The sequence below is a fragment of the Marmota flaviventris genome, chromosome 1 (genome assembly GCF_047511675.1).
Source record: "Marmota flaviventris isolate mMarFla1 chromosome 1, mMarFla1.hap1, whole genome shotgun sequence".
Taxonomy (NCBI): domain Eukaryota; kingdom Metazoa; phylum Chordata; class Mammalia; order Rodentia; family Sciuridae; genus Marmota; species Marmota flaviventris.
The window spans coordinates 202,609,646-202,753,824 of NC_092498.1; the positions used below are offsets into that span (position 1 = coordinate 202,609,646).

The window sequence follows — 144,179 nt, forward strand, 5'->3', positions numbered from 1 at the left end:
GCATCCCAACCTTCAGTAGCGATTCAGGGGAACTGAATCCAGCAAAAACCATTCATTTCTCCTCGCTTGTTTCTTTTCAGGGACTTTCATGGATACCCTGAAAGCATGAGGAATTTAAGGAATTTGAAAGTTTAGAGAAGCCAGTGTCATTGCCCTGCTTTGATGCTCCCAGGAAGGTGGCTTGCTCACCTTCAGCCCCCTCTCAGACCTATGCAGAGAAGAGAAGCTGGATCCCAGGCTAGCTGCTCTGGCTTATGTCATCAAGTGAGCCATCAAGGCCATTGCTAAGGTAGAAACATTAGTGGTTGAAGGGTGCGCACATCCAGACCTGTAGGATCTGCTGGGATGGCCACTAGACATACTGGCCGCTTACATGTAAATGTAAATGTAAACCAACTGCAATAAATGCAATTCTTTTTTTAATTTATTTTTTTAGTTGTAGTTGGGCACAATACCTTTATTTTATTCATTCATTTTTATGAGATGCTGAGGATCAAACCCAGCATCTTGCACATGTGAGGCAAACACTCTACAGCTGAGCCACAACCCCAGCCCTAAATGCAATTCTTAAAAGAGCAGCTGTCAATCACTCTAACTGCAGATTAGCTGCTTGTTAACTCCACGTGGCTGCTCGTTGGACAGCACGGATAGAGAACATTTGTGCCATTGTCCAGAGCTCTATTGGGCAGCTCAACTCCCGAATTCTTAGGACTTACATCAGGTTCCTTTCATTTTTCCACTAATTTATCTGAGACATCTTTAATCAGCTTCTAGAATGCGTTGCTGGGCTACAACCATAGCCCAGGTCCACTTGGTATCTGTCCTATGGGTTAGTGGGAAAAGAAGAGAACTAAAGAGAAAGTAGAAAGAACTAAAGCAAAATTAATTTCTTCCATGCCAGACTGTTAGACACTCAATATATGAGAACAAACAAGAGGAAGCCTAGACTTGGCCCCCTCCTGGTCTCTGCAGCCAGGGCAACATGGGGCCGTTCTCCCTCAGAGACATCACAGGTTGTGGGCTGCAGCCTCTCTTCCACAGCCATCCCCTGGATGACCCTCATAAATGGCAGGCACAACAGCTGGCCTGGGACCCAGAGGGAACCCACACACATTACTCTGTCCTCAGGATCCCTCCTTGGTCAGGTTGAGAAGGAAAAGAGAGACAGGCGCTGTATAAAAGGGTAGAGCAACCGCTTACAGTCAACCCAGCTCTGATTTCCAGATGCCAAGGAAGAAACTCGGCAAAGGCAAGAGAATAACCAGGCTTTCCCTGCAAGGAATGAACCCCAAATGGATGCCGACCAAAGGCATCTCATTTGCCCTGGGCTCCTCTGAGCATCCGGAAGTTCTCTTTAGGAAGTTCTTGCCTCTTCCCAGCCTCACGACTCCCCTCCATATCCCAGGAGGGGACACAGGGATGTTGGAACAAGAGTTCTTTCAGAACTTGAGGTCACCTAAGCCTCCTGACCTTGCCGGGCCACAGGAGCCCACCTGAGCATGGACCCCTTCTCCTCTTCCCTGACTGCTTCTTCCTCCCGGTGACCCCTCTCCAGCTGTCAGGAAGGCAAGCAGAGTCTGCTTGGGATGCTCTTACCTGGTGAAGAGGTAGCCTGCATTGGGAAGCACGGCATCTTCCCGGCCCGAGGCAGGTGCGGTGGTGCCTGTCTCATCTTCTGGGGATGCTGCCCAGGCTTGCAGTCAATCAGGAGAGGCAAATTCACTGCTGTCTCTGCCCATGGGCAGTTGAGAAGTCAGATAAGGAAAACTCGTACCTCTGTTACCTACCCCCCCTTTTTTTTCTGTCATTAGGGCTAAGCAGAGCAACCCAATGATTCTTAATCATGCACTAGTTGTGTGTGTATTGTTGTTGTTTTGGTACCGGGGCTTGAACCCAGGGGTACTTAACCACTGAGCCATATCCCCAGTCCTTTCCTATATTTTATTTAGAGACAGGGTCTCACTAAGTTGCTGAGGCTGGCTTAATGCTCTATCCTTCTGCCCCAGCCTCCCGAGTTGCTGGGATTAGAGGTGAGTGCCACTGTAGCTGGCTTATGTACCATTTTCAACACTGTTTATGCTCAGTGAATATGTAGTGAGGTAAGGGAATTTCACGGCTCACTCATACCATCGTCCCCTGAAGGCTGATGAATCAATCATTTCTTTCATTCTTACTGTTGAGGACTCTGCCTTTCGTCTGGGCTATTTGGTGGCCTTTTTCCATTTAGAAATAAACCCAAGGCATGGTTTGCACTCCCTTGTTCTGCACACTGGTGGTGATTAATGGGCTCCGTGTCTGGGAGGACCACTGTGTTGGAGAGCATTGCTGAGTCCATAAGATGATAAATACCCTGAAAAAAGGAAATAGAGCTGTGACCCCTGCCATCCCCAGAACAAATATTAAAAAGAGGTTTTTGTTATAACGATGTTAGGGAATCTCCAATTGTAGCCGGGTCAAAGGCCCCACAAGGGCCATGGATGTGAAGACTTCCCGTGTGAGCCTTAGCAAAAATGTGACATTTGTGTATGCATTCTCTTCCAAAATTTTACCAACACCCATGATTAATAAAGGTATTATCAGTGTTAGTGGCTATGACACATGAAATCTCCCTGCATTTGTCCCCAATTTCAAGGTGCTGTGGCTTCCCAGCATTCTGTGTTCCTAGCCAAACATCACATAAGCACCTTTCTTGATCTCTTTTTCTTTATTCTTTTTTTTTTGATACTGGGGATTGAACCCAGAGTCGCTTTACCACTGAGCTACTTCCCCAGCCCTCTTTATTTTATTTTGAGAAAGGATCTTTCGAAGTTGCCCAGGCTGGCCTTGAACTTTCAATCCTCCTGCCTCAGCCTCCCAAGTTGGTGGGATTTCAGGTATGGGCCGCTGCACCCAGCACCTATCCATTTTTCTAAAGTAGCACCATTCAATAGAGCGCTCAGTGATGAGGGAAATGTCTGCTATCTGCACTGCCCATTGGGGTAGCTACCAAGCACATCGGCTGGTGTCACCCAGAAACTAGTGCACGTTTTAATTAATTTCAACTTTAAAAGTGCACGTGTGGCTAGCAGCTGCTGGGTTGGACAGCACAGTTCTCTGAGCTTCTGATACATCTTTCAGGCTCAAAGGGATACATTTTGATGGATCGTGCTGGGAGGGGTGGCATCTCCTGTGGGCCCTTTCAGGTGACAATACCCAAAGAAATACTATAGACATGCCCTCTGCAAGCCTTCCCAGGCTGGCTTCTCCAGGGTCTCCCCATTTCCCTCTCCCTGCAAGTGGCAGAGCTGTGTCTTAGGGAGACGACTTGCTCTTAGACCACTGGTCTGTGTGTGTGCCTTCAGAGAGGGTTTCTCCTTTCTCAGTGGTTCTCAGCTCTTCATTTCTGGTTGCAAATGATTGACTGGACTGATTGCTAGAAGCTACAGCAGGTGACTCCCTCCCTCCTGGGCTACCCCACCAGTGACAACACAGGCAGGGGTGGCTTGGCTTCCTTTCTGGTGTTTTTTACCCGATAGCTGTCTGCTCAGAACTCACAGAAGGCCTGCCCTACATCCCAGGCAGAGAGCCGCCCAGCCCTTTCCCCAGACACCAGAGCTTCCCCGCAGAGCCTCTGCACTTCCCCTCTCGGTGAGTAGCACCCTTCTCCCTCCTCCCCTGACCCACTGTCACCTGTGTCCTCCGTGGTGCATTGCCACGAAGTCTTGCCCTCGTTTGTTCAGTGATCCTGGGTGCCATGCACTTTGCGAGAAACTTCCAGGGTGGCAAAGGTGAGTCGGTGTTGCCTGGCCCAGGCTGCTTGTAGGGTGAGTAATGAGATCCCTCCTCACCCACACACGTGAAGTGACGGTTCAAGGTGGTTTGTGAGGTGGACCTTGAAGGAGAAGTGGGTGCTGGGGACAGGTGACAAGAGGGTGGCCGGGGACTGGGACAACGAAACACCCATGAAGACCTTGAGTCTGAGACACTGCTCCATGGAAAGGATTCCTGGTAACCCTGAGAAACTGGAAACAAGCCCCTTGTTACCCAGGGTAGAAGGACTGGCACAGCGCTGACAGTCATTCAGTCCGTGACACTCTGTGTTGAATTAGCATAGAGAGTTCATTAAAAAGCAAGATAGAAAATTTGTAAGCCTGTCTGATCTCCTTTCTACTCAGTGTGTGTGTATGAGGTTGTGTACAGAGAAACGTGTCTGGAAGGACGCGTCTCAGAAAGTCAACAGTGGCTAAACTTGGAAAAGGGTTTTTATTTTTTTTTTCATGATATACTTTGCATTTTGGGGATTTTTTTTGGGTGCATTATGGAAATACTCTTTTATGATCAGAAAAAAAGCAGTTATTTTATTATTTTTTTAATGTTTATTTTTTAGTTGTAGTTAGACACAATACCTTTGCTTCATTCATCTATTTTCATGTGGTGCTGAGGATCAAACCCAGGGCCTCGCAAGTGCTAGGCGAGCGCTCCACCACTGAGCCACAACCCCAGCCCCAAAGCAGTTATTTTAAATGACTTTTCAGTGGGTCCTGGCTTGTGGCTTCCAGCGCATGCTCCACGGTAGTTCTTAATTGCCCTGTTGCCTGGACAGCCCGTGCGAGGTGGCTGTCTCCGAGGCTGACCTGGGAGTGCACGGGTCTGAGGGAACCCGTCTCCTCCATCCCTTTGCCAAATGGACCCAAGTTAACTCGCCATCACAGCACCTGGAGATTCAGGGCCCTTTTCTTCCGATGTTTGTTCACCTGTCCTGAAGGCCCCTTACCTGCACCCTGCCCATGGGCTTGCACCACAAGTCCCTGGGTCCAGGGACATACATGCTGAGTGGGTGGTGAGGGCCTGGCCTAAGCTTGGTGAGTGACACCCTGATAGATGGCTTGGAGCCCTACCCCAGTTTAGGAAGGGGGGGGGGAAGCAGAAACACACACACACACACACACACACACACACGGCAAGATGTGAAACTTTTGTGTAGTGAATTGGACAAAAGTCAGAGTTTGAATCTGCATCCTGACTCATAGCGGAGCATCTAATGGCTATTGTGGGTGGGTGAGGCTTTGGCCTGGGGTGCTGTACACAGCAGTTCCATGCGATTTCCATGTTGGTTACTTAAGGACAGTCGAGCATATGAAAATCATGGCTGGATAAGAATGGATTCCAGACTCCCTTTCCTAATAGCCTCTTTTCAGATTTGGAAATTTAACAGTGCTCTCCCATTTGGAAATTTAACAGTGCTCTCCCTTTTCTCTGCCTCCCAGGTCCCTGCCCAGACCCTCACCCCCAACCCCACCAACTTCCCAAATTTCATACCTTTGTTGATACGTCTTCCTGCCTAGCAGTCACATTCCCCCTGCCCCTTATTACATGCCCCCGTGCTCTTCAGCCTTCAAGGGTCAGCAAATATGTCACCTCTTCCACAAAGCCCTCCCAGATGTTCCTCAGTGCTGGAGCCATGGTGTTCCTACAGGACCTCAGAGCATTTACTACTTTGCTGTTTGCAGCCTTGACTTATGTGCTGCACTCGGACACAACTTCTTGAGGACGTGGGTCATATCTCATACCAGGTTTTTAGGCCAGTGAGAGCATCAGGTGCTCAAGGCTCATTGACCAAGGGACAGGGGCATGCAGAATGTCTGTGCGCTCTCCCTACCACACCTGGCTACTGAACAAAGCCCTGGGAGTAAGCCTGGCCCTCACCACCCCCATTGTACAGGTGAGGAAACCAAGGCTCGGCGGGGCATGTCACTTCTTGCCAAGGTCCCAAGGACACAAAAGGGATGGGTCAAGAAGTACAGGGGGTTTTCTGGTCCCTTCACCCAGCTCAGTCCACTCTGCTGTGAAAGACAGGCAGGCTTTCCAGACTGTGCCCACCACCAGGCCTCGGTGAGCAGCCAGGGCAGAGACCGTGCAGCGCTGAGTCTAACTCCGATTTGCTCCCGGTCAACAGTTGACAGGTTCCTCGCCGTCAGTCTGTTTTGTCAAATGTGGGATTTTCCCCCTTTGTTATTTTTCTCCTCCTCAGGCACAAGAAGAAAGTGAAAGCAAACTCTGAGACTTTGCAGTTGGTGGAATAAAATATCTGAAAAGTATTCTGATAAAGAGTTCAGGGTGATCCGTTGAAACCATCAAGGCGGTGCGGGGTGTCTTTAGATGGAAGGTCGAGGAAGAAATACTTTTTTTTTTTTTTGACTCTTTGGCTTACTCCAAAGTTTCCATGATCCAGAAGCACCTCTATCGTGGAAGGAAGGTAGACCTTTATCAAAAGTTAGCAAAGGATTTCAAATTTCCAATTTCCTCAATTTTTAATGACGGGTTTGGCTGTTTGGGGGCTGTTGCTTCCCATGGCAGGGAGCAGCCCACAGTTCCTCTTTGTATGAATTTTGTAAACAGGTGTACTAAACGGAAGAGGACTGCCCGCATTTTTTTTTTGAAAACTGACAAGTTATTTTTATGATAGCTCTTAAAATAAAATTTCATACACTTGATAAAACACTTCAATACGCGTCAAATCTCAAAGCAAAAGACGGTCGTCTCATTTTGCACCTGTCAGTGTGTGGTTCAGGATCCTTCCAGAAAAGCTTCCGTACTGATCCGCAGCCAAGTGTGTGTTCTTCCACAGATGTTTTCTCAAAGATCACCCCATATTGTCTTCTACACTTTGCATTTTAATCTAATGTTTTTGGTGACTTCTTTTCCAACAGTGTGAGGTCTATCTTTCTCTTTTTATTGGTCCCCATGTGGTTTATTGAATGGTTGTTATCTCAATATTATCAATTTCTGGATTTTTAGGTTGTTTCAAGTTTTTTAAGATTTTCTTAGTTGTAGGTGGACATAACTTTATTTATTTATTTTTATGTGGTGTTGAGGATCGAACCCAGGGCCTCACATGTGCTAGGCAAGTGTCCTAGCACTGAGCCACAACCCCGCCCTCGGGTTTTTTTGTTCTGCAAGAAAATGCTGCAGTCTACTATCGGGTACTTGTGTGTTTATGTTCTTTTGTGAGAACAGAAAATTCCCAGCAGAATGATCTGCTGAGTCAGAGGTGTTGGGCTTTGTACATTATGACAGGTACGGCTGACCTCTCCAAACTGTCACGCAAATTTACACTCCTCACGGAAGCAATTTTCAATCTAAAACTAACTATAACCACAGTCTCTTTTCCTTTTGTGGGGTGCCTCTTAGGGAATTTTTCTCAGATGTTGTCCAATCAATATGTGCTCTCCTCATGCAAGGAAAAGGGAGGTGATGTAAGCCGTAGGTTCTAGAAATACATGAAGTGCTTTTTAATTCATGCCTCAAAAACCAATGTTCCTGTTCTCAAATTCCAATGAAGTTAAGTTTGCTGAGTTGGGGGTCTTCCAAACTCATCTGGGCACTTTTTATCTTAGGGTTTAAAAAAAAAAAGTAGTACTTCTCAGCTCCAAAGTGGCTGCCTTTCTTCTTGCTACTTGAATTTCCCATCTTGAAACAGATACTTACAGGACTCTTTCTTCTTCTTTTTAAAAAATTTGTTATTTTTAGATATACTTGACAACAGAGTGTACTTTGACATATTATATATTCATGGAGTGTAACTTATTCTAATTAGGATCCCATTCTGGTGGTATACATGATGTGGAATTTCACTGGTCATATATTCATATGTGAACACAGGAAGATTATGTCCCATTCATTCTACGGTCTTTCCTATTCCCATCCCACCTCCTTTCCCTTCATTACCCTTTATTCTAATCCAATGAACTTCTATTCTTCCCTGCATATCAGAGAGAACATTCAATCTTTGTTTTTTTAGGATTGTCTTATTTCACTTAGCGTGATAGTCTCCAGATCTATCCATTTTCCATTTACCAGCAAAAGTCATTTTTTATGGCTGAGTAATATTCTAATGTGTATATATATACCACATTTTCTTTATCCATTCATCTGTTGAAGGGCACCTCTTGAGTGTTCCTGGAGGAATATTGAGCAGGAATTTATCACCCTAGAGCTGAAGACCCTAGAACAATGCACAAACACTATTTAGGGACAATTCGTGGTTCCAAGAGGAAAGGAGCAGGGGATTTTTTTTTTCTTTCTTCTTCTTCTTTTTTTTTTTTTAAAGAAAATACATTTCCCATTACCTGGAAATATTTCCAAATAATTATAGAAAGAAGTTGGAAACAAGCTGGGTGCCTCACGGAGGGGACTTGCTTACATGAATGAATCGCGGGACAGCACGGTTTCGCCTATGCATTCAGGCGTCTGAAGAATATTTAATGATGGAGAAAATGGTCATTATCTGTAAGGTGAAGAAAAGAGAAAAATTAGAAGTGTGTAGATGAATAGAAACAAGGCTGAGAGGAAAAATGGCAAAAAGTTAAAAGCAGTTATTTGGGGGTGGTAAGATCACAGATGATTTTGATTTTCTTTTTCTCAACTTTTGTGTATTTGTCAACTTTCTTAGAAAAATGTAGGAAAAAATTTTATAATAATAATAAGTTGTAAAACAGAAACATGTCTTAAGAGAAGTGCTAGGAATTTTCCGGCACCCCGAGGGCTACAGTGAAATTTCATTTATACTCAGGCGCCTGGTGTGAGGCTGTGGGTGAGGCTACCCGTGTTGATTTCAGAGGAAGTCCCAGCTGCAGGCTTTCTTGTATCTTGGGACCAATTTCCAAGGCATTTCTTTTTATTTTCTTTAAAAAAAAAATTTTGACTCTTATTTGAATCTACTGCTAAGTTTATTGAAAAGTCACATATTGTGTCAGAAATGTCCCAGGAACCCTTTACCCAAACTGTTGTTTTCATTTTGTCCCATTGACTATTATTCTCTCTCCTAAGGACAAGGACATTCTATGGAACCTCAGTGTGGTTAGCAAAAATCAGGAAATTTAACGCGGACACAGCACTATCATCCAATTCATAGTGTGTATTAAAAAGTCCTCCATGTCCCAAAGATGTCCGTTGGAATTGTGTTTTCCCCACTGTGGGATCAAATCCAGCTTCTTGTGTGTGTGTGTGTTGCTTGACCTTCATATTTTTGGATAGTATCATTCAGTTACTTTCAGAAAGTCTCCCATTTTGAGTTTGTCTAGTGTTTCCTCTATTAGATTCAGGTGGATTTTTTTTTTTTTTTTTGTACTAGGGATTGAACCCAGGGTGCTTAACCACTGAGCCACATCCCCAGTCCTTCTTATTTTTCTATTTTGAGACAGGCTCTTGCTGAGTTGCTTAGGGCCTCCCTAAGTTGCTGAGGCTGGCTTTGAACGTGTGATCCTCCTGCCTCAGCCTCCGGGGCTGCTGGGATGACAGGCGTGCGCCACTGCATCTGGCTAGGTTGACATTTAGTCACTGCACCTTTTAGGATGAGTGTGACGTTGGTTTGCCCCGAGGCTGATGGTGTTGGGTTTGAAGACTGGCTTAGGTCGGTCGGTATCCTCTGGGTTTCTCTGCTGTAGTTACTAATCTTCCATTTATATTTAATGCGTAACTTTAGGGGAGAGTCTTGGAGAGGTCAATATCTTATTGCTCGTCAAATGCTCCCTCATTTATTTTAGCTCCCACTGATGATTTTCTAACTCCCTTTTCCTTCTGTATTTGTTAGTCCTAAGAAGAGCTTTCTCCCTATTTATTTACTCATTCACTTATTTTGACTATTTTTGATTCTCATCTTATTGAATGTGCTGTAATCATTATTTTCCTGATTTAATTTCATGCTCCAGTTGCCTCAGATCTGGCGAGTCAGAGCCCCACCGTGTTGGTGGCTATGTCTTTTGATAAGACCTAGTGGTCCTTTGAGCATGGCCTTGATTTCTGGGGCAAAAAGTTGCTCCAGGCTCACCTGGGGGCTTTCCTGTCCCAACTTTTTTTTTTTTTTTTTTTTTTTCTGTCCCAACTTTTGAACCAGACGTTTCTCCAAGGAGCCTTGATTATTTTTGTTGGATAAAGATATTTAGAAACCAAGATCAGAGTATACTAGGTGCTCATTTTACTGCGTGTCCTTGTTTTTAGGTCCTGTAGGCAGAAAGAGCCAGGAAATACATATGGGAAACAGATTATCTGTCTATTTATCATCTATCCATCCATCCTTCAAGCCTGCCTATCATTACATCTCTCTACCATCTATTCCGTGTATCTACTTATAATCTAGGTATGTTTGTAGCCACCATCTATCATCTATTCTATTTATTAGTCACGCATCATTCTGTGTATCTATTGGCCCATCCATCAGCCCTTTTAATTATCTATTCTACTTATTTATTGTCTATCATTCTATCATTATTTTATTGATCTATCATCTAATCACTCTACCTATCCTACTATCTAATCTAATCTACTTTAAAAAAAAAAAAAGCTCAAATTCCTGGGGCTCCCTCAATTCTGGGATCAAGCGCAGGGTGCTGCTGAGGAGGAAGTCCTGGCTGACTTCCCCAGCTGCTGCTGACAGTCAGAGGCGACTGATTAGTGCGGTGAACCAGAATGAGAATTATTTTCCTTTTCACTTTTAACAGCTTTACGGAGGTGCAATACAGTGAACTGCACATATTTAAAGTGCAGAATGTGTCCCGCTGGGTGGCTGCACCCGGAGACCATGTTCACCGTCCCCCTGGAGGGTCCTTCATGCACCTCAGGACCTGTCTGTCCTCTTGCTGTCCCTCACCCTTCCCTTCTCTAGCCAGGGAATCACTGAGCTGCTTTCTATCACAGTGGATTAGTTTGCATCTCTAGAGTTTTACAGAAGTAGAATCATATAGCATGCATTTTTGCAGGTCTGGCCTCCTTAGAATAATTATTTTGAGATTCATCCACATTTGCTGTGTGTGACTCAATTCCTTTTTCTGGTGATGGATAGCCCACGGTTGACTACTCCACAGACATACGGGCTGTTCCTAGTTCCTGGTTATTACAAATAAAACTGCCATGGTGTTTTGAGGACATACACTTGCATTTTTCTTAGGTAAAGACTTGGGAGTGGGGTGGCTGGATCACATGGTAAGTGCACATTTAACATTTTTAAGAAACAGACTGTTTTCCAAAGTGGTTGTGCCATCCAGTATATATGGAAACCCACTGTACTTTCAGAAAAGCAGAATGCGCTATGGCTTTGCTGTGGAAAAGAAGCCACGGTTCAGGGTTGGGTTTTTATGCAGAAGAAAATTTTCTTCTAGAACCTTGGAGTGTGGCATGGGACACTTTTTTTTTTTTTAAGGAGTGTAAAAGGCAAGACCTGGTGCAGGGGTAGATCCCTTCCTTGATGAAAACGAAGCTGTTGATTCTCTGATGTCTTTAGTGAGTCTCCTAATTGACAGAATAGGGTGTGTGGGGGTGGGGGAGCCATTGAGCAAAACAGGACCTGACAGAGAAGTTGAATTGAGAAAAGGAAGTCATGTAAAAAGAACGGGTTGGAAAATGTGAGCCATCGCTGGTGGTTTCTCATTCATGGATAGCAGATGTGTTCGTTACTGTTTACACTTAAACAGTAAAAGAAAGCAAATGGCAGTATCAGGCGACTGTCAGGATCAAAGGTGTAAACGACAGCTTCAAAAGAGGTTTCTTTCATTTCTCTTTTCAACTGAGGTGGTCCTGAAATCTAGAATATTTTTGACCTCGTATTAGGGTAACATAAACTCTGTTACTTGGAATCTTTGGTCCATGAGCATGAACAGGTGCAGTATCCAATCTCCATGACTGGTGTTTGATGACTATTGCACATTTACAAGCCAGTCCTCTTTTTGATTTTTGTCCTCTCTTTCCAGAAGGAGGCTTGACGTGACCCATCATGACTCCCACGGAATTCACAGTGAGTACAGCCAGGCCAAAAGGAGCCTCGAACTGCACCCTGGTCTTTCTTTTCTGAGGATGTGGGAAGGAGTCTGCAGTGGGTAAAAGGTTTCCTTGTGGGGTTTCCTAGAGCAAATTCTCTGCCCAGCAATGCCCACCATCCTGCAGGTGGTTGTCCAACATGGAGGGTTTTGCACACACAGAGAGTCAGGTTTGGTGGTTAGGTTGTGAAGACAGGGGAAAGGTTGATTTTAGCTTTTAGTAATAGCTAAGGATTTTTCTGATCTTTAAGTAGGATGGGCTTAGTTCCATGTATCTATTCGGAAACTCAGACCAAAGGAGAGCAAGGGAGAATCTGCTGCATTTGTTCTAGAAAGTTCTGTGGTGGGCACATTAGTGGTATTTCTTGCATGAGGAAGATGAGGCTCAGGAAACAGCTAGGTTGAGACAGCAGAGCCAAGACTGCTCCTTGGACTGTCAATCACTTAGTTTTCTCATTTGGAATCTTGGAAAATAGCCAAACTCTGAAAGGTGACCTCACTCAAGAAGAATGTAGTACCCCACTGATGACCATCCAGGGTCAGAGGAGTCCAGCAGCAGATAAAGGGAGGGCAGGGGCACCTCTGTGGCCCTGGCTCCTGCATTGGATCAAAAGTAGCCATGACACACGGTGGCCACCTTTCTGGGCTCCTCCTGTGCCCATCACCACCCAGTGCCCCACAAGCCTTCCACCTCACAGGAAAGGCAGAGCCCTGTTTACAGATGAGGAAACCGAGGCTGGGAGAGTTGAGTGAAGGCTCAAGGTCTTCAGCAAACTGGAGGAGCCTTTGAGGCCGCACTGTGTCGCACCCCATGGGCAGATGTCAGAGGCACGGAAATCCAGGTCTCACTGGATTTATCACTGTCTCAGGTGTGGGAATGGAGTGCTTTGGTGGCAGACATCTGCCAATCTCCACTCCAACCCTTATTTCCTTTTCCCCAATGGCATCTGGGCCAGGAACACACAGAAAGTGTAATGAGAAAGTGTAAAGTGCAAACATGTCCAGACTTGGGCATTTGTATGTATATATTGACATGTGCATAGGTGCATACACATGTGTGTGAGCATGAGGGTAGGTTTGTTTATACACATGGACGTGTGCAGAAACACGTATGTATCATGTGTGTACATGTATGTGCATGTCAGAGCCAGCTCTCTGGGCATGTGACCCATGTGGTCACACAAGGGGCCATGTGCTTAGACGTATTGTTTACTTGATTTAATGCTTGCTGCCTAGAAATTCTTAAATAATTTTTAAATGAGGGGCCCTGAAAATTATATAGCTGGTCATGATGCTTGTGTGTGTGTGCAGTTGAGAGAAAATGACTGTGTATATCTGCATACATGCGGGTGTTGAAGGTGTGTGTGTGTTGGTGCTTCTGGAACTTTGAGGAAACTCAGAGTGCTGTGACCCACATACATTTAAGACCCCCTGCTGACCTCTCTTTTGCGTGTGTGGTGGGGGTGAAGTGGAGTAGGTGGGAGAAGGGACAATTACACTATCACAGTCATTCACACAGTTGGATGATGCCCTGTCAGTGGTCTTGACTCACTCTTTCCTACCCAATCAGGGCATTTGTCATGCACCCTATAAAGCTTTGCTTATCTTTCATGAATAAGGCAAGCTCCATGAGAGTGAGGATCATGCCTGACTTACCTACCACTGTATCTTCAGCACCTGGTACAGTACCCCACTGTGGGTGCTCAATAAACATTTGATGAAGAAATGTCACAACCTGTATTGGTCAGTTTTCTGTTGCTATAACAAAATACTTGGTGCTGGGTAATATATAAAGAAAAGGAGTTTATTTGGTTTACAGTTTTGGAGGCTGTATGTCCAAACTGGGCAGCCCCATTGATTCAGCTCCGGATGAAGGCCTTCTGACTACCTCACATCATGGCAGATGGCCTCATGGTGGGGGCACATGGCAGAGGGAATGAATGGTCACACAGCAAGACAGGAAGCAAGACAGGGACAAGGCTTACTCTTTTCCTAACAACCTGCTACTATTAACCAGCAGGAACTAACTACAATAATCTGTTCTGAAGGCGACAGCCCCATGATCTAATCACCTTTCACTAGACTCCACCTCTTAAAGGTTCCAGCACACCAGCACCACCATATTGGGGTCCCATATTCCCACATATGAACCCTTGGGGGACAAACATCATATCCAAACCATGGTGTTTCTGCTTTCTTATGTTTTTGCCTTATCAGAGATTTTTTTTGGCATTGGAAAGGTCAAGTGGTCCTCACCTCTGCCATCAGACGGGACGTCCAAAAGATCGTGCTTAACCTAATGCCATCTGTGTCCTCCTGCAGATCTTTATTCCTAATATGTCTGACGACTACAGCTACGAGTCCACATCGTCCGTGGACGACTACATGAACTTCAACTTCACTGAACTCTTCTGTAAGAAAAACAACGTCAGGCAGTTTGCGAGCCACTTCCTCCCTCCCCTGTACTGGCTCGTGTTCATCGTGGGCACCTTGGGCAACAGCCTGGTCGTCCTCGTCTACTGGTACTGCACCAGAGTGAAGACCATGACCGACACGTTCCTTTTGAATTTGGCAATTGCTGACCTTCTCTTTCTCATGACTCTTCCCTTCTGGGCCATCGCCGCTGTTGACCAGTGGAAATTCCAGACCGTCATGTGCAAGGTCGTCAACGGCATGTACAAGATGAACTTCTACAGCTGCGTGTTGCTGATCATGTGCATCAGCGTGGACAGATACATCGCCGTTACCCAGGCCACTAAAGCCCAGACCTGGAGGCGGACAAGGCTTCTGTACAGCAAGATGGTTTGCTTGAGCATCTGGGTGGTGGCAGTAGCGCTCTGCATCCCGGAAATCCTGTACAGCCAGGTCCAGAGGGAATCTGACCTCACCATCTGCACCATGGTCTACCCTAGGGACGACAGTATCAGACTGAAGTTAACCGTCCTGACCCTGAAGGTCATCTTGGGGTTCTTCTTGCCCTTTATGGTCATGGTTTGCTGCTACACCATTATCATCCACACCCTGATGCAAGCCAAGAAGTCGTCCAAGCACAAGGCCCTCAGGGTGACCATCACTGTCCTTACCGTCTTTGTCTTATCTCAGTTCCCCTACAACTGCATTCTGTTGGTGCAGACCGTAGATGCCTACACCAGGTTCATTTCCAACTGTGCCATCTCCACCAACATCGACATCTGCTTCCAGGTCACCCAGGTCATGGCCTTCTTCCACAGCTGCCTGAACCCCGTTCTCTATGTTTTCGTGGGGGAGAGATTCCGCCGGGATCTTGTGAAAACCCTGAAGAACTTGGGTTGCATTAGCCAGGCCCAGTGGGTCTCGTTCACGAGGAGAGAGGGCAGCTTGAAACTGTTATCGAATTTGCTGGACACCACCAGCTCCCTGTGAGGGCGCCTCTCTCTGAAGCAGATGGTCCTTTCGGAAGTAAGGAGACACAGTTTACCCACCGAGGGGGCCAGGGAGAAACCAAAGAGTAAAATGGAAACGAGAAAAAAAAATGTCAGAAAGGAATTCAAACTGAATATATTTTCCAAAACAGAGTTTTCAAAACTGACCATTCTAGAAGGCCACCGACTGACCCTCATCTGTGATCATTGCAGTTTTCAGGGGAAGATTAGTGACCAGCAGTGAGGCCCACCCTGGCTTTGCACTTGACTGGACATTCATGTCGTTGGCCTCTGGAGCAGGTGCTGGATTTTCTAGGGCCTGTGAATTGCTGTGACTTCCAAAAGGGGACTCAGGAGCACTGCCCACTACCATAGTCCACAAAGGCAGAAGGTTTCATGAAATCTCCCATCTTTGGGAAGTTTCCTCCCTGGTTTTGGGCCAAACACCCATGTCACATCTTACAGATTTGTGATCTTGACTTTTTCCAAACCATCTCAGACCTAATTCTCCCCTGGTCTCCTTGATCCCTTCTGGGCCGGGGGTGGGGGTGTGTGTAGGGGCCCTTGTTCCTGTTTTGAAATTTGTCTGCAGGATGAGCAGTGAGCCTCCTGGACAACTGGCCACACCACCAGGAGTCTGTTGGCTTCTAAGTCCTTTATGTGACCTGATGGAGGTTCTGTGACTCACCTTGGGGTTGATGTGGGTGAGGATTCAGGTGGTCCACTGATACCCTGACAGGGAGATTGACAGTCTGGATTAGTGTGCACCAGCCCTGGAGTGGTGGCAGCCTCTCTCAGCTGAGTGGCACTTGCGGTTGGTCCACCCTGTCTGCTCCCTAACAGATGGGCTGGCTCTTTGGTCCTTTGGTCCTCTTCCTTGAGGCTACTGGAAGGGATTCTGCCTCTGGGATGCATCTCCTTTTCTCATTCCATAGAGCTAATGTTTAAAAAGCTTTCAACTTTGGAGATTAGGCTGAAAGATGTGTAATATAACTCACTTTTGGGGGGTATGTACAGGGGATTGAACTCAGGGGCACTGGACCACTAAGCCACATCCCCAGCTCTGTTTTGTATTGTATTTAGAGACAGGGTCTCACTGAGTTGTTAGCACCTACCTGTTGAGGAGGGTGGCTTTGAACTCTCAATTCTCCTGCCTCTGCCTCGGGAGCTGCTGGAATACAGGCGTGCACCACAGCACCCGGCTAACTCACTTTTCTTTTGTGTCTTTCTTTTCACTATTTGACAAATTTATCACATTTGAAATCATTGTACATATTGAAAAAGTGTTTTTAAATGTCTTTAAAATATTCATTACTTGCCACTTGCTTTAGCATGTCTAAATGTATTGTGTATAATCGAAGAGCAAATAGACATATAATGGTCGTCAAGAGGAGGGATTGGGTGAGGTAATAAAATCTCCAAGTACCTTAAAACCATCTTGACTGAACAATTTTTCTCTCTCCTCTGGCCAAACTCACTTCCCGAATTTTCCCCAGTGAGTCAGATGTGGTTTCCAAGGAGGACTGTTGGAATAAATAGCACCACAAACCACAGACTTTGCCACTTTCTCCAGGGGAAGTGTCTGACCTCCCCAGTGCACTGTAGACAGCTGTGGTTTCAGTTCTGACACCATTCCTCCCAGAAGGGGACACAAAATCAATGGATTTTGCCATATTATCCTTCTGCTTGCTGTGTCCAAAGCATGTGAAATAAAGAGAGCAGAGTTTGGAAGGACGAGTGGGGTACGATGGCCACACTCACCCATCCACCGGCCGCCTGTGCGTGGGCAGTTAGTGGTAAGGAAGCGTTGGCCTGGGACCAGCATATCCACATGAGCCCCAGGACAACAGGCACCACTTCCAAAGGGAGGATGGCTTTTCCAAGGTCAAATTAAGGTTACAGCCATCCACGCAACCAACCATCTTTCCCAGGAGAAGACCCCAGGTGTGCCCTTTCCAGGAACTTGGAAGAATGAACAAGAAACACAAGCCGTACCTGGTTAACACTGCATGGTAAAGTGGGCAGAATGCAGAGAAGGTTGGCTTGGCCCTTCTGTGCCTCTTCAGAACTGAGGTTCTAACATCCTGTCATGGGGCCCGGGATGCTGAGGGTGGGGGAGAGGTGGAAAGAGGAAAAGGGACCCATGACCATTTTGTTCAATCCATACTTGTGGCCTAGGGTTCCCTACAGGTCACTATGATGAAGACATAGTGGGGGTTTTAAGATAAATAAGAATTTGGTTAATGTCATTAGTTGGGAAAAAATGCCAGGGGAGCCACGATTCCCCCTGGGGTTTGTAAGATCAGAGACATGGCAACAAGTAAGAAGTAGGAGCCTGGTCTTGCCCCTCAGGCACAGAAACCACGCCTAGCTCCAAGAACTTCTTCTAGGACCCGGATGTCGCTATTAGACTGTCCCAGTCCTAACCTGGCTTCAGTGTAGGATTAAAGATATGCTGCGACCGCGACATGTTTTAAAGATTTTAAATATCCTTGTTGAAAAGTGCCCTCCTTTTTAAACGGTTGCATAAATTGGATTGATAAAAATGACAGTATACATTTGGATTTTACATTCTATTTAAACTTGATTTTGTAACAGGTTAATGATGAAATAAAAATATTGGGAGAGTCAACAGGAGGAAATCCACGAGGAAGCTGAATTCAACACTCAACACTTCTTGGAACTATGCTGCATAAATATTTTTTTTTTAAAATGAAGATAAATGAGGCATTTAGTATATAACTATGTTTTATTGTAACTCTATAAATTAGAGAATACTTCCTAGTTTTGACTGAATGAAATATGACATGTTTTCATCTTTTAAGAGAGGTTAGTGAAAAACATAATTTGAATAAAAGTCATTTTAAGTCTATACATATATAAATAGGGAACATTGCTTTGAAGTAGGCAGTTTGGATGATTAGAGATCTGACCTTTTTGGACTATTAGACCTTCAGAATACACATCCATCCATCCATCCATTCATTCAGCAACATTTATATAAAACTCATCAGGGTGATAGGGGACTTATGATTGTCCTTCCCACAAGACATTTACATTCCAGCAATAGGGAAAAGCCCAGTGCCCTACGGACCTGCGTCTTGTGGGATGGTATTGAAAGCTCTGGCAGGCAACACCCCCTGGTAACATCGGTGCTGACGTCAGGTATGACTTATCAGCTGGTTTCTAGACTGTTCCCAGGGTGAGCCTCAACAGGGCTGCCTTGCTAGAACAGCCAGGGAGCCTCTCCATGTCGACTCTTGGACAAGTGGCTTTGTGGGTGGCCCTGCTTTGGTCCCTGTGTTAAACATTGCCCTCCCCACCACCCACAAGGTATTTGTGTGTGGTAGGAACAGTTTGGCCCATTTGAGGTCTTTCAGTTTTATATTATAAAGTCTAAAAAAGGTGGGTCATTGTGACTCTTGAGTGCTCTGAGCTCCTCTCCATTCCAGATACAATTATTTGTACATAGTCAATTTTGGTACCACTGTCCCAGGAAAGCAGGGAGCTAAAACTCCAGACCTCTGTTCTCTGTGTTCCGACAAAAGAAAATTTAAAATCAGACACCAAAAGCCATGGGAGGGAACTTTATTCTAAGTGAAAGGGAGGTGAAAGTAAAGTAAAAGCAGAGTGAGTCTTAAGCAGAGAGCTCTCTCCATCTCCCAGCAGAGGATGACAAAGGACACAATGCTATCCCCAAATTTATGACTGTTTGATGTTTACCGGGAGACCTGGGGACCACCGTTGTACTCTTTGTTCTTCATCTCGGGTGGTGGAGTTTTTGACCTAGTTGGTCCTCTCCAGAACTGTCGTGGTGGTCATCCTATTTAGGGGGCTTCATCTATAAGTCAATCCCATGTTAATGTGGGCTCTGGGTCAGTAGCTGGTCAGAAGTTACCTTAGTGCATACGACTGTGCTACTAAAGGAATCTTTCTTTCCCGGTACACAGAGACACCTATAGCCATAATTCCTAGCTTCACACAAACCTCACTGACCCTGTCAAGAGTTGGTCCCATGCATCCTTTTCTTTTGACATATTCTTTCCCATTATCTTCTTTGCTTCTATTTATTTTCTACAAATTAACTACCACCCTTTGCTTTCTCAGCCACTTTGAAAATAGTTCAAAGAAGACCCTAAAGTAATTTAAAGAACACTTGTGACCTTGCTATGCATTTCACTGCTCATGGCTAGGCTAGGACGTGGACCTGGAGGTGTCTGGCCCTTGGGCCTTGGTTTTGTGCATTCTGCTGCCTCATGTGGTCAGACAAGCCAGCCCTGCCTTGGAGGGTCCACCATTTGCAATGAAGCTAAGTAAAAACCCCTCTGATGAGATGAATATGCTTCAGGAGGGCATATGTAGAGAGCTTTGCCTACACAATTTTCAGCCTCCAGTTCCTGCAGGGCCTGCCTCCCCCATAGAGCTGTCCTGCCTAAAGCCAGCTCCTCCCTGAGCCAGGTGCTTCCCATGCCTGCGAGGCAGGATAGTGAAACCATCTCAGCCGATAGGGCACTGTGACAGGCAAAATCTGCTCCAGGGCTTCCTGCCAGCTGACAGAGGCTTTGTCCTGCTTTGGAGCCTTCATTGCAGTTTGAACTCCTGCTCCGCTCAGCCCCTTGGCATTGATTCCTCCCATCTTATATGCGCCCCCACCCCACTTCACCTTGGCACCTGCTTCTGGAGAAGTCGGCCTGCAACAGGGGCATCCAGTGAAAGAACTCACTTCAGGTCCAGTGGGGAAGAACATTGGGTGTCCAGAGACAAGTAGTGAGGGTGGATACTTGTCCCAGGATTCCTCTGCAGAGGCCAAACATGTCCCCACTTCTCATGAGCCAGTCATGCAGATATTGTCCTTAGCCACCAACTGCACAGTGCATGGCACAGGCATGGTCTCCGTCCCCCGTGGGGAATCACAGTCATCAGCTGCTGCAGCTTCGAGCTATGCCAGGTGGAGAGTGCTGCCCATGAGAGGCGCCCTGCTTCACAGATGGAGCAGCTGAGTCTTGGCAGTGCAAGGAAACTAGCCAGAGGCCACGCAGTTAGTAATGGGCAAGGCTAGGACATGGACCTGGAGGTGTCTGGCCCTTGGGCCTTGGTCTTGTGCATTCTGTTGCCTCCTGTGGTCAGACAAACCAGGCCTGCCTTGGAGGGTCCACCCTTTGCAAGCCACACTTTGTGCTGAGGCTCGGAGGCTGGGAAGGCAGACAGGCATGGGCTTGGCCCGCTCCCCTCACAAACCACTTCATGCAAACTCTGAACTGTGGTGTGGGATGGCCAAGGCCCTGCTGAGTGCACCCTGTGCATCAACCAGCAAAAAACAAGGTCCCCATCCTTGCAGAATCAAGAAGGCTCCTCCTGCCTACTCCCTCTCCCAGGCTCCTCTGCAGATGCATGCAGCTGTGGAGCTTCACTTGCTCTGTGAAGGAGCCACAGGTCCCACCGAGGCTGTGTGTGTGCACGGCAGAGGCCCAAGAACATGGCTCTGGCCCCCGGCAGCCCCCTGGGCTGTGGAATTCCTGATGTTGGCTCTTCTCCTTGCCCTGCCCTGTCCCCTGCCTCTACCTTCCCCAGCTCCCCTCTCACAAATGTGAGAGTGGGCCACCACATAGTCCCACCCAAGATACAGCTTTGGATTAGATCTCCTGGCATGCTGAGGGGTTGGGACACCACCCACTGCTGTGCCCCTGAAGCTGGTCAGATCCCCTGCAGGGCCACACTGTCCCACTGCAGGCTTCTTAGTCAGGTCCTGGCTCGTGATGCAAATCTGAGAAACATCCTCCTGGAGATGGTGGTCAGCCAACACGGGAGGTGCTGAGGTCAGGAGAGAGCGGAGGCTGGCAGTGACCTTGCTAGAACATTCTGGGGCATAATCAAGACAGAGTTGTCTGGTTGAGGTGCAAATAAATGGAAAGAGAGGATGTGGGACGAGAATGTGCAGATAAAACTTGTGTCGGGTTTGCCAGGATGAAGTATTTGGAGAAATCCAACAAAACACAAAGCACCATTTTTTGGTGGGAGGGTTGACATCCTTTTTTTGACTGTCTTTCATTCACAAATGAAAGACATAATTGTAAGAACTTGTTTGTACTCAATTTGCTGTGTCTTAGTTACTGTTTCCAAAAAACTGCTATAAAACAATACCCATTTTATTTTGCTCACCAAAGCAAAAAGTTCTCAGTGAGGCATGTCTAGCCTGGGGTTTGTCATGCTGCTGTGGTCTCTGAGGGCTTGCCTGGGAGGGTCAGGGTGTGGGGCCAGCAGTTGACACTGGTTGCTAAATCGGGCCTGGCCCTTAGCCTCCTCTGCCTGGAGTTCTTTTGGAATTCACAGTTCTTATATGGCAGCCGGCATCCCCAGAGTGAGGGTCTCAAGGGAACCAGGGGGGAAGTTGCATGTCCCAGGAGCCACAAAGTGTCACTTCTGCTCTTCTTTATTGGTCAGACCAGTCCCAAGCCAGTGGTGGTGGTGGTGTGGGGCTGTGAACTCCACCTCTTGTGGGAAGAGGTCAAATGATACTGGGGTAGTTATAACACCACCAAAGCCTGCTCCAAAGATGAGTTCGCCTGCCTTCCACTGATCCTTGCCTCTCAGTTACCCAACTGCCTAGCTGACGAGTTTGGAAAGAGAAGGAAAAGAGACAAGGAGAGCAGAGATTGGACAAGGTGGACATCTTTCTTAACATTAATGGCTTCCCCATGCTGAGGCACAGAGTGGCTAATTCACTTGCTCCAAACCACAGTGAGTAGGTAGTGAAACCAGGAGTTGAATTCATGTTGTTCTGGTACCAGGGCTGGATGTTCTGTTCCACTTTCTCCCCACCTGGAGCCCAAGCACTTACTTCCAATGGTCAATTCAGACCATGGAATCTGGGTATAGTTCTCCTGTCACACAGGCCCTGTGGCGGGAGGACAAGTGGCCCCATGTGGCCTGCCCCTCAGCAGGGGAAGAGGAACCCTGGCCCACTGTGGCTTCCTGCCAGGTCCTCCCTTCACGGTTTCATGCTGTAGAGACTTCTGCTTCTGCTAAGTAGGTAACCCCCTTGGTGAATGTAGGAAGGCCCCCCCAACTGTACCAGATATTAAGTCCTTGTCCATTTTGAGTTGATTTTTGTAGATGGTGAGAAATAAGGCTGTTGTTTCACTCTTCCACAGCGGGATACCCGGTTTTCCCAGCACAATTTATAGGAGACACTTCCTTTCCCCAATATGTATTCTTGGTACCCATGTCCAAAACCAATTGGTTATAAATGCATTAATTTATTTCTTGGTTCTCTATTCTGAACCATTGTGTCTGTTTTATACAAGTATCATGCTGTTTTGGTTACCATTGCTTTTTTGTTTTTGTTTTTGATACTGGGGATTGAACCCAGGGTGTTTTACCCCTGAGTTACATCCCCAGTCCTTTTTATTTTTTTGAGACAGATTGCAGAGCCTGGCCTTAAACTTGTGATCCTCCTGCTTCATCCTCTCAAGTCGCTGGGAACATAGGCATGCTCCACCACACCTGGCTTATTGCTTTGTTTTTGTTTGTTTGGGCTTTTTGTTAGAAAAGGAGGTTTTGCTATGTTGCCCAGACTGGTCCCAAACTCCTAGGCTCAAGTGATCCTCCTGACTCAGCCTCCCAGATAGCTGGGACTACGGACATGAGCTACCATGTTCTGCTTGCAGTCTATTTCAAAGTCAGGTAGTGTGATGCCTCCGGTTTTGTTCTGTTGGCTACAGACTGCTCTGGGTAGCATGCACATTTCAACAATAGCAATTTTTAAAAATCCGTGAACATGTGGTGTCTTTCCAGTTTTTGTGTGCTCTTCAATTTCTTTCATCAATGTTTTATGGTTTTCATTGTGAGATCTTTCATCTCTTTGGGTAAATTTATTCCTAGGCATCTTTTTTTTTTGTAGCTATTGTAAATGGGATTGCTATCTTGATTTCTTTTTCAGATAGTTTATTATTGGTGTACTTTTTCAAGTTGATTTTGTATCCTGCCACTTTAATTCATTTATTAGTTCATTCATTTATTATTCATATATGAATTCATTGATTAGTTCTGATGTCTAACTGGATATATTGAAGTTCATATGTGAAGAGATATTTGCAATATTCACAGTTCCAAGAATCAACCTAAGTGTCTATCAGTGGATGAATGAATAAAGCAAATGAAATGTTATTCAGTTATAAAAAAAAGAAGAGTCCTGTCATTTGTGGCAACATGAATAAGGCACAAATGTGATCTTAAAATCACTGATCTTAAGGAAATAGAGAAGAATTATGGTTTCTAGAGACTAGAAAGATGGGGTGGGGTGGAGAGAAGTTGGTCAACCATCCAAAGTCACAGTTAGATAGGAGGAATAAAAATTCTAGTGTTCCATTGTACAGCAAGCAGGGTGATGAGTGAACAATAACACTATGTATTTCAAAACAGCTGGAAGAGGAAAAAAATGATACATGTTTGAGGTGATGGATATACCCAAAGATGATCATTACACATTATATACATATATCAAAACATACCCCATAAATATACACAATTAGCATTGTAGATTTAAAATAAAAATAAAAAAATTTAAAAATCAACTGTAATAACTTCAAATAATGCAGTATAACTCTCAAAATAGATCATATTAACAGATCATATGAAGTTATCAGTGTTATATTAATAGTTCATATTGACATAACACTGATAATATTTAAACTATAACTATTTTATAATAGTACATTTATAATAGTTTTATAATAAATATTATATATATAATATTTATCACTATTATCAGTATTATTCTGATAATAGATCATACACAGTAGGGGTCTGAAGGTCAATGGCTGCCACAGCAAGCCTTGATTGATGTTCAGAGTTTTGTGTGTATGTTTTTTTAATCACTAGAAAAATCAATATTCAAGTGAAATGAGGATGGTTCAGAGAGACCACCTCTCCGAGCTGTCTCAGCCTGGTGCTTCATCGGTCACAAGTTCTGTGAATGTAGACTTCCTGAAGTCTTGGCCCCCTCATCTGTAAGAGCTGGCTGGCGGATGGGAAGCACCTATGGAATTGTACACACCACCATTGTTATTATGAATAATGCAGCACTGTGTTGAGCTGGCCCTTCTCTTGTCTTCGTTTGCATGATGACCTGCCAGAATCCAAAGGTCCTTACACATTATATATTATTTTATTTATTTTTACCTCAAACACCCCTTGGCAATCTGACAAAGCCTAGAGTTCCTTTCTCAGAATATTTAAAAATGCCTACTGTAAAATGAATAGGATTACAAAGGAAACCAATAGCATAAAATTCTCCAAATATTAAAACAAATTTATAATCAGGTAGTCCATGTGCTTTACATAGAATCTTGCAGCAGATCTAATAACAAGCTTCATTTAAGAGTGGAGAGTCTGTTGACAACTTTCATGTAAAATTAAAATATCTTCTTTCTATTGGTGGCACAGTCACAGGTTGTCTATATTCATAATTGAAGGAAGACACACATTTAGTTTGAGGTTAGGGGAAAGATTCCAAGTTCACAGAGCCTCTAAATTTTGTGTGAACCAGCTCAGGAACTCCTGTTTCACCTGCTCTCCCAATATGTACCCACAGGGGCCAAACTCATCTTTTCTTTCTTTAATTTGTAAAATCTGGACATGGATGGAACTGCCTTGGATTTGGGGGAGGGGATTTTCTTTTTTGAGGGGGGAGGAATTTTTTCATTTATAAGTGACGTGCCAGTTAGCAACAGGCCCTTGAATAAAAATATAATCCATAAAAAAATTGTGGCTGTGATAAGATTATAACTCAAGAATGATTTCATACCAGGAAATACATTTAGAAAGATGTTCCTCTTTCCATCACCGCATTCTAGTGCTGGGCCATGGATATTCTGGAAGAGGCTGAATGGTTCCAACATTCATGAACCTTAGTAGAGTTAATTAGGGAACAGACCAATTAGTACATTTTATCCCTTTCTTCAAGTTTTAACCAAATCAGTGGCGTCACAGCAACACTCACCGAGGAACTTCTCTGGCGGGAGTGGGGGTGGTCCCTGGACCACCTCACCCAGCATCCCCTGGGAGACTTGTGAATGACCAGATCTGATGAACCAAGTTGATGTGGGTGGTGCCCATGGATCTGCACTTCATAGGCCACTAGGTAACCAAAACAGGAGAACCCTCTTGGAAGAAACGCCACTGCTTGTTTCATATTTAATAAGTGAATCGTAGACTCTGGAGACAGAATGAAGCATGGACAGGTCTTGGGCTTTCCCCCATGGCTTGACACTTGAACTTGGGATAGCCATAAAGGCTGGAGGCCTCACCCAGGACTGATTCTCATTTCCCTGTCACCTCCAGGGCATGACAGGTGATCCTCTGAGAACACCAAACCGTTCTGGGGGTGGGGGTCTCTGCTGGTGTGGTTGAGCTGTCTTTATGAAGACCTTTGGTTCCACTCATGGATTCCATCTCTCATTTTTTTTTTTTTTTTTGGTAACTCAAAAAGAATGATTTCATACCAGGGAGCTTGTTATTAGATTTACCAGTGAGCAACATCCCCAGTCATTTTTATTATTTATCTTGAGTCAGGGTCCAAATTGCTTAGGGCCTTGATAAGTTGCTGGTTGGCCTCAAACCAGTGATCCTCCTGCCTCAGCCTCCCAAGTCACTGGAATTACAGGTGTGCGCCACCGCATCCGACTGGACCCCATCTCTTGTGCAAAGTCCTCCTGGAAGGACTGAGGCTACTGCCCCTCTCTGTTGCCTTTCTGTGAAAGCACGTGAGGCCTTGCAGCCGGCTCCAGAGGCAGAGGAACAACCTGAATTATCTGCAGTCAGTGCCTCTGGTTCTCAGCCAATGGTCCAGGTCTTGCTTATGTTAAAACACTGCCTCCTCTGGATGTGGTGGTTGGCTTCAGCCACATGGACACTGCTGTTTTCCTTCTGTTCCCTTCCTCTGGGAGGAAAGATGGCTTTGGCTAACCTAGCCTTCTGGGTCCTGCTTCCGAGCCTCTGGGGAAGGCCTTTTCTGTGTTCCCTTTTCTCATCAATTCTTTGTTCTCCTATCATTTTACGCCTCTCCCTTCTTACCAGCTGTCCTTTCTCATGCCTGCAGAAGACACACATGATCCACTGACCTGGAAGTTGTTCTGGCCTTTAAGGGACGATTTCCTTCTCTCCCACAGCTCAGCTGGAGTCAGCCTGGGGAGCAGAAAGCTGGGGAGGCCCCCGTGGAATCAATCACCCCTGATTCTATGGACCCACAGGCCCGAAGCTGAATGGGTCTGGGGATGAGGCCTTCCTATTTGCGTCTTAGGCCGGGCCTGTCTCATCTGTGGTTTTTTTCACTAAGAAGGCATAACACACCACAGGCCTCAGGTAAGCGCTGAGGTCACCGGAGTGCAGAGGGCCCAGAAAGTGTGAGGACAACACACCAGTCTGTCCTCCCGCAGAGCTCAGGGGATGGGAAGGGGGCCCACATCAAAGCCTGGGGCTGGTGATCATGCTGCTGACTTCGCCACCTTTCGTCAGAAGCTGGGGAGTGTGGGGAAAGCCAAAGGCTGCCCTTTCTCTCAACCCTAACCCACTTCGAACACCTTTCGTACTAGCTATGCTTCCTCTGGCTTTTAATGGCTTCAGCTTCAACTGTGCCTTTAAAAAACATATCCATTTTCTTAACTTGGGGGGCAGGTTTTGTCTATTTGCATTTCAGATGTGTGTGGGTTGCCAGAGGAGATTTTTCCCACGCATCTTCAAACCGAAAGGGCTGACCTCGCCACCCGGGCCTTTCTGAGTCACTGGGGTCTTCAGGTCCTCAGCACCTGTGGGCGGCTGTGGCTGGGAGAGACTCTCTGTGCCAGGGAGTCTCTGGACATTGACTTGGGCTGACATTACCTGGAGTCAGATGTGAGGCCATCTTAGGGTGAAGAGGGAATGGGGGGCTCTGACCTGGGGTCCCCGGATCCCACCTCAGATGTAGCACAGACATCGTGTCTCAGTTGACCTCATTCTAACCCACAGGCCATGTGGCTGCTAAGCCTCCAGAGGAACAGCTGGGTTAGCAAAGAAATCTGGCTGTGTGGTTTAGGGGCAATTAGGTAAACCAACTTCCCATCACTTCACCTGTCACTAGACAGAGGTGGGGCTGGAGGGCATCTTTAACATGAGGACGAAGGGACCAGCTCACATCCAGGCTCCCCACAGCTTGCAGGCCTGCCTTCTCTGCCTGGGGAGTGCTTGAGGAGTCTCTGTCCCTGGCAGAATTGTCCAGCCAATGGAACTGCTGATGACCTTTCAGCTGACCCTGGCATTAGGACTGACCAGGGTCTTGACTGTTTTGAGCCCTTTGTGTCTGGCACATTGCTCTATGCTCTGGAGATCGGGGGAGAAGATGATGAAGGAGATCTAGCCCTTTGCCCTCGAAGGGGAACCAGAGTTAAAGAAAACGTGATTAAAGAAGCAGCCATGAGAAAATCTGGGGGCAGGGGGAGGAGTGGAGGAGGAAGAGGGGTGCTGGGAGGTGTCCTTTGAGCCCTTGGTCACCCCACATGTGGAGTTGTGATTGATTAAACTGCGAGCTCAACATGCCCCTCTGGAAGCTCCTTGCTGCCCTGGCGAGGGCAGGGTGAGGGGGGGGGCAGTAGGGCTCACCCCCTTTCTCTTCTGGTTGCCAGCACCACCCATCAGCTAATTCGTGGTTTTAGGCCATCTGTCATTTTTGTCCCCCACTCCATTACTCTAGCCAATAAGAAGTTGATTCTTTGCTCAAAGTGCTGAGTGCCGTGGAAAGCGGGGGCCATGGGACTGGGGTAGAACCTCAGCTGGCAGAGGGGGCGGCCTGGAAGACACATCTGCTTCAGTGGGTCTGACTACTACCAACCTCTTGGTGAACCAGGAAGTATACAAATGCCAGGCCACAAGGCGGCTGCTGAACTCTACCTGCAGGCTAGAGCCCTTTTGTAAAGTCACTATAAAAGGTATAATAATAATAATAATAATAATAATAATAATAATAACAACAACAACAACAACAATAGCAAAGGGATCAGGAGTAGAGCGTGTAGACTGGGAAAGGGGGAGGGGAGAGAAAGGGAAGGTCCTGGGTCTTGATTTAACATCTGAGCATCATCTTAAATGTTAAGTTTCACTTCCCTGTACTTCCTCTTACCCAAACTCCCCCCACCCCCATTAGTGACCTACCCCATGGTACCATAACCCTAAGCCAATCCCAGAAGGACACGACCCCTGGACTCTGGAAAGCCCATGGTGCCATCAATCTAAGCCAATCCCAAGCTAGTCCCACCCGCCCATCTCTGACGCAAGCACCCCCAGCCTCTCCCATAGCGCCACAGCTCCAGCCCCAAACCCCTACCTCACAAAAGCTGAGCCCCGAACATCTGGGGGCCTCTCTCCTCTTTATAGAGGGATGGCCTTTATTTGTTAGCTTTGACAAATAAACCTTGGTGTGGATCTCTGCTTGGTCTCCGCCCTTCATTTCTCACTCGACCATCTCAGTTTCCTATCACTGGGGAATCACATTGTTTACACTGTTAGATGCACATATGAATAAAGGCCAAATGAATCCACTATTACTTGTAATTCTAATGCACCAAAAATATTAAAAAAAGAGAAAAAAGATACCCTGCTTTGTCTAGGGGAAGCTCACCTCCTACTCAGGTCTAGGGGACTTTATCATTTACCTTCCTCATTCTTTTCAAAGGAATGCAAAACAACACTCCGAAGATCATAGTGTTTACTTTATTTAAATTCTGAGGTTAAAAATATTTCCAAATGGTGTAGCAGATGTTATAAAGGAATATGTTTTGGGATACAAAAATTTCTCACCCCTACTGTGTTGGTGAGGTTTGGTATTTGATGTGCTTTTGAGTAATTCTTTGGCAGATAAGATTGAAATGGGCTCCTGACTCGCCATCCCATAAGGCCACTCAAGTGAGGATTCATTGATTAAAGTGCATTCCAATTGAAGCCTTCCTGGGAAGGCTGAGTGTCACCCTGCAGTCACCAGAGGCAGGGCACCTCCAGATGACACTCATTCATAAAGTTCTAGAAAAGCTTCCCCCCCGCCATCAGAAATGTTTCTCCTACAATTTAAGGTTATACTTTATTATTTTAAAAAAGTGCTTAAGAGAGAAAAGGGAATTAATGAATCCAGTCTTCCGTTTCCTTGGAAGAACTGCAATTAAATGAAGAAAGCTTCCACTGAGAGGCACCTAGTTTTGTAAACGTGAAGAGTTGTCTCTATGGTCTTTGTGAGAGTCCTTGGTTCTAAGCACCACCAAGGGCTTCTCTCTGCTTTACTTCCCAATACCTCAGAGCCAAGCTGGTTTCTTGGTCTAAAGAATTCTCACAGGTAGAACCATCCAGGTGGACTTTTACAAATGCAACTCATAAACCACCTGACCACATCGCACCATCTAATCACATGAAACAGACTCTGAAATTTCATCTCCAAGTGAAATTTCCTCTTATCTGGGCCTGGAGTGGCTTCACCACCTTAGGTGACAGCTGAAAATCTTCAGAAGCACCATCTCCTTTGAGTTTTATTATGTGGTTTTTCATTTCTACTTTCCAAACCTCATGGAGTTTTTCAGTTCCAGATTCTTAAGAATTTCTTTGCCTGTTCTTGGTCCAGTCTACCTGGAGTCCATTGTGCTGTAGAGTCCACTCAGATGTGGAGGAGCACATTTTATTGCAAACACGCTTCCTTGTTGGTGAATGAGTGTGTCTGGTGGTTGGTGTATCTCTTGGGCGAAGGTGATTGTGGCTTCAGTGGTAGGTGAACAAGGCGGCTCGTATCATTACTAAATATGATCATTATCCCCAGAGCTGAGCTTTCCCAAGGGACTGCTATTAAAACAAACAAACAAACAAAAAAAGTAATCTGGGATCCCAGGGGATTTCTAGTGTCACTCAGTCTAGCTGGGGCTGCCATCTCTGGCAGTAATTCATCAATTGTCATTTGCATTAAAAAATAAAAATTACCCCAACCTTCAAACCTCAGTAAAGTTGGGAACTGTTTAAAAGAATAAAGCCATTTGTAAAAGTCACACTTAAATAGGCCAAGACGTTCTCTAGCGACACGGTGCACAGCACACTGGAGCCTGAACGGTGAACTCATGTACTACCAAGGTCCATTCAGCACAAAAAATAAATATGCTAATGAAACCAAAGAGGAAGGGCCACTGGGCACTCGGTCGCCTCAGTCCAGGGCAAAGGCCAGTTTCCACACAAGGGCAGTCAATGCTGGAGGGGGGTCGCGCCAAGGTCAGGCCCAGCTCTCTGGGAGGAGTAACTCTGGTTGGCTTCACAAGGGCCAGGTGGTCTTTGAAGGTGCAATTGGTCCTCTGCTGTGACAAGTGACAGATATTTAGAATGGAACTCAGATGAACGGCCGCAGGTCCCTCATAGGCCCCAAACACATCAGCTACTCAATGAAAGGTGGTTTTTGTTGCAGACTGTAGTGTGGATACCAGTTGAAGGCCATCAGCCAGGCCAGTCTCCAAGGCATCTTGGGAAAGCCAAACACTCAAAATAAGACCCTCAGACTGTACTGGGGCTCTTGATAGCTTCTTTGTCGCAGGAACAAGATGACATTGGATGATTCTTTGTGAAGGGGTAGATGGGTTCAAAGGAAGGATAATCTGCTCCTGAGTAATCTCAGGCCATGGGCATGCCTGTGAGGACACAGGCTAGGGCATCTCTGGGGGTCTTGCCATTTTCTGTCTCAGTGCTGAGCAGTCAGGCCCCGGTGAGGAAGAGACAAGAGTACCTGGTGGCTTTCTGCCCGACAGGCTGCTCTGAGACCCAGAATACAAAAGGCCCAGCTCTCTGAAAAAGCTGTTGGCCATTCTTTCACTCCTTACTGGCAAGTGCCCACTCCTGTTTCAAGGCCCAAGTCCATGTCAGAGGCTACGTCCCCTTACTCATGGCCCCTGAGCATCCTTTTTGCTAGTGATATGATTGAGGCCGTGGTGCATGGTGGGCCTGGAGTCCTTGTCCCATTCTCAGTCCCTCCAAATCAATCAGTCCAGGGTTCTGAGAGTTGGTCTGACTGGCCTTGGGTCCCAAGGCCAGCTTGGAGCAACGGCTGGGCCCCGCACTCAGATCCTCAGTCAACCTCTATGGTGCTTCTTTGCTCACCCTTGGCCATTTTGTCTGATGTCCTGTGGAAGTACCTGGGACCTGACTGCAGGTGACTGGCTTCACATAGGACACAAAGGCCATCGAAGTAGAGCTGTCTGAGCTGGGAGAAGGGCCACAGAGAACATGAAGAGCATTTTACTCTTGTCCAGGAAAAGGAAACAGGACCCCTTGCGTCCAGGGGTGATGTTTCCTGGGTGTCAGTGCAGGCTGAACAGAAGGAAGTGACAAGTGGGGTATTGGGAATCTGGCAGGTGGGGACGAGGGACCAAGAATAATTTATGTCTCTGCTTCCTTTGTATGGCTGTTTCCTCTGTTACTTTGGTTCTTAAGTTACCAAAGAATTTTGCTAAGAAGGCCCCAGTGTTTGAGAGTGGTCTTGCCTGGGTTCTGCTCCTTAGTAAGCCGTGCCTGCAGCGAGCCCTGAAGGCCAAAGCATAGTTCCGCACCTTGGGCATGGTGTCAATTTCAGCCAGCATTTGGGCTTTGGAGGTCCTGAGAAGGGTGGGCTTTGTGTCCTGGATTATCTTCAGTTGATTCTTAGGGTGATATTTTGAGCTATGAGTGGAGGGCTTTGCCTGGGAATGGGGTCACCCAGACAGAGGGCCAGGAGGAAAAATTCACCTCAGAGGCCCCTACCAAGTTGCTGAGTACTGGAGCAGCCCCAGACTCACTGGGGCATTAAGGGACTGCCACGTGACAGGATGCACCCCCAACCCCTGTGCCTCAACTTGCATGGTGGCCGCTTGGCCTCCTTTTCCTGGGAGTCCTCAAGGGCCTCAGAGCCTGAGGACTCACAGGGTGTGGCTAGGGTCACCAGGAAGCCTGGCTGAGTGCAGGGTGGAACAAAGCAGGACATCCCTCTCCAGGGGTGGGAATCAGGGCCACAGGGGTCTTATGAAACTCTCCACAGGAGGCTGCAATCAACAGCGCACCTAGGAGAAGCTGGCGGTCTCCTGAGGTTTCCACCTTTGGCAGGATGTCCCTTTGGGTGTAAGGACAGCTGGCAAATGTCATCAATGGAAATGTCACTTGAGCCCTTAGGAGCCATGGGGCTAAAAGGGACAGGTGCATGGTACAGAGGTCACAGTGCCCCGAGAAGCTCAGCTTCTGAGTAGCGGCAGTGCAGGGCTTCTTCCAGAGCAGCAAGCCAGTGAGCCTGGGCACAGCCATTTTTTTTTCTTTTTCTTTTTTCCTTTTTTTGGGTGTATGTGTGTGTGTGTGCTTCATGTGGCAGGAGAGGAAATGTAGTGTTTCCTGTGGATGAAGTGAAGTTACCGTCCAGGTGTTTCATGCTACGGGAAATCGCTTCCATCATAGATCACAGGCCGGTCAACTGCCAAGTGGTAAAATACTTTTTTTGAGACAAACCTAAAGAAACAGAAATGGAAAAGGGAGGGTGTTACCCTGAGAGCTGAAAACTTGAGGGGAGTAGAGGCTCAATGGGGGCCTCCTGTGGTAGCTGTGTGACCCTTGTTGGGTGTGGGTGTTGGATTTCCCCAGGGAGACCAATATTCCAGAGAACACAGCCTCTCCCAGGCCCCTGGGCCCCTTTCCTGCTTGTCTTACAGGTTTCTCACCCTGCAAAAGGTCAGATGGCCTTGGAATGTCACCGAGGTTGTCTTGGGGAATAATGTCCTTTCTGCCACAGGCTATGAACCTTTCACCCTCAGGGCTGCCTGGGGGAGTAGATGGACCAGGTGCTGGAGGAGGCATGAGGCTAGGCGCCTTGGGCCTCATTCCACCTCGGCATGCAGATCCTATGCCATCTTTGCTTTTAAAAGCTCAAGTAAGTCTCTGAGATGATTCGGGGGGCCCTGGCCACAGTTCACCACAGCACTGTTGCCTCCTCCAGCGATCACTGGGAGCCTGCTTGGGGCTGTGTTTTGCCCTTGGCTGCCTCTCCTTGGCTTCTCCATCAATCCACCGGGAAGCTGGGGAGGCACTGACAGTTCTTGCTGCCATAGCTCAGAGAAACTGGGTGCAAGTAGGGCCCACAGTGGGAAGAGCGAGTGCTAACTGCTGCCCCATCCTGCTGCCAGGAGGGGCCGTGGCTAGTGACCACTTAGGTGGGGGCTCTAAAGGCAGCTCTTTGAACATGCTGGGCATACCTTGAAGTCCTGCTGATTCGGGGGAGTTCATTTCCCCAGGGGAGTGCAGGGAAGGGTCAGAAAAGGGGTGATGTGGGAAGGCCATCCTTTGGCCTGTCCTGTAGTGGACATCCTTGGCTACAGCCCTGGGAGTTCAGGCCCTGGTGGTGGCAAGTGAGTAGCACAGTTTTTCTTGAGTGCCCTGTTTAGTTATTATGCTCAAAATCAAGTGCCCATGTGGGGAAGGAGGTGGCCATAGCCCAGGCCCCTGCTGTAATCTTTACTGCGTCCCATAGACGCCCCAGGTTGCTCCTGTGACAAGGCCCAGGGGCTTCACCTTGCAGTCTTAGATCTGTTTCTCTCAAGCTTTCTTCTCCTACCTCCCGTTCCTCTCTTTCTCCTTCACGCATTTGTCTGGCCTCTCCACTGTATTTCCTGAGCCCCTTCTTTGGGCATTAAGAGTCCAGTGACATGAGCAGAGGCAGTCCCCGTGGCATGGAAATTCTGTGGGGCTGGAGGAAATTGCTGGCATGTGGTGACACACTGTAAGTGTCAAAAATCCTAACAGTCACTGGAACAGAGCCCTGTTAACAAGGACCTGCTGACAGCCAGGTATGGTGCACATCTGTAATCCCAGCAACTCGGGAGGCTGAGGCAGGAGGATCACAACAAGTTCTAGGCCAGCCTTGGGAACTTAGCCAGACCCTGTCCCCAAATAAAAGATAAAAAGGCATGGGGATGTGGTTCAGTGGTGTAAAGCATCCCTGGGTTCAATTCCTAGTACCCCCCCCCCCAAAAAAAAATAACCCCCAAACAAATGAAAAACTAATGACAGAAGAATGATCTAATCAATCGTTAGTGTTCACACTGTGGCCGAGAAGAGGAGGCAGAGAGGCATGAGAGACCAGGGGCCTCCATCTGGATGCTGGCGAAGGAGGCCCTACCTGGAAAAGGTGTTGTCGAACACCAGCATGTAGATGCCGGGCGTGCGGACCTTCAGCTGGCCCTGGATGTTCTCCTTGTGGGAATTGCATCTGGTCGTGGGAATGAGGACCTGGGGGGAAAAATAGATGGAAAAACACATCAGAGGCTGAGAACCTCATGGCTGCTCTGGGGGGATCTTTCATTTCGGGGGAGGAGGCTGAGTGCTCTGTTGGGGGTCACAGGAGGAGTGGTAGGGTGCTATCTGCACACTCTGAGTTTGGTGACACTTGTGGCAGGGGGGCTGTATGAGTGTTATCTGGACCCAAAAGCTGGCTCCCCGGCCTCCCTGACTACAGCCAGCGCCAGCTCCCTGGGTTTACTTTAGGTGACATCCATGTGTCCAGCTGTCTCCTGTTGGTCCCGAGGCTGCCCTTGGTCTCACAGGATGGGCCAAGACCTCTTTCCAGATGATGATGCCTTAGGCACTTCATGAAGCTGCTGGCCCCTCTCCTAGCTGAGCCTGGCTGGCCCACGTGCCCCAGCACCCTTTCATCTTTCCAAATGAGGCCCTGAGTTTCCTGTTTACTTTCTGTTTTCTCTGGGAATGACAAATTTGTCCCAGGAAACATTTATTTTCTCAGGCCATTTTCCAAGGGTCTTGTTTTCAGAGACCAAATTTGAGCGGATGGTGTGTGCTGGCCAGGGCCAGGCCGGGGACCTCAGATGGCCAGTCTCTCCCACCAGGGCAGGACCTTCTACCTGCTGGCCAGTTAAGACAGGGGCCCCACTTTAAAACCACAGTTATTGTAGGAAATAAAACAAAATCAACCAAAAATTTAATTAAATATTTTATCTTCTTTTCTTTCCTCTTTTTCTTTTTTTTTTTTAACCCCAAGAAGTGACAAGCACCTAGAGGATCTTGTCTTATGAAATGTCCCAAATCTTAGGAATACCGACACTTAAATGTGCACCAGAAGCTCTATAGACCACAGTGGCATCTTCACACTTTAAGTTCCTAATGTGACAAACTACCTCAGAAGTGACCATTTTTATTCTTTAAAAAATTAAATGTATCTTTTTCAGATATTCAATCTTCTTTATGTTCAGTTTTTACTTTTTCCTATTAATCATTTTTAACCTACACAAAAATGATCAAATCCAAAATAATTATAAAAATGAGATGGCTTTTCAACTCAAACTTGAAAATGGCTGCATATTTCTCAAAGTCCCACATGTTGATCAGAAGTTCCCAAAGTGAAGTAAATTCCTGCCCAACGCTCTGTCCTCAAGGATCTTGGGGTTTAATGGAGATGACAGACAAAAATCACACGGAGTTCTGGTGGAGTCGGTGCCACAGGAAGACTGGGCAGGGCTGCCCGACCCAGCCTGGTAGGAGGGAGAGGAGGCAGAATGGTAGGGAAGACTGGCCAGAAGAGGTGACACTGAACTTGGACAAGTCAGAATCCAAGTTATACAAAGGATTTTGTCTGGCTACAATAGAATTAATTTGTTGGGAGCTGAGAATGAATCATTGCTTTGAATTACGTAACCCTGGACACTGAGATGCCTCTCCTGGGAATCCTTCAGTGAAGGCGCTGAGGGAACCAACCATTTGCAGGTGACTCCTGTTGATAAGGAGAATTCCATGCCTGTTATGGAATTTACTAGTTCAAAAGCCTCAAATTCAAATTCCAGCTGCCTGGAGGTAGAAGAGATGGGCGCAAATTGATAAGCCCCAATACTAAGCTGTTTGGCTCAGACTTCATCCTGTTTACCCAAGAAGCCTTTTCCCAGTGAATCCCTTTGATTTTTAAAATCTATAAAATAAAACGTGGAGCCTCGTGTGTTGTTGAATCAGATCCTATTAGGGCTGATTTACCCACTGAGTCCGGCTTCGTCTATTTCTGCTTGTTTGTCTTTATTTCCCTTATTTCTTATATTTCTGATCCAACTCATCGCCCTGTCTGGGGAACAGTTCAACAGTCCTGCACATTTGGGATATTAAACCAGAAATCAAAAGTACATCTCTGGAAAATTCTAAAATATTTAGAAACTAAATTAGAAATTTAAATGTATGGGTCAAGGAGAAATCAGAAGGGAAAACCACAAGGCCTGGAAGGAGGGTGTGCAGGGTGTTCCTGATGCGAGGGTGTGTCTGTGCAGACTGGGGGCCGATGGGGGTGAGAAGGCAGGTGGGCTTAGATGAGTCCGGAGGAGACAGAGAAGCATGCAGCAGCCATATTAGGTAGGACTGCTGTGTGCAGGCTCTGGGGCACCCTGTTCTGCATGGTATCTTATTCGGTTCCATTCTTGTTCTGCAGTATTCCATTTCCACGAGGGACTCAGAATCCTGGGAGGCTGAGGGGTTGAGTTCTTCTGTGGTCCCTAACCTCACATTTCCGAGCCTGGCTAAGACACTCCTCCAGGCATGTGTGGAAGGAGCTGCTCAGGCAGAGGCCGTCTTGCTGTCTGTCACCTGCGGACCCCCATGTGTCCTGTCCTGAACTTCACACTTACAGCCTTCAGAACAGAGCCACGTGGAGAGCTCGTTCTCTCAAGAGGATCTGGTAAAGCAGATACCACATGTTCCTTCAAATAATGCTCTTCATATCTTTCAAACATTCTATTCCACAGAATTTTCATTCATTTAGCTGCTATTTTCCCATTGTCACTTTAAATAAATTTAAAAAATATCAAAAAGTCTGGTGGAAATTAACAAGGGCTCTGGGATCCAAGAACACACACACACTGCTCTGGATTGGGTAGGGGGCCAGGGTCTCCTTGGTGTGACCCTGAGAGGGCAGGTCTCTGCTGTGTTAAGCTCTGGGGTGTCTCCCACCACCCTCGGCACCTGGGTGGCTGTGTCTGATGGAGGTGGCATGTCTGTGGAGCAGCCCAAGTTGTTTTCTCCACCTCTTGGTGGGCTCCAGTGCCCTGGGGCCCTGGTACAAAGCAAGGGCTCTACACTAAGTGAAAGAAGATGATCACAAAAAGCAGGTACTGCGTGATTCCATTCACACAGTGTGTCTGGAATCAGCACATTCATAGAGTAGAGAGTAGTGGTAGATGGAGGATGGGAAGTGACTGTTAATGGCACAGGATGTCTTTTTGGGATGACAAAAATGATGCAAGGTAGAGAGGAGTGAAGGCTGCACAACTCTGAATACACCGAACCCACTGCATGGTGTACTTCACGTGGTGAATTACATGGTACGTCAATTATGTCTCGATTGACAGGGCTTGTTTCTTTTCTTCAGTCCCAGCTTCCCCTCTGCCTCCCTCTGAGGCCCTAAGCTTGTCATCAAGCTTTCTGGCCAAAGATGGGTCCTCTGCCTAGAGAAAGGCCAGGGCCTGGGTCCTGTTCTCTGCTTTGTCCCAGGCTTCAGGCCAATGGTCTGCACACTGGGGGCCTCACGTCCTTGGTTCACTGTTTATTTTATCAGGGATCATGACCTTAATGGAGAAGGCTGCTCAGGAGAGAGGGTGGCACAGGGTAGGGCGTGTCTATGGGTGCCACTGGGGATGGCTGTCCTGTGAGGCTCCGTTCACCTGCACTCTCCTCTTACGCTCCTCACCCTCTCTCACCTTGCCTTATAACTGCTGCTCCTGGTTTCTTCCAGTGTGGCCTTCCGCATCAGCCCAGGGGTATCACTCCCTGGTCACCATTCCTTTTTTTTTGGGGGGGGGGGGTTGTTGATGGACCTTTATTTTATTCATTTATTTTTATATGTGGTGCTAAGAATCGCACCCAGTGCCTCACACATGCTAGGCAAGTGCTCTACCACTGAGCCACAACCCCCTGGTCATCATTCTTGAGGCTGGGATAGGTTCCCTTCCAGCTGCACCCTCTGCACCCATTGACCTCCATCATGACACTCCACCTGGAATCACAGGTATTATTTTCCAGGCCTTCTCTCCCCCGGCACTGTGAGCTCCGAGGGCAGATCTCATGCTGTCCCTTCAGCTTTTATCCCCAATGGGCCCTAGAGCTTAGTATACAGTAGAAGCTCAATAACTGCTTGTCTATAGATTCCAAGCACCTAGTGCAGGTCCTTGTCTTCACACCTGTGCAATCGAGTACTGCAATCTGCACAGTCCCTGTCATTTCCCATAAGGACAAGACTAGTGAAGGGGGCACACAGGGAGTCCCTGGGATAGATACCAAGGGTGCATGCCTGGAAAAGGCTGCTCTGGGATAACACTTTTCAGGGGGACCTCTGGCAGAGATCACAGCCATCCCATGGCTGGCTGGTGACAGTGAGCCTGTGAAGTCCAGAAGTACCTGAGCACTAGTATATGAGCTCTTGTGCCCCCTGGTGTCCACTGTGGGGAAAGAGTGGTTGCCAGAACCCCAGGAAGGCCACCCAGAGCTCAAGCTCACTGCCCAGGGACAGGAGGACTTGGTGGGTAAGTGAATGAGCAGGGGAGAGGCCTATGGCTCAGTCATGTGGGGGCAGGTGGGACAGCCAAGGTCTAGACACCTGATCTGCCACCTGATCCTCCCTGCTGACATTCCTCAGGGTCTAGCCTGGGTGGCGCCTGGTGGGCAGTGAAGACACTTTGGTAAGCCCTTGACAGGTGTAGGTCCTTCATGAGAAGCTGATAGGCACACTGGCCACACTGCTATTGATCCACTATGGCCCTGGAGAGACTGGACTCTCAGCAGTGCTGAATCTGGGGTTGTATGGAAAAGCCAGAGGCCAAGGTGCCAGGAGTAGCCCTCCAAGTGGAGGTGCCCTCTGCTCAGGGAGGAAGAGCCCCAAAGCAAGGCTGTGGCACTGGCTGTAAGCCCCAGAGGAAGTGAGGGACAGAGCAGTTTAAAGAAGGAACACAAGATCCCAGTAAACAAGGCTATCTTGAGGGGGTGGAATTACATTTTAAGAGTGAGTTTGGGGCTGGGGTTGTGGCTCAGTGGTAGAGTGCTTGCCTAGCACATGTGAGGCACTGGGTTCCATCCTCAGCACCACATAAAAATAAATAAAGGCACTGTGTCCATCTACAACTAAGAAAATAGTATTAAAAAAATCCATGAGTTTGTAGAGAATGGAAAGGGCCAAGCAATTCCACAACGAGGAGACTCCAACACAGCAGAGACGGCGAAGAGCAGACGTTCACCCCTCTGTAGACACTGGAACCAGAACAGAGGTGGTTGTGTACCCCACTGTGCCCCAGCCTGCTTCTCTGCTCTCTGCCTTCCTCATCCTCACAGAGCCCCTCGGTGCTCAGGGAACCAGATACTCGAGGGACATTATTGCAGAGATTTCACAGAGTTATGGCGTCATGTGACTTCAAGCTGCTCGTCCCCATCTTGATCCTTGCTGTTTTTGCAAAATATAGACATCAGCTTTCTGCCCTGGTCCAGAGAGCTGACTGCTCCACCATCCCTCCCATGACCCTCCGCTACCCTCCATGCCCTCCCTCTGCAGAGCTGCAGTGGGATTCAGACCCCAGGTGTGGGATTCTCTCTTCCTCACCCCATACTGGATCAGCCATTCCTGGAGCCCCGATGCCCTCTGCCCCTGTGCTCTGGATTCTACCCATCCTTTCTGCTGTGGCTCCAGCCCCTTTATCTGTACCAGTGGTTCTCAACCTGAGCTCTTTACTGGAATCCCACAGGAAAGGCTGGGAGATTCTGATTTAGTGATATGGCCTCAGGGTTTTAGTTCTCCAGATGTTTCTAACATTGCCGCCCAAGGTGAGGACCACAGTCCCTACAGTGTCAACATTCCCTGCCTAGAATATGTAGGAGTTCATGAACTGGCATGTGTCACCAATTCTTAGCCCCACCTCCAAGTGATAAACCGGGGCTGTCTTTACTGCTATCCTAGCAGATGAGATGCAGAATACCCTATGCTAATAACCAGAGCAGAGAGTTCACACCTTCCAAGGTGACCCATTCCTGCTTTTGCACAAGTCTGTGAGAAAATCATCCTCCAAACTGAGTCCTATAGGGAGGGGCTGGGGTCGTGGCTCAGTGGCAGAGCTCTTGCCTAGCATGTGTGAGGCACTGGGTTCGATCCTCAGCACTGCATAAAAAAATAAATAAAATAAAGGTATTGTGACCATCTATAACTAAAAAATATTTTTTTTTAAAAAAATTGTGTCCTACATCTGTGTTCTCCCTAAGTTTCACCTACTGATTTATCCTAAGGTCAAAATGGATCTGTCAGGCATAGGAGTGACCCTGAGACATTTGAAGAGCATTCTTCTGAGCTTCTGGGTCTTTTCTTCCCCAAGCTGGATAAGCCCCAGGTGCTTTGCCTGCTCTGTATGACATAACCTAGAACATTCCGGATAAGGCCTGCTCAAAGAGAGCAGAGCCTTCTCTGGGAGAGGGCTGCCCTGGCATGTTGGTATGTACATGAGGCCCCCAGGCAGGAGCCCAGCCTACCTTGCACTGGTCCAGTGGTGTGTCCTCTGCCTCTCGGAAGACCACGCTGAAGGAGATGCTCTTGGGATCAGAGGAGAAGACCCAACTGATGGTGAGGCCTGCCTCGGTCACAGTGATGGGGATCAGGCTGTAGGTACTGGATCTCACAAACAGCTCCCTGTTACCCTCCCCAAAGTTGGCAATCTCTTCCACTGTGAGTGGTAATTTGATCCTGAAATAAAAATGCAGAGATGGACCTGATCCACTGGCAAAGTGTTTGTGTCCACTGGCCAGGATATCTGTGGCTCAGAGATGGACAAGCCTTCGGTACCCTTGAAAATTATGGGATGCACAGCTTTCCCTGAGTGCTCACTACACTCCTGGCACAGTTTCAGGCACTTGGGTCATAGCGCCAAAATATACAGATGACAGTCCTTGCCCATGTGAAGCGGAGAGAACACATGACCTTCTCTGTGCCACTCATGGACAGTGTGTGAGTGACGAGGTCTGTTTTCCATCACCTTCTTGAAGCTGCCTGCTGCCCGGCTGTCCACTGCCTCTCTGCCCTTTCTCGTTCCACCTCCCTGGCTCCTGGTTTCACCTCAGTAGTGCATGCCTCCCCACTCCCTCAGTCCCTCCTCTCGGAGGAGGGCCCCTGTAGGAATGCACGTGGGCACCTGCCCTCCTGTCCCACACCAGTATCCCATCTGGTCGGATGGTTGGAGGGCTTGGAGATTGCTGAGGCTGTGCCCCTGGTTCTGCCTCGTACTGGCTGGGGGAGCCTCTCCCAGGAGTGGGGAGGGCTTGCTGAGGGAGCTGTTCTGCTTTGGGGCCCTCTGCAGGACTCTGTGACCTGGGTGAGGAGCTGAGGGGCTGGCTCACTTCAGATCTGTTGCAGAGCTCTTCCTCATCTTATGGCTGGCGAGGGACCACATCAGAAGATGACCTTGACATGATCAGGGAATCTCCTGCTCCTCCAGCTTTGAGGCCTCCCAGGCTGGGTGGGCCCCACTCTTGCACAGGGCAGCTCCAGAGGCTCAATGTTAGTGCAGGATCATGGAGACAGGCCTTCTGGGCAGAAGTCCACTTACAGAGATGTGCCCTTCAGCAAGTCACTCACTCTCCAAGCCTCATTTCCTCCATTGTGAAGTCGGGCCCCTGCCCTCTGCCCCTTGACCTCACCTCAGGTGTTATCACAATGACAAAGAGGGAAAGGCATGTTTGTTCCCATTTTACAAATGAGGAAACTAAGGTTTATAAATATTAAGAAACTTAAGTTGGGTTCACACAGGTCGGATCCAAAGCCATTATTTTTCTATTATACCAGACTGCATTCTGTGGAGAAAATAAATGACGGATCCCTTTAACACAGGTAATAAAGTTAAAGCCCAGACAGGCTAGGCAACTTGTCTAAGAGTGCATAGCAAGTAATGACCCTGAGAGATCAAGCTGCCTCCAAAGCCCTGGAGATAAATGGAATAACTCTCCAAAGCTATGCCAAGGAGAAGAGAAACCAATGATTAATAAAACCAAATGCTGTAAAGAACAGCTCTAATTACTCACCATTGTGAGAATTTAATCAATATAATACTTCTCCATGTATTAATTTAAGCTTATTTCTAATAAAGCGGTTGTACAATATTTACAATTTTCAAGAATCTAAGAGAGAATGTATGTGTATGGGGAAGGAGCCATTTTGGGAAGGAGTCTTTTCTCAGAATGTGGAAATCCTATCACATTACTAAGTAAAAAGCATGCCCCATTGATGCTGGGTCACCTTCTAATCTCATGTTCCAGAACTCTCCTTGGTACCAGCTGGACTGGGTCTTGTCTCTTTCTAGACACCATCTACTTTGCAAGAAGGACAATATTCCATCTCTTCAAAGGAGGTGCCCATAAAGACAAACCAAGGATTTGTTTCCATCTATGCTCAAATCCAACCTTTTTTTTTTCTTAAAATTTTTTTTAGTTGTTCATGACCCTTTCCTCTCTCCCTCCCTCCTTCCTTCCTTTCTTCCTTCCTTCTTTCGTTCTATGTGGTGTTGAGAATTGAACCCAGTGCCTCACACATGCTAGGCAAGTGCTCTACCACTGAGCTATAGCCCCAGTCCCAAATCCAATCTTAAGAAGCCCACTGTCTACCAGAATCAAATAAAAGTGTCAATTCTACTGAATGACTGCAGGAATTCTAGCTTACATGCACCAAAGGTACCAACAACTTCATTGTGTTTGGAGATAACCCAACCTTTCAGATTCTCTTACAATGTGGGTACAAGAGAAAGAGGCAAAAATAAATAAATAAATAAATTCCAGGGTAGCATCTTCTACTTGTATTTTATTCACAGGTCTCAGCTGGGTTACTCTTTGTATTCATTTTATACTGTTCTCTGTAAGGATAGGTTTTTGGGTTCTGTGTATTCTCATTATTTCCTAACCTTTTGACAAGATTTTTAAAGTAGCTGTTATCAAAATGCCTCCATAACAATCTAAATATTCTTGAAATAATGAAAAAAATTATACTAAAGAAATGGAAGATAAAAAAGAGAAGCTGCTAGATCTGAACAACACAGAGAAAAGAGACGAGGAAACAAGCAAACAAAAAACCTCAGAGCTTCAAGGACCTGCGAGACCATAACAAACTATCTACTATTCGTATTGCTGGAGTTCCAAATGGAGAGGAAGAGACTGGACATTTGAACATATTCAAGGAAGTGCTGCCTACAATCTTCTCAAATTTGGTCAAAGACAAAAAAGATTTAAGGACTAAACATAGCCCAGTAGGAAAAACACAAAAGAAATTCAGGCTCAAACCTATCCCATTTAAACTTCTAAAAAATCTTAGGAGCAGCCAGAGAAAAAAGTGTGTTATCTTTGGGGGGGGGGGGGATACCAATTTGATTGACAGGACATTTCTCAGCTTCACTGAAGCCAAAGGAGGGGCACCACATTTTCAAGTGCTGAAAGAAAAGTACTATTAACTGTAAATTCTGTATCTGGCAAAACTACCTTTGGGTAGCTTGTTGAATCCAGCAGGACATTAAAAGAATTATACACCGTGGCCAAGTGGGATTTCACTCAGGTAAGCAAGATTGGTTCAGTGTTTGAAAATCCACCAGTGTAATTCCTCATTATTAGCCAGCAAAGGAAGAAAGAGCCTAGGACCATGTCAACTGAGACGCGCAAATCATTTGGCAAAATTCATCACTATTCATGAAAGCCCACGTCCTCTTTAACTGCTTCTCATTGACATTGTTGTGAGTAGCATGCAAGAAACATTCTGGTAGCTTTACCTCTGCATGTCTAATTATTATTTCTTGGAATAAATTCCCTGACATAGGCTTACTGGGTCAAAGGGAATACAGAATACTTGAGCTGTGGGTACATCTTGCAGCCAAGGTGCTTTCCAGAAAGGATGAAGCAGACTTTTCCTACTCTCCCAACACCAGCAGATTGTGAGCAGCTATTTAATTCTTCATGTTGGTCTGTCCCATGATTCAAGACAGTCTTTGTTCAAGAATGTTCTGAGGATCACCTGAGAATTGGCTGGATGTGTTATCTGTTTTCTAATGACCACATCTAATCCTTCAGGAGACTGTGTCTTCAGAATAGATCCAGAACCTGACCTTGTCTCTGCCTTCTGCCACCACCTGGTCCAGGGATCTGGATTTCTCCAGCACCCTCCTAACAGGCCTCCAGACTCTGCTTTTCACATGGCAAAGATTGATTCCTTTTCAAACATAAATTAGAATAAGTCACTCTTCTGCTCTAAAGCTAATTGTTGGGCTCCTGTTTCTCTTATATTAGAAGCCAAAGCCTTTACAAAGGCTGGCAAGGTCCTACGTGACATGGACCTCTGTTCCCTTTCTGATTCCACCTCCCTCACGTTCTCTGCACCAGCTGCACTGGCCCTTTCTGGGCACCCTGATCATGCTAGGTGTCACCATCTTGGGGCTTCACATGGACCGCTCCCTCCATGGGAAATGCTGTTCCCTTGGAGAGGACATTGGACTTATTTCAAGTCTTATCTTCTTAGTTTCCCTCTATGTAAGATCTCAGATTTCTTTCTCTTTTATTTTATTCTCTGTTCATTTTTTTTCTGTTGCAAGCATGACCTTGTAATATAAAATATAATATTTTCTTATTTTTACCATTTACTATCTGTCAATTTCTGGTGAAATACAAACACCACAGGGGCAGGGGTCTTTGACTGTCTGTACACAGATGTACTCACAGCACCCGGCATGTAATAATGAATTAATATTAGGCAATAAATGACTAAGTCTTGGGCTGGGGAGTGTAGCTCGGTGGCAGAGTGCTTGCCTAACATGTGTGAGGCACAGGATTCGATCCTCAGCACCACATTAAAAAACAAAACAAAACAAAACAAACAAACAAATAAACAAAAACCAAAACAACAAATACAATAAAGGCATTCTGTCCATCTACAACTACAAAAAATTTGAAAAAATAAATGAGTCTGTTCACTGTTATGCAGTCCTTGCACTCAAGACTGGAGAAATGATGTTGGGGGAAAATATTGCACTACAGAGTTTAAAATGCTCTGAAAATAAGATTTCAAATATTTATGCCAAAAAACCCCTGTAAGTATATATGCACATAAAAAAGACTGGAAGGCTACTGTGAAAATTATTTGAGCAAAAATGGAGTCACTTCTGTCCATTCATAAAGGAATACATCAATAAATCCAGAAGGCTGTGAAGAAGGGGAATCTCATATTAACGGCTGATAACAAGATCACAAAAGACACTGCCAGAATCTTTTCCAAAGTCCACTGCCACCTTACACAGAAAATACCTCTGCAAAAAATGTCTGTCCATCCTAGGATTGACTTCACCTTTGTCAATGATCATTATACCCAAGGGCTATGATTTCATGATAACTTGTGCAATCCCCTACTTCTGTCTTTAAAAAACATCCCCTTGTTTCAATTTCCCTGAACACACACACAGGTCACTAAGGCCTTGCATATACCCATTGCAAAGTTACTCCCAAAGAAACTTATTAATGTTTGGAGAATGTGTTTGCCATAAAGAACATGGGTATGGGGCGGGAAGTGACCCTAAAGGGGCACAGGGAACTTGCAGAGTGAGAGAACTAGTCTGTATCTTAACCATAATGGTGATTGCACTGTGTTATTTGTCAAAATCTAACCACTATATGCTATAAAACATGAATCTTTGCGCGCGCGCGCACACACACACACACAATTATGGAGAATCACAGCTTTTCAGACAGGAGTCCCTGGTGTTTCTCGAGTACCCTTGGCTAGCAAAGCAATAAAACTTCTTTTTTCTTCTTCTCAAAACCATTACTGGATTGGCATAAGGACCTAACTTTTGGCAACAAATTAGGTAACTACGAAGGGATCCCAGAGCAGCTTTCTTGGGTCCCTTCTGCAAGGGACCCCACTTCTATGCTGAGGATGGTTGGTGGTGGCAAATCTGTTAAGAGCCATCAAGAATTAGGTGAAGGGTAAGTTCGCCTCAGGCGGCACTGAAAGAGCCATTCCTGTGAGTAAAGGGAGGGACTGAAGGACCATCCCAGCAGCTGCTGAAGATCCTTTGCTTTGGTGAATTCCTACTTTCTGTCTCTGAAGGGTATAGGTTGCTCTACTGTGGTCCACTTTGAGAAAAAGGAAACGGAATTCTGTAAAGTCATGATACATCCTTGGCCATCTGGTAAGAAGTCCCCCAGTGTGCACGCTGAGACCCTCAATTCTACACATCTGAGTTCTCTTTGTGGGGGGACATCTGTGGGTTCCACTGGTGTAGGAGTCATGGTTAAGAAGGAGTTGAGAACCAAGGGATATATGCTCCTTCCGGTCTGACCTAGGTTCTCATTTGTTTGTTGGCCTTGGGTTTCGGAATTCCCTCTGGTTGTCTGTCTGTGTTTTTGTTTGTCTCTGTTACTGCCTCTTTTAAGACATGGGCAATACTGTGTTGATCTATAGGTAGTCTCTTGGGAAAGATCATGGCTGGTCTATTTTAAAGGTTCCCATCTGTTGGCCATGGTTTTGGGGATCCTTTCTGGTTGTCTGTCTTTGTGTCTCTTTTTTGTGCAATCTTGCAATTGGTCTGTCAGAGGTTAATTAAGTGGAAGAAATTTGTATGTGCAGTTCTGTCTGTTTTAAATTTTCTCATCTGTCAGCCATGGTTTCGGTGATCCTCCCTCATGTCTCCGTGTTTTTTGTATCTGTTACTGGCCCTTTAAGACATGGGCCATGCTACAATGATCTCACCAGTAGACTCTCTTCCTGGGAAGAGAGATCTTGGCTGACTGGGCCACCTATAGGTATAAGCCTGTCTATAACACAATCAGGCCTTTGAGTAGTTTTCTGGATTATTATACAATCTTGCAGTGGAAGTTGGTCTGTTCAGAAGTAAAGTATATGGAAGAGATCAGGCATTTATGCAGTTGCATGATAAGGAGTCTGAATAGGCCGAAACTAATTTGAAGGTGCCAAAAGTCACTGCCTCTGGTGTATGAGGATAGCAGGACACCAGGAGAAAGAGTTAAAAAAAATGGATTTAAATCCTTTAAGTCCAGTGCTAGCACTTCTAGCTCTGTGTCTCAGCCTGGTCCCAGGCAGTCACAGATCATATCCCTGTGGGTCAAGGACATCAGCCTAGGGCTGGAAAAAAGAAAAAAAAAAAAAAAAATCCTAGGAAAGCTGTTTGGGCTGTAGAAAAGTGGGCAAAGAGAACTTGGCCTCTGTCCTGCCTTCTAGCCCCTTTTGCCCATGGTGGGTGGGTGGGTGGAGACTGCTGGCCACTAAGGCCATGGCTGTAGGTTCCAGCACCGTTAGTCTATGATCTGGGGACAGGAATAGTCTCCCCTTTTAAGATTTGACAGTACACCCCATTTGGCCAGGGGGTACCCATCACTTAGGCAGAGTGATTCTTGCTATGATAGTTTCCCATCAGACTAAATGCACGGGAAGACTGGCAGGGTAAGCAACTGCACCCAGAAAAGAAAATGACAGAAACAAAGGCCAACCCACCTTTTGTCAGCAGCTTCTGCAAAGGCATCTTCAAGGAAGCCTAAAGCAAAGGATGAGAAGGGCCTCTTCCATTGCATATCAATATGTCTACTATAAACAAAAGTCTCAAAAGGAGCCTCTGGGTACAACTGACAGTGGAGAATTCACTTAAAGTCGATGGCATTGTGATAATGATAAGGAGGGAGAGAGGTCAGGCTCAGAAAATATTCTATGCTCCAACCCCTTGAATGCCACCTGGGAGAAAAAAGACCAAAGCACAGCTTTCGATTTTGCCAGACTGTCTGATCCCTCTCCTGGGATGAAATTTGTTGTGTACATAAAATGCACAGATAATATTCACAAGGATTGCTTTAGAATGTGAATTTAAGAAAGGGTCTCAAACTAGAAAAGAGATATAAGAAAGTTATAGGTATGGAAATATAGTTTAGTATGGAAAATTAGAAGGTAAAGAAATGTTTCTAGATGAGAAAGTATTTTGCATGGTAAATTAATATTCTTGTGCTAAAGTCCAAGTTGAAAGAGAGGAGAAAAATAAGGATATAAATAAGTTGTTGAATGTCTACGTAAGTTGCAGGTTTATGGAAGGTGAATCTCAAAAAGTTTGTGTATATTATTACATTGGCTATAATTATCACAGTCAATTATTATTTAAAGTTTAATGTACTTACATGAAGCAAAGTCTGAAACATTGATCTGCTCTTATGAAGACAATTTTCTCATATCTGTTAGGTTTTATTACTTAGGGAAACTAAGTCTTAGAGGAATTAGGGTTTGTACCTGATTTCAAATCTTTTAAATGACCAGTTTGTAAATGGTCAAATAAATATCTTTTATTTTAGGTTACAACAATATAGTTGATACTCTAAATATATGTGACTATGTATATATCTAGTTGACACTCTAAATATATATATGTGACTATGTATATATCTGAGGACTACATCTGTCTGAGCCTTGTCTGAGTGTTATGTAAAGATCTGTTTGGTTTGACTAAATCTATTTCTGATCATTAACACTGTTTCCTAAATGTACACAGATCTAAGGCTACCCTTTGATGTTTTTGCTAGTACTGCTAACCTATGTAGACCTATGACTATTGTTACCATATGCTATAAATTTTAAATTTCACTTTAAAAGTTAAATTTAGTTAAATGTAAGCTTAGAAAGGCCCTTTACCAAGTTGGTGTTCTCCCAACTAAAATTGTCTGTAGCATAGTCCCCTTCAGATTTATATAGAAATAACAAAATTGGTTGGTATTTATTTATGTCATTTAATGTTTTATAAGTTATAGATAAAGTTTTGTGCTACTCTTTACACTGGGATAGGAATTTAAATACTTGTGGAAGTTATTGAGGAGAGAGCCTGATTTGTTCAAAGGTTGACAATGTGAAACATGAAAACATTCTGCCACTTTTTCCACAAAAGGAAAGAGCTCCTTAACCTTTCTGTTTGATTATGTTTCAGACATAATGCTGTATTATATTACTGATATTCAGAGACTCAGGAGATAATACATGGGAACTTTGTAAAATGATATTTTAAAAAGGAGCAAAGATCAAGATTCAGAAATGAAACACTTTTTAAGATTTGTCAAGAGGCCACCCTTACCTGAGTTAAGGCTCTGCCTCTTGTTCTTCTCCACGTTAGGATGGCTCTGAACAGAGTAGGTTAGAATTAAGCTTATTTAAAGTTGTGTTCAAAAGATAGACTTTTTTTGTTGTAAAGATTACTGTGATTTCAAAGTAAACGGGATATAATCGGAAACTTAAGTAAATGCGTAAATGGTAAAGGTATTTAGCTGGACATGGTGGCACACACCTGTAATCCTAGAGGCTCAGGAGACTGAGGCAGCTTCAGCAAAAGTGAGGTGCTAAGCAACTCAGTGAGACCCTGTCTCTAAATAAAATACAAAATAGGGCTGGGGATGTGGCTCAGTGGTTGAGTTCAATCTCCAGTACTCCCTCACCCTCAAACTGTAAAAGGTATTTAGGTTTGTGAAAGAGTTTCAAAGGAAAATAAAACTTGTATGGAATTGAGTTGATACATATACGGATCTTTGTTGAGGCTAAATTGGCAGCAAAGATGCATTACTGTTTGTTTCCTATTTTCCTTATAAAACTTTATAACGTTGCCTGTTAAGTGCACACCAGAAGTACTACTTCTAACAGAACTGGAATTAATTTGAGACAATAAGCCATAATCATTTATAGGATAGACAGGATATAAAGTAAAAGGGCCAAGAAAAAACAGCCAACATTTTGACCCAGAGAACTACAGGGACCTCTCTCTGGGCCTTGTAACATGAGTCACCTGATCTGCTGATCCCAGAAATTGAGAGGATCCTAGAGAACAAGAAGCCAACCAATGCACATGTTGCAAAGAAGAGGGTCATTGGAGAGGGAAATGTCCCTGAGGCTTCCAAGAGAAGCTATATATGGTCAGCAAGACTCTGATCCATCTTGGCAGATGGCATCACTGGTAGAAGGAAGCTAAAGGAGCCAAGAGGCTTCACACATGTTCCCAAGAGTGACCTCTGGAGAATCCCAGCTGACTCAGTAGGTAGGAACAAGGTTGGTTTTGAGTAATTGGTCCTAAACACCTGCTAGGAGAGTATGGTCAAAGCATCGTCATAGTTTTTTTTAAAACGTGGCTTAAGATGTCCATGTGTCAACCTTACTGAAAGTAAGTAGCTATAAAGGAAGGGTTCCTGTGTGGAAGTGCCTAATAATAATGATCACAAAGGACTCTAGAGTCACAACTGACTCTGAGTCAATCTGAGCCTGATCTCATAGACCTACAAATCGTCCTAACCTCCTACATAGATTAACTGAATCTGTTTTTCACTGATATGATTATGAGTCACCATCTTTATAGTTTTCAGAGACTGGCTGAAATACTAATTGTTTACAAAAAAGTAATGCTTTGCTGTCTTGTTTATTGTTGTCTTAGCATGATCCCTGCCCTATATAGGTCTTGTCCAGTCACCTGCCATCTGACACTGTGGACCTCTGGATTGCCCTAATGCTGAATACCCTTAACTGTCCATGCCCCACCTGATAGAGATAAAGGATTTTGGATCATTTCCCCCAACTTCACCCTCTTCCAGCAGGAAATGTCATTACCCATTTTTCCATAGAAATGGAATGTAGAAATTGACAGAGGGAAATTTAACAGTGGTCTACTTTTTGCTTTGAATATAGCCTTTGTTGCTCTGCCACTGTGTCTTATTTTTAAAACAAACATGTTTCTTTCTCTTCCTCTCCCTGCCCTACCCTAATCTCCACCCCCCATCTCAGGGGAAACAGGATTACCTTTCTTCTCCATCCCAGGCAGAGTTATCTGTCCTTGAGCACACCCCATCACAGAAATAAAGTCGTTCAGATTTGGGTGATGGCCCCAAGATCACAGAAATGATTATCTCTCAAATTAACAAGTTGACAGAGAACACGGAGTATAGCCTTTGAATCACCTCTTTAAAAGCCCCCTGTTCCCGCTCATGGTCAGAATCACAGCCTCTGGGATAGGAGTCCCTTGCAATTCTCCTTTGCTAGCAAAGACTTTTTGTTTTTCTCAATAAATAAATAAATAAATAGAAAAGAGAGAAAGAAATAAAATTAAACTGAAGCTCCCACTGGTGTGGGGTTAGAGCCTTGAGCAGTGGCCTTCTGGGGGGTGTGGGGGGTCCACTCAGTAGTCAGTCACTTACATCAGTTCACCAGATTTCAGCAAACAGATTTCAGCATCCTGCCCCACAGGCATGTCCTCAGTATCCTCAGGAGTTAGGGAGTTTGATGTGGTGTCCCTGAAATGTCACAAATGAGAATATAGCATTAGCTAATCAGCATATAAGTTCCCACATGCTGAGATCTGCAGTCTTGTTCATATAGCCAACCTCAGATTCCATGGGAATCCTTAGATTGCAGAGGCCCCAGGACAGAAAGAGGACCACAGGTGGCAGTCCTGGTGGTGGGTGTGGGGAGGGTGGGCATCAATTTGAACAGGCCACCCTCCACTCCCACACCAGCAGGGACTTCCCCACAGGCCCATGTGACCAGTACCACTGATTCCTGACTCTTCAGTGCTGGCCCATGATTGGAGAAACCTGCATTGGTTCATCTCTGGGGCACAAGAACAGATGCAAGGACAGACACTTGGTATATCTGCAGCAGCAGCACGGCACCAAGAATATGGGGGAGGTGACAGGTGGCTTTGCTGTAGGTGCTTATAACATGATGGCATCTGCCATCCCCTCCTCCCCTCCTCCCCAGTGCACACATATATCACAGCCTTGGCCCCATGGTGCCTTACTTCCCTTTTTTGGAGTCTTATCTTCCCTAGACCACATGCTCCCCCAAAGCAGGATCCACAGCTGTGTTTCCCCTGCTATGTAGGACCCAACCACAGCAGTTCAACCCCTGACATTTGCAGGGACCCAAGAAATCAAAGGCTACTTGCTAGGAAATGTCCAAGGGACCTGTAAATCATTAGTGAGTACTTTCAGGAGAAAAAGACAAGAGGGAATGCCTTCATGAAAGTCAAGAACCAGGGACAGATTCCTGAAGGAGGAAGACCCTAAGTGTCAGATGTTGGCTTAGCAGATTCATACCAAGGCCCCCTGTAGCCATTTTGACCTAATAGGATTTCTCAGGCATAAAAGCAGATGACTTGCTACAAATTTACAAAGCCTATCTATGCTGGAGGAGGTCCAGCGTCTCACAGGTAGAGGCCAGTGTCCTCCAAGATTTGGTTTCCACCAAATGCTGGCCACCACCAGTGAGTCAGGTCCCCTCATCTCGGGTGCAGCTGTTGATGTTTCCACCATGTAGCTCCTGTGTCCCCACCTTGTGCCTGTCTGCTGCCCAGCTGGAGGGCTGCTGGGGGTTGCCTCCTGCTCTGAACATGTCCTGCAGCACCTGCTGCCTCCCTGGGCAGCCTTGTCACTCGTTGCTTCCTTCCCTCCCTGGCTGGGGACCTGTTTCTAAACTCTTCCCTGCTGAATACCTCCTCCTCTTGCTTTTCCAAGTACTGGCTTCCATATCTCCACTCCGCCACCCCAGGATACACACAGTCACAGAACAGGAGCTTGGGAGGGCAGCAGCTCAAGAGGACACCTAGTGCCACCCCAATTCTCAGGTGGAGAAGCTGAGGCCCAGAGCAGAGCAGACAGGCCTGAGGCCACTCAAGCTGTCTCTTTTCATTTGCTTTCATACTTTTCCAAAGAGCAAATACCAAAAAAAAAAAAAAAAAAAAAAAAAAAAAAAAAAGAGTTAAATAACATAGGATGAGAGAAAACTGTGGTAGGCCTTCCCAGTTTTCCTGCATTTGGGGTAAAACATCATCCTAATTTATTATTCTCTCACTTCCTTCATCACCCTCCTCTCTGACCACCCTGTGACACCCAATGACTGATTATCTGCCCTGCAAATAGCTGATTCACAGGGTAGGTTCCCAAGACCTTGCTGGCCTTGGCTGAGCTCCTGCACAAGTGTGGATGGGGGTGGGGGTGGTCTCAAAGGTAATATTAAAGGCAGAGAATTTCCTTTCCAATGCATTTTCATGTGAGTCATGATCCATTGCGTGGGCTATTAATTTAATAGGTCATGACCAACATAAAAATCAACCAAATAAAATAGGAAACCTGAATTCAATAGCACATTGCATGTTGGAAGGATAACTGTTGTTTTATGAGGCGCCTGTTTTAACTTTATGTAACCATATGTATACATCTGAGTGGCTGTGTAAAACCCATACTGTGGGATATGGCAACTCTGTTAGCGGTGGTCAAGGGATCAAGTTTGAGGATGGTGAACATGTAACACCACTAGAGGGCGCCCTATCTCCTACTATAGCCATTTGCTTTTCTTACTGTTGAGCTGGTTTTTTAGAAAAGAAGCCGGATGGACTTAACTGCTCGCAAGTCCTTCCTTCTCCCCTTGCTGTGGGGCTTCCTGTAAGATATGGTGGCTTCCTACTGCTGATAACATGCCACCATTTCCTGCTGAGTTTCCTCTCTGGCACAAGCACAGCAGTCTAATGACTTGCTCATCTCTCTGGGGGTGGTCAGCTGGTATTCCTGTGCAACTTGCTGCACAAAGAGCCTGAGCTCAATAAATGCCTGTGTAATGTGCCTCAGCATAAGGTTTTTCTCCTACACCAAATGCTCTCAAGGGAGGATGCAACCAAGCTTTCCCTTTAGAACCCACTAGGAATCAAGTGGGGAGTACACAACAAGGCAGGAGCTGAGACTGCCCCCACAATGCAATGCGGTCCAAGAGGCCACCTCTCTGGGGTGAGGTGTTATGGTGGGGTCCCTCCTGCTGGAATCTGTCACAAATCAAAATGCCTCAGCCTGTTTTTTATTGAATTATTATACAATTTCAACCCTGCATACAGCCTGGAAAGCAGAATCTCTGCCTGTTTACAGTCTGGCTAAGGAACACCCAGCAGCCCCAGAGTCTTGCTGATGATCTTCCTCAGAGGGCTCCATCAATTGCCCTCTGTCCTGCTGAGCCCTGCATGGTTAGGAGTGTTGCTCTGCGCGATTCTGCACACTCTTCCAGTCCCTCTGGTTGCCTCCCTCTGTGAACTAGAGAGGTCTTCAGGCCAGCCCTGCACTGTCCAATAGAGCAGCCAGTAGTTACGCTCATCAGAACCAAAGAAAATGAAAAACTTGGTTCCTAGGCTGCACTAGCCACTCGTTGAGCACTCAATCACCCCACAGCTGGTGGCCACTGCATTGGACAGTGCAGTAGAGGGCATGTCCATGATGGCAGACAGCTATGCTGACTAGTGCAGGTGTGGAAGGCTGGCTTGAACCACACTCTGGTATGTGGGGTACTTCTTTATATTTTTCTATTGAATTTATTTTACTACTACTGTCTTATTAAATTATTTTGTCAGTTTCATTATAAAGAAAATTCCTAGTAGTTTTCCATTTAGTCACTGGCTTCCTTTTTTGCTTAAAAACCAAGAGAACACTTTCAGTATCTCGAGTCCTGATGATCCTGATGATTTGGGGCCTATGGTCTGACCACAACATGCAAACCTGCAGCCCATCCTCATGACCAGTGCCAGATGCCACTGATCAAGGCACCAGTCTGGGGATCTTAGCCATGAACTCATCCTCCACAGCCCTGCCAGCCACCAGTGCTTTATAGCTAGACTCTCCTCCCAAGAGCAGTAATGCTTCACCCCTGGATTCTGGCAGTGGCACCCCACAGCTCTGACTTGAGAATGCCAGGTATCCTGAAAAAATGAGCAAGTTAACAGTGTTAAATCTGCAGCAGGGATGTCTGTTACTTCCCTTTTATTCTCCCCCCAATTATTCTTAGAAGATGTTCAATAATTCATGGTAAATCTAAGATGTATACGACTGGGTACTAACCCTGGAGTTGAGAAGTTTGTTTCAGAGAAAAGTAATGCCCTTGGTACAATAAGTACTGCAAATAATAAAAGGCATTTTGTAAAGTGGTTTTGAACTAAACTATGCCCCTCAGACTGCGAGTAGCTTGGTTCTTTTTCAGTTGCAGTCTTCTATGCTACCCAGAACTTGCCATTAGAGGCAATGTGCCATGCTTTCTCAAATATATGTGCCCCCCCAACACTTGTGGGCATGCATGCATGATCATGGAGGGCACTGGGGACAGGCCTCCATTCTTCCCCATGACATGAGTGATTCTCTCATGAGCACAGGCAGCCAAACAGGTTTGACAAGGCTCTGGTCATTCTAACACCACCCTGGCATAGCTGACTTGTCCCTGGAAAAAAACTAATCTCTCACAGCTTAAAGATTCCAGCGTTAGGCAGTCTTACTCTAAAGGCTATCCTGCCCTAAAAGTCCTTTTGGAAAGATGGGGACTTTGGTTCATCTCCCCTGCAGTATTTTGCTCAGCACTTTCATTTATTCATTTGTCCACTGTTCCCTGCATTCACATGGCCTCTTGGTTCTTGCCCTGAAAGAACATTTCACTCATTTGTACTTTGGTGGAAAGGACAATTTGAATTAGTTAATTCATACAAAGCCTGAAAACCCAACTAGAGGTCTGCAGATCTTTAACTGGCGCTTCCTGGGACAGTTTCATACTCAGAAAGATCAGGTTAAGAAGCACAGGCTAGGTGATTCTTAGTGACATGTATGTTCTTGTTAACTCTAATCTTCCATTTATTCATCTGTAAATGATTAGGAAGTGACCAGGATTAGACAGTTGTTCAAGGGAAACATCCAGCACAGTGCACAATTTTACTGGTTCACAGTAAATTGAGTGTTAGTTTCTGGATTCTGAGGTTGCTACTGGTTTCTGCTTCTAATTCCTGACACCCACCCTCAGGAAGAGCCATCAGTTTTGCTGGGCAGGACAGCACCAATCTTGTGGGGTGGCAGAAAGGGAGCCCACACCTCTTCCTACTTCCTTCATCCCCTGGAGCTGGTGGAGAATGAGACCCAGGAAGATATTTCTTCCATTCCTGTCTTCTAGGTGTGATTTCCTAAAAGGGTCAGTAATACTGGACCACAGGAATGAACTCGACATGTGCTGAGGTCAAGATGCCAACATCTGGGGGACTCCAGGTGTGTAGAGGGTAGCACCATTAAACCAGCGAGTTCATGCAGGTTAGCTTGGTGGGTGGGCACTGCCTGCCCCCCGGGGGCCTGTGTGTTGTGGTTGAGACAGGGCTGTACCAGACATTCTGGCAGAGCCACCAGCCAGAAGTCTTAGCCATGAACTCATCCTCCACAGCCCTTGCCACCCACCAGAGCCTTACAGCTAACCTCTCCTCCCAAGAGCAGTAATGCCTCACCCCTGGATCCTGGCAGTGGCACCCTAACAGCTCTGGGCCACTGGTTAAGCATTGACTGAAACCTGAGTTTGGCTCTTTGAATTACCAGTTACTAGCCGTGTGTACCGGGGGCTACAATTTTGGTTCCAGTTTCACTTTATATAGCGTTTTTGCCTATTATCATTACCCAAGATACGTGTATGATTGTATGAATGGAGTGACTCTATATCATGTACAACCAGAGAAATGAAAAGTTGTGCTCCATTTGTGTACAATAAATCCAAATGCACTCTTCTGTCATGTATAACTAATTAGAACAAACAGCAATTTTAAAAATGGGGATAATACCACTCTACAGGGCTGCTGGTTGGAGCTCTGTGTACACATACAGATCAGCCCACAGCATGGACTTAACATTGGTCCTGACCCAAACTGTTCCAAAGAGATGTGTGGTTAGGGAATGAAATAATGTGAAGGGACAAATATCACCCTCTTTCGTGGACTGACACAGCCAAACTTAACTGCTTGCCTTTAGTTTACAAGTACCTGCCCCTCAGGTCCTGGTGAAGGCTTGAGTGTCAAAACAGGAAGAGGGTGTGAGGCATCAGAGTCGTGTTTATTTTTGACCCCCAAATTACATGTGCAGGCTGGCCATGTATATTCTGACCTGTAGGATGGAGGTAGGGGTGGAACTCTAAATTACCAGCCAAGAGCGCTTAAATGTGCAACGGAAACACAGACCACATCACGGAGGAGTAGAGGCAGATCTTGCTTGGTGAGCAAGCTCATCTCTAGAACAAACTGACAGGGCACTTGTGCTGGTGAGTCATTTGTCTTTTTCTTTATAGTGAGAAGGGGGTTAACCTTAGGCAGGTTGGGGTTCTCAGACTCCTGCCTGCAGCAGGGCACAGAGCAAAATGGCCAGGCTACGGGGTTCATCTGTGCTTGGTTCTCATTCCACTGATGCCGTTTGCTGCTTTGAGGATTAAATTAGAGAAATGTGAAACTACTGACTCTTGGTTCTGGGCACACAGTAGGTGCCCATAAGCTGAGAGGACTGCTCGGACTGGTGTAAACAGACACCAGGGAGGTAAAGAGAGTCTCGTTACTGTCCATATTTGTTCACTGAATAATCTCTGTCTTCCTTTCATTTCTTTTGCATTTTATAAAACAAGCTGTTATTCCAGATTACTGTTTTTTTTTTTTCAGTATAAAACAATATGCCACTGTAGAAACTTTGGCTACTATAGAAAAATATAAAGGACGAAAGGAACTAAGTCATTCACAATTTTACCAGCTGGAGGCAAACTGATGATAAAATGTGGTTATTTTTCAATTTAAAAAAATAAAAATCACAATTATAAAGTTTATCACCTATCATAGATTGTCAATCAAGGGTCCACAAAATAAGGGGCTCACGAACTTCTAGAATTGCAGGTGTGTGTATATATTATTTCTGAGGAAAGATCTATAGCTTCCCTGCAATTTTAAAGGGGTTTATGAATAAAAAAGGTGAAGAATCAGAATAAAATAATTTTTTGCCACCTATTTGTTGTAACAGTTATAGCTAATATTTTTTTTCATTTTAACTAATAAATTTTTCATATTAACTAATAACTTTTTCATATTTACTTTGTGTTTACACTGTTCCGATCATGTAAATGCATTTTTTCCCCCAAACAATTGAAGGTACTTTTAAAACATTTTGGTCATATCCTATGTCTGAATTGTAATGATCATTTATTTATTACCAGTCTTTTTACATTATTTCTAAGTTACTTTAATTTTCAGAAATCAACATAGGATTTTGATTACAGAAGATAAAGAAATGGATGCTTGTGCCTTTCCCTCTAGGGGCAGTGATTTTTAATATTCTATCTGCACAGAGCTGTCCAGTCCCCATCTGCCAGCATTATACTCAAGTTTACCAATTATCACACAGATATTTGTTCAGGTCCTTTGAGTAAATGTGTAGTGCCAGTGTAAAGATCCAGCAAAAGCCGGAAGAGGATAAAAGAAGACAAGAATAAATTATGTAATAAGGAGTTAGACCATACCCTCAAGATAAGGAGAGCTACCTGTTTCTCACTTTAAATGAGTAAAAAAAAAAGTTTTTGTCCCCAATGAAGCAATAACACACACAGATCACCATCTGACCTACTTAAGTTAGTACTCGAGAAAGCTTTTTGGCAGGATACCTACTGGTTCACCTATCATCCTTAGAGATCTGACCTTCTGTAGTCTAGGTATGGGGACTATTTACTGAGCAATGCTGTCCTTTGAAGGGGGGAAAAGGCACTTCTGGCCCCAGGAAAGATGGAGTCCACAGGAGCACCAGGGTGCGCTGCTTCCAATCGGACTCAATTGTATGTAGGAAAAGAAGTATCTCCACTGGATTAAAGAGGGGAGATGGCCTCACCTTTATATGCTGTCATCTGGCCTCTCGGGTTTTTGACTGTGCTGAACCCTGCAAGGGGCTCTGTCCAAATACCTGTTCTTCTTAAGACATCTTCTGGAGGAGCTGGAGGGTTATGAACCTGGGTCACTGGAATGAGCTGGCAAGGGCTAAAGGGCTAAAGTGGCTAGGTTGGCCTGGCACTCTTTAGCCCAACCACAGGTTATATCACTCATGTCCTTAGCAGGGCCACAGGGCAAACAAGGGTCAGACGGAAGTGAGTGCGCTGTAGGCATGGAGCCCCAGGCAAGAAAGTCTCACTGCTAGGGTCCACCCAGCTGGCTCCCATTTCAATTGGGTCTTCCATTTGTGAAAGAAGACCAAAAATACTAATCTTAGACACTAAGGCATGGCCATTCCCCAAGATATCCACCTTTAAAGAGATTCTTAAAGATTAAAAAGTCTTCAGGAAAGGTCTCTGATGGTGGCTGTCATGAACTGTGACAGATGATATGGGGAAAATCTGGGTTGGAGAGTGAGGACAGCCACCCAACTCTCTAGTCATGAAGCCAGCTCAGCCAAGGTACTGGGCAGTGTGAGCTTTTCCAGTGCCTTCCTTTTCCACCTGTCACCCTTTTAAGGAGATGTAAGCAGGAAGGACTTCCCACCCTGACAGAAGTCCTTGTCATCCCCAAACATCTCTGGTCACCAGAAGTTTCCTGACAGGAGAACCTCTCTTACTTGAGCTTCAGAAATTTCGCAAATGGGGCAGAGGATGGGCAGACAGCTGCTGTGAGGCCTGGGTGGATGAGGACAGGCCCCCTCGTGCGGAGCAAAGGGGCCTGTACCTACTGGAATGCATGGTGGTTTTTGTTTTCGAAACCACTGAGGGCAGGGTTTTATGGGATATGTGTGGGGACTAGCTGGGTGAGATCCTGAGAATTCTAGGGTTAACAAAATGTTCCTCATCTGGTCTGAACAGCTTTCCCTAGGAACTGGTCACCTGCAGTATGCTTGACTTTGCTGTTACCAGGCAGAACACTAGTGGGTGATGCCTACTTGTACCTACAGGGGGCAGTGGTAAGACAGGAGTGCCATTCTCAGTTCCAAATATAATTCCTGGGTTTTTACTCACAGGAGAACCTCAGAGTAGACGCCATGGAGGAGTATGATTACTCAGATCCCATGCTCTTCAACACCTCCAGTGACAGTAGCAAGGTGCACGAGGGCTTCCTGCAGTTCAGAAAGATCTTCCTGCCCTGTGTGTATGCAGCAGTGTTCATCTCTGGCCTGGTGGGGAACTCCCTGGTGCTGGTCGTGTACATTTTCTACCATAAGCTGAAGAGCCTGACAGATGTATTCTTGGTGAACCTGCCCCTGGCTGACCTAGTGTTTGTCTGCACTCTGCCCTTCTGGGCCTACGCAGGCTTCCATGAGTGGGTCTTCGGCCAGGTCATGTGCAAGACCCTCCGGGGCATATACACGATTAACTTCTACACGTCCATGCTCACCCTCACCTGCATCACCGTGGATCGCTTCATCGCTGTGGTTCAGGCCACCAAGGCCTACAACCAGCAGGCCAAGAGGATGACCTGTGGCAAGGTCATCTGCTTGATTATCTGGGTAGTCTCCCTGCTGGTTTCCTTGCCACAGATCATCTACAGCAACGTCCTACATCTCGACAAGGTCATCTGCGGCTACCATGATGAAGAGATTTCCACCATGGTTCTTGCCTCCCAGATGTCTCTGGGGTTCTTCCTGCCACTGCTTGCCATGATCATTTGCTACTCCGTCATCATCAAGACTCTGCTTCATGCTCGAGGTTTCCGGAAGCACAAATCTCTAAAGATCATCTTCCTCGTGGTGGCCGTGTTCCTGCTCACCCAGACACCCTTCAATCTTGTCAAGCTCATTCGCAGTACGAGCTGGGAGTACTATGCCATGACCAGCTTTGACTATGCCATCATGGTGACAGAGGCCATTGCATACCTGCGGGCCTGCCTTAACCCTGTGCTCTATGCCTTCGTTGGCCTCAAGTTTCGGAAGAACTTCCGGAAACTTGTGAAGGATATTGGCTGTCTCCCTTGCCTGAGAGTCTCAAGTCAGTGGAAGTCTTCTGAGGACAGTTCCAAGAGTTGTTCTACCTCTCACAATGTAGAGGCCATCAGCATGTTCTAGCTGTTGGCCTTGCTGGACTTGGAGAAACTGCTCTGGAATTGGCAGGAGCATGGCTATGTCCTCTGGAACTGATGAGGGAGGCTTTGTTTATAGCATCTGCATTCTCACAGAGAAGATATCAGACATGGTGGCTGGCATGCAATGCTCTGTAGACATGGACATACCCTGCTCTCTTCTTAAGACCCAGGCCTGATGCTCAAAGTGTGTGGGGGGGCTACAATTTTTAAGGACTTCTTCATCCCCAAGAACACTGAAGCCAAGGGGAGAGGATCTTAGGGTCTCAGGTTTGTCATTACTGTGACTGGCGCTGAAGGCTGAAGAGGGAGCACAGACAACAAAGCTGTTGGTGGAAGGTGATATGCTGGCTCCCAAGTACAGAAGACTCTTCTAACCACTGAGCAAGGAGTGGAGATGGGAGTGGCCTTGAAGACAAGTGAGGTCTATGTGGCTCAGACATCAATCACCAGGCACCGAACAGGAATGAGGACAATGTCTGCCACACCTTGGGTTTTGACTTTTGCATAGATGATGCTTAGGTTCTCTCTGACTAATCCTGGGAGGACCAGCCCTGGAGACTGTATGTGGACCCAAATTAGAGTTGGCTGAAAATTCCACTGGTCCATGAACATGCTAGAAGAAGGTGCAAAACATCTTAAGACTAGAACAAATCTAAGCGTCACTTTTGGAGTGGACCCTTCGGTGGCTTCACTCATTTAAAAAAGGGAATTTATCAAAGACCTGCCGCATGCACATATACAAATGTGCACGCACACACCCACACACATCAGCGACGTATCAGTTTCATGACCAGAAATAAAAATCTTAGTCTTCAAACTACTTTTACCTGTAGGAGCATTCAACTTTAATGCTGGTGTTTGGACACACAAAAACAGTTACTGGGAGGGAGGAGCGGAAGTTCACTGGATTGGATGGGGGTCGGTGGGTGGGGAGGTTGGGAATGGAGAGGGGATGGGAATGGGAAAGACAGTAGAATGAATCGGACATAACTTTCCTATGTTCATATATGAAATCACAACTAATGTAACTCCACATCATGTACAGCCACAAGAATGGGTAGTTATACTCCATGTATGTATGTCAAATTACATTCTACTATCATGTATAACTAAAAGGAACAAATAAAAAAATACACAAGATGTATGAAAATATATTTTTAAAAAACCCAGTTACTTCTAGGCTCAGAACACAAGAAATAAGTTAAAACTGCAAGCTTCTGGGGCAATGTCTATGAAGGAAATGAACACATCAATGGTAATAACCCTGCTCTTTCACTGTGGTTTCTAGCCTCCTGCCCAAAATGAGGGGTACCTCTGTTCAACTTCTATAATACAGCCACAGGATGAGAGAGTTTTAAATGTCAGACTTTACAAAAGTTCATTACATCCTGACAATCTAATAAACAAGTTAAAGGTAATTGTTGGGTGTACGCATCCCTCAAATCACTGGCCAAAATGCGGAGAATCATTTGTAACAGCTAAGTGGAGTCCCCCAGGAGGTAAGGGAGGCCAGACTAGCTCAACCATGTGGTCTGGGAGTCAGACAGACAATAGGTCAGAGCTAAATCCCTGATATTCACCAGCTGACAAGACCCTAAGCAAATCCTAACTTCTGCCCACCTACTTCTTTCTTTTTGGTGAGGCATGGATCTTAACAGCACCTACCTCTCAGGGATGGTATGAGGGGGACTTGAGATAATAAAAGCAAAGCCCCTGGCACAGTTTGCATTCATGGGTAAGAGTACCCCCAAGCCAGGAGTAGTTATTCTTTCTTATGAGACCTATTGAAGCAGAATGGAAGCCTTCTACATCAGCAGTGTGCCTCCCGAGGGGTGGTTCAGCTGAGCACAGGCCAGGCCTTGAAAGGCCCACGTGATTCCATGCTCTGTTTCATAAACATGCCACATGCATCCATGAGGAGAACTTCCTAATTACACTCAGGCCACATGGACCAAGCGCTTCCTCAAACAACCAAGTCTGCACTCTGCAGGGTGGCGAGGCTGACTTTTATCCTCTAATGGGCTTTCAAGGGGGAGTTTTGGTCATCCCTCTTTGTGCATTTATCTTAATGAGGAACACTTCTGACAGAGCGGCCACTAGACAGTCTCCAGCTTCCTTGACAGTGTCTTGGAAGAGAGAAGCAGGGCTTGGGCACTCAGCCAGTGCTGGGCAACGCTCCCTCCTGGGCACCCCTGGCCAAGTCACGCAGCATCCCCAAGGCTTGGTTCACCATTCACACAACTGGCCGACAAGAGTACCTACTCCTGGGGCGGCCATGAGGCATGGAGTGCAGTCCAAGGGCCATGCGTGAGCCAACATGAGCATGGCAATGGAGGGGGACTGCTGGGGCCGCGGGCTTTCCCTGACCGAGTGCCTGCCTGCAGAGTAAGTCAAGTGAGACAGGGTACCTACTGGAGTGTGTCCTCTCCCAAGCTCCCTGCAAAATCATTTGTACAGGTCCTTCCACAGCTTAGAAAAATGCTGTCTGATTGTCCCCAGGACAGCAGCAGAACCTTCCTTCAATTCCTCTATCTCCTCCGACACTCGCTGGTCCCCTCTAGGTACTTGTACGCTACCCTTGAGAGTAGACCTGGGTCATCACTGGCAATAACCAGAAGATGCTCTTGTAACAGCCTCCATTCCACAGAAGAGGAGCCTGAGTCAGGGGAGGGCAAAGTCAGCTCTCAACCTCAGACCTGCTCTTCTCCTCCCTGCCTTGGCTGCCCACAGCAGAACATGGTGTCAAAGGCCTAGGATGCAAGGGGGACTAGGGGCAGGAGGCCAGGTAGATGAGGATCCACTGGAATCCAGACTCCCCTGGGCGTGTCTTTGGAGTCTGAGGGTAAAAAATGTGCAACACCCCAACAAACTCCCAGCTTATAGGGGTAGTAACATTCATGGCTCCAGCCCCAGAGAGAGATGTAGTAGAGGCCAGAGGCCTGCATCATCTGAGATGTGCTAAACACAAGGTGATCCCGTGTCAGGGGCCCCTTGGCCACCCAGGTGTTCTCGGTGAGCACACTGGTGGGAAGATGGTGGCCACAGAAGGAAAAACACCATTTGATAGGAAGGCTGACACCGTCATACCTATTTTTCAGATGAGAAAATGAGCTCAGAGAGATTAATACCTGTGACAGCTCACACAGCAGGGTGCCTGCTAACTCTGCACTCGTCTGAAGGTAGAGATATTGGGTTAACCCAAGCACAAGGTGGCTTTATAACCATATCCTGTTCTTGTTTTGTCTCTGAGATACCAGGCATCCAGTCTCCTGGCTGATGACCACAGTTCCCCCACTCTGACCACGAGCACTAGTTCTGAAGCAATTACTGGCAAAGAGGCTCTGTGGGCTCATTTGCTCTGTGGGCAAATTTCAGCTCCCGTGTCAACCAGGTATCTGGAGGAGAAACTTCCTTTGAAGAAGATGATGGGGCTGTGGTGTGCAAGGTACTGAGGTCTTGCACAGCAGTGGACACACACACAGCTCAGCTCCTGACACTGCAAATCAGTGCTGAACTTCAGGGAAACAGTTCACCTCTAGAGAAGGCTCTAGGTGACAGGCCGTGGCTCAGTCCTTTGCATAAAAGACTCTCATCTACTCTTCCTAAGAACCCAATGGGCAGGTGCTATTCCAGTCTCTTCTGCACAGGAGAGGGGACCGAGTTCAGGGACTGCACTGCTATGGGCCATGAAGCCTGGAGGTGGCAGGCCGGGGACTTGTTCAGATGTGTTTGATTCTAGAGCATAAGTTTTGTACCACAATCTGTGTATCTAGTGGCCAAGAAGGGAGGCTGTGCACAGTGGGGGCTGAACAGAGGCCAAGGGGGTCAAAGCCTGATGCCCCTGCTGGCTCTTGCCCAACATCTTCTTCTGATTCAGCAGCTGACAAGAGCTTGGTTTCCTTCTCTGCCTGCCACCTCAATCCAGAGAACAGCTGGATACCTGGTCACGTGCACCACAGGAGAGGGGCTATACACTTTTGTATGCTACCATTTGGGCAGAACCAAGTATGGAGGATCTCTGGGAGGTTGCTTAACAAGTTCCTGGCACAACTGCCAGGTCTACCTGTGCAGCTGACTGTGGTACTTTCTTTGTTCCATCACTGCCAGGATAGATGGCAAGCCACCTCTCAGTCCTGCAATGTGTGTATGTGTGGAGGAGGGGACAGGCAGCAGGGGAGAAGGGCAGGATTTTGATGGGCAGATGGAGATGTGAAGTTCTGAGCCCCTAGTCTAGTTCTGATGCTTATGAGGACAGGACAAGTCATGCAACCTCCCAAGGCCTCAGTTTCCTCACTGAAAAATGGGACTGGAATGTCTTCTCCTAAGCAAGGGGCCTAAATGAGGCTGTGTAAGGACACCAGAGACGGGGAAGGGGCTCCACAATTGCATTCAACAGCACCATGTCCAAGGGCCTTTTTCTCCCCGAGGGTTTGGACTTGGTGCTCAATCCCACCTGGACCACTGCTTATCTTGGATCTGCTTATTCTTCCTGGTTTCCTGCCAGGGATGCTCATGTAAATCCAGGGATCTAGACCTCCCACCCTTTCTCAGACTCCTGGTGTTTCTGACTGGGTCTTAAGACTCAGAAAGGAAAAGAATGTAAGGCAAAGCTGCCGGACAGGCTTGGGTATATCTCTAGCTAACCCACAAAGAAGTCCCCATGACACAAGCCTTTGCTGACAAGGAGTAGCTCTTCACCCACAGGTGAAGGGCGGCAGGGCTTGCAGGTTCCCATCACAGTCCCAGATCTGCCTTGGAGGCTTCCGGCATCCTGGCCGGCAGTTTCCTTTCCCTGAAACAGTTCCTAATTTCCCAAGAACAAAACCATACATATTTGTCAGCAGGCGGAATACCTTCTGCTTTTGTTCCTACTGGGAAAGGGGAAGGTGAGGGGTTATGAGAAAGGGAGCTGCAGGGGGATCTCTTCTCATGCAGGTTATGGGAGGCAATGAGACACTTTCAAGCCAAAGGTGTCCTCCTGGGCCCCTAGGCTGCTGGTTCTGCTCACCGTACCCACTACGTACTGACTTGACAGGTGATAAAAGCTGAATACTTGCAAAGCTCTCCTCATAAACCTTGTTGGAAAATAGCTCCACCAGAAAAATGAGAGGGTCAAAGGGAGAGTGAGCACAAAGTACACCTGCAGCTGATGTTTCTGTCCCTCCAAGGGCTGCCCTGACCATGCCAGCTGCAGTGCTCTCACAGTGCTCAGGAGGGCACAGCCCAGGTCAGGTCAGATGAGTGGAAACTCCCTTGAGCACTGCAGGTTGCAAGTTGACAGACTTGCCTCTATTTTTGCTGCTGTCAGACTGTGGGACCCGGGTTGGGCCTATCTAAAGGATGTCTGAGAAAACACATCTACCTAAGACGACTGCAGCTAAGTCTGAGATTCCTTTCTTGTGGCATTGTTACTGAGTCTGAAGAGTGTCTCCCAAAGATGAACTGAACTCACTGTTTTATAACTCAAGGAAAAAGCTCCCCCATTACTGAGTCTAAGACAGTCCCTAATCGCTGCTGATTCTGCCCCTCTGCACCTTTCCTCTCCTTCTTGGAGCACTTTCACTGAAGTCTCCCTGACTGTGTGGGCTGCATGTTCTCCCTAACCCCCAGGGCCCAGTGGTCCCCAGGGTCATTCTGTTCCACTAGTACTGGGCCACATTCTGCTTTCATGGGCTGGCGAGCCAGGTGGGTAGGTGGTAAGGTGAGTAGGACTGGGAGCCTGAGGGCTTGGGAACAAAGCTTGTAAAGGTCAGCATGTTGCAGAACCATGGCCAAGGGCAGCATAGCACGGGTTGCTTTTTATATGTTTGGGTTGCTTTTTATGGGCCTAACAGTGTGTCTCTGCTTCAAATTCTCAGGCTGAAGCTCAACCCTCAATAGCTTAGACTAACTGTGTTTGGAGATAGGGAAAGATGATTAAGTTAATGAGGCTATAGGGTGGGCTCTAATCCAGTATAAGAGGAGTAGATAGGAGATACAGGGAGGTACCAGGGGTGTGTATACAGAAGATAACCATGTGATGGGACAGCAAGAGGGTGGCCATCTTCAAGCCAAGGAGAGAGGAGGTACCATTTCTGCTAGTACTTCCATCTTGGACTTCCAGCTTCCAGAACTATGAGGAAGTTAATTTCTGTGGGTTAAGCTACTCAGTCTGATATGTTGCCTAAGTAGACACATACAGTTGTCCAAGCCAAGGAAGATGCCTTAGAGAAGATGCCGAGACCAGGGTACCACTGAGACATTCCCAGGACTCTCTGGCAAGGTTCCACACTGACCATTCCCCAAGTGCTGGCACTCTTCATGTGCATCCTGTTCCACCCTCTGTTCTTTAGCAAAGGCAGCCAATCCGGCTTCCAGTGTCTTACTTTCCTGGTCTTTTGATAAGAAAGTTCAAGGGACAGGCACACAATGAGCACCCAGGGAACGGAGGTGACGTCTACTCACTGTTCGGCCACATTTGGATCAAAAGAGTCAGTTTCAGTGGGTGTTTCAGGCAAGGAGAAGCCGGATTCCTGGATCTGGCACAATTCCTCATCTGTGATGATGTCAAACACAGCGTCATCTGGTGGCCTGAAGTCTGAGTTTGTTCCTGGATGGGAGAGGAGAGCAGGACAGAAGAGACACACAAATCATCATACACAGGATAGAGAAGGGTCTGTGGGAAAGTGAGGTGTATAGCTATACAGAACAAGCTGCTGGGACATGCCTTAAATGGTCACTCAAATGATGGCTTTTATATTCAGATATGAGACATTCTAGAAAAGCAAAGGGGCTGCAGATGAGACTGAATGAACAACCTGAGAGACTTTTAAAATAAAATCAGGGGCTTAGAAAGATTTCAGTTTCTAACTTCTCTAAGTCCATTACTTTGAAGGAAAAACCTATCAAAATGTTCTCAGGAAAGAAACAAGAAAGAACACACCTTTCTGTGCCACTGACTCCCTGCTTTGTAAGATACAGGCAGTATGTGCTTGTGCCTCTTGGAAGCAGGATTATGACCTGCACAGCACCCCTCCCTGCCCAAGCCACTGTGAGTTGTGGCAGACTTTTCCTCAGCTCAAGGAGCTACAGCAAGAATTACGCTTCCAATCAGGGGCCTTGTGTTTGACCTTGTAGGCCTTTCAATAGGACGGCCACTATAGGGAAGCTACTGGGTCAGTTGTTCAACCATAAGCACTTGCTAGCATATATTATAGAAAATGTTAGGGCAAATATGAGGTGGAAAAAGATAAGAAAAGAAAAAACTGAGCAGATGGGGGATACCAGAAGTCAAAATAAGCAACCTCAGAACTTTGGTGTGGTGTCATTCTGTCATTGTTGGAACATCTTCCAGTGCACTGGGGTGAGGAAAGCCCCTGAGTTATTTAGTATAATGGTTCATGCAAGCTGCCCTGCTGTGCTTTAGAAGGAACAGTTTCCCTCTTATCTCAAGTTTGTATAATAGAGGATTTAAAGCATGGATTGGAAAAAGGAACCCACAGATTGGCTTTTTCCTTAGACCTAACTACATTCCTGAATCTGTACTCTGAGACTGGAAGAAGGATGATAAAAGAGGCAACAGGGATCCAAAATGATGTTCATTGAGAGAAATCAGAAACCTAAGTAAATAGGAAGCTATATCATGTTCATGGATTGGAAAAGTCAATTTTATTAAGATGTCAGCTCTTTCTAAACTCATCTGTAAATTCAAAGCAATCCTAATTGAAACCTCATCAGAATTTTCTTGTAAAAGTTAACAAACTCATTCTAGAATTTATACGGAAAAGCAGTAATTCTACAATAGCCAATACTTTGATAAAGAATAAAATTGAAGAACTCACCCATTCCTCTCTTTAAGATACCGTATAAAACTATGGCAACCATAACAGTACGGTACTGGTGAAAGAATAGGCACATAGAAAAATGGAATGGAACAGAAAGTCCAGATACAGATCTACATATAAGGTCAACTGATTTTTAACAAAGTTGCAAAAGTAATTCTGTGTAAAAAAAAATAGACTTTCAACCAATGTTGTTGGAACCACTGGACAACTATATACAAAACCAAACCAAAACAAAACAAGTAAATCTCTACTTATACTTTGCAACATACACAAAAATTAACTCTAAACAGGTCACTGGCCTACATATATAACCTAAAACTATAAAGCTTCCAGGAGAAAACAGAAGACTTTGAATACTTGGGATTAAGCAAAGCTAGCTATGACACCAAAAGAAAAGAAAAAAAAAAAATTGATCCATAAAAAATATTGATAAATTGAATATCATCAAAATTATACATTTCTGTTCTTTGAAGGATACTTCCATTCTTCAAAGAAAAATGAAAAAAAACAAGTTATAGATTAGGAGAAAATATTTGTAAAACACATATTTGATAAATAAATTTTATCCAGAATATGTAGAGGACTTTCAAAATTCAATATTCTAAAAAATGGGCAAACGATTTGAAGAAGATACTAAAGTTGTGCAAAGTACTTACAACTCCCATCCCTGAGCAGTTCTCTGTACCTAATAAATAATAAGGCCTGACAATTTCCTTGATGATCCACTTAAACAAAAGAAAAACAGCATTTCTAAAATCTGGTTGGCCGGCATCTAGGTCAAGGAGGAGTTCACAGGTTCAAATGCAAACAGCAGTGATGGCAGAGCAGAGATGACCTCCACTTCTGCCCTTATCATATCAGCTCTGCCTCACTGGGCTCTACATCCAAATTTTGGTGTCCACAGGACAGCCTGGCATGGTCTCTTAGGGTGTGCTGATGTAGAAGCAGAAGGAACCAATCCTCACTTCCTTTTACTGCTTAAGTGGAGGACACAAAGGAGAATACATCCTTTTTGGTCATTAAGAGAGAGTATGAAGGATATGGGCTGTCACAGATACACATCATGGTCTTCGGTTACTATGGGAGGGAGGATGGATACCAGGGCTGAGGCTCTGGAGGACAGAATTTTCCAAAGTGTGGAATGTATTCCACTGGTGGTACATATATACCTAGATCTCAAGTTAAATCACACTGAATCATATCAGGAAAAGGGTATTCTCTTTTTAATCCCAATATCAACAAGAAAGTTGATTGGTGGGGCATATTTTTAGCGCCTCTTTGACATCTAAGTTTGGAAGACATTGAACTGAGCTTGCTAATGCTAATTAACCACAATGGGGAAGGGGTGACACCTAGAATGTTGCAGGCAAGAGCTGACCTTGGTTTCCTATGGCCTGGGACCCAGCTTGGGTTGGTGACAACATGGGACTGAGCTCTCCCTGGCTAGTGCCTGAGCTGGTGCTATCAGGAGAGCCAGGGCCTTCACTGAACTTCCGGAAACAGGCTCGGCAGCAGCGTTCCTTCTTGCCACTGTGCTTGATCAGGACATAGTTGTTGCAGCAGTAGTAACAGAAGATGCGGCCACATATCCTGGGAATGAAACAGGGTGGAGCTGTGAGGATGAGGCCCTGTGGGTCTTCACAATCTGCTCAGCTCCAGACTGGGCTCTGTGTTGGGCTTTGGAGCCACATGGCTCTCTAGACCTGGCTATGCCCTTGGTGTAGAGGGCGAATGTAAGCCTACTGCACAAGACTCCATTAAAGGCATCCTGGCAAGTTCGGTGGGGAGAATGGTTTACTCCCGTAAGTCTTAGGAGGCAGGAGAGAGTGTGGCTAAACCCTCTTTTCCTGACACCACGCTGCAGGAGTGCATTCCACAGCTCAGGGGCTAAGGCTCTAAGAGACCAGATACTCACAGGCCTGTGCTGACCATTCTCCATCTGCCCTAGCTCCAACCTGCCCTTCATCTTCAGCCACCTTTTCTAGGCCCTTGGAGGTCTGTGCACCTCTGGCACTACCCAGATTCCCCTTCAGAAGCCTCAGGACCAGCTCTTGCTGGGTTCCAGCAATACTTTCCTCTTGGCTCCCTGTGGGAGCAGTCAAAGGGTTGCTGGTCTCTGATGGGCCACATCCCTGGGAGTCCCCTTAATCCTGTCCACACCTGTATATAAGTCTTTCCTGAGTGTCTTGCTAGGACCCCAACTAATACACCCTCCTCACCTGCTTCCCCAAGTCAATAAGAAACCTGCTCTTCCTAGAGAGTTGGCCATGGTACCCACACTTGTCCCAGATTCCCTGTTCAGGGCCACTGGCTGTGGTTCTGGGCCTGCAGAACAGGGTTTCGGTGGTGGCCTGAGAGCACTGCTGACCTGCAGTGGTGCCGTCGCACCATCCAGCTGAACTCCCGCTTGCAGTCGTGGCAGTGGTTTGCCTCCGTGTCCCCAAGCCACCTCTCCTCAGCACTGAGTTTCTGCTGGAATTCCAGGGCATCTGACTTCTGCCAGAGAGCATCCTTGTCCCTGGGACAAAAATCACATTAGAAGAAAGAATCCATGAGAATGAGAGAATTACCCTTGTTTCATTTCAGAAGACTGATGTCAAATTTCCCAAGTCCTAGGAGGAAAATGCACTCTCACCTTATAAATGCCCTCTGTTCCCATGCTAGGTCTCCTCTGTCAACCCAAACATGCAGGTTCTTTACTGACACCATGTATGTGGGAGCAAACAGGCGGCATGCCAACTTCAAGGAACAGCCAGAACTGACATGGGTCACCTGCCACTGGGGTATCTAAACAACACTGCAGATGACCCCTGCGGTTCACACTAAAACATGCTGTGCACGTGGACAGTAAATGTGTAAATCTGTGCAGTAAGCCCAGGAAGAACGTACTTCCTGGCTGAATCTTAATGTGCTCAAAGCCCTTCATGTTATGGTTTGTTCAAATAACCACTAATCACTGGTGAAGATCAAAATCCCCAGCTTAAAAATCTGATCAGATGCTAACTTCCTTTGATGGTATGGTCACTGTTGGAGGTCACATGGGAAGAGTGAGGATTTTCAGAAAGGTCTGCCTGATGCACCAGGGGATGTATGCAGAGATGTCCTCATGTCTGCTAGTGGTCATTTTCAGGGCTTCTAGTTCCTGAAGTGGTAAGTTTGGCTTTTTCGCATTTGGAACCCCAGCCAGCATCCTGAGGACTGATGTGGTCTCAGAATTGCTGACATAATAATAGAGCCACTTGGGTCCTAAAAAAAATTGGCTCCATCACCAGCCGGGAACCCCAAATCAACCACAGACCTCTTTCCTTAAGTAAAAAAAGCCTTAATTTGGAAATGACTGACCTATTCCAGGACACTTGTAATTGTCAGAAGGCAAGAAGATTTGTTCTCTGGACTAGCCCTGTTCTCCCAGCTGGTTCACAGCATCTGATCTTTCTGTTCCCGGAAGTCTGGGCACCCACATCCTGGACTATGCGAATGCTATCAGGAATGCCACTGGGCTTTTCTGTCACAGCCCTCATGACAATGGCTGAGCTAGGAGGGCACAGATGCTGAGTTTTAAGTCTGCAACGTGCAGGCAGTTTGCCACCTTGCAAATGAGTTGCAATTTGACTATCGTTATTTTATAATCCCTAAGGAATGAGGAGATGTAGGCATAGCATACCCTGACGCTGGGGGAAGTAGGACAGTAAAGAAGGAGAAAAGAGCTCATCAGCAAGGGGAAGAGAATAGGGAAATCCTATCAATTATTAAACATCATTTCTTGTCACTCTTGTGGCTGGGTACACAGAGTGGGAGAATGATCATATACCAATATGGAAACCAGATGGCTCTAGTGGGAACAGTGAGATCCAGCCTCCTAAGGCTGCCAGGGCCCAAGCAGACCCGGTAGGCACACGAGTGCTTAATAACAGGAGGTGTGCAAAAAACATGGAAGTGTTCTTTGCAGTTGTATGTCTTAAAGAAAACCAAGGGCTGGAGAAAGTCCCCAGCTGTGTGTTTGGGCTGATCCTCACCTGAGCAGCTCTATCAGCCGTTCCTCGAGGTACTTCTTGGTTCTGTTCAGGTCATCCAGGTCTGCGAGCATCTTCTGGTCATTTCTCTCCCGGTCTTTTGCCTCCTGGCAGAGTTTGTTGTAATACTCTTGGATTTTTATTGTGGCCTTTTCAAGTTCCTTCTGGGTCCTTGTGGAGGGACAGTGGTAAGTTTTCTTGATTAGCCACAACTTTCTACTTCCTGGTGCCTCTGGGGTCCCCCTGGCCTCTAATGAGGAATCCTGCTACCCTTTCAGCCTTTCCCTCTGCACAGCAGGGAGCCCTTGGTGTCTGCTCAAAGGTTGTGCATTACTCCAGAAAAAGACTCTTCTTATCCCCCTTTCCAATACAAAAATGAAATTCTGGGAAGGTAAGGTGATCTTAAGTTGCTAGGAACAACCCAAGTGACCTGAACTCTACACCCTTGGGTCTCGGACAGGGACTAAGGGTGAAGAGGGGCCTGAGGGGCAAGGCTCTTGGGGTGATGATGAGGGAGGAGCAGGAAAAACAGGAGTCAGGACAGAAAGGAGAGGCACAGCTTCCTGGAGGTAGCTACAGAGGAGACCCTAGCTCTCAGGTATCTTTGGTACTCTACACATGGGACATGGCCCTGAGCCCTCAGCAGGACTACCCCTGAGAGCAGTCCAAGGCCCAGTGAACTCTGTTCTGAGTACTCTGGAGTCTCTTAGTGTACGACAGAGGGTGCTGGCTGAACCAGGGTGTCTTCCCAAATTGGCCCATTGGCTACTCCCTATGGTGGTGGTTTCCAAGCTACCTCTATAAACTCCCAGGCCCCACAAGACCTTTGTAAGAGCACACTTAAACAGAGGGCCTTGTAGAGAGACTGGTTAGTACCTAACCTAACCTCATGTCCAGTGTAAAATTGTTAGAGTTGTTTATTAGAGACTGCCCACCAAAATGAGCTCATGGGTACACAAGCACAACATAAACCAAACAATATCCAATCCTGGGCAGATGGAATGTGCAACCTTGAGTAGTTAAAACAAATGCTCTTAGATCTTACAAATAACCACTGTTAACAGCATTTTCAAAAGTACCACCAACTCAAGAGGTTCTATTATTTTTTTTCTTAAGATTAATTATTTTCTTTTCTATTTTTAAAGTTAAAAATTGGAAACAAATAAAATGTAAGAGCAAATGAAGTTTATTTTTTGACAACTGCAATGAAACCTTATGTCAATAATGCTTTACAGGCATATGCCTGTAATCCCAGTGGCTCGGGAGACTGAGGCAGGAGGATCAAGAGTTCAAAGCCAGCCTCAGTAAAATCCAGGTGCTAAGCATACAAAATAGGGCTAGGGACGAGGCTCCGTGGTTGAGTACCCCTGAGTTCAATCGAAAGGAAGGAAGGAAGGAAGGAAGGAAGGAAGGAAGGAAGGAAGGAAGGAAGGAAGACGGACGGACTAGCACAAAAGGATGGAAAAAGGTTAAAAAGTTGAGGTTTTTTAAAATATTTAAATCATCAGAAGAACATGACTTGTCTAAGGGTAGCCAGGGTCCTACAGGATCCAAACACTGGAAAAAGCAGATGAGAAGAAATGCACATTCCAGCTACTGGACATCAAACACTCTGGCTCTCTCACTGAGCCTGGACCTAGTCTAGAAGGCAAGTGGTGACAGGAGGTCAGCAATGGCTAAAAAGGGAGGGACAAAGCCTCAGCACAACTGGGTACGCCTGTCTTTGCTGGTGACAATCCAGTTCCAACAAGCCCTGCCCTGTGTCAACAAGAAGACAGCTGATCCTGGTCCTTGGTACATTTGATCTCTTCATGGAGAAAATGGGTAAAAGAATACCTTCTTCGTAGAATGGATAGGAGGATTAAATAGCTAATTATGGGTTGAGTATTCCTAATCCAAAATGGTCTGAAATCCACAAAGATTTCTGATCCCAAGCATTTTGGATAAAGTATATTCAACTTGAACAAGCAAAGTAGTTAAAGTGGTGCCTGCAACATTTTAAGCATTATTTAAATGTCGACTATCATTATCCCTATTATTATTATGTCATAACTTTTAGCTCAGCTTAGTTTTCCCCAAGCATGTGGCTAGAGTGTGTCCTCCTTGCGGGCTGCAGCAAGCAGGAGCTAACTTCTCTGTGGCATACTTCTGGAACCTGCATTTTCGGAGTTTGTGGATTTCCTTGCAAAAGGATTTCCTCATTCTAGTATGAGTGGCTGAGTCTCTAAATGACTGCGCCAAACGCCCCCTTCCCTGATAACCACCAGATGCTGTGGGTGGACTAAGTGACTCACCTTTCCAGGTTCTCCCGCAGGGCAGCCCCCTCCTTGTCCTTCTTCAGCATGGCAGCCTGGCACTCTGAAAGACGGTTGCTGGTGCAGCTCAGCTTCTGTCCCATGTCTGCTTGGGAGGCCTGGAATGGGACATCAGGGAGAAGACACTCAGCATGCACAAATCCACCAGAGATGCCATCTAACCACCCCGGCTGGCAGGGTCCCTTGTAAAGGGAAAGGTTTTGTTGTTGTTTTTTAAGTTTAAGAGGTCAAGACCCTCACTGCGTATTTGTGTGACACAATTCTCAGCACCAACTGCAACTGGTCATAGTGGTTGAAGGGGTGACAGAATCTCAAGAGCGATGCTAGAGGTTGAGTAGCAGGGAGCAGGATTCACTTGTGGCACCAATGCCACCCCTGTGCTGGCTCAGTTTATAATCAGTGGCTAGAGAATGTGACAGAGATGGCCAAGGTGGACAACTTCCTTCCTTCACTTGGCAGCTCAGCCAGACCTGCCCAGGGAGTAGGGACACAAACTCAGGTGTTCATGAACTGATGACAGGGTGTCTGAACTGATGGAGACTTCAGCTTGGGAACGGGAGGGCTTACGAGGAGCCTTCTTAAATGGTCCAGTGAACCCAAACCAGATCTCTCCCTGCCAGGTCCACAGGAGGCCACAGCCCACCTTCAGCTTGCCCACAGCCTCCTCGGCGGCCTGCAGCTGCCGACCTCGTTCCTCAAGCTGGGCCCTGAGGCCTTTGCACTCCTCGCTGGAACTCTGGAAAGGATGAGAAAGAGATCATGAGAGATGGGCCCATGCTGAGACACCTTCAGCCTTATCACCCAAGAAAAAACCAGCCACGGCTCATTTCCCATACTGTCTTCTCAATAAGCTTTAGGCTCTACTGGTAACAAAAGACTTTCAGACTTACTAAGGAGAGAGACTTAGCTTGGTCCTCAAACTTAGAATTCAATTTCTGTGAAGGGAAAATGTGGCCTGTGAGTCTCATCTGGAGCTTCATGGGGCAGAGTGCCCTAGGGAGGGAGGCACTTCTGGGGAGGTGCGTGGAGCTGCCTAAGAATGGAGGGTGAGGAGTGGCCTGAGAATACAGAGGCCTTGAGGCAGACAGACTAGTGACAAGCCCCCTGGCTTTGTTTTCTTCGAGCAGCCTCGGGCACATGGTAACTGCTGACCTCACAAACTTGTCTGTCCCAAGGACCTAGTGAAAAACGGAGTCAGCTCCCTATACTGCATCTATGGGTAGAGCATCTAAAGGAGCTGGGATCCAGAGACAGGACCTGAGCCAGGACCTGGCTCTCTATAGGGGTTTCCAGGGGCCAAGGCAGGGTTTGGAAACTAACATGCCCAATGGGGCTGGCACATATGAGTGCAAGAGGAAACCAGAGGATGCGTGCTGCTTTGAAGTGGGTAGCCACTGTCAAGCACCTGCTGTCTGTTGCCATGTAGGAAAGCAGATGAAGGCTTTTAGATCTTGAGATTTCAAAAGAAGCCACAAAACTGAATTTGTAAACATCCTGCTCTTTAAATGTTGGCTACTCATTTAAAAACGTCTGTGTGGTCTAATCTCATCTGCCATGGCCTTGAGTTTAGACATGTAGGCTAAGGCATCACTCCCCAGTATTCTGTCCCTAACAAGTTCCTATAGAGAAGGCGCTCCTGGAGCTATAACAGCAGGAGGGGACTGCCCCTGTTGGCCTGTACCTCAAGTATATTCTGTGGCCTTCACCTGTCTCTTGGCTGCAGGGACAGCCTCTCATGGACCCCAGATGGTGGAAGCTAGGATTACCTTCAGTCTGCTCTGATAGTCCATGATCTCAGTGCTCAACTGGAACTTGAGAGTGTCATGCTCCTGCTGTGCAGCCTCCCGAAGGCTCTGGGCCTGCTGCTCGGCCTGGGCCAGCTGGGCCTGCAGGCCAGGCAGGGAGCTGGCTGCCTCCTCGGCTGCCTTCAGCTTCTCCTGCAAGTTCTCCTTTTCCTGCTGCAGCCCGGCCACTTGGCGCTCCAGGACCTCTCGCTCCCTCGAAGCTGCCTCTTTGGAGTCCCGGAGCTCCTGGGCAGCACAGGCCAGTGCTCCCTCCACCCGCTCCTTCTCTGCGGTCAGTGCGCAGACCTGGATGCCCAGCTCGGCCGTGTCGGTGTTAGCCCGGTGCAGTTGCTCTTGCAGTTCAGCGTGCTCCAGCTGGGCTTCCTCAGAGTTGCATTTTGCTTGGGTCAGTGCCTCCCGCAGGGCCTGCAGCTCTTGCTCTCTCTGCTGGGCTTCATCAGCCTTCTCTTCCTGCAGCGTCCCTTCCCGCTCTGAGCACTGCAGCAGCTCCTGGACGTGGGTCCTGTTGAGGGCTTCATTCTGCTCTTTTAGCTGCTGCACCAAGGTCTTGTGCTCCCTCAGAACTGCCTCAACCACACACAACTGGCTCTGCACCTTGTCCTGGTCATCTAGGGCTGCTTGGAGCTTGGCCTGGAGCTCTACCACCTTAGCCTGCAGCCGCTGGGCCTCCCCCTGATGGATTTCCAGCTGCGCTTGAGATATGGCCAGCTGGACTGCGTCATCTTGGGGTGGGCCGAGCCCTTGCTGGCCTTCCTTTGTGGTGAGGGTCTCAATCAGCTGGGTCTGCTGGTGGCACTGGCTCTCTAGAGCTCTGAGCTCCTGGCTCTGGGCCTCTGCCAACTGCCGGCACTGTTCTGCCTCCTTCCGGAGCTGCTGGCACTCACCCTCCTTACTCTGCAGGGCAGCCTCCTTCTCGGCAACCTGGGCCTTCATGGTCTCCTTGGCCTTCCTTACAGCCAGGAGACTGGCCTCCATCTGGTCACCCAGCTGCCGGATGCTGGCCTGCTCAGCCTCCAGGGAGGCCAGGGAGCCCTGGATGGCCGCCTCCCGCTGCTGCAGGGCCTGGTAATCGGCCTGCAGGGCCTGCAGCTTGCCCTCCAGGAGCTGGTTACGCTCAACCATGTTCTGCAACTCTTTCTGCAGCTCCCGGTTGGCCTGCTGAAGCTCCTCCTCCTGGGTGCCCTGCTGCCCCTCAGCACTGTCCATCTGTCCCTTCAGCAGGCACTGCTGCCCCTCCTCGGGCTTCTCAGAGGGCTGTTGCAAGGTGTTGTGCAGGGGGCCCGGGGACTCACTCCTCTCACTGATCGCGGGCTGCTCTGCACTTGGCTGCTCAGCAAGCCGCTCCAACGTGCCCACCTTCTGGTTGAGGTGGTCCTTGTCCTGGATGAGCTGCTTCTTCTGCTCCTCCAGGTCGCTCACACGCTGATTCGCCTGGGCCAGCTGGGTCTCCAGGAGCTGTAGCTGCCGGGTCTGCGACCTAGCCTCCTGCTCCAGCAGCTCCTTCTCTTCCTGCCGCCGCTGTTCTTCCTGTCTTACCCCTGCCAGCTCCTCCTTCAGGGAGCTCAAGTGGGCCAGTGACTCTTGCAGCTGCTGCTGGAGCAGGGCTACCTCCTGCCCCTTCCCAGACAGCTCTTCCTGGAGTGGGGCGATCTCCTTCGCTTGGCGCTCCAGGCCAGCCACAGCCTCCTCCTTCAGTTGAAGCTCCGTGGCCAGCTGCTCCAGCTGGGCACTCTGCTGCCGGTTGAGCTCCTGGACCTTGGTGCCCTCGCTTTCTAGGGCCTGAAGCTTTTCCCCCAGCTCCTTGATCTTCAGGGCCGAGTCAGCGGGCATGTGTTCTTGCTGCCACTCCATGTCCAGTGCTGGATCTGCCTTCTGTTCAGCCCTGGCCAGCCAGTTTGAGAGTCTGCTTAGAAGCTGATCCTTCTTGCCCAGGGAATCCCGTGCAGCCTCGAGCTCCCGTGCCAGGGGCTGCAGCATGGCCTCCAGCTGCTGCAGAGGTGAGTGGCCGTCTTCCTTCATGGCCACACCCTGCTCCAGGGCCTGTAGGCACATCTGCAACTCCTTTACAGTGTTCTGGGTAGCCTGGGTGACCTCGCGCTGCTTCTGGAGCTCGGTTACCAGGCCCATGAGGCGGATGTTGTCCTCTGCCGCAGTGTGTCCCCTCTCCTTCTCCACCTGTAGCTGCTCCCCCTGCGTGCTGACCGCTGCCCTTAGCTCCTGGTTCTCCCTGTCCAGTTGCTGCACACGCTCCTGCAGTTGCTTCTCCCGCATCTCCAGCTGGTCCAGCTCTAGCCGCATCTCATCAAAGCCCTCCAGGGCCTCGTTGTTTAGGGGACTGCTCAGGTCAAAGCTGGAGGCCATCTCCTGAGCCTGGGTGGTGGGGGAACACAAAAGACAAGTGGTTTTAGGGTAAAGCTACCTGGAGAAGCTTTAGAGTTTAATGAGAGCAGAAGTAAAAATAACTGACTTACGATGAGTCAACAAGCTATTCAAAGGACCAGAACACTTTTGCTCAAAGCTTGTGCCACAAGGAGATCAGCAGTATATTCCAAAGCCATGAGGCCAGGTGTGTGAGCTCCCCTGACATGCACACATGCATTTCCTGTCTGGCCTCTTCAACAGAGTTAACTGAATGGATGCTGGCTCTTAGACAATTTAAACTCAGTTATATTTAAATTGTCGCTTGCCCATTGTACCACACCCACCACCAGTGCTAGTCTGTTTCTTTCAAGATCCATTAAAATCTTTAAACTTAAAAAAGGCCTAAATGTATTTAATTGTAAAAATCTGAACTCCAGGAAGTACTAGATATAACTTTAGAGATTATTCTGCTCTGGCTGAAACAACAGGTATTTGAGGATATCACTCTTGAGTCACCAGGGGCAAGAACATACCCTGTTGACAAAATTGCAAGGTAATCCCCAGTGTTTTCAGCATTACCTGCAAGTAGCTGCTCACCAAACTGCTCATGCTGGAACTTCGGCTGGGGGGTTTCCATAGGTAAGCAGAAGAGCCGGCAGCCAGTGTCCTCCTGTGAGGTCACACAACAGACACACCTGTATTCAGAGCAGTAAACACACACATTCGTGCACAGACCTTGGTGGTCACTGTGCAACCAGGTGGTGGTAGGGGTCTGCTATGGTTTAGACATGTGAACCCAAGGGTTCACATGCTGGGAGTTTGGAACCTAGGGTGGCAATGATAAGAGGTGGTGGGACCTTTCCAAGGTATGGCCTAATGGGAAGCCCTTAGATCAACTGGGGGCATGCTCTTGGAAGGGCCTGGGGAACCCTAGCTTCTGGCTTCCCATTTTAGAGATGTGATCTCTTACTCCCATACATGGCTCCCACCACTGCCATCCACCATGCAGTGATGAAATCAGGGGGGGCCCTTGTCAGAGTCTGAGCAATGCTGTTTGGGTTTTCAGCCTCCAAAACTATGAGCTAAATAAACCCCTTTATAAAGTTAGCCTGCCTCAGGTATTTCATTATAGTGATGCAGAATGGATTAACACAGGGACACTGCCCTCCCAGATACAGTGTAAACACCTTCCACTGAAAAGCACATCTATGTAGATCTGTGACACCTACTCCATGGTTATAGTTTAAACATCATGGTTTCCCTCCACTGCCAAAAAAGAATTAAGTAAACATATTTTCCAATTTTTGTTTAAATTTTCTTTGAGCTTTTAGTGCCTGCCCTGATCAATCATATAGTGAGGAGCAAGTAGAAGTCAATTTGGTTAAAAAGGTCACTCTGTGTTTGGGGCTTATGATCATCACTTTACATTACACATATATATTGTGGCTGGAAGATCTGCTTCTAGATCATGTAACCACATTGGACAATGTAGATAGAGAATATTTACTTTACAGCAGAAAGATATATTGGCTAGCTAGCATGAGTCTAGAAATACAAAGACTGTGTGGTAACTTGTTTAGCAGGAACACTGCAATCTAAACATAGTTTTACCCCATCAGAATTATCATATATGACCTAAAAATTATTGTATGGTCAAACTCGATATTCTCCACAACCCAGCAATTATCCTTGTCAGTATCTATCCCAAAGATAGTTACATGTGTGCATAAGGAGATAAAGAGGGATGTTTGAGAAACACTGTAACCGTGGAAAAAGTGGAAGCAGCCTAACTATAGCTAGGGAATCAGATATGCAGTGGTTACTCACACAACAGAATACTCTATACCATGGGTCAGCATTCTTCTCTTGTAAAGGGCCAGACAATAAATAACTTGTGGTGTATATGGTCTCTGTCACAATTCAGCTATCACTGTGGCATGAGAGCAGCCACAGACAATGTGTAAACAGATGGCAAAGTTGGGTTCCACAAAGCCCTGGGGGATATGATTTGCCCATTCCTGCTCTATAACCATAGAACTCCACAGGCAAACACAAGTAAAAATTTCAGAACAGGCTGAAGCGAAAAAGGCAAGTGGTGAAGAGTTGTTGTCTCATGATACAATGTGTGCCTATTTATAAAATATACGTAAACAAAACTTTGTACAGTCAAAACATTATGGACACACACATAGTAAAAACAAGAACATTTGGAAATTGCACACATCAACGATGGGGCTATAACCACATCTGGAAAGGGAGAAAAGGAAACGAGGAAGATGGCAGTGGAGTGGGGCTTTTAGCTGAATGTACGGCATTTTATTTCTGAAAAACCCCAACCAGCACCCACCTGAAGGGACTCCCAGTGGCTGGGTATGGGATAATTTAAGTTTCAAAATGAATAATGACAGCGACAGAACGCAACCCACTGAATCAAGTGTGAATTCTAAGTCAGAACGGATATAAATGAATAAATAAACAAGTAAGAAGGAAAAGGTCTCCCTTATGGCAGAATGCCAACTAACAATGAAGAAAGAATGATGGAGTTAGAAAATCAGTGTGATGGTAATCACTGCTTCAGGTAAGACTTCTCAGGATGCTGAAGCTACTAGAGGAGAGACATTTGAGAAAGAGGATACTAGGAATCTCAAAGAATCTCCCCACAGGACACATGCTGATTACATTACCCGGCATATACTATCTTAATGAAACCAATCAACATCATGTGCCTCCGGATATACTGGGCTGAGGAGGACACAACATTTGAGGTATTTCTGCAAAAAATGCTTAACCTAATCTAACAACAAAGAAACATCAGACAAACTGAAATGAAGGGATGATTTAAAAAATAACTAGCCTGTACTTTTCAAAAATCACGAGAGGCAAAGAAGAGAAACAGTTCCAAGTTAAAGGGAACTAGAGAGGCAGATCACTGCAACATGTGATCCTGGACTGGATCTTGGATTATAAAAGACATGGAAACAATTTGTAAAGTATGATTAAAGTCCATGGAAAAGATAGCAATATCCTACCAGTGTTAATTTTTTTATTTTAATAACTATACTTAGGTACTTAAGAGAACAGGGAAATCAAGCCTGCAACTTCCTTTCAAATAGCTTAGGAAATAAACCAGCCTTTACATATAAAGAGATGAACAATAAACAATTGCAATAAAATATTAACAACTGGGGATCAGGATGAAGGCCAGATAAGTACTCTGTACTATTTTTGCAACATTTAAAACATTCTATAATGACTCAAAATTAAAGTTTAAAACAGGACATCTGAACGTGGCCAAATGTTTGAGATGAAATCTTGGTGTTTGCTACATGGCTATCATATTAGAATCAGTACTTTTCCTTACATACAAAGGTGTAATTTCCTAATAATCTATAGGAGTATTAAAATTAGAAAATTCTATTAGCAGAAAGCAAAACACAACAATGAGTGTTAGCTCAAGTTCAACCAGAGTCTGGTGCCTGGGCCCTGCTGCCCACCAGCTCCTCTACCCTCTGATCCTGTTTCCTCACACTGTGAGCTCTCTGATGGTGTGCTCATCACACCTTGGCTGGCTTGCTGACCTTCAGACAGAAAAAAAGGAGGGACAGCAATCTTTCCAGCAACCCTAACGAGAGATAAGATGGGACTTTTGTTCCCTTTCCTACAACTGAGATAACCTCTGTGACCACGGGCAAACACAATGGGGAAAAGCCCAGATCCACCTCCCTTACTCCCACACCAACAAGTCCCTTAAAATTTCTAAAAATTTTAAGCCTCACATCTCCACTGACTCATACCACATGGCCAATTAGGCTGGGTTATGGTTGGAGCCTTTAGATGTTATCTTAGTCACGACTCACCAAAGTCTGCAAAATTAACAGGCAGAAGGGGTGCAAACCTGGATGCGATTTACTGAGCAAGCAAAATTGCTTTGAGTGGATTGGTGGCTGTCTTCAACACTTCAAACATCTCTTTCCCTGACTTTTTTTTTTAATCTTTATTTTTTAAAATTTTTATGCGGTGCTGAGGCTTGAACCCGGTGCCTCACGCATGGTAGGTGAATGCTCTATCTCTGAGCCACAACCCCAGCCCTGTCTCTCCCTGACTCTTTAAACCAGTGATTCCTCTAAGTACCTGGCAAATGTTGGCCAGGCAGCATCCAAATCATAGCCTCTCGATGCCAGGTCAAACTGAACCTCAGTCAATTCATAGAGTTGGCCCACGATGTCAGAGCTCAGCTTTGGCTTCAGAAAGGGGCTTCTTGCATAGTACCAGTCGCTGGAGGAAAACAAAATGTGTGGGTTACTAAATTAACGAAAGACACACATGTAAACCAATTTCGTTTTCACTGTAGGAGTATGTAACTCTCAAATAAGCCTGCTCTTCATCAAAGAAATCACTACCATGATCTGGATGTTTATTCACTTATTACTTATACCTATTTCTCAAAGAAGATGTGAAAAGCCTTAAATCTCAGTTACTTGCCAAGAAATGGCAATTTTGGCTGACAGAACACTTCCCTTTTGAAAAATAATCTTACCTTCTATTCCTTTCAAGAGCTAAATATGAGACACTGAGCTAGCTCACTGCTAATTTCTGTTCAGACACCAGTTTAAAAGCCAAGCAACAGCTACCTAGCCAGAAATACCAACTGAGCTTAGAGGCAGAGGTTGTTTTGTTTCACATGAAGCAACAAAAACTAAAAAAGATAATGCTGATGAGTGTAGGTAACTTGGCTGATGTCTGAGGACTGTGATGAAGCCAAGCTGTTCATAATAATCTTCACCAAACATCTAGAGAAAACTACTCTTCAAATCAAATGGGCAAATGTTTTCAACTCACACAACTCACAAGACTTGTCACCAGCAAAAGAAGCCTGTCCTTAAGCCACTCAACCTTGAAGATGACAAATGAAACAAAACATTCTCTCATGATAGATTTTTTTTTTTTAATTCAAAAGTGATTTCTTTAATTAACTAGAACATTCCTAGGGAGAGGTGAGGCACTGCTGGTAAATGGATGCTGGGCAACCCAAAGAAGTCTAGCTGTAGTGGCTGGTCTGCAGCTCCTAATCTAATGCCCATTCCACACACTCTCAATCCAGTCTCTCTCGTCCCTCTTCTCTTCCTAAGGCTGCAGCACTAGTGATCCAAAGGCCGACACACAGATAACCTGGGCCCTGCAGCAACTCACACCCTTGGCCATCCTCATGCTCTCCAGGAAGCCCGGATACACTGGTAGGTGCTGACTGCTGCAGCAGGTGAGGACCCAGGTTCGGTGGAGTTCAAAACCCAACAGGCAGTTCTACTAAGAGGCCAAGGCTGCAACTGTCCTCAAACACTGACATCCAGGAGCCGCCACCCGTAGAGAAAACTGCCTGGCACTGTGAGTTAGGAGACCTGGCTGTAAGCTCTGACTCCACAGCTCGGCTCAGGGGGGCCTAGAGAAAGGCATTTAATTGGACTGGGCCCCCTTTTCTCGCCTGTACAAACTCAGGGCTGCCTGCCCCCCATGCTCAAGGACTGTGGTAGGAGGGGCAGAGAAGAACGATAGATGTGGAAGGACGCAGCAGGTGTCTGCTACGGGTGACATGAATGGGTACTACTAGAGGAGCTGTCATTGTTATTAAGAAGGGATGTCAGTTCGTATCTCAGTGGTATAGGGTGAAGCTGTCCTGCATTTACCTGGTCACTTTGGTATTCATGAAGCACTGCTGTAAGGTGTCTGCCAACCGCTGATGCACCAAAGAGTAGCGAATAAAGGCTCTTCCTTTCCCCAGAGATGTTCGAAGCTAGAAAAAGCAGATTACGTAGAGAGGAAGAGCTATTAGCTGACTCCAAATACAGACCTAGCCCAAGGGAAGACTTGCAAAAACCAGACACCCAGTGCAGAACATCTCGTTCAATTCTACCCTACACAGTGGCTTCACTTGTGTCCCTCAAAGGACACAAAGCACTTGATAATGTCACTCCAGAGTGAGGCCTGCAGTAGGTCAATTCTTGCACGTCTACATTTGACAACAATCGAGAGGCCTGCAGTCGTGTGAAGGAAGATATATGAATGAGATGCTCTCAAATCCCTGTGGATTCTATTAGAATAACATTCTCCCTCCTATGCTCCATCAGAATTCCTGGGTCAAACATGAAACTCTTTAATTTGGAATCGAAGGGATGGTATGAGTTGGCTACTGTTGGGCTTGTTTTTAAGGTGTTTGGGGGCAGGTACAGGGAAGAAGCCTCAGGGGCTTCGCTGGGGCACATGGAAAAAAAGGAAGAGAGGGCAAAGGCAGAGGAAGGTGTGTGTGGAGGGGAGATTCACCATATGTATAATAGCCTCCTCTGTCCCCATAAAACCATCCATAAAATTCACACGACTGTCAGCACTTCCCTGGTTGCTTTGGTTTCTTTTCAGATATGCCATCTTACTGTATTTAGTCACAGCATGCCCAGGGGGTGAGAGTAGGGATCTCCAGGAGGCCCGTCACACAGTGCTGGGTGGCACAGAAGGGCCCAGGTGGCAGGCAGGTCTTTGAAACCATCCTATAACGTCCAAACTACAAAACCAATTCAAATGAAAGATGAGGTCTGATTGGAACCGTCTTAAGGTTTAAAGTTACCACTTACAACATGGTTTTTGAGGAGATTTCTGGAAGTCTGTTGAGATGGTGATGGAGTATTCTGGTCAGAGTATGGAGTATTCTGCCACAAGGCAGCCAAACCATGGCAGCTGGGGGGCATGTGGCAGCCAAGACAGATGGAATAAAGGGGCCAGCTGTAGAGGACACTTGAGACTAGTCTGCAAATTAGGATTCATATTTCTGATAGGTCAGCCCTAGAAGCCCAATTGAAGTAGGTGAGATTCAAACTGTTCCCCCCACCCCGCAGCGCCCCAAACTACCACATGCACCTATTCTTTCAGGCTCTGGCTGAGAGGGGTGAGTCAGGGACCAATGCTTCCCACTCCTCTGACCTCCTTCAAAGGTCAGGAATGTGGTGGGAGATGGGGTAGCAGTGGTTTCACAGAAAGAAGGTCCTAAACCTCATTCTATGGAGATGTTAACTGAGGCCCTGGGTGGACACAGGATATACGCGATGGCGCCTCAAGCACTGGCACATAAATGATGTAAACATCCAGTAGCTTGTCACACCATTAGCTCAGAGCTAGGTCTTCTTACTGCCAACTCAAGGAAGTAATACTAGAACATGAAGTGGTTTTAAAAAATAAAAAGGTGTGAAACCTCATGACTTACAGAAACTGTGACAATTTTCCACGTGAGTCTGGTGTATAGTCAGGACACCCAGAAGTGAAGGCTGGCAGCGGCCTGACTTAATAAAAACTGCCATGGCATGTGTACAGAGAGGTGACCTCCACAGAGGCCCAGGGGAGACTCTCAATGACATTCCCATGTCCAAATACTCTTTCCACTGAGGAGCAAGGTAAGAAAAAGTGCTAGAAGGATAACCAGGAAACTCAGGCCAATGGAAACAGGTGAGCAAAACACACTTCCCCAGAGCCCTGCAGAATTTAACAAGACCCCTCTCCCCCCAGCCCTCCACTATAAGCTTCCAAATCAGGAGCCTGTTCTTATTCTTGGCATATTGACCAATATCACAGCCTTTAGAACAGTAAAACTTTTTAAATGGCAGACATTTGAGGCCATGTTTCTAATCAAGCTCATTAGTTAAACTGATTACATATATCATATAAAAAGGGAACCATTTACTTTAAAAGGTGTTTTTAAACATCCTTTGGGGAAGGGAACAGTGGTTCCTTTGTACTACAAATGAAAATAACTACATAGCTTTTTTATTTTTACCTTTTTAGATCTTGAGTCCACTTTCATTACCTAATTCCTTATTTTTTTTTTTTTTTTAGCATCTAAATAGAACCCACATGTACTATGCTGAGAGGAGACATGATAGCAGCACAGGAGAAGGCATCTGCAGGACACTTGAGACTAGCCTGCTCACAGTTTCTGCTTTAAACTGTGCCATAAGCCTGATGTCAAGATGCACCCTGTTCATGGTGATAAACCACAGTCCAAGGAGAGCCCACTTCTGAACTTCTGGAAGCGGCTTACTAGAACTTTCCTATTGTAGTCCAAATGGTTATCTCCTACCCCATGGGAACTAATGGGCCCTAAAAATGCTTCTGAGCCATGAACTTTTACTATCATCTCTCCTGAAGATCTAGGGCACACGTGATTACTGAGATTGATCCAAGTAACCAGCAGGTCACCCAGCTCAGCCATGTCCAAGCCATTCTTACCAGTGATACCCCACAGAGCACAGTTTGTGACCAAGATGAAAGAATTGGTCTTATAGGAGGCAAAGCCCATGCCAGCCACCAAAAAACCATTTGCAAAGTGTGCTTTTTGCTTCTGAAAGGTCCACTTCCATGACCTCCAATTGTCTAAAGGTCTTATGAGAAAAGATGAAACTAGCCAAAAAATACATTGCTTAATGCTGGGGAATGGGAATTAAAACTAATTTATTTTCAGACTTCAGCTGTTCAAAGGCATACAGTTGAAGGCTTTGGTTACTTTGAGGGAATAGCTTAGGAGGTTGAAGAGAGGAGAGTGACAATAGGAACCTTCCAGATTTCTGATGCACTAACACTGCTCTCCATCTTGGGTGCAGCTGGTGGAAATGCCCAGGCCCTGGAGTCAGCATATCTGGTGCCATCATCCTCTATAAGAAGAAACACCCTGGCTCCAGGAGGCATGGCTGGGCAAGGGCAGCTCTTTTCAGAACCCCAGTGCCTCAGCCTTTGCAGGAGGCCCGCCAAGGAGCCTGTGTGCTGACTTCAAAGTGACTTCCCCCTTTCTGGAGATGCTGACAAGATGAAATGCACAGACCTTTGGACCTCCTGCCCCAAAGCTCAGGGCTTCACTTCTGGATGAACTAGCTCATGAGAGGGAGGGAGAGACATTCGCTGGGGGTAGGGGTGGGAGAGAGGCGGAAAGGGAGAGGTTGTGAGTGTGTGGGTCAAGTGTGAGTGTGCGTGCTTGTTGCCCAGGAGGTTTGTAAAATGGAAAGCCACAGCATTCTGGATGCAGGAAGCTGCTTACCACACCAGCATGCTATGAAATGTTCCTGAGATCCAACCTCAGTCTCTTCCTTTCAATCCAAGTTCCCTGGGTGAACTGTAGGGAAAGCAGCCTAGCAAACTCTAAGAATTAAATTATTATTATGTTTAAAGGTAGAGACATACCTCCAAAGGGTGCCATGAGCAGAGAGTTACAATGTGAATGGCCCTCCCTGCCAGGAGATGTTCAGGACCAAGCAACCCCTCTGCCTGGCAGGTACTCATTTAGGTGGTTCCCTAGGCTTGAGCCAAGCCAACAGTGGGTGCCGAGTGTGCCTGGCCAGGTTTGTTACTTCTTCACCTGTAACCCCCATGTCTGCACTTGGCAATTGGCAGCAGAGGTCTCTGCAAGGTTGTGTAACCTCACCCAGAGGAAGCCAGGGGGTCCTCTGCTACTCCTCTCAGCTTACCTCCGAGATGGACTTGACGAATCGGATCCCATCGTTGGCTCCTTTCACCTTGGCCAGGCAGGCACAGAAGTAATCCCAGTAGTCTTTCTTATTGCCCAGGAGGCTGGCCTTCTCTTTCTGATCGAACTGGGTTGGAAAAGAGACACAGAAAGGGCCCAAACCCCCTATTGCTCATTCCACCATTTAAATGATAAACTATAACAAAGAGCTTCTCAGGTTTTAGTACTGGGGGACACCCTTTATTGACATTATTTTTATTTAAGGCAAACCAAGATATATTAATCACAAAATGAGAGTATGTTAATTCCCAATTTTTAGATGAGGAAACTGAGGCTATGAGAGACTGGCTCAAAGTCATACAACTAGTGAGATTCAGGAGTAACGAAAGATTTAGCCCTTGAAGGGACTTCTGCGCAGAGAGTTAAGTGGAAGATCACTGGTTGCTGTCAACACATGATAAATAGAAGCAAAGAGTCTTGAGTCAACCTGAAGAATGTTAACTATGCCCCAAATTAGGGAAATGTGGCGATGACATTTTATCCCAGTTACTCAAATCTTTAAGTTTCAATATAGAAAAAATTCAAGTAAATGTCAGCTCTGAATCATTTCAAATCCAAACCAAAATGGGCTTAATAACAACAACAACAAAAGTCCATAAGTATTTGTGTAAAGCCAAGCAAAGAAGTAGTTGAAGGCATGAGGAAGGCAAGCCCTCAACCCCAGGCCTTTTCCTCCTCTGATTCTTCCTATTAGAGCTTTTTTTTTTTTTTTCTTTTTCCCTGATTATGGAAGCAAGGTGTGAGAAATCCAGATTTGAAAAAAGCAAAGCAAAACAAAACAAAACAAAACAAAAAATTACAATGCCTAATACCACTACCCTAAAATAATTTCAGGTTCATTTCCTTTCTGCTTATTTCAGTGTTTTTCCACATCTACAGCTGTTCTCTAGAGTGCTTTATGAACTAAGCAGGCACAAGAGTTATACCACAATTATGCTAAAAATAACAAAGTTTCTTGTACCAACCTGGGAGGTCCTGATTCAGTAGGTCAGGGTGGAAACTAGGAATGTTCTAACCAGCTCCCCAGTGAGGCTGGTGCTGCTGGTCTTGGCCCACACGTGGTACAGCAAGACTCTAAAACAGGGGCCTACAGGTAATCCTTAGAGGGTCCTCACACTCTTGGAAACTGCCTGTGTGACTGGGTGTGCACATACACGTCTATTTGGGGTGAGACCCACAGCTTTCACTGACCCTCAAAGGGCCATGTAACTGCACTAAAGTTAAGATCCTTGTTGTACAGTGGCCTTGTGACTTGCCTTGAGATGCCTACATTTCTAAAGAATGTTCTCAATTCCAAAACCACCCTAAGGAGTAACACCTTGATTTCCCCCAGAGAACCACACTGAAGAGGACTGAGCTCTGTCTTTGACCTTGAGTCTAACTGTGGGCTTAATGGCTCTGTTGATATTCCTGATGGTATCATATCCTCAATGCCGATAAGTCACCCAAGAGGGAAACAAGAGACAACATTGCCAAAATCAACACAGGACAGGTGTCACTTACTTGCAGAAGATACTCAAGTTTATAAGAAAACTTGTGCAAGCTGTTGCTGTCATCTGTGATGGGCTCTCCTGCTTCCTTAAACTCATTGCTTAGTTCTGTCACTGCATCTTTAAAGACAACAAACAGGAACGTGTGACCAGAAAGAGAAAGAAGTCAGAGAAAGGGGTGGGAATAACCCAGAAAGCAAGAGGAGAGTTTAGTGATAGCAAGCAACCCTAGAAATGTAAAGGGCATGTAAATATCTAGGGATGTTTATGTGTGAATGAACCATTTAGTCCCTTAATATTGACTTCCAGAATGTTTTATCCTTTATTCTGGCCATATTTATTGCTCTTCACTGTCTTAGTCTGTTTTGTGTTGCTATAACAAAATACCTGGCTTGGTTACTTTTATAAACCAAGAGGTTAGGTTATTTATTTTACATTTTTACGTCTCTGAAATTGGGATACGCCTTTAAAATCAATCTAAACACCTTAGATTTGTTGAAATAAGGCAATCCTTGTCTTATAATGTTATATTAAATGAGAAGGACATAAAGACCTGGTATCAGTTTTGTAGGCTAAAAGACAAAGAACAGGCAGGCCCATTGGGCTGCCCAATGGTGGAGGCCTTCTGGCTGCCTCATAACAATAGTGGAAGGGGCCAGACTAACTCTTTCTAACAACCCACTCTCACTGGAACTAATCCACTCCTGTAAAACTCATCGCACTCAGAGACACCAGCATTAATCCTTTCTAAGGGTTGTCAGGACCCAACCTCCTCCCACTAGGCCCTGCCTCTTAAAAGTTCCAATACTTTTCTATACTGTTACATGACGACCAAATTCCCTTCACTTAAACCTTTGGGTACAGACCATCGCATTCACTATAGTCCTACTGCTCAGTTCAGGTTAAGTGCAGGCTTTCAGAACACCCTAGAGGCACAAATAATAGTACAGGTAATAACAATGACAGCAATATCTGCTTCTGTTAACTGAGTGCCTCAGAAGGGCCAGGACTTTGCACACATTTCTCATTTATACAACACTGCAAAGCCAGAGTTGCTCTATTTCAACAAATTCAAGATGCAACTGATTTTTAGGATGCATCCCAACTTCAGAATTGTTAAAATGTGAAAAAAATAATCACAACTTTGAATCTCTGAAATCTGATATTATCATCCCCATTTTAAGAAACCTGCTTTTTCTCTGGGGCTTTCTGACTTCAGAGTGCACCTCTTAACTTTTAAGATAATTGACTTCCCTGTTGGAAAGGAGGGAAACCTACCTTTGGCTTTCACTCACTGCCTCTGCCGAGGGACAAAGGGACTGTCAAATGATGGAGTTGGTTTAGATATGGGAAACATTTGCTCAGTTGAGACAGCTGGGATGTGCTGGACAAAACTCCCTTCTTCTCTGATAACTCTTCAAAGAAAAGAAGCCCCTACCCCTGCCCCCAAGCACCATGGTTTAAACACACCTGCCCAGGATAGTAGCTGGGCCTGAGCTGGCTGAAAATCCAATCAGCAAAAGTCGGCAAATGGTAAAGACAGGTTCTTGAGACTGAGTCTTAGGACAAGTGATTATTGTCCAGTTGTGACCTATTTGGAGTGACTGCTACAGCTGGCATTGAGAGCCAGAGCCTTTCTCCTCTATTCTCCCTCCTCTGCGGGCTGGGCAGACACTCAGTTCTGGGAACTCCTGAAACTTTGCAAGAAGGAGCCTTTGGATATGAAATTTTCAGCTCTAATCTCTGACAATCCAAATGTAGTAATTATGAATAATTATAGCTTTACAGAAAACTTCATATTTGACTCTCTCAACAATCCTGAGGTGTCATCATCAAACCCATCTGGCACACAAAGGGAGCAAGTGCACACTGAAAGGTGATGGGATTTGTCCAGAGATTTCCAGGGTTAAAGGCAGAGCCTGGAATGCCTGCCCAACTCCAAAGCCCACGCAGCTACTGTCACCCAGAAGCTGCACGGTGTGACACACAAGAGTGTCTCAGCTAAGGACGCGCTACTCCAAGTGAGTGCTGTAAACCTGTGGGCTTGTCAAGACCTCTCCTGGCAGAGAAAAGGAAAAAGTCTTGCTCTATGGGTTCTGTAGAGACATGGAGACCAACCTAGGGGTTGGCTGGGGGTGACCAGACTTAGCCAGCATAGGGCGTAGATGATGGATGGGACAGGAGCTCAGCCTGAGGGCCCTGTCTTTTTCTCTCTTCCCTCCCAATAAGGACCTCTGGGTCCCACAGATATCCTTGAGAACAGAGACTGAAACAGAGAAGATTCCTTCTTGGTGGAGAAATCTCTGAAAGTCAGCAACAAACTCAGATTTGCAAAGGCTATCATTTTATTTTCTCTGCATCTCTATAGATTTTTCTTTTAAAAGCACCTAACATTTTAGCAGAGAGCAGACTGTGTGGTTAAAAGATTAGACTACTGTCAGGCTGTTGGTAGTGCAAACCTGGGTTCTGTTCACCACTGGCTGTGTGACTTTAGGTAAATTACATAATCTCTCTATGCCTGTTTCCTCATCTGCAAAATGGGAGTAATAATGGCACTGACCTCACAGGACCAAATGTGAGGACTCAGATAAGACATGTGCATGACAGTCCTGTGTGCATATGCAATGCCATGTAATTACAGGCTGAGCATCCTAATCCACAAATATGGCCCTCAAAAGTTTGGGATTGGGGGTCATTTCAGAGTTTGGATTTGCAGATTAAGGATGCTCAACTGGTAAAGTCTATGCAAATATTCCAAAATCCCAACTATCTGAAGTCTGAAATACTTCCGATCCACATTTTGAATAAGGGATGCTCAATTAGCTATCTGAGGCCAAAAGCACTATAAATAAGAGGCAATATGTCTGAGAAAGTGATTTCTATCTTATTGACCTTGGACCTTCACAATGAGGACTGTGGCCTGCACTCTAGCTACACTAGGCCAGTGGCCCTTGGTATGAGAGACTGCTCACTGGAATCAGTCTGATGGGGGTGGGACCTGGGTCCATTTAGGAACCTGGGTCTATGACCTATCAGAAAGTGTCATCGGGACTCAATAACATGGAGGAAGTGGTCAGTTTCAGCTTGTGTTGTAGCGAAAGTGCTGGAGTTCTAAAAAAAGCTGGCAAGACCAACCCGGTGATTGGTGAAAGAGGGAAATGTGTCCAAATTCTGACCCTTGGCACATCATCTGAAAGGGAGAGACTTGAATCTGTGCCCAACAGAGAAGTAATGTTTCCCTGAGGCTTGATCCACATCCCCTTCCCTGCCCTTCTCGGCAGGAAGGCTGCAGTCACAGTCCAACTTCCTCATTTGGGGAAGTTGGAAAGAAGCAGGCCCAGACTTGGTGTCACAAGCAAAGGGCCATCTGCCAGCTAGGACTAGGTGCAGCAGCAAAACAAGACAGACAGGTATCTGGCCTTCCTGCTCAGAGGGAGAATATTCAAAGCAAAGAAGCCAACTGCATCAGAGCCCAGAGGTTGTGACTCAGCCAAAGACTAGTACTGAAATAAGACCCAGGCAGGAGTCGGTATTTGATTTTGTTTACAAACTGGCTTTACAGAGCTCTGAAAGGAGCGCCAAGCAAGTTCTCCCAGTCTCCCACAGGGTAGATATCCGAGCCCCAAATATTTCAATGTGATGTGTCCCAAGGGCTCCAATTACTCTGGGTGTGAACAAAGATGAAAGGGCTGAATTCAACTGGTAAGAGCAGAAGTGCAGCCGCAGTCCCTCAAAATCAACCTGGTAGCCCAGTAACCCAACCGAACCTTGCAGATCGCGGATGATTCTCTGGAGCTGGCTCTCGGCGCTGGTGGAAGCCATGGTGAGTCCACCTTCCCTGACCGTGTGGGTCTGGAGGAAGGTTGGAACTTGGTGCTCTGGGGCTGGCTGGTCAGCAGTGGTCAGACTTCATGGTGGCACCTGCTTGGAGGAAGCGGTCACAGACACAGAGTATTAGAGGACCTCTGCTCTGGAAACAATGTCACCCCATTTGGTGCTTTTCCTCGATAGGACCTTCCTGAGTAGGTCTTGTTCTGTGGACTCTCTTCGTTTTGCTTCTGACACACATTCAGGCACAGTGACCTGGTTTGGGGCTTAACAAGAAACACGATCAACCAAATAGTACAGCTCGTTTTATTCTGAGCTCACCTCCCCCTCTTCTCGTTCAGGACTGCCTCACTTGCCACCCCTAAAAATGCCTCCCCCTGCCAGGTCCCCCAGCCCCTCATACAACAGCTAGACCTTGTCAACCCAGATGTGTACAGCTCCCCAAAGCCTAAGGTGCCAGTTTCTGCCAGAGCACTCTCTCCCACAGACCCAACATCCCCCCAGGCCAGTAGCTCTGGGTAGGCAGCCCTGGGGGGTTGAGGAACTGAGGACACATACCCTCAGAGCTTCTGGACCAAGGACAGCCTGGCTTGCTGGGCAGGAAGGAGGCTCCCTTGTAGCTGGGGGTTTGCAGTCTCCACCTGGCCTGTCATCCGGGGGACTGTTCATCTCCTGTACCAATCAAGGGACCTGTCTCTATTTTAAGCTTAGTTACCGTCCTCTCCTGCTGGGAGTCCTGAGTTACTAGCCTGACGTGGGCAGCTGTTAATGTGATTTAAGGACACAGTAGTGATTGAACACCAAAACGGTGAGATGTGAGCTCATGGAAAAGAGGTCCGGGCATGCATTTGACACTCCTAAGTCCCTTCAGAACCTCTAATTTCTCCCTGAGACATCCAATGCAAAGTCCTGGTATGAGTTTTACACACATGATCACTTTTAATTCTCACAATCACGCTGGTAGAATCGATAATTTCATCCCTATTTATAAGGGAAAAACTGACCCTCAGAGAGTTAGGAGCAGTTTGAACTCTGCTCAGTGTGATTTCAAACCTGTGACCTCTACAAAGGACCAACCACTTCTACTGGCTCCTAGAAACCACCCTCAACTCCAGTGTCTCCCAAATAACATGTCACCCTGAGTGTTTCTAGCATTTGCTATTCTCACTCTCCAGTGGCCATCTCCCTGATCCTGGAAGAGAAATGGCCCCAACCATGAGCAACTCCAAATATTTACACAAGCATTCCTGTGTCAGCAGGGAAAGAGGAGGCCTGTCACAGGACTGAGATGCCCAGCGCCTATTTTTAACTAACAAGCCAGTGCGGCTGTGAGTCAGTGAAAACAAAGCAGGAAGAGAGAGGGCTTCTCTGCCCTAGGAGGGGTAGGTATCCAGGCCCACACCTGTACCACAGTCCCAATAACTCATGACTCCGAGCTCCAGAGAGCAGAGATTCAGGGGATCAATGGAGACCTCCCTCCCACAACAAGTGCTGGCACCACCCACCATGGGCATCAAACTGAGGGCAGGGGTGGTTCATGAGAAGCCTGCCTGCCCATCTCAGGGCTTCTCTCTAGGTCGCCTGTGAACAGTGATTTGGCAGGGACCAGCCAGAGCCCTATAGAGAGTCAGAGCCCAAGCTCCTTCAACTTCGGCAGAGAAGGCCTGAAGCCCAGGCAGACATGGTGACCCTCCTGGGAAGGCAGGGATCAGGGTCTTCACCATGGATACTCACTGCCCTAGCACATGTGCACCAGCTGGGGAACAGAGGCATTCAAGGCACAGTCCAGCCCCAGGGGAGACAACAGGAAAATATCCTGATATCCAGACACAGTGGGCACAAGGGGCCCCATGCAGGGATATGGGTACGGGGACAAATTCACAAGTGCTCAGCAAGAGGAGGAGTGAGTCATGGATACCCACAACAGCGATGAGCCTCGGTGAGCCTCCCATGCATTATGCGGAGTGAAAGAAGCCACTGTGAAAGCTACCTCCTTTCGATCCCATTTATAGATGTTCTTGCAAAGTTAAAATGTGGGCAGGGATCTGATCTCTCCCAGTGGCTGCCAGGGGCCAGAAAGGAATGACTACAAAGGGGCACAGGGAAAGTCTGGGGAGGCAAATTCTGTCCGGTGTCGTGATTATGTTGGCGGTTACATGACTATATGCTTGACAAGCATGTATTTGTCAAAACTCACATAACTAGATTATATCTTAAAAACAGTAAGCATTGTAATGATGAGTTTTTTAACATGTGATAGGAACTGACAGAGAATTAATTTAATTCTGTCTGGGGGCGGGAGAGGGTTGACAGATAATCTGTGATGGCCACTGAGTTGGGTCAGCCTGAAAAATAGATGGGAGGTCCCTGATAAGAGCCTAGGAGGGGAGGAGCCAATGGAGGGTGCAGCAAAAGTGAAGGCTGTTCCTCTTACTGGGCGAGGCAACTCAGAGGACCTTGCAGTTTGGGGAGAACTCATCATGGAGGAAGATGCACGCACCCATCCCCCATGATCATCAAATGAAGCCCACTGCGCCTGTGGGCACACTTAACACTAGTGGTGAGATGCACACTTGGGAGTGGGTGGAGCTTGAGAAGGAGGCCAGGGCAGCAACAATGCCGACTGACTCATCCCGGCTGTAGCTGGGACAATGCAGGAACCACACCACCAGCTGGCTTTCCTGGAAACCAGCCCCATTTGGAGTCAGACTGTGGGAAACAATGTGTAGAAACCAAGCCAGCATCTTGGTGAGATAAGCCTGAACACAGATGGAAACATGCTCCTTTAAGACTTCTTGGTGCTTTGGTGGCACTGCCCTTGTGTCAGCCTGAGCCAAGAGGCCTTCTGTCTGACCTGACCTTCGCAATAGCGTGTTTAGCTGGCATCAAGTTCCCAGGTCATGGGTTGAGCTGTTCCCAGCCGCTGATTACACAAGCTCATTTTTCAATGAGCCTGTGTCACTGGCAAGGTAATGAACTCTAAGAAACTGGCTGTCACGCTTGTGGGTCACAGTGGACTTTTCCACCAAGGCTGTGGGATTCTGGAAGTAAAAATCAAAGCTCCCTTGGGGGAACACTCACCTCTTCCTCTGCCTCCATCTGGGGCATTATTCACCAAGGAAAGGCACAGGTTGGGATACTACTGTTTCGCCCACATGGTCAAGTTTCTTGTGCTCTAGAGAGCATGCTCTTTGGTTGAGGGACCATGGACTTCTGCTATGAACCAGCTCCATCCTGACATCTACAATCCATCAGCAAACTGCTCTCCTGATTTGGGAGACACTAAGTTTCCATACACACTGCCATGTATGCTTCAGGGAGCATTAGGGATGGGGACACTCCAGGGCTCCCATACCTTTCAGGGCCTCCAAAGTACAAGTCACCTCCATGAACCCAAGGTCCTTGTTGCATGACATAAAATCCTTTACCACTGTCTCTGGAAAGCTTTTTCAAGTATTAGTTATTTGTTTCATAAAATCTTTGGAAATATTGGATTTTCTTGTCAGCAACTCAAAATTAAAGTTTAAGCCTAATCCCGAATGTCCAAAACATCCAATCTCCTGACAAAGAGGAAAAGGGACTACATGCATTTTAAAAAAAAATATCATTTATTACCTGGGACCAGTACCCAAGATGCTAGTCATGGCTTTGGTCTTATTTTAGAGGTGAAGGCCGTTCCTTGACCCCCAAATTACTCTTATACCTGCCTATATGCCCTAAATGCCTTACACAATAGACACAGCAGATTAGTTCCAAATTGAGAGTCAAAGACACTAACTGACTCATGTAGACTTAATGATACTATAGTGCAAATGACTAATATTCACAATGTTGCCCAGGAACTAGATCAGGCAGAAGCAATACTGTATATGAATAACCACATAAGAAAGGCGATCAGAAGGAAAGAGGAGAGTACAAGTCAGCCTTGCCATGACTTCAAACTTTTGCTCCCAACACAATAGCCAAGAACTGACCCAGAGAGAATATGTTCAGTGGACTCCTTTCCAGTTCCAAACAAGGTGAAGCATACCATTTGTAAATTCTACCCGACCAAAAAAGAAAAAAAAAGACAGGTGGAAAAGCAGTAAGCCTTTCTGGAAGAATCCATTGCCTTGAACTGCTTCCATACACCCAACAGCATCTATCTAGCGACCACCCATAGAAAGGGGTACACTTGGCTGGTACCTGTAGTTTTGAAGGCCTGGAGATGCTGCTTGCTTAGGTGTTGAAATGTAGTGGGCGGGCAGACTGCCCTCCCCAGAACTTGAAGAGGGTGGTGGCAGGTCCTCAGGAGTGTACCAGAGGCCGGTGGCAGGCACTTTGGCACATGTGAATATAGGCTCACTGGGTGACCCAACCCCTGGGACCTATAATTAAAATGTTTGCAACTGCAGCCTGCGTCATCTCTCCCAAGTGCTCCTTGCTAACTGAGTCTTCTCTCTTTTATATGGAATGAGGGAGTGAGGACTTGGGACTCTGCTATTGCTTTTTGCATCTTATATTGGCCTCCTCCCTCCCATCAACTATAGTTGCTTCCTTGGTCACTCCCTTGTACATATACAAAACTGGCCATGGTTCCAGCCCATGGACACAGGAGAACTGGGTCAAGAGGATCCGAACCCAAAAGGGGTTGCTCTGAACCTGAGAAAAGCTGACTATCTTTTTGAAGGAAGGTGGGCAGTGGCCCTGAGGGAGGGGCCACACATCTGTACTTAGGGCTGTGGGCCAAGGTTCTGCCATTAGAAAACCCAGAGAAAATACCCAAAAGGTGATGGAGAAGGTTTGAAAATCTGGGTGTCACCAAAACAGCTGCATAAATGACTGAAAACTCAACTGGCTCATCTACTCCTGCCCCCAAGAGGACACAACCCACCTAGGTGGGGGAAGATGACAGATCTCCAAAATCATATGCTCCAGGTACTTTCCTGACCAGAGTGTCAAGGGGGTCAGCCTAGCCCAGTATGAATTAAGACCTATCTTTGATAAGATTTGACAAAGCCACGAACAAGGCCTGGAGGTACCTCTTGAACTAAGAGCTCACATGCTAACAAAGTGCCAGGCAGGTAAGGGGTGTGTTTTTGACACTAAAAAAAATAGTGGGGCTATTCTGATCTAGCAGCTGGAGCCACAGCTATGATCAGGAGCAGTGGGTGGAGCCCTGGCCTTTAAGGAACTTATGCTCAGAAACAGACAATACATATCCCAATAAGCTTACAATTGAGAAAAATCCCTTGAGGCTTGATCAGTGCTTCTATGAAAACAAGCGAACACACAAGGCACAAGCTCTTCTCTGCTCATGATTTGGAGCTGCCACTGCAGGATCTTAGGGTCTCCTTCTCCAACTTTGGGGCTGTTCATTGCCACAGTAATTTCTTGTTTAATTTCTGTTCTTCACACCTGTCTGTAAACTCCAATGCTGTTCATTATTTCCCTCACATCTCATGTGGTTCTGGCACATACAAAGCCCTCAGTAAGTTACTTGCTGCATGAGTGAATGAGTTAGACAAGACAAAACATGGATCCTCGCTCCACAAACCAAACTAAACCGTGAGGCATAGAAATGCACCAAAAATGTAAATCATAATTTTCCCAAGTGTGGGGAACAAATTTATGTTTCAAAATTCAATTTTTCTTATTTTTAAATATTGCTTTGTTCAGCACAAGTTATTTTTATGTTCACTAAAATGATTTATTTTAAAAATCTTGATGTAATGGTGGATATTATATTGTCATTTTATGAGAATCTTATAGAACTATTATTCCAAAAGTGAATGGAATCATATGATTCAGGAATAATTTAGGGACAAATTAAGTGTGTATCTCCACCTGTACTTTATAAAAAAGCCCACAGCTGTGCTGAGAGCTCAGGTGACTGCTGTCAGATCTGGGTTCCACATCTCTTAACCTGGCATGTGAGGCCCTTTATCCTTGGGCTGAAAGGTCCATTCTCTGGTCCCTCCCCCTTCCTTTCTCCTAGCGGTGTTTTGGCCTGGGCTGCCCTTAAGTGGCCAGGGCCCTAACTCTGGGTTCAGACGCTCTGTGTCCTCTGTCAAGACTGAGCTCTGCCTTATGCTCCCCACACCTCTCCTCTGGTCTTTCTGGTGTTAGCCTGGATGGGAGGGAATACACACTACAGTCTGGTCCCTAAGGAAGTCTTACCCAAGCCTTTGCCCATCCAGGACAACAATAAACCACTCCATCTGTAACCCAACCCTTCTGTTAAGAGTTGACTTATGTCTCCCCTCTTTCCACCCCCTTTCATATCTCAGAATGTGACTGTATTTTGAGGAGAGGGCCTTTAAAAAGGCAACTGAAACTTTGATTGGGCAAAGGGGAGGGAGGGATGGGGAGGGGAAATGGGGGCAAGAAAGATGGTGGAATGAGATGGACGTCATTACCCTATGCACATGTATGACTGCACATATGGTGTAACCTACATCGTGTACAACCAGAGAAATGAAAAGTTGTGCTGCGATTGTGTACATGAACCAAATGCATTCTAACCTAATTAAATTAAAATAAATAAATAAAACCCCACCAAATCTACTTAAAAAAAAAAAAAAAAGGCCACTGATATTAAACGAGGCCATGAGGATGGGCCCTAAATCAATCTGACTGGTGTCCTTATAAGAAGAGAAACTTTATACACTCAAAAGAAATACCAGGGATATTTGAACACAGGAAAGGCCAGGTGAGGACACAGCGAGAAGGGAGCCATCTTTAGGCCAAGGAGAAAGGCCTTGGCAGTAGTCAAACCTGCCAATACTTTGATCTCGGACTTCTAACTACTAAAACTGTGAGAAAATAAGTTTCTGTTGCTTAAGCCATCCAGTCTGTGGCATTTTGTTGTGGCGGCCTAGAATAATAACACACCTCTCCAGGCCTGTCTCTTTCCATTCCTGGAAGTGTGGTTCTGCACCATGACCCAAGCAGGCTGTGGAGAGGAGATGTTGCTGGGCCTGGCTTCTGCTGTGTTCCTTGGAGAGAAGCAAGCCAAGGAGAGCACACAACCTGGACACAGAGGAGCAGGGCATGAGTCTATGTAGGCAGAGGGCAGGGCCAAGCAAGACCAGGATGGTCTGAGGCTGGAGCTATGGCAATAGGCAAGGTGTGTGCCTTCTCTTTTGTCAGTGGTGAGTTCTGTCAATTTGGACCCTATTCAGATTTTGGCTATTGAACTAGTCAGGTGAACTTTCCTTTACCTATTAAGCAACAAATAATTTGATGAAGATCATGCCATGGTTGAGTGGGACTCAGATATATTTAGCTCAGCAAACTATTTTCAGGCAATCTGTCTGTCCTGGGGCAGTTATCTGACCTCTTCCTACCTTGCTTTTTTCCAGGTGTAATGTGGGGAGGTAACCCTTCACCTTCCCTCATAATGAATGATTAAGAATTATTATCCTTGGAGGTGGGAAAGGGGAAGAAGAGACGTTCTCAATGGCTAACTTTGGCTCAGGTTTCTAGGTGTCTCCTCCCTGGGAAAGCACCTAAGGTTACAGGTTCAGCTTTAGGAAATTCCTTCTAGCTCCATTATAACTTCCCACCTTTTGTTTGACTGTCCAGCCCCGTGTTGGAACTCTTCTGGGAATCCTTCCCTTGGCCTACCCTCATGAATGCTGAGGGCTTGTTTGGAATACTTTCTTTTGCTCCAAGGTTTTCTTCTGAATACTAAGAGACCCACTAACTTGATTTCTTGCTCTATACCAAGGGTGCAGTACCCCAAACTTCCAAGGTGGCTGGCCAGATAAGCCCTTGGGCCCTAGACTTATAACCACAAGGCTCCAGTACTATAACCAAATTAGGTCTTTCCTCAGAACCACTATGATGTACACATCCTTGTCCCTGCAAATGAGATCTAGTCCAAATGAAAATAGGTCCGTGGGCCACAGAAACCATGTGAACTGGAAGGACCATTGATGGTCGCTAAAATCATCAGGATCCAATGTGGGAGAAGAAGGGGAAAACTCCTTTTGCCCAACCAGGTACAGTTTCTGCTATTCTCCTTTTCCCAAAGCCATAGGGCCAGGATGGTACAGCTATTTCAGCCATTTTTAGGAATGCATCAAAAAATAACAAGTAAGTAGGCAGTGTTTCCATGGGTAGACACACAAAAACATTCCAATCCTAACCAACTGGCTTATTTAATTGCTCATAGATGCTCCAATACTGTTTATTTTGAGTAAGACAAGAACACAGCAGTTACTAGGTGAGCAGATGTCAATATGACCATAATCAACATATCTCTGCTTACAGGTGCCTCTAAAGTCACAAACTCCAGTTAATGACCCTTACCTGCTGCTTGTGATTAATGTAAACTCCAAGTTCTACCAGTTTCCACCAAGAGACCATACCTAGATGACATGCTTCCTCTGCCTCATGTTTAAAAACACTCGGTTCTTGGCTACCAAAGTCTTGTCTTTGGAATCTCCAGAAAATATAAGTTACCCATCAGCTAAACCTGTCTCATAAAGAGAAGTTAAGAATGGGGGTTGGAGGCAGGGGACTGCCATTTCTTGAATACCTATCCTGTGTTCTGGAGGCAGCAGCTTACAGGCTCAATGACCAGCAAGGGGTGAAAGCCACCAGCCTCTCTGATCTTGCTTTGTTACAGGTTTTTCCTGTCAAACATATGTGGGACCATGCCGTCCTAAAGGACTAGACTAAAAATCGGGCCCCTATACCCATGCTAGTGCACCAAACCTGCCTCAAGTGGCAAAGTAGCAGCCAAAAGTTCATCCCAAAATCTCTCAAACAAGTGCAAAAGTAACTGAAGTAAAATACTAAGAGTTGAATATGTGGATGTTCTTTATAGAATTCTTTCAAAGGTTTTGCGTTTATCTATTTTCTTAATAAAATATTGAAAACAATTTTAAAAACAAATGAAGCACTACACAAAGATGAACACATCAAACACAAGCAGATAACCTCTGTCTCCCAAAGCAAGAGCTTTTCAGATGCTTCTAATCAATTCACTTTGATTTCCAGGGTGATAATAACCATGGCCCACAGCAAATATGAGGCATTTAATACTTTAAGAATGGTGATTGTCACAGAGGGTCAAGTGCCACCCACTCAACTCAACCCCATTTCAGAAGGTGGGAACACTGAAAGCAGAAACCCAAAGCTTGACAACTGCCCCCTCCCCTGCCACCACTGCTTCCAGTCTCAGGCAGATGGCAGGGGAATTAAGTCTGCTGCAGGAGAGACCACAAGGCACACAGCACAGGAGGGCAGTGAGCAGATTAAGCCCTGATCCTCTGCCCCTAAAAATCCCCTGACCCATTTCCCAGTCGGGAAAGGAAACTGCTGTGGTAAGACAAGCAGAGGGACAGAGAGGCTCTGGCCAACACAAGCAGTGTCAACAAGTGCTCTTTTTTCCCCCCCTGGAGGGGATAACCAATAGGAACAACGAAGTAAGAGTGATAAGGGGCATCAGAGGACATATGTGCATTAACAGGAAGCCACGTGGGTAAAGTGTCAACCACATGTGCTTTACTTATATAAAAATAAAATTCCATTCTCCCTCTATACTCCCCAGCCTAGGTTCCAACAGCATGGACTCGTCCCCGTCCAATGCAGCCATAGAGATAATTCAAACCGTCAAACGGGTGGTTTCCAGAAAGATCACTTAGAGGCTACCTTGAGGCCGTGCACCTGGGCACAAGGAACAATGGGTACAGTGAACGGGCCATGCCCTGAGTACCAGCCTGGAAGAACAAACCGTTCCCTTCTGTGAAGAAGGGAGAAACTGGGGCATCAGGAGTCCTGCAAAGTTAAAGTCTGGGCAGTCCAGACGAGCTGTGCCAGAAACGAGGCTTCCTAAGGACTGTGCAAGCAGGAATTCGGGGACTTGTGCTCCTCTACTAGAGGGCCCTGAGCTAGTTCCTGAGCCTCCACAGGGTGGGCTCCTCTGGCCCCGCGGCCGGCCCGGCTCTTGGAACTGGTGTTTGGGGTTTGTCTTTCTCACTAATCACTGGGGAAGCCTAAGTTCCAAGACCAGCTCACAGAGGCCAGGGGTGACTTCTGGGCCCGCTGAGCAGGAGCGGAGTCTGTGGTAGAGTCTGTGGGGGAACCGGGATGGGCGGGGACAGTAATGGCAACAGGTGACAAGCTGCGCCAGGAGCGAACCTCTCCGCTCCCGGATCGTGAGCGGTCCCAGCGCCCCCAAAGTCCAGCAGGTCTCCCGCGGCACTTACGCGGTCTTGGGTCCACCGCCGCGCAGAACCGAAACTTTCTGGGGCCAAGCGGAAGAGCGCGCGGGCGCTAGCGCGGTGCCAGCAGCCATGACGCGCACACCGACCGCGGGCGGACGGGAGCGACTACAACTCCCGGCATGCCCCGCGGGACCGAGGCCCACAATTCCCATCAGACCTCACGGATGGGCGGGCATGACTACGACTCCCAGCATGCCCCACGAGGCGAGTATTGCCGGCTCCCGCAGGTCCTGCCTTCCGCTTACACGTCATTGAGCCAGCCCCAGATGAACTTTTGCCCTTCTTTGAAATTCCAGAGGGCATGTGTGCCCACAAATCATCTGTCTGGGATCTTGAGAGCGGCGTTGTTAGTGTGTGACTATTGAGCACTTGAAATGTGGCTTGTTCGGGTTGAATTGTGTATGTTCTGCAAATGTAAAATAGCTTGCATTTAGACTTAGTCCGGAAAAAGAGTTGTAAACTAGCTCACTAATATTTTTATATTCTTACGTGTTAGTTATATTTTGTATATATTGGGCTAAATAAGAAATAATAGGTGTTGCTGGGCCTCATATCCCATCTTTTGATTCCCCTTATTAACACAGGAACTTAAAACCAGTGTTCAAAACTTTGTGTTAACGAACTACCACGCTTAACTTAGATCCTAACCTAATTTCTGCTGGAAAATTGTGTATTGCACAATACTCTGAAGCTGGACGCAGTACAACAGGACACATTCAATTAGCAGTGTCTACTATGGGCATAAGAGAAAGGCGACAGTACAAAGTACTGTGGTCTTGTGGTTGGTTCAAGGCCCAAGCGCTGATCTGGCCACTGTCCGCAGGCCCTGACCTAGTTACCCCACCATTTAAGCTAGAAATACCTCTTTAACTCACAGGACTTAGCTAGGGGCAATGGCTCCAACTTTTCTAATGAAAAAAGTGGGGAATTGTCTGGATAGAATAATACAGGAAAGGAAATAGATTTCTTAGTTAATTTTAGCCTATGACACCTCATTAGCCATGTTTAATAAACTAGATGTAGATAAAACAGTGAATTGGATTGATGAAATAATCAGTTTGGGGAATGGGTCACAAGAAGGCCCCTGAATAGAAGTGATTTTCACTCTTGTTAAGTGAAAGGTGTGGGAGACCAGCCTTGCACATGACTAAGTTAACTCCCCTGCTGGGCGATGTGGCCTCAGGCACCCATGCTGCTAGACTGCCCTGCTCTTCTAGGGTTCGAGTGACTGTGTCTTGCTACAGCCCCATGGGTGAAGCTACGCTCACCTGTTGCTTTGTAATATAATCCCTTGCCCTGTTTAGGATAGAATGTTCCATGGAAGTGCCTTGTGTGTGTCCCCTTCTCTTACTGTGCCCTTGAGTGTGGCCTACCCAGATGTCAGTCAACCTGCTGACAGTGGACATCATGAAGATAGACTCAGCCCCCTGAAACCTGATCCCTTGCCTCATTTGAATAGCTTCTCCTCAATAAAAGGGGTCAGCACGTGCTCGCTCTCTCTCTCTCTCTCCCTGCGGACCCTTAAGGTCAGAGGAGCCGTCACAGCGACCCCAAAGAAAAAGGTATTTGTGTCTCTTGTGTAGTTATTTTGTGCAGCCCAATTAGCCCAGTTCAACTGGAGTGACCCCTGAGCCTTTTAATTGCGAGAACAGAAATCCGGCAGAAAGGGAAACTGAAAAGGGAGAGGAGTAAGAAGAGATGACAAAAGAAAAACAGAAGTCATCAACATAGTGGTCTAAGAAAGTTCATTGTTCCAACCACAGGGTGAGCAGTTTTATGCACTATTAAGAGGGGGAAGGATTTTAACATTGGTAATTGGGTCCTACATTCTTATTTGAAACTTAGGCCCAAAATAAGTTTAGAGAGAAGTGGGTGACAAACTTAACACAGTTATGCATTACTTAGGACAGTGATGTGTTCTGAGAAATGTGTAGCTAGGCAATTGTCAATGTGTCAACATCATGTAGATTAAGATGGCTATGATGGCACTAGGCAAGGCAATCCAAGGGGACAGCATCATATATGTGGTCTGTCATTGACTAAAATGTTGATAGGCCATGCATGAATGTATTTGTTGAGGATCTATGATATACCAGACCCTAACCAAAAGACTCATATAGGATTATATTTAAAACTCACAGTAACTCTATGATGTAGGTAGGATTTATTATCTCTACTTTAGAGATGAGAAAACTGAAGCTCAGAGAGGTTCAGTCATTGTTCAGATGTACCAAGGTGGTAATTAGTGGATAGTGGAAGAGATTAGAGCAGAGGCAGGAGCTCCTGAGAGGTGTCCCATCCACCAAACACACTGTCAGATAATAAGGAAGAAGGTTAACAAAATCACTAATATTAGGTAGTTTAATATGTATTTTCTTTTTATATAAAGCTGAGTATTTCAAACTATAATGTTTCACACAAACAACTCAGCATATTCTTGTGTTCTGATCTGTACATATGAAATAAAGAGATCAGATTCAAAATCACAAAAACCCCATAGCTTTAACAAGTAGCAGGAGAGGAGGCTTCCTACAAGGAAAGAGACCATGTCCATAGTCCTGATGAAGGAAGAGACTAAGCAATTGTTTGCATTCTTTAAAGGCACCATGTTAAGTGTGTTCTACATGTGCTTTAGTTTTATCCATTTATCCGTCTCATGACACGTAATTAACCCCATTATGCAGATGAGCAAACTGAGATTTAGGAAGATTAAGTTAACTGAGATCAAATTTAGTGGTGAGTTAAGAACAGTTCTTTGAGCCTGGGTCTTTCCAACTACAGAGTTTAAGCCCATAATCACTGTTTTGGCAGTTCCTTGCATGGGGAAGCTGTGTTTTCTGCCAGGGAACTCACCAACTTGGTCTCAACTGACCAGGTCAGGGTGGATGCCAGCCATACCAGTGGCCAGGTGTGACAGCTCAGCTCAAAAGAACCACCCTCTTCTTGAGAGTCCCTATCAAACCGGTCTTCTCTTCTGAAAAAGGTGAGTATAAGACACACACAGGGAGTCAGAAGTTGGTTGCAGAATCAGCAGCTCCAAGCCGACTGGGTCATTCTCTCCTTCAGAACACTGTGTTTCAGTAATTGTCAAGGACAATGCAGAAGGATCTGGACTTCAGTGCTCTAGAACTTGACTTGAATTCTGACAAGTATGTTTTATAGAATTGTTTCTTCATGATTCCACCTTTGACTTTTTCCTCAACAGTCCCCCACCAACTGACAACCTTTGAAATTTTAAAATAATCTCTTGGTAATATAGAATCAAAATCTTCCCCATTTTGAGTTGTAATCAGAGAAAATAGTATTTCCCACAAAATAAGGTGATAGTCTTTCCTGGTTCACCCAGGAGAGCGCTGTTGTCCCAGCATGAATATTAGCAGTGAGTGCCTCCTCTCCCTCTGGGTGGTATCCCGATTTGTTAGTAAGTTGTATACTCACTTTTTCTGTTAGACCATTAGTTTTCTTGGTGTTAAAGAGCATCTCACAAGGAATGTTGAGACATGTTCTGTGATCAACTAAGTTTTGGAAACACAGGATTGAAAAAAGACAAAGTCCTATACCAAAGGTCTATTGGAAACCTCCTAATATTTAAAAATAGGGCTCTGGTAGAAATCCAAAAAGCACTTGTAAAACAGAGATTTATTGTTTTACAATTATAAGCAATTAATCTATTCAATAAAGGATGTTCCAATTCACCTTTGAGGACAATGTTTCCCTAATTTGGAAAAACCACAAAAATGGGATTTTTTTTTTTTGGTCTTTTGGTCTATATTCTGTTTTATTCTTAAAAACAAAAATAGAGTTCTGTTGGTAATGGAAAAGTTGTATTTGATTGAACTAAAGCTGTTCATTCATTCAACAAATAGTTGTTGTTAGCACTGCCATTGTGATACAAAAGCAGCCATGGGACAATTCACAAAGGAGTGGACACAGTTGTGTTCAAATAAAACTTTATTTATAAAAACAAGCAGCAGACCAGATATGGTAAGCAAACCCCTGACTTAGATGGGTGGGCTTCAGAAATGGACAAAATAGACAAAAATCCTTGTTCTCATGGGTCTTACATTGTAGAGGAAGGAGACAGGATGACAAAGAAATAATTTAAGTGATAAATAAAAGGTAATAATTACTATGGAGAAAAAGAAACAGAAAAGAAAATTCAAAATCAAATGTTGGGACTGGAAAGTTGTTAGGAAGAGACAGTCTCTCTTAGAAGGTGACATTTTAGCAATCTTTTTTTTTTTTCTTTTTTGGTACCAAGGATTGAACTCAGGGCACTCTGCCATTGAGCCACACCCCCAGCCCTATTTTGTATTTTATTTAGAGACAGGGTCTCACTGAGTTGCTTAGCACCTTGCCATGGTTGAGGCTGGCTTTGAACTCGCAATTCTTCTGCCTGCGCCTCCCATACCTCTGTGATTACAGCACCCAGCTTTAGGAATCTTGAAGGAGGTGAGAATTTCAGTTTTAAAATATGTTCACTGAGTCACACTACTGTCCTCCATAAGTGACAGGGTATCTCTTACTTATCCCCTTGAACCTGGGCTGACTTTAGTGAATCACTTGCAATCTACAGAGTGCAATAAAAGTGATGCTATTTGACTTCTGAGGTTGGGTGGACATAGGCAGTGCAGTCTCCACCTGCTTCTCCGGAATTGCTTCTCTGGAATCTGAGGGAGCCAGATGCTGTGTTAGAAGACCAGTCTTCTGGGAACTTCCCATTGAAGAAGCCATGTCAACAGCCCAGTGGAACTCCAGCCAACCTATGTCTCCTCTGCCAATCACATCATTGCAACATAATGGACGTCTGCCTGGACAAGCCATCATATGAGGACAGCCTCAGCTGAACCCTGACCACAGTTGTGTGTGCAATCCTTGATGAAACCTGCCCTGGAGATACTTCTTTCTATTCCCAAACCACAAAATTGTGACCAAAATCAAATGGTTGTTTTAAGCTACTAAGAGTCAAGATCATTTGGTAGTCAGAAAGGCATCTGGAATGGAAACTGGGTACCGCAAGTGGGATGAAGAGAATGTACTGTGTCAGATTGGATTTTCCAAAGATAACTGTGATAATATTTTCCATCCCACATGTTTTCACAGTATGACCTTGGCATGCCCCTTTCCCCCATCAAGAGGTTACAATCTAATTCCCCTCACCTGGGATCTGGGTAGCTGGTGGCTGCTTCCATAGTAGAGAATGGTAGAAGTGTTGTGTGACTTCCACAGCTGAGTTAGAAAAGGTGCTGTAGTCAGAGTTCTGCAATTTCATGGAAGAGGTAACTGTTGATCGTGGAGCAGTAGAGAAATTTATTGATAAGTTTACTAAGGTCACTGCTCATGAAAATCTGATACCAGAACAAGTCTATAATTCTACCAAAGCATTACTGTTTGGACATTATTGCTCCAGAAAGACATTGATTATAGCTGATGATGTCTTTTAATTCTCCCTATGAGAATTAAGGATGCAGAGGATAGGAGAACTGCACTGGGGTGTGCTAATACAGGAGGCACCCATAACTATAAACTTGCTGAGATAGCCAAAGCTTACACCCTCACTATTTTAAAGGAGCCCATATCTTACCAGTTCATTATGATACTAGCAAAGCAGTGTGGATCACCAGGGACATCTTTTCTGATTGGTTTCACAAATATTGCACACATCAGGAGTTGTGCTTATCATAGAGAAGCTGAACTGGATAATGACTGTAAGATTTTGTTATTCCTTTACAACTGTTCTGCTTATTCTCCAGCCAAAATCTCATTAATAATGTTTATGCTATGTATTTTCCCCAAATGTGACTTCATTAGCTCAGTCATGTGACCAGGGTATCCTTGGATCATTGAGGAATAAATGTGAAAACATTTTCTTGAACAGTGTGTTAGCAACAATGAACAGAAGTGTAGGTGTGGAAGGTTTGCAAAAGTTTAGCATAAAGAAGGCATATATGCTGTTGCCAATACTTGGAACATGGTGACTAAAGACACCGTTGTGTGTGCCTGGACAGCCCCTGGTGTGTGATTGTGTGCAGTGCTAATGATGAATAGGTAGTGAATTGGAAGATTGTGTATATCAAGTGAGGGGAAAAAAATGTCTGATTTCCTTACATAAGCAAACATGTACCTTCAGAGTTCTTTAGTAATCCAGAAGTAGATATTGAAGAAGGTCTTAACATGAATAACAAGACACCAGTTGTTCGTTCATGGGCTGATGGTGAAATTGTCAAAACAGTTCTGAATCAAAGTGATTCTAACAGTAACAATGAAGATCAAGTTAACACTGCAAAAGAAGTGGCTGTAGATGACATGATAATAGTGTGCCATGGGTTTATCAAGGACTAGAGCGGTGATCATTCATTGTAGAACAAGAAATAGTGTCTCTTGACCAAACAGGGACTTCAAAGAAAAAAGCTGTTGTGAATATCAGTGTTAACTATTCCTGCAGGTGACGCTGGAAGGGACATTTTTAAAAGCACCCAGCAGAATGCCTCCTCATCTCTGGAGGACCCACCTCTGCTTCCCACTTGTTCTGTATTTCATCCCCACCCCCATGTTTTATGCACAATTATAAACATTTATTTTTTTTCTTTTTCTTTTTGCTGAATCCTTGGTGATGCAATTGCAGACACCAGGACATTGTACCCTGACATATCTCTGATACAATTACATTGCAATCATGCCCAATATCCCTTCCATACATTGCTTTTCTGTCGTGGCAATGAAAGGTGATTTCTGTTGCATATAGCTGTATCCTGTTGGACACATCCCTTATTTGTGAAGTTGGCAGGATGTGATTAGAAGAGCATATATCTGGGACCAAAATGGATCAGAATTGAAAATCTCCAATAAGGTACTAACTTAAGCAAATCATTTCTTTCTACCCAGCCCCCTTTTCTCATTGGAGTGGTGGAAACAATGCCTACCTTAAAAGTTGTAAGAATGTGACATAATATATGTAAGGAAGTTAGCACAGTGCCTGGTACATAGTAAATGAGTGGTTGTTTTAGTCAGTTTTTCCACAGTTGTGACCAAAAGACCTGATAAGAAAAATTAGGGGAGGAAATGTTTATTTGGGGGCTCCCAGTTTCAGAGGTCGCAGTTCATAGACTGCCGGCTTCATTCCTTGGGGCTCGAGGTAGGCAGAACATCATGGTAGAAGAGTGTGGTAGAGGGAAGGGGCCCACATGATGATCAGAAAGCAGAGAGACACTCCACTTGCCAGATACAAAATATATACTCCAAAGGCAAGCCCTCAATGCCTACTTCCTCCAGCCACACCTACTGGCTTTCAGTTATCACTCAGGGGATTAATTCACTGATTAGGTCAGGGCGTTCATAACCCAATCATTTCACCTCTGAATGCTCTTGCGTTGCCTCACACATGAGCTCTTGGGGACACCGAATATCTAAACTATAAAAGTGGTTGTTAAACATGGCTTTACAAGCAAGCCAGTCACACAGAAGGCTTTTAAGACTCATGAAGCCCCAGACAAATTACATAAGAATCTTAGGGACAGGGACTCAGACACTGACGTTTTTTAAAGACTCTCCATGTGATCTAACATGCATTGCTGGTTGCTGCTGTGTGACTTCCCTGATGTCCTCCTTGGGGAGGAAACAAAAACCTCACCAGGTGTCTGTGAGATGTGGAAATGTATGGACCCAGTACATAGCAGGTCTTGTAAAAGTCTGCTTCCGATCTCCTGTGCCTGACTTCAGTTAGAGCAGCCTTCTGTGTAGGCGAGGTAGACACTGAAACCTTGTGGAAGATGCGCTAGGATTTCCCTCCTACCCACTGAAATTTGTTTTCTGTATCAGTTTGCTAGGGACTTGCCATGACAAGATTCCATGAATGGGTGGCTCAAACAATGGAAGTGCACTGGCTCAGAATTCTGGAGACTGGCAATCTGAGATGGAGGCATGCGTTGCCTCCTTCTGGAGCTACAGGGGACATTGTTTCCCTGCTTCTGGAAGATTGCTGGCAATTTGGTGTTTCTCAGCTTGTGGAAGCCTAACTTTGGTCTTCACGTGACATTCACCTTGTTCTGGTGTCTGGGTTCAATTTTCCCCTTTTTGTGAGGACACCAGTCATATTGGATGAGGGGCCCATCCTATCACAGTGATCTTACCTTAACTCCATCTGCAATGACCTTATTTCCAAATAAAGTCATATGCAGAGAAACTGGGGGTTAGGACTTGAGTGTGAATGTGGGGGTAGAGGATGATGTGATTCAATCCGTAACATGCCCTAAGCTATAGATTTGTATCGCCTGAAGAACCTCATGGAAATGCAACCCACAATTTTGTTTTGAACTCAAATTATATTTAACATTGGGATACAGACTGGTGAGGGGGCAGGTGAAAGTGGGCAGGTATTTCCCCAAACTCCCACTGTTCATTGCAAAGTGCCTTGGAAGAGTCTTAATGTGTTTCAAGTGTGCATTGTGTGTGAACAAGTGTGTGAACAATCAAGCCAGGTCAATAGGGGTCACCAAGGTGGTTTGGGCAAAGAGACTCCTTTGAGCCTAGAGTAATCCTATGGAAACCTTTCCTCAAATAGGAATAATTGAAAGTAGCCAACTTGAGAGTGGGGTGATTCATCTTTGAGATCTCACTCTCCATAACCCGGGCTATGGTGCTGCACAGAGCAGACACAGCACAAATGTGGCCAGGGACTGCCTGGAGGTCTCCATGCATCTCTCTCACTCTGCCTACTTCTCTGATCCCTGCAACCCTCCAGTGCCCACATCTTTCTTCCCTCTCACCCTGAGTGATGCCCAAGGCTGGTTTTCTGAAATGGTCAAAGTCAAGGAACCAGGTTCCCTGGGTTATCTTTTGGTTTCTCTGGTCACACTTCTTTGTGTAGAGAGGCCCATTGGGGGTGTAAAATGGGTTACCACAACCCCACATGTAAAATCCGATGTGGCCCATGGTGGAGAGAGCTCTGCACTCAGAATAACTCATTCAAGAGCTAGGAAGGCCCCTTTTCCTCTTCTAGAATTTCTTCCCAACCCTCAGAATATTCACAAGTTTCAGAATGCTGAAATTCCTGGTAGGATATAGTACTGTTCTTCCCATGATAGGACTGTGTCTCTGAAAGGTCTTTGTTTAGGTACAAACGGGTCATGAGACAGGAAAAAAATGGCTTGGACTTGAAGTCAGAAGACTTCAGTGTCAAGGTAGAGGAGAGATGGGAACAGGAAATTGAGTCCCAATGCACTCAAGACAGACTCAGTCACCTGAACAATTTCTCTTAAGAGCTAAGTGGAGCCAGTGTCCCCACCATTTCATCCCACCGGGCTTGTTCCACACCTAATGCTCCAGCTCCAAATCCAACCCAGGCCCTCTATAAGCAGAGAAGTTTCAAGAAACATAATGCTATAAGATGTACTTCATGTTTGAATAAATATATAAAAATATACTGTACTGTCATGTATTACTAAAAAGAACAACAACCAAAGAACCACAGTGCTCTTGGGTAGATAAAAGGAGACATAGCAGGGCTATGGATTCAGTGTTTGCTACCCAACTATAGTGACTTGAACTAAGACACCAGCCAGAAGTAAATGAATACAAGGTGATCTTTTACTTGTGCATATAAGCAGTGAAGCTTTTTGTTCTTATGAAATGATTGCATAGTAATTCATATTTATCCACGACAGACTGGTTTGCAAATTAAGCACTATACACACATGAATGACCTCATGCACATCCCCATGGTGTGGGTGAGTCTGTGTGTTGGCTTCTCTATAGTTTTACACGTGAGGAAACTGAGGCTCCAAGGTTGCAGTGGGTAAGGCAAATAGCTTGGCTTTGAGGTTTAGGTCCAGGGTTCAAATGCCATGAGTCTTCTCAGGCAGCTTATTTTGGGAATTTCTTCTAAGTTTTCCTTGTGGGGCTCTTTGTCCTTTCTCAGGCAGGTTTCACAAAGGAGAGCTGTCCGGCGGCATTCAGCAGAACTTAGTTCCAAATGAACCAGTTGATGTTTGAGGTGGTGGACCCTAGATAAAATGTTCATGAGAAGACCTGGTGTTGACCGGAAGACATCAGGGAGATAAGTGTGGAAAGAGGAAATGGAAGGATCAAAAAGCCAAAAGGGGGTCTGCTGCCCTTTCACTTGGCAAACCACAAACATTGCAGGTCACCGAGGAAGTTTCTAGAAACTGAGTGTGTGACCTCCAGGAGTTTTCACTCTAGCTAGAGCCGTTTGAGGTTGCCCTGGCTTGGAGACATGCTCTGTTTCAGAGATCATTGAGGCTGGTCTCTTCCTGGTTCTGTCTAGGGGAGTGTGAAAGAGGAAATTCTGGGAAAAGGTCTTCCCTTAGGGAACACTGTGGATTTGTTTGTTTCAGGAGCAGTAAGAGGGCTTAGCTCTGACCCCCACAGACAATCTTGTTATCTCCTTCCATCTGTGGTTTCTTCCCTCAGTGATGAGCGATCACCTCACCTAGGGGCTAGTTAGCACCTTGTCCCTTCACTGTGACAGCACCACACAGTCCTCTCCATCAGGTGCTACTGGCTATATTGTTATTAAACTAGACCCTTGCTGCTCTTCCCTAGGCAGGTCTGCTAGTCTCCTCTGAGCTAGCCACCCCAAAGCACATAGATCATTAAAATTGTAGCTAGGATTGAAAGGGAAATTGCCTGGTAATCTCTAGGCTCCAGATGAGGGTTATGTTAGATACTTACTTAAAAAGCATATATAGAGTGCCTTCTGGGTAAAAAGTCCTACTCAAAAGAGAGTGTGAAAGAATTCGGAGGCCTCATTCAATTGCAGCCACATGATCCTAACTGGGGTACATGTCAGAATTATATAAGGATCTTTCCCCAACACCCACTCCAGCGCTGAATCAGGTTACCATATCCGGTTCAGGTCTTTGTGGTATATAGAAGTTTAGAGAGTGACTTGTATCTATGCCTTGATGTGTGAAGCGAAGGGACCCAAGTAGACCTGCAGACCACTAACTGGAAGGCAAGTTAGGGAATATCCATTGCCACAGAGGGCAAAGCAAAGAGAGGGACAAGCAATGTGCTCTGAGTCTTGCCTAGGAAAGAGGGTTAATATTCATCAAGAAGGAACATGGTGCCCTGTGGCCTGGCCCTCCAAAGAGCATAAATCCGAAGGATTTATGTCTTGTCATTCTTTGCTCTCCGTGATAGAACACCAGGGCTCAAGAACAGTTTCCTGCCCTCATGCAGTCTCTAGTCCGATGAGACAGTGAGAGAAGACATTCATGTGCCCAACTACAACACAAGATGGGGAGGGACAAATGCTACTTGAAAGGGCTACTTGAAAGTGCCATAGCAACCCAGAATGTGCCCTTCTGATTTGCAGGCTGGGGAAGGATTCCTGGAGGAGCTGGTCTTTGAGCCGGGTCTTAGAGGCCAGAGAGGAGAAGGACATGAACTCGAGGCCCAGATGAAAGTGTGATACATCTCCAAAGGCAGAAGACTGAGGAGAAGGGTATGTGGAAGAAGGCCCGTGGGCTTTTGTGGTTGGATATGAAGCATCTTGGGGGCAGGGGACTTAGAGTGGTATAAGAATGGAAGAGTGGTTACCAGATTATGGAGGCTTTGAATGTCTTGCTAAGGTGTTTGCACTTTATTTGTAAGTCATGAGGAGTCAATGAGGTTTTGAGAGGACCAACAGGAAGAGGAGGAGGATTGAGGCCATTTCAGGGATGAAGTCACGGGTGCAATGGCAAGAACAACACTGCGAATCACTGGGAAGACAGAATGCATAGGACCTGGCTGTGAGGGTTTAAGAAAATGCAGGGTTCCAAGAGGACTCAGGGTTTGGAGTGTGGACCATGAAAGAAAGCTGGTACCATCAACCGAGCAGGAAGTGGATATTTTGAGTGGAAAGTGACCAGTGTGAAGTCATCTTTCCCTCCACTTGGAAGGGACAAGATGTTGGAGGAATGTTCCATCTGCATGCCTTTGCCAATGTGGGGTTTACTCATCTGGGACTCCAGGGTTCGGTCACTGGCACCTGAAGGTTAGCATATACCCTGTTCATCTTTGTATCTTCTAAATACTTGGTGCAGAAGGCACCACATATAATATTTATTCCTTCAATATTCATGAGCTAGATGTTGAAGATCCAGTTTATGTGGTAGGAGCTGGAGCCAGGATACAGAACTATCTTCAGCCTCGTTTTGGGTGTTTAGAATCCAGGTTTCATTGGGATTGTGCTTATTTGAGGATGTGGTTACTCTTGTCCTGCAGACAGTCACTGGGAAATACAAAGCCAGCTCCCTCCAAAGTGAACAAATCAACTGGGACTTCCCTATAGCCAAGGAAGGGGGAGACTGTCTTGCCAATGACCTGCATTGCAAAATCATCACACACGTTGAGCTTGAGGCTGTCCTTTCCTAAAATTCTTTCATGGTTTGGAACATTCTGACCAAGTGAGTAATTGATATCTAAGTGAAAGAATGAATGATGAAATCAGAGTGCAATGACCATATAAAATGTTCAGGTGGGAAGCCATTTTCCTACAGAGGGAGGCATGACCTTCTTCCTCGCCACCCTGCAGTGGTATGTGGCATCTCCATTGTTAGTCTTCCTGGTCACCTTCTTCTTACTCCCAGTTTCCCTGTCCACCTCCACACTCACCGTCCAACTGTCCTCAGTAAAAGGAGGGGCCCTCATAAGTAAAAGCACCAGGAGAACGGAGGTATGGGCTAGAGCTGGATATCTGCTCCCGGCACAACCAGACCTGCCGGAGGAGATTTTTGAGGTGCTTGCGGAACTTAACTCCCACAAAGACGTAGAGCACCGGGTTAAAGCAGCAGTGGGAGAAGGCCAAATTTTTGCAGATGATCATGGCGAAATCCAGCCGCAAGATGACCTCACAACTCTGGATGACGTTGATTTTCAAGAGTGTCTGCAGAAATAGAAGGAGGTTGTAGGGAGCCCAGCTAAAGAAGTATGCCATCACAACGGTGAAGATGAGCCTCACCGTCCTGTGACGCTGTTTGGACCTTGAGCGGAGCAGGGTCCTGAGAATCTGTATGTTGCAAAACAGGACGATCCCCATGGAGATCAAGAAGAAGATGTTGTGCTGGTAGACAGATGCTAGGAAGCCCTGGGTTTCAAAATAATCACACTCCAAGGAAATCACCTCGTGGAAGATGGCCTCAGGGATGGAGGACAGGATGCTGGCTGCCCACACAGCTGTGACTATCAGCACACGGCAGCGGAGAGTAGAGACACCCAGGGTCGAGATGGGGTTCACCACAGACAGATAGCGGTGAATGGTCATGATGGTGAGGAAGAAGATGCTACTGTACAGGCTGATGGAGAAGATCATGCTGAGAAACTTGCAGAGGAAATCTCCCAGCACCCAACCCTGGTGGTAGGCTAAGATCCACACCGGCAACAACCAGGAGAACATCAGGTCTGAGAGGCACAGGTTGAGGATGAAGATGTTGGTGAGGGACTCTAGGCTTTCATACTTCACCAGGACCCACAACACCAGGCTGTTGCCCACCAGACTGAGGAGCAACACCAGGCAATACAAGATGGTGGTGGCAAAGGTGTCAAGTATCATGTTCCTCTCGCACAGAATGCTCTGAGAATCATAATCAAAATCGGTAGTTGAAGGCTCAGATATGGTTGAGGACTCCATCTGGACCATATAGCAGGAACTCTGAGAGCATCTGAAATGATAGGCATGTGGAGTTTAAAGCCATGTAGAGGGGGTAGAGCTCAATAGGGCCCATGTTACAAAAAAGTGGGTCCAGAGCTCAGGTGCCATTGGTGAATTGTTTATAATGAGATTAGGAATTGTGCTAGAATATAATCACTAAGCATATGGGTTAATCTGGTTAACATTGTTCTTTTCCATAGTAAGAATTTCTTAATGAAAGAAGCAGTGCATTCATTTACAATCTGTCACAGCCTCCTTTCTCCTTGCAGATGGGCACTTGAGCAACCCTAAGCTAGATGGATCTCCCAGCCGATGATCAAGAAAGAGCAGTGGAACTGGATTAGAAGGCTTGAGATCAAACTGGGCTCCATTACTGTGCTCTTGGACAAGTTATATAAGGCTTTCTGAGCCTTATTTCCATATCTACAAAACAAGCTAATGATCCCAGAGTGATTCTTTCATTTATTCAACGAATATCTACTGAGCATTTTCCATCCTAGCCTTCCTCCTTCCCCTTTCCTCTTCCTCCCTCTCATAAAGTACCTGAACCATGATGTCAAGATTCCTTTCAGGGAATGTACTGTCTTCTAGAACAGCCACAGAAAGTGAGGTCACAGACATAGCAAAATAATCTCAATACTACAAGGAATGTTCAGATTCTAAGAGACTGGATCTTTGTTAACACAGAGGATTAACTCTCCAAGCAGAAAGTGTCGTCATTAGAGAGTTTGGTTGACAGTACATCATACAGATGTAGGAAAGTGACAACATCCTAAGTGTCCAGTAGCAATGGAGGAGGAGAATGGATAAGAAAACTGTATTGAGTCAAACTCATTCAATCCTCTATGCTCGTGAGGCATTAGAAATAGACTAGAAGGCTGAGGAGAGAAAGTGATGGGAAAGGCTAGAATTTTCATTGAGGCAGGTGGATAAAGCTGTTGACCCTAAAGAGAAGGAGGGCATAGAAGAGCTGTCTGAGCCGGATAAGAGAGTTCCCATCATCTACTATGTTCCAAGCACTGTGCTCTCACACTATACTGAACTGTTCATATTATGTCCTATTTTAAAAGAGAGGACATTGAGGCTCATGAGTAATAAATAATCTCTATTCACAAGAAGCTTATAGCGTAGAATGAAACAGAAATTAGACAAATACCTTAGATTTTCTATTGTGTGATGGGTTGGAAATGGAGGTCTCTCTGGACAGAGGCCTTGTGAGCATGCTTCATATCATACAGGTGACCGCCAAATCTGTGGTCATAACTCTCATCTTCCCCTGACCCATGGAACCCTGATCCGTTTTCTTAACACCAACACTCCAGCTTTGTGGTTGAGAATTTCTTAAAATTAAATGGTCTCTTCCAAGAAAGAAGATTTCTCCCTCCCTCTTTATTTTAATTGACTGAAAAAAAAACCCAAGTTGTTTTATAAACTTAGTGTTTTCACATCTCTCACAAATACAGAGCAGAGATGAGTTGACCTTCTTGGGTGCTGATTCATATTGCCTGTGTCACTGAGGAGAATTAATCACACACTTCTATTCTCAGTGGAGATCGCACTTCTTTTCTCAGTTCTCCGGAATAAAAGAAATTCTGAGCTGGTCTGGATAACAGGGATCCACTGGTCCATCCAATTAACTTCCATTACTCTCTACCTTACTCATTTTTTTTTTCTGAAATGATGGTCCTGAATCATTCATCTCAGATGGGTTGGTAAGATGACTTCCACCAAGTTCTTAAGTGCTGAATTATTTATCATGTAGCAGATAACATATAACTGGGTTCTGCTTTTGGTGACAGCTGAGTAAGCTCCTATGTAACCAATACTTCTATAAGTAAGAACTGTGAATCCTGGACCAAAAACCCACTCACTTACTCATTCACTAGCTTAACAAGTACAAAAGTTCTTGATGGGACTGAGGAATCATGAAAGTAGTGACTACTGAAGGGGGTTAGGCATTTGAAAGAGGAAAACAACTGGATGATGCTGAGCAAGATTCCCAGGTTTATGGCTTTGGCCTGAGGGCAGGACCTGATCATGGGTGACAACTAAACTCTAGTAGAATACTTACAATGTTTTCTGTTTTGAAGAAACAGGGGTCCAAATTTTAGAGCAACTACAGGTTCTGGAAAGTGAGGAGGTAAATCACGGAAAATTTAGAGAATGAGAGCCCGAATTCTGTGTATGTACTCTGCCCAGATGTTTGGCTGACCTCTGAACCGGGAATGTACCAGTGAGAGCTAAAAGATCTGAATTGAGACTTACTGCCACTACTCTCAGTGGAGGCAGAGCTTAAGAGTTTTAACCTACTGATGTAATGACTGCTCAATCAACAATCAATCAACACTTTTCAGAAGAATAAAACGGAATCCAGAGTCTCCACAATATAGCAATCATAACATTCAGGGTATGATATATGCAGCCTCTGAAGAAATAGGAAACCATGACCCATACTCAATAGAAAAGACAAAAATTGACTCTGAGATGAGGCACACGTTGGAATTTGTAAATAAAGATCAAAATGTATATATTATAACTGTGCTCAAGAAAATAAAGAAAAATATATTCACAATAAATGGAATGATAAGAATGTGAGCAAAGAAGTTATATAAAAGGTCTGAAAGAAATTAGAAATCATTAGCAATAAGAGAGCTATAAAAGGTTCAACAATCTGGAAATATGACAATATACTTCTAACGAATCTATGAGTGAAAGAAGACATCAAAAGGCAAAATTTAAAATATTTTGAAGTGAAAGTAATGAAAATACCACATGTCAAATCATGGGATAGAACAAAAGCAGGGCTTGAATAGAAATGTATGGCTTTAAATGTTTATATTAGAAAGAATAAAGATCTAAAATCAGACCTCAATGACTTAAGAAGCTAGAAAAAAAGAGTAAATTCAGCTCCAAGTAAGTAGAAAGAAGGAATAATGAAAATAAAAGCAGAAATTAAAAAGAGATAAAATGAACAAAAGTTGATTGAAGCAAATTTTAAAAATTAATAAAACTTAGCTAGACTGATCAAGGACAAATACAAATTTTTAAACAGAAGGATTATTGCTACAGATCTTACAGACCTTTAAAAGACTAACAAAGAACTATTATGATCAATTTTATATTAATAAATTCAACAATTTAAATAAAACAGACAAATTTCTTTAAAAATTCAATGTACCAAAACTGACATGAGATGATATATATGGAAAATCTGAATAATCTTGCCTTTATAATAGTAATATAATTAACTATAAAAAAGTTACCACAAAGAAAACTCCAGAATGAGATGGTTTTCTAAAGTTTTTTTTTTCAAACAATTGAGGAAGAAATAACATCAATCTTATACAATCATCTGAAATAGAGGATAAAATCCTTTCATCTTATTTTATGAAATTAACATAACCCTGATACTAAAATCATTTCAAAAATTATAATAAATGAAGACAGTAGACCAATAATTCTCATGAACACAAACACATAAATTCTTGCAAAATATTAGTAAATAAAATCCAGCAATATGTTTTAAAAGGATAATGCAACATGACCAAGTGGGGTTTAATCCTAGAAGTGTGAGTTTGCTTTAATATTTGAATACTAATCAATTTAAGTCGTATTAACAGAACAGAGACAAAACTGGGGTGATCTTCTTTGCTCAATGCAGAAAAACATCTGGCAAACTTCAGCACCCACTCATAAAGATGGTATTGAGCATCCACAAAACCATATTCTTTTTCTGTTGGTTAGTAATTCATTTATTCAAAAACTTCAGAGACAATCATGTTCTGCACCTGGAAGGCTCTAGGCTACAAAGGAGAATAAGACCAAATCCCAAACTTTTCCAAGTTACTTTCTAAGGGTTTGGCTCTCCTTGATGGTCATCCCTCCTCCTCCCCATGTCCATGATCCAACTATGAACTGAATTTTCTGGCCTGTGATAGAATTTGGATTGAGAAACACAGCTCTCAATTATACTACTACTACTACGACGACTAATAATAATAATAATAACAACAACAACAACAAAAGACCTTACAGAAAGACTGGTAGTCAAAGAAATACCTCCACTTCCTTCAGCAAAAGGTAAAGAAAGACATTATATATATGAGTTCCATTAAAGAATGGTCCACAGATGACCTCTAAAAGAGAATGCAGTTTTTTGGAAGTCCCATATGAAAAGACTCAAGAGGTTCTGGGGTGGGGGTGGCTCAGAAATCTGCCTAGTTTCCTAGTCTGCCATCAAAACCTTAGAAAGTCTATGCCCATCAAAGCTTAAGAACCCCTGGCATAGTTTATAAAATCAGAGGAAAATATAAATTTAAAATGTCTATAAGGGAACTCACCTGAATGTACACCTCTTTACATGTGAAGCAGAAATGGTACTTCTTTTTTTCAAATTTCACTTATTAAATGCCTGCTATTTGGCCCATAGCCCAGTTGTGTTAGGGAAGTACAACAGCGGGCTGGGGATATAGCTCAGTAGGTAGAGTGCTTGTTTTGCATGCATGAGGGCCCTGGGTTCAATCCCTAGCACCACAAAACAAAATAAAACAACAAGTTGCTAAGAGACCGTACCTCATGACATCTGCCGGTAGACATACTGTCTTCATGGTATGATCACTGCGTCCTGTTTCTTCAGGTCAAAAATATGTTTATAAACTTTCATTTCATAATCATTGAAGATATAATTCTGTGCCTTATGCTCTTTAAAAGGCAGAGCTGCAATATATTCACCAGTGGCATATGGATGCATAGCATTCTTCTCATGTATTGAGAGTCATGAGCCTAGAATTTCAGTGCACATGCCCTGGCAATATATTTCCAAAAGTTAGCTTGCATGGTTTGTTAGAGAACTGGAGTTCTAAAGGTATGAACATCTTGTATGGGTGGCACTGGGGATGGTGTGTCAGACAACGAAAGCAATCATAGTGGTGCAGAATCTTCAGACACAGAAGGTTAAATTTTGTTAAGTTCATACTTTGCCACACTATGGTAAATTTCCTCAGGTGTAACATTTTCAACTAAAATGCACAAATCAATAAAATCTACATTAACTAATGTGTTAACTTTTTTATTTTTAGACTGGAAAGATGTTCGCTAAACTGTCATGAAGAAATTATGTGCCTCCATTTGGACTATTCAATTTTAACATACATTCAGAGTTATTTGATTTGAATTGTATCATGACATATGATGTCGGGAATCTTTTCACTGGCTTTTTTGTCATTCATGCATCCTCTGTGGTAAAGTGTTTGTTCAAATTTTTTGCCCATTTTAAAGAGAACCACCATCTTAATAATATTGAGTCTTCTTATCCCTGAACATGGAATATCTTCCTGTTTGTTAAGATATTTTTTAAACTTCTTTCACAAAGTTTTTTGGTCTTCTGGATGTAGATCCTGTACCTGTTTTGCTAAATTAATGCCTAAGCATTTCATTTTTTGGTGCTATTATAAATAGTAGTGCTTCTGCTTTCAAATTCCAATTGCTCATTGCTGATATTTAGAAAAGTAATGGACTCTTTGTAGACAAACCTTATATATCCTGCAGCTTCACTATAATTACTGATAATTTCCAGGAGTTACTTACTAATTTAATTTTTGTTATTGATTCTTTAGAACTTTATCTAGAGAAAAATAATGTCATTAACAAACAAAGATATTTTCATTTCTTCTTTCTAAATCTTTAGTCCTTTTATTTCCTTCTCAATATTGAATAGGAACAGTGAGAAGGGACATACTTGCTACACTCCCATTCTTAGGAGGAAAGCATCCAGTTTCTCACCATTAAGAATGATGTTAGTTGTAGGAATGTTTGAATTTTTTTATTAACTTGAGGAAGTTCCCACATATTCCAAGTTTGCTGAGGGCTTTTTAAAAATCATGAGTGATTAGAAAAAAATTGGTTAAATGATTTCCTGCATCTATTGATATGATCATCTGTTTTTTTCTTCTTTAGTTTGCTAATGTGATAGATGACCCCACTTGATTTTCAAATTCTGAATGAGCTTTGCATACCTAGAATACATCTCAGTTGATCATAGGTGTAATTCTCTTAACACATTTTTGGATTTTGTTTGATTCTATATTTTGAGGATTTTTGCATCTATATTTATGAGAGATACTCTTCTGTACTTTTTCTTTCTTTTAATGTCTGCATATGGTTTGATATTAGGGTAATGCTGACCTCAGAATGAATTGGTAAACATTCCTCCTGCTTTTATTTTTTGGAAGAGAATATAGAGAATTGTTACCATTTGTTTCTTAAATTCACCAGTGAAACCATATGTGCCTGTTGCTCTTTTGGAAATTTATTAGTTATTGATTCTATTTTTTAAATAGACACAGCCCTACCCAAATTGTATATTTTTCTTTTAGTGGTTTTGGTAGTTTGTGTTTTTCAAGGAATTGGTTCATTTAATTTCAGTTATGAAATCGGTGGGCATAGGGTTGTCCAAAATATTTGTTTATTATTCTTTTAATGTCCATGGGTTCAGTGGTGATGTTACTGACTGTTAGTAATTTGTGTCTTTTCTTTTTCTTTGTTAGCAGGACCAACAGTTTATCAATTTTATTGATATTGTTCAAATAGCCATGTTTTAATTTCATTTATTTTTCTGTTGATATCCTATTTTTTATTTTATTGACAACTTATAGAACTGGAGGAAATTCAATAAGTGTGTGTATGTGTGCGTGCATGTACATATATATATACACATATATGAATGAATGAATTATGTATGTATTACTGAATTATTTATCTGAATTTATTGATGCACAGAATATATAAAAATCCTATAACTCAACAACAATAAAACAGACAATTCAATTAAAATGTGGGCAAAGGACTTGAATAGGCTTTTCTCCAAAGGCATACAAATGAAGAGCAAGCACAAGAAAAGGCATTCAACATAATTAGTCACCAGGAAAATGCAAATAAATCACAGTGAGATACCATTTCATACATCAGGATGGTTATATAAAAAACAGAAAATAATAAGTGTTGGGAAAGGTGTGTGGAAATTGGAACACACATGAAAAAACAGATAGTTTTATTTTTTTCTTTCCAATTTGGATGCCTTTTGTTTATTTTTATTGTCTAATTGATCTGGTTTGAACTTCCAGTACCATGTTGAATAGGAGTAGTGCAAGTGCATTTTGCTTAATTCCTCTATAATTATTTTTTTCCCATTTTAAGCTATTTCAAATAGTACTTTTTCTCTTTTACTAATTGTTGTCGGTAAAGAGAAAAATATTTGTTTTTTGGGGGGAAAAAAGACGTACTAAGAAGTGAGGTCAGACAAAGCTTAGGAAACCACTGGTGATCTTAGGCAGTGGAAATTCAGCAGGATGGTGCACAGTGAACCAAAATATGAAAGGGACATTAGGAAATGTAGAACATTAGGTTTTGAGAAGTATAGTAGAAACGAAAGTGTGAAGTCTTTTAGAAAGTAGGGTAGAAATGGGCCATAGCCATAGGCAAAAGAAAGGTTATTTTTTTTTCTCTTTTTTTGTTCATTTGTTTGTTTTTCCTGAAAGAGGACTCATTTCCCGACACTTATTATGTATTTATACATACATCATTCATTCATTCATATATGTTTTTCCTGAAAGAGGTGGGAAAAGAGATTCAAAGGTTTAAAGCTGAGAAAAAGAAAACAAAAACAGTGAATCCTCATTCATAAAATATATTTTGTTTCCATCTTAAAAAAAAAGTAGTGTAAATGGACATCCATGTCTTGTTCCTGATCTTAGAGAAATGAACTTTTAATCTTTTTTTTTTTTTTTAAATTTTTTATTGTTGGCTGTTCAAAACATTACATAGTTCTTGATATATCATATTTCACAATTTGATTCAAGTGGGTTATGAGCTCCCATTTTTACCCCATATACAGATTGCAGAATCACATCAGTTACACATCCATTGATTTACATATTGCCATACTAGTGTCTGTTGTATTCTGCTGCCTTTCCTATCCTCTACTATCACCCCTCCCCTCCCCTCCCCTCCCCTCTTCTCTCTCTGCCCCCTCTACTGACATTCGTTTGTCCCCCTTGTATTATTTTTCCCCTTCCCCTCACTTCCTCTTGTATGTACTTTTGTATAACTCTGAGGGTCTCCTTCCGTTTCCATGCTTTTTCCCTTCTCTCTCCCTTTCCCTTGAACTTTTAATCTTTTTTCCCTGATTATAATATTAGCTGATGGTTTTTCACATATGACTTTTATCATGTTGAGGATTTTCCCTTCTAGTTCTAGTTTTTTGAGTGTTCTTGGCCATGAAATTGTATTTGATTGTGTCCAGTTCTTTACATCAGTTTTGATGGTCATGTTTTTTCTGCTTCAGATAAGCTGATCAATATTCACCAGTTTGGGGAGCAGTGGTTTGTTCTGTGACTTCAATTCTGCAATGGATCTAAGAAAAGTAATTGATTCTCAGTTTATTCAGCTTTTTTATTATTGCAAGGGCTGGAGTAATGACTTCCAATCTCTTTACATGTTGGAGTTGAAATTGGAGTGCTTCCATAATTAACATTTTAGTTTATATCTTTTCCAAGTAATTCCTACCCTTGTAAAAACTTTTACATATTCAAATACAAACAGTTGCACAGTGTTTATTACAAAAATGGGATCATTTTATGCAGATTTATCTATCTTTTGTTTTTCCCTTAAACAAAATGGCATGAACATATTTCTAAGTCCTTTATATTATTCTTAAGAGCTAAAAAAGTATTCCACTGTGTTTCAGTGTTATGCTTTACCCATTTCTTCATGGATAAACATCTAGCCTGTTTCCAATTTTTAAAATTGCCATGATGCTACAAGGAGCATCTATGTACATATATCTTTAATGCCCTGATGTTAATGCTTCTGTAGGACTGACTTCTCGAAGCAGAGGATTAATGGGTCATAAGATAAATAAATTTTCCATTTTTTTAGATATAGCCAGAATTGTCCTCTAAAATGGTTATTTATTTTCATTTCCACAATTATGTATAAGAGTTCCCATTTCCATGTACTTGGTCAAAATCAGATGTTATTAAACTTTTAAAATATCAGTTTTCTGAAAGGAAAATAGGAGTATCGTGTTGTTTTGATTTAAATTATATACAATTTTGAGAATGGGCTTTTCCTCCAAAGATTTATTGGCCAATTGAATATGTTCATGAGGGTTTCTACGTGTTTTAATTGCTCTTTGCCAAGGTGGATAATATTGAGAGGACTCATATTGAAGTGTTCAGCAACTATTTATTCCTTAAAGATGAAACTAAGCTGTTTATAACTCCTCACATTTGGTTTCAGTATGAAAAATATTCATGTTCTTGCCTTAAACAGAAAGTTCTAGAACACTGTACAAAAGTGTAACTTAACTTCTGCCTTCATCAGACTTAATATGCAGAAATGGAAGTCCAATCCCAGGGACATCACAGTGTGGACAGGGGCCCAGTTGCCATAGGTAAGAGCTGAACTCATTTGTGGGGAAGTGAAATTCAGGGATCATTTGTGGGGAAGTGAAATTCAGGGAAGAGACAAGGCCTCAGAGATAGCTGGCATTAGCCTTGGGATGGTGCCATTGGCAGGAAATAATCGATTGCTATTGACATTGGAACTGCTGGCCCTAGGTCCCCAGGGTCTAATTGAACCAACCTTCAACAAGGTACATGATTCTGTTTGAGTTGCAGGTACATGATTCTGCTTGAGTTGCAGCCCAATGCACAATGGGTCCAGCCATAAGCATATTGTCACATTAAAGGTCTTGCAGCTTTGGGAGCCCTTGGAAATGGCATCTTGGTCTTGCAGGGCAGTGTGTTCATGGGGCCTCTGTAGGCATGAGAGCAGCCTCCGGTGGTTGTTCAGGCTAAAGATACTATTGAAAGGTTAGAAGGTAAGAACCCCACAGCTTTTTTGATGACAGCACAGGAGATCTCTTCAGGTACCTCCTCCTTAACTGAAGAAGTTTTGAGTGATGGGGATAGTGAGGACAAGAGCTGAGGTCCTGACATGGTTGTGTGCGTGGGGGGCATTTGAGTCTGGACTATCAGGTTAGTGTTATTTATTGGCAATGTCATATTGGAGAGCTTGAAATCCTTCTAGTTATGCCAGAGTCTGGGGTAGGTTTAGATCTATAGAAGAATGCTAAGTAGTCTTAGCTTTGAGAGTTATAGAAAGACTTGACTCTAGAAGGGTCACTGTATATCAATGCACAACAGTTCTCCTGAGTTCTTTTTACAATTAAATTACCTTACTATTATTGAATAGGTAATACAGTCCCAAGGTCAATGTGAAATCATTCATCAAAATCAAAGGTGTAAATTAAAAAATCAGGAATCCATGACTCCATATTGATAATATGTTAAGTAAAAGAAAAAACGAGAGGGGAAGTTTCTGTTCACAGGGAAATGCCAGGGGCTAGCAGATAATTTTGGGTGAAGAATTGGAACTGGGCTTAAAATGTCTGTATAAGTTTCTTATTAATTATCAGGCCAAAAAAACATTACCTATAATTGGAAAGACTAGATCAGGTGATTATCTGCCCCACATGAAGGAAAATATGGACATCATGTGTTTCCAGATGTGATGTCCCCCTAAGAAGAACACAACACTTCTCGTATAATATTCAGCCAGGGATGCATAATCTGAATGTAAAGTTGATGAATCATCAGACAAGCCTAAAATGTGGACTATTCTATTAAAAAAGGTTGAGGTGAGGAGGCTGTATTTCTCAGAAATGGCAATGTCAAAAACAATAGCAACAAACTAAAAAAGGATGAGGAGCTATTTCATATTAAAGGAGATAAAGAGACAAGATGAATATAAGACATGACCCAACACTGGGTTCTGTAGTAGAAGAATAAAAATATTATGAAGAACATGTTTGGATCACCTGAAGAAAACTGGAATATCAATGATTGGTTAGAGGAAAGTTTTATGTCAATGTTGAATTTACTAGGCTTCAGTAAGAACTTGGATGAACTTTAAATAGCTATGTGAGAATACTACTATCCTTAAGAAATACATACTGAAACATTTAAGGATAAAACAACATGGCTATACAGTTTTTCTTCATATGACTTAGGAAAAGAAAGGCAGCACATATGATAAAGCCAGTTGGTAAAATGTTAACAATAGAAGATCCATGAGAAAAATACACTATGCTATTTGTATTCTTCCTTTTTTAAAAGATTAAAATGGTGAAGTTTATTTTTTCTGTGACAAGTTGCACTCAAATCAATGCCCAGGTCATACTTTCTAGGCTGGCCCAGGGATCAGGCTTAAAATCTTACACCTCTCCTTGCCCTTGTTCTAATTTGGTCCTCTGCAATGCTATATTATTCTTATAACTGCTCTCTGTTTGAAATTATTTTTAAATTAATAGTTAAAAATTCATAAAGTCAAAGATATACAGAGCAAAATTTTACTTCTAATCCTGCTTCCCCAATTCCCTCTACTTTTATTCATTCTTGTGTTCCCTGCCCAAATTTCTTTTTGTAAATACAAGTAACCATGAATAAATTTGCCCAGTTGACTTTTGCACAATCTAGAGACTTTCAACCTGCTCCAATGATATTACCTTTTTTCCCTCCCTCTATTTTCTATAGAAGTCTTTTTCCTTAGCATGATGTACAGGAACTTTCCCCCTGCACTAAGTCATGAAGACATCTTCCCTTACCAGCACTAAAGGGTGAGAGCTGCACCTGATTTGTTCTGAGAAATGCTGTCCCTGAAGAAAGAAGTGGTCTACAGATGTGGATCTGCTGGATCTGCCTGTAAGCCAATGATCAGCCAAGAGCAGGAAAAACTGACCTAAAGAAATCTATCATTGGTAGAAACTTTAGCTGATAAGGCATCTATAACTTAATATGGGGAGAAGAGTGTTTCTCTTAAGTCATAACCCTTGGTGTTCTCTGAAGTATAAAGTTCAGGGAAGGAAGGAGTAGACACGATGTCCCGGGGGCTCTCTAGACCCTGATTCCAAAACTCCAAGGTGCCTAAGGCAGTCATGATCATTGCTTATCTAGCAAGAGGGTCATGTAGAAATATGGATTTAGGAGTCACCACCACACTACCAGGCACTGACGTGACCAGACTTCATGATGACATTAGGAGGAAGGAGCTATTAATATCGAATTTTACAGATGAGCCAGGAAACTTGTCCAGAGGGTAAAGTCACTTGCCCACAGTTAAATAGGAGGAACATGGTGGCCCAAGTGGGATTTGACCCAGCTTATCTGTCTTCAAAGTCTCAGGTTTCTGGAGGACAGCTTGGTTTTTGGTGAGCCATACTTCTTCCCCAGATTGGTTGTAGGGTTGAGAATGGGTCCATGAAGCAGTTGCTGACTTCTTGGACTTGGATGGATGGTGCCCCTCCACTATTTCCCTTCCTTCCTGGTGTGGGTGAGTCCTCATGTATGTATCACATTAACATTTCAAGATTTCATTTCAGTGCCCCCGCCACACAAAATTTCTGACCTCACAACAAGCAAAGGACTATTTGATGATACACGTAAAATTTGGAGGTATGGCACAACCATTCTGGAAAACAGATTGGCAGTATAAAAGCTAAACACACACTATGTGACCCAGTCATGTAGCTCCTAGGTATTTACTCGAGAGAACCAAAAACGATGTTCATGCAAAAATTTGTTCCTGAATAATTATAGCTGCTTTATTTGTAATAGTGCAAAACCTGAAGCAGCCTGTGCGTTCATCATTGGGCGAATGGATGAATCAACTGTAGAATATTCATGCAGTGAAATGTACTTAGCATTAAAAAAGCAACAGACTGTTCACCAAGTGGCAACATGGATGGATCTCAGAATAATTATGCTGAATGTAGGAAGCGAGAGAGCATGCATGCTGTATTATTCCATCCATATAAAGTTCTAGAAAGTGTGAATTAATCTATAGTGACAAGATCAGTGATTGCCTGGGGGTGGGGCGGAAGGGAGGGAATGCCAAAGGGCATAAGAAAACTTTTTGAGGTGATGAAAAACATGTGCTTTCTTGATTTTGGTAATAGCTTCAAGGATTTTCACATGTCAAAATGAATCAGGGGCTGGGGTTGTGGCTCAGTGGTAGAACACTCGCCTAGCACGTGCAGGGCCCTGGGTTCGATTCTCAGCACCATGTAAAAATAAATAAATAAAGGTATTATGTCCAACTACAACTAAAAAATAAATATTTTTTTAAAAATGAATCAAATGGCACACTTTAAAATGTGCAATTCATGGTACTTTAAGTCTTGTGATAGCCAGGTTTATGTGCCAACTTGGCGAGCCTATATCCCACAGATACACAAATCTAGGTATCATGGGTGGAATCAACATCCCACAATCAATTGACGATGTAAAGGAGATTATCCTTGCTAACATGAGTGGGCTCAGTGATCCAATCAGCTGAAGGGCTTGAATGCAGAACTAAAGAAGAAATTCCATCTGTGGGCTGCAGAGTTAACTCCAGCCTGCCCTTCTTCATCCCCTGCCCCACAGGACTTGCCTACTCAGCCCTACAGTGAAGGCATCTCACAGTACATCTCCCTATCACCTCCCTTCCCTTTCTCCTTCATTCTCTTTCTCACACCCCCCCACAGTTTTTTTTATTGATGCATTAGAATTGTACATGATGATAGGATTTGTTGTTACATATTCATACATGCACACAATATAACAATGTCTTTCTCTCTTTCTTATATTCTTCTGGTTCTGTTTCTCTGGTGGAAGCATGCCTAACACAGATTTTTGGTAATGGAAGTGGTTCTAGAATAGACTCTTAAGAATGAATGTTTCTGAATTCTGACTTGTTTCTCTAGTCATTAGACTTAAAGCCACTAATGACTCTTTCCAATGACAAAGAGAGCATGATGTAAGATGGCAGAACATTGTCATTGGATATTCCTAATCAAGTGCTTACAACACATACAGTTCTGGGTGACCATCTATTTGATTTGTTAGGACATTTTAATGAGGTGTATGGTGAGATTGGCTGGTTGTTCCTCACCATGCTAGAGAAAGTAGGGAAAGAAAAGGATGAGCTCAGGGCTTCAAAGTACCAGCTCAATCTCTGCATAAACTACCTGAAAACTTTTACGTCTGTCCTTAAAGAAATCCTACTTCTGTAGGTGCAGAAATGGATTTCTGAAAAACAAATTCTGCGTCTCATCCTTCAAGGGGCTGAATTATAATGCAAATTGAATTCACAAACTTTCAGGGTGTCTTCTGTAAAGTGAGGACGTTGATTAGGAAGGAATAAATCTTGAAAGTTGCACTGGGGACATAGGGGAAGATGCCAAGGAAGCTGAGGACATAAAACACTGAAATTCTGCTGAGACTTCTTTGCCAGTAGAAGCAGCCTTTCCAACCTCACCTGTCTGACCCACAAAGTCACAAGGAAGGATGTGAACAGCAACACTCCATCCTCAAATGGAAATGGCAAATATGAGATCAAGCCTCAACAGCCCTGAAGGCACAAATAAGTTACATGAGAAAGTGTCCAAAGTGCCCGTGAACCCAACTCTTACTACATTACCTTTTCTTTCATAACCTTCACCTATGACCTCATGAGGAAATCCCCACGGCCATTTGAATGAGGGAGAGAAAGACTTAAGTCTGATTTACTGATGATTCTGCACGATATGCAGGCACCTCCCCAAAGTGGTCAGTCACAGTACTACAATTTTTCTGAGGGAAACTTTGAGCATTGCCCTGTTTGGAAGGAAAAATGGGCACCCAAACTCTCAGCCATGGTATTTATCAAACAGCCTTGGGTTCAGTCCCACAAATCTCAGTCTGTGCATATTGAATTTGCAAGTTGATTTCAGCAAGAAACTCAGGTCTCAGTTCCAGCTTCAGGTACAATGAAGTGAAGAATTCTCACTGTTACTTCTATATAATACGCAGCCACACAAGCCATTTCCCACTTTTTCTAGCAAAAAGAGGAAAGGGTGCTTTCTTACTTTTGCACTTTCACTTCACTGAGGCCTGAATATGAACAAGTTCTCCAAGGTGTTTTTTTTTTCTTTTATTAAGGCATGTGTAAAAAAGGGTTCCACCAAAGAAACAGTAGGATGGATATCTATATCTATTTATAGCATGTATTTCTTTTTTTTAAAAGAGAGAGAGAGAGAGAGAGAGAGAGAGAGAGAGAGAGAGAGAGAATTTTTTAATATTTATTTTTTAGTTCTTGGTGGACACAACATCATTGTTTGTATGTGGTGCTGAGGATCGAACCCGGGTCGCACGCATGCCAGGAGAGTGCGCTACCGCTTGAGCCACATCCCCAGCCCCTGTATTTCTTTATCTATCTATCTATCTATCTATCTATCTATCTATCTATCTATCTATCTTTATCTACATATTTAAAACAAAGTCATATTTCCACTTAACATGATACAGTTCTCCTACATAAAGTGAGAATGTGCTAAATCTTTCTACAAAACAGGTCACAAAGTCCTTGGGTGATACTACTCTTTTCTTTAATACCCTGTAACTTACATACTACGACATAAAATAACTACTATTAATACATCTTATATTAGATGGCAAGGGTTTAAAGAGGGGGAAAACTAGAAATATTTGTTTAATACACATCTATTTATACAGACATATGACAAACTAAGGAAGAAATATTCATCAATTATAGTCCTCATTTATGTATCTGGTCACTTGAGGCTGACATTTATTTCTGCCTTCTTCTGCTGCCCATTCAATATGGCCTTTGCCCTCCTAAAGCACCTGGACTGATCGTGACTCGTGGGTGGGTGACTCAACTTTCCATTAGCAATTCTGCCTGAGTGGGTTGGAGTTTTCCATTGACTTTACTCTCAGGGTATAGAGGTACTAAAAGATGCCCTAGGGGATCTCCTGTGTTCCAGGCATATCTTGCCTTACTCCTGTTGTGTAGGAGCAGCCCAATTCTCTTTTGGTAATCAGGATAAATTAACTTAACCAGTATGGTAACTCTCTTATTTGTCCTTTGATTCAGAGGCAAGAGGAACCCAAAGCAGCAGGGTGGGTCTTAACTTATACCTTAATGGAATCATTGAGTGTCCCCCTCTGAGGGACACTTTCTCTGGGACTCCCTATTGGCCTGGACAAGTTTTTATTTCACAACCATGCAGTGGTCTGGGTCTCCACCTACTGGATCCTTCCTCTTCTCCACCCTTTTCATAGATTTTGGACCTGCAACTCTGAACTCTGTTTTCTTCTTGATTACTCTGGCTCCCTCTCCCTTTATCCTTTGGGCATTTTGCCCAACAAATCTCTTATACATCTAATTCTCTCTTGGTGTCTGTTTTTGCTTTCTTCTTCTCCTCCCCCTCCTCCCCCTCCTCCCCCTCCTCCTCCTCCTCCTCCTCCTCCTCCTCCTCCTCCTTCTTCTTCTTCTTCGCTGGGATTGAACCCAGGCCTTGTACATACAAGGCAAGCACTCTACCAACTGAGCTATATCCCCAGCCCTTGGTGTCTGTTTTTGAAATTCCAAGAGAGCAGGGAGCTCAAGGGTCATTGTGAGTTCTTGTTTGGAGTCACCCTTCCCCAGGAGGCAACAGGGCCCAGAGAAAGTGGGCAGGAAGGAGGAGGCTGACACATACAGAGGGCCCATTGACCCATCTGTGGGAACTTATGGCTTGTCTCTGGGTTAAGGTCACTTTACTGGTGGAAGAGACTAAAGTTGGCTATTGATTTGGGCAGAGATATGATGGAGCTGACTCATACCAGTTTGGATCATGTTTTAGGGAATTTTACAAGCTCGTTGAGCATCATATTATTAACTTGAAATCCACCACTGAGAAAGTATTTGCACTTCATAATTAGGCAAATGCAATAGATGAGAGCTTTTCCATTTGGAGAGTTGATTGTTAAAATTTACCAGCCCACCACTGGATGAAAAGGTAGCATTTTCTTAGAATTTCTCCTGGAAGAAAGTTCCAAATTATTATCTTAGATGATATAAGTCTATCATTCAGAGTTCTAGTAGGAGACAGATGCCTCTTCTCAAAAGGGTGGTTGAAAACAATTCAAGGAAAGAACTATTGGGTGTAGGCCATGCAGGAAGAAATGATAAAGTACACCTGATCTAGCAAGAGTGAGAAGCTTCTACCTATCTGAAGCCTGAAGGCAGAAGAGAAAGAGCTATATTGAAGGACTAGTGAGACTTACAGCCTTAGTAGAGGACTGCCTGACTGAGGATGCAGGCTTTGACAAGGAGTGTGGCACCTCCACCACTTCCTGGGGGGAGGAAGCCTAATCTAATCTCTTTTCCCTCCAAATAACCCATTCCAAACTCCTGCTGGAGTCTTCCACTGGTACCAGCCATGGGGCAAAGGAAGGAAAGGGGGTTTATTGATGCAGTCCAGATGAGTCTGTTTATACAGACATATGAGAAGCATCAGAAGCTAAGGCAGGACAGAGAAGGTGGAAGGTGGACCTGAGGGGCAAATATAAGACGCTTGGTTTGAGCCTACCTCCTCACTCTTATTGGGTGCACACCACCCCTTGCCCACTACCCTTGGCCACATTGGTTTCTTCTGCCTGAAAACTCTCTCACTTCCCCCTACTCCCAGTTCAGTTCTGCTCATCCTTGGCTTAAACATCACTTTTCTAAATGCATCAACCTTTTTGTGGACTGTATTATTTTGCACACCACCATTTCTCAAAGCCTTTATCTTCCTATCATTGTATCCAATGATTGATGATCATAATACCAGAAGCCAATAGCTATTGCACATTTACCATGAGCTGGGCACTGTATAATATTTTTAGACAATTCCACACTACAGTCTCCATGAGGACAGGGGGCCATGTCTTTGTCTTGTATATTGATTTCTCTAATGCATAAGGTAGTGGCTGACACATATCAAGAACTCAACATGCGTGTGTAGAGTAAAAAAAAAATACCATACCATAATGAGTCTTATAAGTGCTCCCTAGCTCTCCTATGGTGGGTGAGATTAAATATGGCTGCAAGTTCTTTACTCCTTCTCCTATTGAGAGGTAGAGTCCAATTCTATTCTCCTGGAATCTGGGTTTGTTCACAGTAACTTGCTTGATCAATAGAATGTGGTGAGAGGGTCATTCCAAGGCTTCTAGGTTATATGAAGCCTTGCTGTTTCTACCTGGGTCCCTTGGAACATTCTCTTTCCATGCTCTAAACCACCACCACTTATGAAGTCTAACTATGAGGCTGCGATGTTGGTGAGGTCATTTATGGGGTTGGTTAATGGTTCCAGCTGAGCCCAGCTCTTCAGCTTTTTCTGCTAAAGGCCAGACATGGGAGGGAAGCTGCCTAGGACCTGCCTATCCACCAGCTCAACAAAGTGCTGAGAGACCTCTGATGCTGCTACTGCACAGAAAAGAAATACTTAGACAAGCCCTGCCTGAGTCACAAAATTATGAGATATAATCAAATAATTCTTCTTTTAAGCCTCTACATGTGGAGTTACATAGCAGTAGTCAAAATAAGTATTGTTGGTTAAGGGAAAATCCCCATTCTACATCTCCACCCCTTCACCCATCCCAAACAGTTCCCCCAGAGGACTGTTACCCCAGGAGCTCTGCTCACTCTTCAGCAACTGCCCTTTGATGTGGTTGTAAGAGAGGCTCCTTCTCTTGGTTCAGCTTCCATGTGCAATACTTCTGGGGAATCCCCCAAGTGTAGGCCTATCTATCTATAGCAAAGCTTCCACAGCTGGGTTGTTCTGGCCACCTGCCAAATTTCCACAGGGGCCCCCCCACTCAATCTTGAGGAACAGCAAAATTTCTTCCTCCTGGGTAGAGACCCTTCACTTTGAAGCCTGCTCTCTCACCCTACTCACACCCTATTAGAGGCATTCACCCTGAGCACTGGGGAGACACAGGAAATTGCCCAGGGCTGCCCCAGCTCTACTATGGCCTCAGTCTCTTGAGTCAGGCATGTCTCAAGTGGAGCAAAGCTCTGCTGAGACACCAGGGTTGTCTGTGCGGGGCTTTGGAAAGCTCCACTGAACTCTGGTGGGTGTGCTTTGAAAATCGTAGCGTCTGGATGGAGCCTCAAAGACAAAGCAGCATCAAAGACAAAGCAGATGTTTGAGGTGGATGCCTCTTTGCCCACTGCAGGGTGTCTGGGAGGGGCCATGTGAGCATTTGGCAACTTGTCCTGAGGAAGGTCTGAGGAAGATATGTTCACTCCCTCTTCTCACTCCCTCCACTGTGCACAACCACACGTGGGTAGGTGGATGGAGAGAGATGAGTGACAGGATTCCTGACTGAGGGAGTGAGTTTGGAGAAAGGCAAGTGCCAGGGGTGTTTGTGATGTGGAAGTCAGGCACATCAGGGCAGACATGGAGACCAGTGAACACACGCTTGGATTCTCCTGGGGCATGGCCACCAATTCTTAGCAGGAAGTTGGTATGGACTACATTGTGAGGGGCTATGACACATTGTTTTTCAGTCCCACCAAGACCTATAGAAACAGGAGCTCTGGGGAGGGGGCAGTCCCCTGCATTTGTAATGAATATCTAGATGGTCCAAAAGAAGGAAGTCAAGCCATGTAAAGGTCAATACCATGTTCTCTGCAGTTCCAACCCAGACTCTAGGATTCAATGCCAATGCAATTTTGACATCTCAGTTTATTTATATGAATCGCAGATAATGTCAATACCAACCTCACTGAATTGTGGGGTTAAATAAAATGATTAAATAATATGAATTAGGCATTTAGAAGTTGCCCTTCGAGTGCTCAAGAGCACTGCTCCCTCCAGCTATGGCCGATGATGATTCTTCCAGACGGTGACAGTGAATGGGATCCAGAAAGCCAAGTGCCTTCAGTACAGAATCAGATCTCAAAAAATGTTGGTTGATGGAGGCCAAGAGCACACCCTGCTCAGCCATGCCATTGCACGATCATGCCATGAACATTCATTCTCACATCTAGGCCTCTAGGTGCTGGGTTGCAAAAGGGGTGCCTTCTCCTGGTTCAGCTTCCATTTGCAACATTTCCCATTAGATGATTACAGGCCCACAGATGTGGAAGTGGGTGATCAGGATGCAGTGTGGTATGTGCTATGTGAGGGGCAGGCTCTGAGCACACCAGCCTTCTAGAGATAGGTAGGCTTCCCAGAGGAGGTGACATCAAGGGATGAGCAGCAGTCATCCAGAAGTGGGGCTGATGCCAAGTCTAGGGAACACTCCTGCATTAGTGAAACTTCTGGGCCACTAATTGGTTCAGAGCAGGTGAGGTTCATGGTGTAAGAGGCTGGGGCATCAGGACCTGAGGTTGGAAAGGTGAGTAGCATTAGCTGGTCGGGTTAAGTTGGATTGGGTCAGAATGAATTAATGCCACCAAGTCCAATGCCTTCAGTTCTGGCCAGCTCATTTCACCCACTGCATATCCTCACCACAAAGGTCACCTTGTGTGCTGTTGAAGAACACTGCCCTAGATTAGTCAATTACATACTGTTTCGGCACTCAGAGCTGTGAAAAGTCACAAACTCAAATGCCTGCCTGAGGAAGCATGTGATCGTTCTCAGTTGGAGGAGAGTGTCCTAGTTAAGGGACTATGTTTCTGCCATCATGGAGAGAAAGGGAAATCCTCCTGGAGGACATGGCATAGGCTCTCTTGAAAGGTGGGTGAAAGTGAACATGGAAAAAAAAGAAGAGGAAAGAAGTAGCATGAAGGGGACCAGCAAATACAAAACTCAGGAGATGAGAAATCTCAGGTCTGGTTCAAAGGACTCTAATTATGGCTCAAGAGGAGAAAGTATGTGCAGAGAGGCAGAGTAGGTAATGAAGCAGGAGAAGAAGGTAAAGGCCCTTGGATTCTAAGTTATGGATTTTGAAATTCATCCTAAATGAATGGTGGATTTACTAAGTAGCTCTTGGCTGTAAGTAACAGAACATATGATTAAAGTGGTTTATATAGCAGAAGGATGATCATTTCCTTTAGGAAAGTAATTCTAAGGTTGGTTCAGGCTCTGTAGTGTCCTCAAGAACCTTCTGTCTTTTGTACCAGCCTAGGCATACCCGTGGTGTCATTCCTCATGCTTGCAAGATGACTGCCATGTCTCCAAGCATCATGGCTTTGTTACAGCATCCAAAAGAGGAAATAGGACACACACACACACACACACACACACACACACACACACACACACATATATATATATATATATATATATATATATATATATATATATATATATATGTGGTTCTCACTGGGGAAAATTTTGCAGTGTCTGGAAGCATTGGTTATCACAATTGGGGAAAAGCTACTGCAGAGGCCAGAATTCTGTTAAACTGGAAAAACTCTTACAAAAGAGAATTACTAAAATGTCAAAAAGATTGAGGTTGAGGAATGCTGATCCAAACTGACTCAGTGTTCTTAGCTTAAATAGGGACGTGGAGTTTCTTCTCGTACTATATATTTGGAGCCTGGGGCCCAAAGACCCAGTCTTGTGTTTCAGCTGAAGATATGGGGCCCTAGATACTGCCACATATCTAATTGTGTTATGCAGCTACAATCATATGGTGTTCTAGGTAGATTTAAATATAAAAATGAAGCTATAAAACCCAGAGGACATAGATAGCTATCAGATAGATGAGGGAAAACCTTTATAAAATATGTATGTTTATATATGTTGCATTATAAAAAGACAATATACCTACAATCCTCTAGCACCTACCATTCAAGAAGGACGATGTTGTTATCTATCAATGTTGAATTATTTTGCTTGATACAGATTTATTCCTTTCTTTTTAATACATTTTAAGTTCCTGGGCTTCCCATTCCATGGTTTTATTGAATGTACTGAATGTACTAATTGATAGGAAAAAACAGTGTTGTTTTTTCCTATCAATTTTTCATAGTAGAATTAGTTTGATCAATTTTGTTAAGAGGGGGTAGTGATGATGGGAAGTGGGGACAAGGTTTACTGAGAAGGTAAATGTTGCCAACTTACAATAAATGGAGCTTGTCTACAAACAACCCAGGCCTTGACACATTGCCTCTGATATTTCCGCTAAAGGTTTCTTGTTTGGTCTAATTCTTTTAGAGATGTAAATCTGACTTGATATTATTTTTTACACCTTCCTTTTCCTGTTTCTTGTTTACCATCCTATCTGCAATCAGTTTAACTTTCTGAAAATGAATATTTGAACTGCTGATTAAGTATAAGTGTTCTGTGTGTGTATGTGTGTGTGTGTGTGTGTACATGTGTATGTGCTTGTGTGTGCATGGTTTCATATGTTTTCATGTCAACACAGATTAGCTGACAAAGTTCCATTCTCTTTCTTTTTTTTTTTTTTTTAATTTTTTTTTTTTTTTAATTTTTATTGTGGGTTGTTCAAAACATTACAAATTTCTTGACATATCATATTCCACACTTTGATTCAAGTGGGTTATGAACTCCCACCTTCACCCCATACACAGATTGCAGAATCACATCAGTTACACATCCATTGATTTACAAATTGCCATACTAGTGTCTGTTGTGCTCCGCTGCCTTTCCCATCCTCCACCCTCCCCCCTCCCCACCTCTCCCCTCCCCTCCCCTCCTCTCTCTCTACCTCCTCCACAGTATAACCCTGAGGGTCTCCTTCCATTACCATGCAATTTCCCTTCTCTCTCCCTTTCCCTCCCACCTCTCATCCCTGTTTAATGTTAATCTTCTTCTCATGCTCTTCGACCCTACTCTGTTCTTAGTTACTCTCCTTATATCAAAGAAGACATTTGGCATTTGTTTTTTAGGGATTGGCTAGCTTCACTTAGAATAATCTGCTCTAATGCCATCCATTTCCCTGTAAATTCTATGATTTTGTCATTTTTTAATGCAGAGTAATACTCCATTGTGTATAAATGCCACATTTTTTTTATCCATTCGTCTATTGAAGGGCATCTAGGTTGGTTCCACAGTCTTGCTATTGTGAACTGTCAATAATAAATATGTGGTTCTTCCAGCACACCCTCATTATGAAATCAATAACTGAAAAGAAGATGACAAAAATAGTCAACCAACCTACTTTTACTGTGTTTAAAGATCAGAACCAAGTGATTTATTGGAAAATGAATAGCATATTTTTAAATGATCCAAGGATCAAGAGTCTCAAGGGGAATTAAAAATACATTAAATTGAATAAAATAAAAAAACAACATATCAAACTTCATGGGACATAGTTAAAGTAATAGTGAGAGAAAAATTCATAGCATCAAATGCTTACATTAAGAAAATGTCTCACATAAATAATCTAAACTCCAAGAGCCTAGAAAAAGAAGCGCAGTAGAAGAAAGAAGAAAAGCAGAATTGTTAAACTTGAAACAATAAAAACAACAAAGAGATGAAATAAAACTTGTTCTTGAGAAAGATTAATAAAAAAATATAAATCTGTAAATTGCTGGCAAAAAATAGAAAGAATGAATGAAAGAAAAGAAGAAAGGCACAAATTAGCAATATCAGGAATGAAGCAGGAGATATCACTACAGACCCTGCAGAGATAGATCAAAAGATAATAATCAAATACTGTGAACAACTCTATATCCCAAGAGTTGAAAACTTGGAGGAGACACTTGAATTCCTGAAAACATACAGACTACCACAACCCACTCAGTTAATAGATCATTTGAATAGCTCTATACCTATTAAGAAAATTGAATTCATAACCAAAACTTCTCAGAAAAAAAATTTCCAGGCCCAAAAGTTTAATGGGAGAATTCTTTCAAATGTTTAAAGAAGAATTAACACCAATTTTACATATCCAAACCAGAAAAAGAAGAGAACACTTCCCAAATCATTTTATAAGACTAGTAATCACCTTAATACCAAAACTAGACAAAGACAGTACCAAAAGTAAATACATATAACTACAAAACAATATCCCTCATGAATATATCTGAAAAATCCTTTACAAAATATTAGCAAATAGAATATGGAGTTTATTCCAAAGATGCAAGACTGGTTCAATACTCACTAAGGTCAATCACTGTGATCTGAAGTCTTAAGAGTTGAAAGAATTAAAACCATATGATCATATAGATTTATGGAGAAAAGTATTTAACAAATAACAAAACACTGATTTATGATAAAACTAGAGATAGAGGGGAAATTGATAAAGGATATCTATAAAACCAAACCAAACAAAGTAACCCTGCAGTTTATATCATATGCATGGTGAAAAATTGAATGTTTCCATGTAAGAATGGGAACAATCTGTACTGAAAGTCATAGCCAACACAATAAAGCAAGAAAAGGAAATTAAAGGCATAAGGATTGGAAAGGAAGAAATAAAACTTTCCTGTTTGCAGATGATATGATGGTCTACATAGAAAATGCTAAGGGATCTACAAAAGCAAAGCAAAACAAAACTGAAACAACTCTTAGAATAATAAGTGAGTTCGATAAAGTCGCAAGATACAAGATTAACATATAAAAAATATGCTTCTATATACTAGTAATAAGCACATGAGAATCAAATTAAAGTACAACACCACTTGCAGTCTCTCTCTTTCTCTTTTTCTCTGTTTCTCTTCCTTTCTCTCAAAAAGAACCAACCAACCAGAACATGTATGCTGATGAGGCCAGCCTCAGCAATTTAGCAAGACCCTAGTAGGTTAGCAAGACCCTATCTCAAAATTTAAAAAAAATAATAAAAATAAAAATAAAAAGGGCTAGATATGTGGTTCAGTGATTTAGTGCCACTGAGTTCAATCCTGGTACCAAAAATAAATAAATAAATAGATAGATAGATAGATAAGATTTAATCAAAGAAAAAAATTGCTTTGCAAAAGGGTCTGTTAAAAGACTCCTAAAGTACAATAAAAGATCAAGAATTAATAAATGGGATGGATTCAAACTAAAAAGCTTATTCTTGGCAAAGGAAACAACAATGTGGAGAGATAGCCCACAGTGTGGGAGAACATTTTTACTATACGCGCATCAGATAGAGCACTAATTTCCAAGATATTTAAAGAACTCAAAAGCCTCAACACCAAAAGAATAAATAACCCATCAATAAATGGGCTATGGAAATGAATGAACACTTCATGGAAGAAGATATACAATTGATCAACAAATATATATATAAGAATATATATAAGAATATATATAAGAATACACACATATGGGCTGGGGTTGGGGTTCAGCAGTAGAGCGCTCGCTTAGCATGTTTATATATATATATATATATATATATATATATATATATATATATATATATATATATATATATATATAAATGTTCAACTTCACTAGTAATTAGAGAAATGCAAATCAAAACTACTCTAAGATTCCATCTCACTCCAGTCAGAATGGCTATTATCAAGAGTAAAAGTAACAATAAGTGTTGGCGAGGTTGTGGGGGAAAAGGTACACTCTTACATTGCTGGTGGGACTGCAAATTGGTGCAACCAATCTGGAAGGCAGATTGGAGATTCCTTTAAAAACTTGGCATAAAACTACCATTTGACCCAGCTATCCTACTCCTTGGTCTATACCCAAAGGACTTAAAATCAGTATACCATAGTGACACAGCCACATCAATGTTTATAGCGGCTCAATTCACAATAGCTAAACTGTGGAACCAACCTAGATGCCCTTCAATAGAGGAATGTATAAAGAAACTGTGGCGTATACACACAATGGAATAATACTCAGCCTTAAAAAAGAATAAAATGATGGTATTTGCAGGTAAGTGGTTGGAGTTGGAGAATATCATGTTAAGTGAAGTAAGCCAATCCCAAAAAAACAAAGGCCAAATGTTCTCCCTGATAAGTGGATGCTGATCCATAATGGGGTGGGGGGAATGGGAAGATTGGAGGAATTTTGATTGGACAAAGGGGAGGATGAAGAAGGGGAGGGTACATGGGGGTAGGAAAGATGATAGAATGAGACGGACGTCATTACTCTAGGTACATGTATGACTGCACATATGATGCAACTCTACATCATATACTACCAGAGAAATGAAAAGCTGTGCTCCATTTGCGTACAGTGAACTGAAATGCATTCTGCTATCATGTATAACTAATTAGAACAAACAGCATCATCTATGCAAACTA

At 44.7% G+C, this 144,179-nt stretch overlaps 4 protein-coding genes across 6 annotated transcripts; 2 read left to right on the plus strand and 2 right to left on the minus strand.

The window, feature by feature from the left end:
- Window positions 1–3,535: 3,535 nt before the first annotated feature.
- On the plus strand, window positions 3,536–16,821 carry Ccr9 (C-C motif chemokine receptor 9). Of its 3 annotated transcripts, none has more exons than XM_027932557.2 (3): window positions 3,536–3,627; window positions 11,724–11,767; window positions 14,112–16,820. In XM_027932557.2, exons 2-3 carry the CDS (start codon window positions 11,747–11,749, stop codon window positions 15,189–15,191), a joined length of 1,101 nt encoding a protein of 366 aa, XP_027788358.2. In that variant the 5' UTR covers window positions 3,536–3,627; window positions 11,724–11,746; the 3' UTR covers window positions 15,192–16,820. The 3 variants fall into 3 exon arrangements, with proteins under 3 accessions (XP_027788358.2, XP_027788359.2, XP_071456527.1); XM_027932558.2 differs by lacking the exon at window positions 3,536–3,627 and adding an exon at window positions 3,634–3,767; XM_071600426.1 differs by lacking the exon at window positions 3,536–3,627 and adding an exon at window positions 11,392–11,633 and having other exon boundaries at window positions 14,112–16,821.
- Window positions 16,822–28,911: 12,090 nt separating this feature from the next.
- Fyco1 (FYVE and coiled-coil domain autophagy adaptor 1) lies at window positions 28,912–104,630 on the minus strand. Its single transcript, XM_027932065.2, has 18 exons — window positions 104,492–104,630; window positions 94,232–94,385; window positions 90,478–90,584; window positions 88,916–89,041; window positions 85,103–85,209; window positions 83,553–83,696; window positions 80,001–80,091; window positions 77,022–79,430; window positions 75,899–75,991; window positions 75,235–75,353; window positions 72,944–73,111; window positions 71,296–71,445; window positions 70,306–70,517; window positions 67,549–67,693; window positions 51,446–51,541; window positions 40,739–40,949; window positions 34,368–34,477; window positions 28,912–32,704 (listed from the first exon to the last, which is right to left on the minus strand). The coding sequence occupies exons 2-18, from the start codon at window positions 94,284–94,286 to the stop codon at window positions 32,629–32,631; spliced, it is 4,419 nt and encodes a 1,472-aa protein (XP_027787866.2). The 5' UTR covers window positions 94,287–94,385; window positions 104,492–104,630; the 3' UTR covers window positions 28,912–32,628.
- On the plus strand, window positions 57,153–62,256 carry Cxcr6 (C-X-C motif chemokine receptor 6). Its single transcript, XM_027932066.2, has 2 exons — window positions 57,153–57,335; window positions 60,047–62,256. The coding sequence occupies exon 2, from the start codon at window positions 60,068–60,070 to the stop codon at window positions 61,085–61,087; it is 1,020 nt and encodes a 339-aa protein (XP_027787867.2). The 5' UTR covers window positions 57,153–57,335; window positions 60,047–60,067; the 3' UTR covers window positions 61,088–62,256.
- A 9,468-nt stretch (window positions 104,631–114,098) lies between the features above and the next one.
- On the minus strand, window positions 114,099–118,157 carry Xcr1 (X-C motif chemokine receptor 1). Its single transcript, XM_071609487.1, has one exon. The coding sequence runs from the start codon at window positions 118,149–118,151 to the stop codon at window positions 117,141–117,143; it is 1,011 nt and encodes a 336-aa protein (XP_071465588.1). The 5' UTR covers window positions 118,152–118,157; the 3' UTR covers window positions 114,099–117,140.
- Window positions 118,158–144,179: the final 26,022 nt, after the last annotated feature.

Bases quoted from the DNA above. Each gene is read 5' to 3' on its own strand.
- Ccr9 (XM_027932557.2), top strand. From the start codon at position 11,747: ATGACTCCCACGGAATTCACA. The intron at 11,768-14,111 runs GTGAGTACAGCC...GTCCTCCTGCAG, and splicing joins TGACTCCCACGGAATTCACA to ATCTTTATTCCTAATATGTC.
- Cxcr6 (XM_027932066.2), top strand. From the start codon at position 60,068: ATGGAGGAGTATGATTACTCAGATCCCATGCTCTTCAACACCTCCAGT.
- Fyco1 (XM_027932065.2), bottom strand. From the start codon at position 94,286: ATGGCTTCCACCAGCGCCGAGAGCCAGCTCCAGAGAATCATCCGCGAT. The intron at 75,992-77,021 runs GTAATCCTAGCT...CATCCTTTCCAG, and splicing joins ACTATCAGAGCAGACTGAAG to AGTTCCAGCGAGGAGTGCAA. The intron at 34,478-40,738 runs GTAGGCTGGGCT...TTTTCCCCCCAG, and splicing joins CACCACTGGACCAGTGCAAG to GTCCTCATTCCCACGACCAG.
- Xcr1 (XM_071609487.1), bottom strand. From the start codon at position 118,151: ATGGTCCAGATGGAGTCCTCAACCATATCTGAGCCTTCAACTACCGAT.